Source organism: Sceloporus occidentalis, unplaced genomic scaffold (assembly GCF_023333645.1).
Source record: "Sceloporus occidentalis isolate IW3139 unplaced genomic scaffold, rSceOcc1.0.p SCAF_117, whole genome shotgun sequence".
NCBI classification, from domain to species: Eukaryota; Metazoa; Chordata; class Lepidosauria; order Squamata; family Phrynosomatidae; genus Sceloporus; species Sceloporus occidentalis.
Genome location: NW_028317097.1, coordinates 1070422 through 1214600, shown reverse-complemented (window position 1 = coordinate 1214600; position 144179 = coordinate 1070422). Strand labels below are relative to the sequence as shown.

Below are 144179 nucleotides of genomic sequence, written 5' to 3'. Positions count from 1 at the left end.
TGCTCCAGAAAAGCCTCATACCCCCTATATGCCACTGTGCCCCATGATATGCCTTTTAACCCTCTAAATGCCACTGTGCCCCATGATATGCCTTTTAACCCTCTATATACCACTGCCTCCAGAAATGCCTTATACCCCTATATGCCACTCTGGCATTTAGGGGGTTAAAAGGCATATTATGGGGCAGAGTGGCATATAGGGAGGTATAAGGCATTTCTGGAAGCAGAGTGGCATTAAGGGGGTTAAAAGGCATTTCATAGAGCACTCTGCCTACAGAAATGCCTTATGTCCCCCATTTAACACTCCCCTAAACTTACCGGTGCTTCTGATTCCCCGGTGTGTTGTCCGGGCAACGTGTAGACTTGTAACGTTTCACCCTTCGCTGTCTGGACTTGTTTAACTTTGTGCTGCTAATTTTCATTACCAACCACTAGTGGCCACCCTTGTCACTCTGAACCACTCTGAGTGCTTATCATGTCCAGTTGCTCCTTATTACCTGATCAAGCCAGCCTTTATAAACCTGCCCAGCCCTTCAGTCTGGGCCTTGACATTAATGTTAGAGGGCAAGTCGAGTGCCCTGCATCCGGACTCCCAAGTCGAGTGCCCTGCATCCGGACTCCCACTCTGGGAATTCTCACTGACAGCATCTACACGCTGCCCTGGCTACACACCGGGGAATCAGAAGCACCGGTAAGTTGGGGGGGGGGGGGTCAGGAGGATCCAGCTCTCCTGGAGCGCTGCGGGGGATCTGGATCTTAGTCTCATAGTCAGACCTCTCTGAGGGGTATTTTTCAGAGCATTTCCTCGTCTTATAATCGAGCAAATACGGTATATGTATGGCATATACACTCACTGGCCACCTTATTAGGTACACCTGTTCAACTGCTTAACACAAAAAGTTAATCAGTCAATCATATGGCAGCAACTCAATGCATTTAGGAATGTAGATGTGGTCAAGACAACTTGTGGTTCAAGTTAAGTGACTTTGAACGTAGCATGGTTGTTGGTGCCAGACGGGCTGGTCTGATTATTTTAGAAACTGCTGATCTACTGAGATTTTCACACACCACCATCTCTAGGGTTTACAGAGAATGGTCTGACAAGGAGAAAATATCCAGTGAGCGGCAGTTGTGTGGACGGAATACCTTGTTGATGTCAGAGGAGAATGGGCAGATGACAGGAAGGCAACTGTAACTAAAATAACCACTCGCTACAATCTTGAAGCAGATGGGCTTTGATTGAGAAGGGCATTAATATCACTCTAATACCCAATTTGCATTTTTCTATACCTAAAAAAGAAAATTATCTGCACCATTACACTTGAAAATGTCTACTAACTGGAGAGCTGGAATCAACACGTTTAATAGCAGAAATATGTTCCCTAATGCAACATTTTAAAGGATGACTGGCACGGCCTATATATTGTTTATTACAAAATAAACATGAGACTATATATATGTATACATATATGTATATAAACATTCTGTTATAATGAATTAAATCTTTGGTGGCAAAAATTTATGTATTCATACATTTTCTGGCGCTTACTTAAGTTTCATGATGTTTGGTACTTTAATATATGTGCGATACACAGGTGGATATATGTCCACCTGTTTGGCATATAAATTCAGTGTTTTATGTACAATTCATTGGTTTCATTTACATTGGTTACATGTGTAACAATAACTCACATTGGCTGGTTGTTATTTTAAATATCAGCCTCTTTCTGAGAATCATCTGTCTATGATTAAGACATGGATTCTCGGTCTTGCTCGTATGGTTACTTCTAAGATTTATAAAGCTTTTAGGTTTTAAACGGATGTATTGACGTGTTGGCCTGATTTCCATTCTGAGTGCGCTGCAATATCTGCCCATGTTTTTTTTTTCCTCACTAAATAGATGTCATATTTTAAAGTGAAAAGTAAACTGTTTTTACCATCAAATTTGTATTTACCAAATTACTTTTATAACCCTACTAGACTGTAATTCTGCATTTTTCAGGATCACTGGCATACATGACATGTTTCTGGTTACAGTAGAAGATGTATTGGGGTTTTTTAAAGCAAGTTTTTTGTACCAGGAGTTTCTGAGAATGGACAGAGACAGAGCAATTCAGTTTTTGCAAAATATAGAGGAACGGTGAGTAAATCCAGACAAGTTAGAAATATAGAAAATATAAGATCATAACTGACTGACGACCTGGTACAAATAAGAAAACAAAAGTATATGTTAAGGAATATAAGATTTAAAATAAAAAGATTTCAGTCTTTTGTCCCGCATTAAAGACGGCCATGCCGGTCATGCGGCCGCATCGGCCACTTAGCCGGCCGTTTTATTAACACTTAGGGCGGCCTGGGAGGTAATTGCCCCCGGCCCAGCCCGCCCCGGCCATTTGGGTGATATCTGTTATCATTATTATTTAAAAAGGAGCCAAACAATAAATGGCTTCATATGATCACTAGCCTTAAATAAAATACTTTTTTTGCAGTAATATATTCTAAATCAATGCCAACATTTTACCATTTCTGCCAGGCTATGCAAACTTTTCAGCACAACTGTATACTTCTAAAATAAATAATTTGGTTAAGATTGTAATTCCTTTTATTATTCATTTTAATATATATATATATGTGTGTGATTATTATTTTAGTGTGTGGGCCATTCAAGTTCTCCCACATCAAACTCTTCCAGTCATTTTTTTTTTTATAGACCTTGCTTTGTGCACTGGGGAACAGTCATACTGAAATAGAAAATGGCCTTCCCCAAACTGTTCCCTAAAAGTTGGAAACATAGCATTGTCCAAAGTGTCTTGGTATGTCCCCTTCATTCCAGCATGATTGTGCCCCAGTGCACAAAGCAAAATCCATGAAGACATGGTTGGATTAGTGCCTGACCCCACAAATGCTCTACTAGATGAATGGGCAAAAGTCCAGAAGAGTGGAAGCTGCTATAGCTGCAAAGAGTGAACCAGCTTCATATTAATGTCTATGTATTTAGAATGCAATGTCATAAAAGTCCCTGCTGGTGTAATAGTCAGGATCCCCAATAATTTTGTCCATATAGTGTATGGGTATGTGTGTGTGTATTATTTACATGTGTGTATTTATTATATATACTAGACTTGTGCATTCGTCTTCGGGCGAACATGGAAACGAACACGAAGAGTGCGTTTTCGTGTTCGTTCCGAAGACACGCCGAAGAGAAGACGGCGGCGGTAAAACGTAGGCGAAGACACACACCACGAAGATCTTCGCTATTGTCTTCGTCTTCGTCTACCATTCCCCCCCCCCCTTCTAACTTACCTTGTCTTCGCGGCAGTTCCCGGAAGTGGAAGTGCCGATGGCACTGGTCTCCCTCCCTGTTCAATTAGTTAAATGTCCGTACGAGCGACTTTATTGGTCGCTCGTACAGACATTAACTAATTGAACAGGGAGGGAGACCAGTGGGATCTGCCGGGTAAGTTGCAGAATTGGGGTTTTAAAAAGTCTGCACGAGTGACCAACAGAGTCGCTCGTACAGACTATTAAAATCCCAATGCTGCAACTTACCCGGCACATCCCACTGGTCTCCCTGTTCTATCAGTTAATAAATGATAGAACAGGGAGACCAGCGGGATCTGCGCGACAATTACGGGCACCAGGAGTTTAACAGTCTGTACGAGCAACCCTATTGGTCGCCAGCAGGGGGCTCGTCTGCCATCAACCAATGGCAGACGAGCCCCTGCTGACGACCAATAGAATTGCTCATACGGATATTTAACTCCTGGCGCCAGAGCGGCTTTAACCCCGTATTAACCCCTTAACCGGGGAAAACGAAGAAAACCCGAACACGAAGAATGTCCACGAATATTCGCCCGAAGAGAAGACAGGACAGGCGAATATTCGCAGAATACGAAGTTGTTTTTTTTTGCCGAAGACTAACACGAAGAGCCCCCTGGTGCCCAAGTCTAATATATACTATTATTTATGTTCCATTTCACAGGTTATTCAATATTTTGGGAGAATCTGATAATCAAATCAATATGGAGTTTCACTTGGAATATTTCTGTGTTCTGGCGAGCAAAACATGAATACAATCGAACAAGGCTAAAGGCACATCATTTTGGATGATAATGCTTTTGCAAAAAAGGCATAAAAAGGCTGATTACAGCAAGTGTGTGTATTTACTTTATGCTACTAGCAAGTTTGTAGATCTCATAACTAATAAACAGTGATTCGGCTTACTAACCTGATTTAAGAAAAGTGCCTTTAATAAAGTATCAAGCATACATATTTTATTTATTTTCTTGGGATCTGACACTTAGAGCATATGTATCTCTATGGCTTGTGCACAGTAGTTTGGTTGAAAATGTTTGCCCCTCCTCTTATGGGGGACACCTCTCTTGAGCCGAAATCCTCCCGGGAGCTCTTGAGTAAATCTGCAGAACCTTCAGAGTGGCAAGCGCAGATCTGGGAGAAGTAAATAATTCAGACACACACAAGGTGTTCGTTCTCAGTCACTTCTCAATTTATTCATTTTTGCGAGCGGGTTTAAATACGATTTCAGGTAGACTGCTACAAAACCATTCACAAAGGAAAATGTAACACTCAGCACATAGTGGGTACAACTAATCCACATCAAACATAGACTAAGGTAAAAAGTTCTTCTTTACACAAGAGTAAATATCTTCCTAGCATCCAGACAGGTAAACATATGTTATCTCGTTACTTAAGGATAAGAAAGAAATCATTAACAAGACTTGTCTACATTGGCAAAAGTGTCTACAACATGTATATTTAATACAAAATGGTGTTCATTTAAATTCATATTTACAGTCCCTCCTTTTATCACAACGTGTTAACGTCACTCTCTATCATCGTATTGAAGCATAATGTCCTCAAATGTAACTTTTGGTTAACCCCTTCAATCCCAGGGGTTTTTGGTACCTCAAAGCCAGAGCAATTTTGCCATTTTTGGGGTAATGTCGGTTTAGCGATTATTCTCTGTTCCTGTGAATAGTGTACCCATATAAAATATATATTGTTTTTTCAAGGAGAGATAGAGCTTTCGTTTGATACCATAGTTGGATGATTAGCTGAAAATTTAGAATGAGAAATTTAGTAAAAACTAGCGAAGATTAGAAAATTTCACAAAATTAGGTAAAGTGATGGAAAATCCCCTCCAAGTTTATTAATTCAGGTGTCCCTGATTTCAGAAATACCTAATTTATATAGATTTTCCAGACTTTCCCAGCACCAGGGAGCATACTATTAGGTGTACAATTTTGTATAATTTTTATGCCTATGGCTTAACGGGTTTGGGGGTTGTGAACGGGGGCAGGAGGGTTATACTGGCTAGATGTTATGCTAGGGCAATGGGAAGTAAGGTTTTTTAATTTTTTTTATTTTTTTATATATTATTTTTACACAGAAATGGTTAGAGGTCCTCCTAGGGACCTCCTGAACATGCCAGTGATGTCACAATGACATCACAGCTCACAATTTTTTTTTGTATTTATATTATTATTTTTAATGATTTATTTAATATTTTTAAATCCCTAACCGTTTTTTTTTCTGCTTTTCTCTTTCAGGACGGGAGGGGGAGTGAGAGAGATGGTTTCTCACTCCCCTCCCCGCGATCCCCCTGCACCGATCACACTGTGATCTGTGAGGACCTGCATAGAGATCGCAGCGTCTCTGTGCCTCATCCGAGGGCAGTATATCCCCGCAGGGGATATCCTGTCCTCCGCTGACCTTCCGGGTTACGTCACTGCTGTTGCGTTTGCAACTGCGGCGATCGGGCACTTTCAACCGTAACAGCTTACCGGCTTTCATGCCGGAAGCTGTTACGGGAGATCGGGCAGCAGAAAACCGGCAATGCCGGCTTCTGCTGCCAGTGGGGAGTCAAGGCTGTCTGCCTGGTCTCCCGTGCAGCGGCAGGGATGTGTTCCTGACGCTGCACGAAAGGGCTGGACGTACCGGGACGTCCATAGGTGTTTCTTTGTGGGCGTTTTTTGGACGTTCTGGTTACGTCTATAGGGGAACTAAGGGGTTAATCCACGCTTGACTTGAAATGCGTTACTATTGCTGTTCATATCACTCAGGGTGTAAGGCCAAATACCTGTGTGGCCATAACAATATACACAATTATGATAGCCGTCCACTGATTGTCCAGATTACGTAATTCGAGAGTCTCTTATCCCTTTCTGTCATGGTAGAAGTCCTTTGACTCGAGAAGCATGGATCCATGATGGTGAATCTTCTGTAAGGACAGCAGTTCTTGTTACAGCCAATATGGTGGTTGGTTCTCCGTAGGGTGGCTGGTGTTGGTTTTCGTCAACTGCTTTACGACCACTCTGTCTCCAGGCTTAAAACTGTGTGTCGGTTGACCTGAAGGTAAAGGAAGAGACAGAGAAACATCACCATAGATACCATTCAATTTCTCTATAAAATGTTGTACATAACCTTCCTGCATCTGTCCTACGTCCCCAGACTCCATTGGGCAATACTTACCATTAGCCCAGGGTGTTGGGAACAGCCTCCCCATTAACACTTCATAAGGTGCTAGTTTGGTGGTGCTATTAGGGGTCATTCTTATTTCAGCCAATACGGCTGGTAGATGGTCAGGCCATCTATGAAAGGTCCCATTTGTACCTTTGCGCAGTTTGTCTTTGATGGTTCTATTAGTGCGTTCTACCTGACCAGAGGATTGTGGGTGATACGGGATATGAAATTTCCAGTCTATGGCCAGAAGCTTAGATATCTCTTGAATCAGTTTAGCTAAACTTGGATACAAATTAGTGGACTGTTTGTATGGGGGTGGGAATACCTCATTATTGGGAGTATTAAATACAGTACACATTATTTTTAGGTTGATCAGATTCCTTATGCTTAAATTCTATTGGACAAATTTTGAGCCATACAGAAGCACACTTGGACATATAATCCATGTCCCAAATAGGATCCGGTCCATAACCAGCCCATTCAGGGTCTCCTAAACACAATCCTCTCATTAACATCATATGCTGTAGTTTAAAAGAACCCTCATTAGGAAATCAGAATTCATTGCCCTAGTCCACTGTGCCAGCAAATCAGTGAATGGAACAACATAATAATCCTCTGTACATTTTAAAACATAACTTCGGGGTGTGTCTACTAGAGGATCAAATTTACATTTTACCACCAACAAATTAGATTTAGTTACTATGGCAGTCTTACTTTTGCCCTTGTTTCCATCCCTTTTCATATCTTTACTCAATAACATACCCATAACAAAATACAACAAATAATACACACAAACAAAAAGCGAGAAAAAATGCTGCAGCAAGCAAAAAGGTTAAGGAAGCAAAGAAGCAAACGTTATAAGCTTTTCATCCTGCAAATCAATACCATTAGTTATTGACCTCATTCAGTTCTGCAGATTTATGTTCATACCTATAATATACTTTAACCCTTTAGGGACTCTAACCCTATATATGCCAGGGACTCTAAACCTGTATAATGTCAGGGACTCTGACCCTGCAACGCCAGGGACTCTAACCCACTCAGCATATAGTGGGTACAACTAATCCACATCAAACATAGACTAAGGTAAAAAGTTCTTATTTACACAAGAGTAAATATATTCCTAGCATCCAGACAGGTAAACATATGTTATCTTGTTACTTAAGGATGAGAAAAATCATTAACAAGACTTGTCTACATTGGCAAAAGTGTCTACAACAACATGTATATTTAATACAAAATGGTGTTCATTTAAATTTCATATTTACATTGGTGTTTCTCTACATGGATGCCAGCCACTCCAAATAAAATAATGAACTTTGGTTTGCATCAATTCTGTCTACTCTAAACATAACTTTCAACAGTTCTGGTTTATACAGGCAGTCTACTTTTACGGTCTCACAGTCTTGTAAATGGGCATCTAGTGGAAATCATTTTTACTACTTTTCTGCCTTCTAATTATCAGAGCGGCAACATTAACTGTGTCATTTCTGGGAATCCATGATGTTTACTAGGTGTGAATTTCTTGAGAATTTTTCTCCTAGATTATAGGAAACTGACGCAGCTGCACTGAATGTGAGTCTACCCATACAATTAGCAGCGGCTTTATTTTCTCAGATTAGACATGTGCAAATGGCCAAAAAACGGTTTGTTTTTGGCCAATTCATTTTCAGAAAACAAATTCTCGGGAGCCACAAAATTCTTTGTCTGACACCCACATTTACTCTCAACCACACTGTCACATAAATATACACCGATCAGCCATAACATCATGACCAGATGCCTACATTGTGCAGGTCCCCCTTTTGCCACCAAAACAGCCCTGGTCAATCGAGGCATGGACTCTACTATGCCTCTTAAGTTGTGCTGTGGTATCTGGAACCAAGAAGTTAGCAGAAGATCCTTTATGTCCTGTAAGTTGCAAGGTGGGGTCTCTGTGGATGCATCATGGTGCCGTGTGTTCACCAGGTAAGCAACACACCTGGCCATCCACGTGATGTAAAAGAAAATGTGATTTATCAGACCGGCCAACTTCTTTCATTGCTCTGTTGTCCAGTTCTTATGCTCATGTGCCCATTGTAGACGCTTTCAAATACGCAACCCCATATTGACCATATGGTCCAGCCTTCATCCCACATGTGCATCAATGAGCCTTTGCCGCCCATGACCTTCTGCCATTTCACCGCTTTACCTTGGACCACTTGATAGGTACTGACCACTGCACACCCTACGAGAGTTGCAATTTTGGAGATGCTCTGACCCAGTTGCCTAGCCATCACAATTGGCCCTTGTCAAAATCGCTCAGACCCTTACGCTTACCTATTTTTCCTGCTTCTAACAACATCAACTTTGAGGACAAAATGTTTACTTGCTGCCTAATATATCCTACCCATAGGTGCAGTGTTATTCACTTCACCTGTCAATGGTCATAAATGTTATGGTGTAAATGGTAGGTGAAATACAGTAGTTAATTAATAGCTGGAAATCAGCCAGGAGTTTGTGAATTTTTTGCATTTAGTTTGGTATCACCATTTTCCCCACCTCTTTATGTCCCTTATTCTATTTTCACATGGACCCAGTATTTGCATAATACTTAAATTATCCTTTTCTAATTACAGGGTTGCACCAACCCACAAAATGCCACTGGAAGATGACTTACGGAATCTAATTAATCTTGCAGTTCACTGGTTTGAAATATGGAGGAAGCAGCTCATGTTTTGATTTGAAAAAAGAAAAAGCCTGAATATAAAACTACCTATAGGCATACCTGGGAACTTCTCAGCTCCGGCTACTCGGAGCCTTCCCTTGCGGGACGTGGCCAGGAAAAAAATGGGCTGGGAGTGGGGCGTGTCAAGACCCCGCTCACGCGACCCGGAGGATTCGGGTCTTGAGCCTGAGTTCCCAGGTACGCCCTATAGGAAAAATAAAGTTTTACTAGTAAATACTATTTTAATAAAAACTATGATTGAAAAAAAAAATATTTTTTTGTTTCTATTTCCTTTTATTTGCCACTCTGCCCTAGTTATGCACATATGCCCCCACATATGCCTTGTAACCCCTAATAAACCACTCTGCCCAAGATATGCCTTTCAATCCCCCATTTGCCACTCTACCTCCCAGATATGCCTTATACACCAATATCTGCCACTCTGCCTCTCTGACATGCATTTTAACCCCCTATATGTTACTCTGCCTCTCTGATATGTATTTGAACCTCTATATGTCACTCTGCCTCTAGAAAACCATCAAACCCTGTCCCCATGTCCCTCTTAACCCCCTCCTTGCCACTCTTAACCCCCCTGACTTACCAGTGCATCCCTTTAGTTGTGACCCGTGTTCAGACTCCCTGGGGTCTAGTGGGGCAGCCAGCGGAAGTCTGTGCGATGCAGTACGTTCACCGGCTGCAACCTCTGCTGTTGCCGGCACCTCCGCCGGGGCTTCTATGGTGGAGCACCGGAAGGTCATGTGATGCCAGCGCTCCGTCATAGAAGCCCCCAGAGAACAGGCTGCCAGAAGGGAGGATCCGGGTCCCCTGCAGCGCTGCGGGGATCTGGATCTTAGTATTGTAGTCAGACCTCTATTTGAGGTCTGATTAGAAGACGACCTCGTATATAAGACGAGGAATATTTTTCAGAGCATTTACGAGCAAATACGGTATTTAATTAGTAGGAAAACAAAAAGATGTTTGTGTGTGCGTGCTAAAACTAGTTTGCAATTGGGCATCCTGCCCATTTTCATCAAATTGTACAGAAAAAAAATAAATCTGCATAAATTGTTAAAATGTATGCAGATTTTAGTAGTAAATATAGGGAGTATGGTATACAAGTTTGATTTTATTCTCTATAAATTGATAATAAATATCATATGTAATATGTATGATAAACAAACTTTTTTTTATATTTTGATTTTGAAATAAATACATTTATATCAGGCTGGGTATATATTGATGGGAGTTATACTGTATTGTTATTTATTGTTTTATATAGTGCCATCAGGGTAGACAGGACATAACAGTATATATCATAAGAAGATGACACACAGAAACAGATCAGCAGGGCCCTGCTCAAAAGAGCTCTGTATAATTGTCAGGCTCAGTATATAATGGTGGGAGTTATGCTGTACTACCCTCAGTATATGTGTCAGGGCTCGGGTATGCAGGTCAGGTAGGAACCCAGTTGCAGGGGATACCAGAGGCTCTGTTTGTAACGCAAGAGGCATCATTACCAGATTACCAGAAGGAAGGTACAGAGAGGCAAAATGAAACACACCACAGGCTAAATAGTAATATGAGATGGTTGGAGAAGCTGGTGAGTCTCCGTGTAGCGGACACTAGAGTGATCGCATTTTATTTCTGCCATTCAGGGACACACTTTGAAGAGCATGAGATCAGCACTGCAACACATGGAAACAGCACTGCAGGTATTGATCAACTGAATAAGATATACAAACCCTGTATTTGCAGGTATACATAAATAATGTATAGAAACATAGCATAGCTGATATGGATCAACAGAATAACACACAAATGCAGCTTTGCAGGTATAGAACAATTGAAAATCACATAAAAACTCGCTATTAAATGTATAGATAAAAGCCCCTAAATTACAGGCATGACCAGCACCCAAATTACACACATATGACGTGCAATCTTTATCCCCAAACAGCCCAGCACGAGTCAACTTTGTTCCCAAACAGCCTGCCTGTGCCATCTTGGTCCCCAAGGCTCTAACACCCTGTTTATGCCAATTTTGCCTTTCCACAAATCAAACATACACCTATGATACACACTTTTACAGTGACTCACCAATTCACACAATCATTTATTCTCTCACTCATTCACACAAACCATTTACATATATTCATTAAAGCATTCTCACAAATGCATTGATTCTCTCACTCATTCACATAATTCATCCACACTAATTTTTTTATTCTCTCTCTTTATTTCAATATTCTCTCTCTTTATTTCAATATTCAATATTCTTACCTTCTCACTACGTACCCCTCTCCCTCTCATCTCACTATCTACCCCCTCCTCCCTACCTTCTCACTATCTACCCCCCCTCTCCTCCTCTTCTCACCATATACCCCCTCTTCTCCCCTTCTCACTATCTACCCTCTTTCCCTTTTGTAGTTCACTTACCTTGCAGAAGTCCTGTGGTGGGAGGATAAGGTTTCTGAAATGCCAGCATCGCATTTATCATTTATGGCAGGTAATATCATTTATGGTATTCAAAGATGCCAACAAAGCCTGCAAAAAGGAGATTAAAATGGCTAAACTAGAAAATGAGAAACGTATTGCCAAGGAAAGTAAAACCAAAATTTTGGTAAATGAGGACAGAAAGAAAGCCGACATCTTAAATGCTTTTTTTCCTTCTGTTTATACCAAGGAAGAACCAATGACGGAGCCCCTGCTGGCTAATTTTAGGGAACCGTTGCAGCAAACATGGGATTGGCTAACACAAGAAAAAGTGCTCAAGCAATTAAATACTGTTAAGGTAGACAAGGCCCCTGGACCGGATGGTATATACCCAAGGGTATTGATGGAGATAAGCTTAATTCTGTCCCAACCATTATTACTAATCTTTAGGGATTCTTTCAGCTCGGGCATAGTTCCATTTGATTGGCGCAAGGCAGATGTTGTGCCCATATTTAAAAAGGGATCAAAATCTCAACCAGGCAATTACAGGCCAGTAAGCTTAACATCGGCAGTGGGGAAATTATTTGAAGGGTTGCTAAAGGTATACATTCAAATCATATCTTGATCCATAATCCAATTAGTAGAAGTCAACATGGATTTGTGAAAGACCGGTCTTGTCAAACCAACCTATTAGCATTCTATGAAGAAGTTAGTAAAAATATAGAACAAATTCTGGGGATACAGCTTTAAAAGTACTCTGTAAAAAGAATAAAAACCACAAATGGTGCAATAACGTTTAAAAGGTTTAAAACAGCCCCCACTAGTTGTGCCACACTCACAAGATTGTAGTAGGTACTGCGCCTTTAAGATAACCTGTATCTTAGGAATCCTGGGGGTTTGCTGGAACTTTTAAAACCACCTTAAAGCTTTAAAAAACGGTCATCTACTGGATACAAACGAATGGCAGGCAGGGTATCTTCCAAAACTTCTTATTTACAATAGCCCATTAACAACACTTAATGCTTTAAGTTTCTTAAAGCATTAAGTGTTTTAAAGATACATTAGATGCCTTCAAAAGGGGCCTCGATATCTTCTTAGAAAGGCATGACATACAGGGATATAAATAGAATAACATTAATATTTTAGAGCTTCTTGATCCAAGGAGAAATGCAATTGCCTCTTGGAGTCAAGAAGGAATTTTTTTCCCCTGATGGCAGAATTCGAAGTAGCTCAATTAGGGGTTTTTCGCCTTCTTTTGGATCAAGAATAAGAAGGTTAGGTAGAAGGGTTGAACTTGATGGACTTCGGTCTTTTTTCAACCTTATGAACTATGTAACTATGTAACCGAGCTAGAGGCCTTGCAGAGGAGATTGAGGGGCACCAAATGGTTGCTCAAAACCTATCTATGAGCAACCTGTTGGCTCTCCTCTCTCTCTCTCTCTCCTCAACTCTGCGGTCACCGTAGTGGACACACAGATGGAAGCCCTCTGACAGGGAACATAGCTGGAGACACAGATGAAAGCCCACAGACAGGGCACTGGACACATGGCAAGGACATTGAACACTTGGCAGGGCACCCAGCAGGGAGCCCTAAGGCAGGGCACACAGCAAAGCAGATGCAGTCAGGCAGGCCAGGTCAGAACCAGAAGGACAATGTCAATATCGAATCAGAAACCAGGAGGAGAGTCAGAACAAGCTGGGTTAATTCAAATCAGACCGCTGCTAGCAGGAGAACAGGGCCAGGCAGAAGGCAAATACACCACAATGTAAAGGCCCAGAATCAGCAGGTATTTAAGGGGGAGTGTTGCAGCCAGATGAGCAGATGTAGCTGGATAGGTCGTTAGTCTACACAGTGCTGTGATCTGACAGGTGACCTCTAGAGGCTGCAACGCATATGACTGAGGGTTTGGGATGACGATGCAGGATAATCACCGTCAAACAAAAACAGGCCGGGGTAGATCCACTAAGTGCAGCGAGGTCCAGGAATGAAGCTGAGTCAGGTTCACGCAATGGTTCACAAAATTTTTGTGATTGGGGGTCATAGTAATGGTATTATTCTGTCAAGCTATCATTGTCTACCACATGGCTGCCTCTGTTTTAATGCAGCCCCTTGTACTGGGAACCTGCCTGAAGTGGTTTAGAACAGGGCTCGAACAAATCCCAGGTGCCAGGTCGCCATGGCGACAGAGAATTTTGTCCTGGCGCCTAGGAGTTTGTCAGCCTCTTACATCCACAAAAAAATGCTCCCGCGTCACCACGCGGGGGCGCTGCTGCTGCTGTCTGCCCAGGAGTCTGGGCAGACAGCACAGCCACTCCGAGCCCGAGATCACTCCCACGGAGGGATCCTGTAGGCTGAAACCGCGATTGCAGGAAAACCTGCAATAGCGTTTTCAGCTGCCATAGGCAGCTTCAGGAAAGGGGGTTGTGTGTTGATTGGGTCCCCACACAAGTGTGGGGACCTGACACAACATCCCCCTGCTGCCTGATCGCTCCATGAGAGCGACAGTGCAGCGTTAACCCCTCCAATGCCGCGATCGCGGCATTTAGGGGTTAATTCCCATTTTGTAAGGGGCTCTGCTGCTGGTGGTCTGCCTGGAAGCCCAGGCAGACCAGCAACAGCCAAAATGAGCCCACACAAGCCCTTTGATGATTCCTGTAGGCATGGAAGCCTACAGCAGTCATCAGAGAGACTCCCCCTGCAATGGCTGGTCTATAGACCAGCAATTGCGTCCCAGCTGCCAGAGGCAGCTTCAGGGACAGGGGGAGAGGGTTCTTTGGTCTCCACACGAGTGTGGGGAGCAGCCCCAACACCCCCCTGCTGCCTGATCGCTCCATGAGAGCGACAGTGCAGCGTTAAGCCCTTCAATTCCACAATTGTGTATAACACATTCGTTGCATTGCAGGGGTTAACATTTAAACAGTATTAAAAAATAATTAAAAAAACCAACAAAAAACAGCACTGACCTGAAAGTCCAGGGTGCTTCCAGGTCAAATGCTGTGAGTTTAGTAAGTGGGCTGATGATGATCAGATCACTCCTGACCAACTGTTAGTTTAAAAAAAAATCCTGGCTCCTAACTTTTTTAGCTGGCGCCTAGATTCACAACAAATTTGTCAAGCCCTGGTTTAGAACATGCCATCATACGATAGTGGTCACTGCAATCACTTTTATCAGGACTTAATAGTGTGTCATGAAGAGGTTAATAATGTCGCTCGTGTATCACTAGAGGTACTCACCGCAGGAGTTATTCTGCCCAGAAAACTGCTGAATAGGGAGAAGCCCCAACAGTGGTAATCCAGGACTTAGATGATCCCAACAGTGAGACACCCTTCGTGAACACAGGTAGCAGGTAAGTACTGAGTATGGCAAACAGGTACAGGTGAGGATGTCAGACAAGCCAGGACGGTACACAGGAGCAGGTTAGCAGACAAGGCCGGGTCGGTACACAGGAGCAGGTTAGCAGACAAGGCCGGGTCGGTACACAGGAGCAGGTTAGCAGACAAGGCCGGGTCGGTACACAGGAGCAGGTTAGCAGACAAGGCCGGGTCGGTACACAGGAGCAGGTTAGCAGACAAGGCCGGGTCGGTACACAGGAGCAGGTTAGCAGACAAGGCCGGGTCGGTACACAGGAGCAGGTTAGCAGACAAGCCGGGTCGGTACACAGGAGCAGGTTAGCAGACAAGGCCGGGTCGGTACACAGGAGCAGGTTAGCAGACAAGGCCGGGTCGGTACACAGGAGCAGGTTAGCAGACAAGGCCGGGTCAGTACACAGGAGCAGGTTAGCAGACAAGGCCGGGTCGGTACACAGGAGCAGGTTAGCAGACAAGCCGGGTCGGTACACAGGAGCAGGTTAGCAGACAAGGCCGGGTCGGTACACAGGAGCAGGTTAGCAGACAAGGCCGGGTCGGTACACAGGAGCAGGTTAGCAGACAAGCCGGGTCGGTACACAGGAGCAGGTTAGCAGAGGTACAAAATCACAAAGGCAAAAGGGAGGTCAAGCAGGCAAGGGTCCAAAAACAAAGATCAGCAGCAAAACTCAGAGTCACAGGCAAAGACCACAACAGGGTGCCTGTGAAAGGACAGCAAGGTTTTTAAATCTGGCGCCAAACAGAAGATCCCGCCCTGAGCAGAGTCAAGGCCACGCCTCCAGACGTCCATCACGTCCACGGCGCCAGCCAGAAGGAGTAGCTGCGCCCCTAGTGGACGGACCGGCGGCCGGACAGCAGGTAAGGGAACCCCTCTGGGAACTCCTGCATAGACGGGCAGCCTTAGATCTGCTCGTCGAGGAGTTCCCGTATCCGACCCTCCTTCTCCCGTGTCGGCGGTCGGTCTGTTCGCCGCCGGCACGGAGAGAACGTGTACGTCCTGTGACAGGGAACAGGGCATTGTGGTGGATAACATGTACATTTCCCACAAAATACTGCAGTGCAATGTATTCGATAACCCCAGGGAGAATGTTTTGTTACCAGCAAAGTAATGGTAATGTTGTAGTTATGTTTGGGTCCCTGGGGTGGAGCATTTGGAGAGAAGGGAGGGCCAGTGCTCCACTCCACAGTTTACTTGCAGCAGGTGATGCAGCCAGTCCAGGAGTTCTGGTTCAGAGATTTACTCACCTGTTACCAATGAGCAGCAGGGGGCTGCTACAAAAAGGAGCCCTGTAAGTTAGTCAGGTGAGAAACATACAAGCAGTGAGTGAGACTGCATTTTCTCCTAAACAAATCTGCTGAACGGTTCCTAAACGAAAAAGGTCTGTGCTAAATGTTTTTTTGTTGGTAGCGGGTAAGCCGTCCAACGATAGTTAGTTTTTGTTTGTCAGTAAGTGCTCAGAGAGCAAGGCTTTTCTTTTTGTTTGTTTTATTTATGTTTGTTTACAGACCTTTTAATAAAAAGGACTACAATTCTAAAAATAATTCAGCCTTATGTGGTATTTCAAACCTTAAGACTGTGTGGTTACATGATCCCAGCTCACAGTCCCTCGGGTGCCCGTGCGCCGCGAGCGGTAGTCCGCTCGCCGACCACGGGTCCGGAGAGAGAAGTATCGGGTCCCCGTGATCTGCGAGCAGACCCTCGCCCGCGGCCCGAGGACGTGACAGTGACAAATATGCTTTTATCACTGAAAAAACAAGAATATGATTTAATATGTAACACTCTACCTGTGCACAATCTGTGCAGTCAATATTTGTTTTTCTTCTGGTAGAAGGCAAAGGTCATCAAGGTTGTTCAGCTAGAAAGGCCAACTCGAGGATATACTCAATAGAAGAACATTACCTCTCAGTGGATGATCTAATATGTATTGTTCTTTAATTATACATATGATCAGTTAAAAACTTCTGAGATTTTATATCTAGTTATACAGCTGACCACCTCCTTCCAAATGCCTGCTCAAATTTCATTTTCTAAACATATTTGAGAACTGCTGAAGAAAAAAAGTTAATTAAAGTACCCAAAACCAACAGAAAAACTAGAGTAACATCTATCATTGAAGTTTTTTTATTATTATTATTACATTTGAATGATTAAATCGGTCAATGTATATTACATTCAATATAATCATAAGCAAATTATGCCATCTTCCATACTTCAACGATTGATCTCCTATGTAAAAAAAAATCTGCATCAAACTGATCAGCTACACAAAATATCTCCTGCTAAACTCTTTATCCTCCAACCCCACTTCTGTGCTTTGTCTATGGTAATAGTCAGGGTTCAATATTTTATACTAGGCGGAATGTGTATGCTATTATGAGTATGTATTAGTGAAAGTGTATATGAAGCATAAATGTGTATCTGTTCAAGTTTCTGTAAATGTATGTTAGTGCATGAATGTGTGTGTGTACATATGAGTAATAGGGTGTATGTTAGTTACGGGGGCAAGGGGTCAATGGGGCCACTTGGTTTTACCTCCTCCCACTGGTCAGAATGTACCAGCCCTTCCCTGCTTGTACTTATTAAAAAATTAATTTCAAAAGTTTGTGACATCTATTGCTCCAATTTTGCTTTCCTTTACTAATAAATTATTAACGCGTATTTATATATTGGTGTTTTTTGCTAGTCGTTATTAATACATCACGTATTCTTGCTATACGTGATAGATATCCAACAATTGTGTGTATAATCACAACAAGTGACAAAGAGAGGGAGAGGTAAGCTAAGGTGATTAACTGATAGGAGATGTATACACCAGACTAAGACACAAGCTTAAACAACCAATTTATTATTGACACACACAACTGAGAGGTGGCCTTACGCAATTAATCACAAGGACGGCCGTGCATTTGAGGAAAAGGTGGGGGTCCAAGTAGTATAAAGCATGCACCTCTCTTGCTTTTGTCTGTTACCACTGATGAAGCCGGATCCTGTCTGATGAAAAGTGAGTTAGACTAGCTGATCACAACCTCCCTTATGACTTTTATTCTTATAGGTTGCATCATCATTTAAGAATTCTGTTTTTCTTTCCAGTATGAACATGAATACAGCCCTTTTGCATTGGGAAAAATGTAGTTATAGTAAGGTAGAACCTATACGATATGTTGATTTTTAGTCAGTCCGTTGCACTAAACTGGTTTAAAAAAAAAAAAGGTGAAACGAATAACTGCCATTGATTTTACTCTATCTGTTCTTGAAACTTGATAGATGGCTGATGAATGGTTTAGGCAGAGCACATTTTCAGAAGTCTATCAGAACTATATGATCCCAAGTTCAACAGAGGTGACAAATCACATTTTAACCTATTTGGAAAATAAAGTAAGTGTAATTGGAAACCATTGCTAACGTTTTGGACATGTTAAATGATTATTCACTGCCTCATCAGATTATGTATCTGCATTTGTTAATCAGCATTGTACAGTTTATGGTAAATATTTACTCTTTTTCTCATTAGAAGGCAAAACCCTTTAAGCTGGCTGTTGATGTTGCTTGTGGGACAGGAAGGTCGACTCGGCCACTGGCTCCTCATTTCGAGAAGGTGATTGGAATAGACATTAGTGAGAGTCAAATACACGAAGCAAGAAGACATACTCAAGAGCAGAATGTTACTTATCAGTAGGTTATTTGATACATCTTTTGATTCATATTTATGTATGTGTATACTGTGTATATATATATATATATATATATATATATATATATATAAAAAACATTTAAAATTACTTAACTCCATTAGTTCAAAATATGCTTTATCCGTTTATAATAATCGCTTTGAAGAAGACTTTTCTTACCTTTTCATGTGTTTTTAAATATTATAATAGCTCCTGTTAATATCTAAGTGTATTTGTGTGTGCTGAGTGCAAACATGTCAGCATGGGCTCATAAGTGTTTTTGGTGCAGGTAGATGAGTGTCAGTGCGGCATTAAGAAAGATGCGGTAATGGAACTTTCTTAATAAAGTTGGCTGGATTTTTAAAGTTTTCAGTATTTCTACATTGGAATGATCCTGTGTACATATAAACATGCACAGTTACCCAATGCTGCTGCCTGAGCGCCATTTGTAGTCAGATGAATGAACAGCATGTAGAGATAATTCAGTTTCCAAAAATAGTTGATCCTAACTGCCCCTTTATGCATCGATGGTTGTGGTAGATGTAACTTTGCAATAATCGGTAGAACCAGAAATACCTCCTGGTTATTTCCATGTTGTAGGATACGAAGACACAAACTTTATTTGTAAATAACACTTGGGTGGAGGTAGAATCTAGATACCGAGCTCTTAACCCCTTAATGACAAAGCCCGTACATGTACGGGCTCAAAATGCATTGTTTTCAATGGGTTTTGGGACTGTCCATTGTCCTTAAGGGGTTAAAAATGCTACAGTTAAAACAGATACATCTGCACTTCAGATCCAGTGAAGAAGAAATAGCACATGTTAAGTTGAAAGACTTAAAGACGTTTTTGGAAAGTTAATAACTCAACTGATCCTTAAAGGGTAAAACTAACACACAGCACATGTACAGAGGCATCTAAATACATTTGAACACCTAATAATTTTTAGGTTTAATATGTGCCAAGTAGTGATGGGAAGTTCGGATCATTAAAGTGAATCGGATCATTTAGATTCGTTCACTGAAATGATCCGATTCATGATCCGAACCTTCGGATCACTCAGTGTGACTCACAGGAGTTACTGTTTTCCAGTAACTCCGTGCAGGCACACTAACGATTGGCCCCACCCCTTTCATTATGAATCCAACCCCCTGCCTCCAGTGATGTCAATGAAGGCAGAGAGTCGTTCAAAGATTCGGATCTTACAGGGATCCGAATCTTACAGTGATCCGGATCACTGTAAGATCCGGATCTTTGAACGACTCTCTGCCTTCATTGGGATTCAAATCAGTCAGATAATATCACCATACTGTTATAAATAATACATTAATAATCACTGCCCCAGGATTTACATTCCCCTTTACCTGCAACTGCACCTTAAGCTAACTTTATTAAATTAATCCTCACCATTAAATTAACCCTAAACACCCCATCAACCATGTCTGCCCCTAAAATTAACCCTTAACACCCCATCAACCATGACTGCCCCTAAAATTAACCCTTAACACCCCATTAAGCATAACTGCCCCCAAATTAACCCTAAACACCTCATTAAGCATAACTGCCCCTAAATTAACACTAAAGACCCCATTAAGCATAACTGCCCCTAATTTAACCCTAAACACCCCATTAAGCATAACTGCCCCCAAATTAACCCTAAACACCCCATTAAGCATAACTGCCCCTAAATTAACACTTAAGACCCCATCAACCATACCAATTTATTAGGTAATTTATCTGGAGTACATGCAATTAATTTAGGGGCAGTTATGGTTAATGGAGTATTTAGGGTTAATTTCAGGGGCCGTTATGGTTAATGGGGTCTTTAGGGTTAATTTCAGGGGCTGTTATGGTTAATGGGATCTTTACGGGTAATTTCAGGGGCAGTTATGGTTGATGGGGTATAAGGGTTAATTTTATGCTGATGACTGAGGGTTAATTTAATTAATTTAATAAAGTTAACTGTAGGTGCACTTAAAGGTAAAGGGGGGCAAACTTAGGGGAATCTAAATCCTGGGGGCAGTGTAAACATTATTAATGTATTTATTTATAAAAGTATGGTATCAGTAATATTCTCTGTAAGATTTGAATCTCTGTAAGATTCGGATCCTTGTAAGATTCGGATCATTCGAGTCATTGAACGAGTCTCTGACTCTATGAGTCATCGTTCCTCTGTGAATTAATGAGCTGTAACCCGACCCCAGAGTCTGTGTCTGAGTGCTGTGCAGATGACTCACAGCTCTAGGATCAGGTTCCAGCTGAATGATTCACAGACTGAACCGCTACAAACGATTCGTTCATGATCCGGACGTCACTAGTGCCAAGATTGTAATGAAATACTGAATAGAGAGAAGAATGCATGAATTTAGGGCTGCAACTAACGATTATTTTCATAATCTATTAGTTGGCCGATTATTTTGTCGATTAATCGATTAATCGGATAAAAAAAATGAATGTAAATTTTTCATTTATTTAAAATAATTTAATAAACAAATGATGTTAAATACAAACAGGAGAATAAAAAAAAACTTTGATAAAATACATTTCTTGTCTTTATTTCCCAACCAGCCCCCCCAATTGATGCACATTTGAGCCCAGGCTTGCCACGCTGCCTCCCAGACATGCCACACTGCCTCCCACATATGCCACTCCACGCTGCCTCCCACATATACCACTCCATGCTGCCTCCCACATATACCACTCCACGCTGCCTCCCACATATACCACTCCACGCTGCCTCCCACATATACCACTCCACCCCCACATATGCCACTGTGCCTGATACGCCTTATACCCCCTGATACACCACTCCATCCTCCCCAGACATGCCACACTACCTCCCAGACATGCCACGCTGCCCTCCCCACATATGCCACTCCACTCTACCCCCAGATATGCCACTGTGGCCCCAGATATGCTTTATACACCCTGATACACCACTCCGTCCTCCCCAGACATGCCACACTGCCCTCCCCACATATGCCTTATATAATGTATATGCCTTATACCCCCAGATATGTCACTCCGTCCTCCCCTGATATGCCATATACCCCCCAGATATCTCATAGTCCCCTCATCGAGTCACAGACCCGTTCACAGCACACTGACACCATACTTTTATAAATAAGTACTGGGTTAATCTTCACTGCCCCCAGGATTTAGACTCCCCTTAATCTGCCCCCCCTTTATCTCTAACTGCACCTTAAGTTAACTTTATTAAATTAACCCTCAGTCCTCATCATTAAATTAACCCTAAACACCCCATTAACCATAACTACCCCTAAATTAACTCTAAATACCCCATCAAAACAACTACCCTAAATTAACCCTAAACACCCCATTAACCATAACTGCCCCTAAATTAACCCTAAACACCCCATTAACCACAGCATCCCCTAAATTAACCCTAAAGACCCTGTCAACCACAACAGCCCCTAAATTAACCCTAAACACACCATTAACCACAACTGCCTCAAATTAACCCCAAACACCCCATTAACCACAGTTGCTCCTAAATTAACCCTAAACACCCCATTAACCATAGCTGCCCCGAAACACCCCATTAACCATAGCTGCCCCTAAACACCCCATTAACCATAACTGCCCCTAAATTAACCCTAAACACCCCATTAACCATAACTGCCCCTAAATTAACCCCCACCTCCCCTAACTTTCAGTAGCCCAAATATTAACTTTATACTTACAGTTAGATGAGTGTCACAGCCATGTGGTTCTGGCCTTCTGGGAGAAGGAAGGGGCGGGGCCAGTTGTCACAGTGATTACAGGGAGGGGCTGGTAAGTAGGAGCTGCTACTGTGAGTCAGACTAAACGGATTATATAACGAGGGGTATTTTTCAGAGCGTTTGCTCTGAAAAACCCTCATTTTATAATCGATAATAATCGATTCAACTAATCGATAATGAAATTCGTTGGCAACGAATTTCATTATCGATTATTATCGATTTTATCGATTAGTTGTTGCAGCCCTACATGAATTAGAATACAATCATGGAAATGTCTTATGAAATCATGATTATGTGGCAGGAATCCTATGTCTATATGTCATATTGTGCTTCCTAAAACAACACCACCATCTTTTTCCAGAGCAGCTTGTATTTCTCCTGAGTTTATCTGTGGGTTTTTCTTTGTATCCCTAACAATTCTCCTGGCAGTTGTGGCTGAAATCTTTCTTGGTATACCTGACCTTGGCTTGGTATCAAGAGATCCCCAAATTTTCTTAAGTGATTGAACAGTACTGACTGGAATTTTCAAGGCTTTGGATATCTTTTTTAGATCCTTTTCCATTTTTATAAAGTTCCATTAGCTTGTTACACAGGTTTTTTGACAGTTCTTTTCTGCTCCTCATGGCTCAGTATCTAGCCTGCCCAGTGCATCCTCATGAGATCTAACAAACTAATTTACTATTTATACACAGACATTACCTGCAATTTAAAAAGCCACAGGTGTGGGAAATTAACCTCTAATTGCCATCTAACCTGCGTGTCTCACCTTGTGTGTCTGTAACACGGCCAAACATTCAATGGTATGTAAACTTTTGATCAGGGCCATTTCAAAACCAATGCCAACATTCCACAATTTCTGTCAGGCCATGCAAACTTTTGAGAACTATATATCGTATTTGCTTAATTATAAGACGACTGCCCAAAATTTGAATATTAATTTAGGAAGAAAAGAAAAAGCCTGAATATAAGACTACCCTATAAGAAAAAAGTTTTACTAGTAAATATTAATTCAGATGTAAACTATTTTTTTCATATTTAATAAAAACTATGATTGAGAAAAATGCATTTTTTGTTTTTATCTCCTTTTACTTGCCAACCTGCCCCCAGTTATGCACATCTGCCCCCCAGATATGCCTTATACCCCCTTATATGGCACGCTGTCCCCAGAAATGCCTTTTAACCCTCCTATATGCAACTCTGCCTCCCTGATATTCATTTTAACCCCCTATATGACACTCTGCCATCCTGATATTACATTTAACTCCCTATATGACACTGCCTCCCTGATATTCTTTTTAACCCCTATATGCTCCAGAAAGCCCCCCATATGCCACTCTTACCCTTGACTTACCAGTGCTTCTTTAGACATAGAAGCCCCAGCAGAAGTGGAGGTTGCGGTGGAGAGAAGGATCCAGGTCCCCTGCAGTGCGGAGGGGGGTCTGGATCTTAAAGTCTTGTAGTCAGACCTTTATTTGAGGTCTGATTAAAAGACAACCTTGAATATAAGACAATGGTTATTTTCAGAGCATTTGCTCTGAAAAAACCTCGTCTGAAAAAAAAACAGTTGACCACCCCCTCCTCCTACAAACCCTCCATGCTCATGGCATCCGTGACAAGGCTCTTTCATTGTTTAAATCCTACCTCTCTGACCGTACTTTTAGTGTCTCATTCACTTGCTCCTTTCCCCTGTTCCTCAGAGCTCAGTTCTTGGGCGTCTGCTCTGTCCACATTTCCTGACATCTCAATTACTGTTGACAACTCCACTATCTAACCAACAGACCATGTTCGCTGCCTTGGTGTCACCCTTGTCTCTGCTCTCTACCAGTCAATGCTTGTCACTGCACATAGTTATCTTTGGCTTGTGTGCAGCTGCTCAGCTATGGAAACCAATTTCATGAAGTCCCTGACACACAGAGTTTGTGCTGATATTGCTTCTAGAGGTAGTTTGGAACTCTGTAGTGAAAGATGCCCTAGAATTTGGTATCACCATTTTCCCATTCTTTATTCTAAGGCAACATGGACCTCCTATTTGCATATAAAACATTATTTTTTAATTACAGGGTTGCATCAGCACATAAACTGTCACTGAAAGATAACTCGGTGGATCTAATTAATGGAGATCTTGCAGTTCACTGGTTCAACATAAACAAATTTATGGAGGAAGCAGCTCGTGTTTTGAAGACTAATGGCTGTATTGCCTTGTATGGGTTTCCACCAAAGTGTGAGGTTCACTATATGGACATGTCAAAAACTCTAACAGCCATCATTAACGAGGTGAGATAAAACTATATGCTCTTTACTTTGCAATATTCTTATCACTAGGCTGGGATCCAGTCACTCAAGAGGACACAAATCATCAAAGAGTGAACAGCGCTCTGTGTGAACACAAAAACTGCATCTCATAAAGAGAACAGATGGTGAAGCAAGAATAATGACAATATTGCCGCCAGTCTTAGCTATAAACACTTGGGGCATGTACCGTATTTGCCCGAATATAGGCCGCACTACCCCCCCCACTTTAGGTCTTTATATTCGGGGTTTAGCGCTGTTATGCACAGTTCGTGATGCCCGACGCTCCCGGGACATGAAGTTCCGGACGCTGGGCGGGTGCTTTTTTTTAAAAATGTATCCAGGGGACCTCAATCCTCCTTCCGCCGGGGCTTCTATGGTGGAGCACCGGCATGACATAACCTTCCGGTGCTCCACCATAGAAGCCCGCCGGAAGTGCCGGCAGCGGAGGTTGTCTACGTGTATCGCGCAGACATTCACCGGCTGCGGCGATGCCAGTAGACAACCTCCACTGCCGGCACTTCCACTGGTACTTCCGGCGGAAGTGCAGGCAGCAGAGGTTGTCCACCGGCCAGCCCCGCAAGACAACAGGGAGTCTAGGGGTGCATTGGTAAGTCCAGAAGGGGGAGTGGCACTTCTAGGAAGCAGAGTGGCATATCAGGGGGCAGTGTGGCATTTCTAGGGGGCATAAAGCATATCAGGGGGTTATAACGCATATTAGGGGCAGACTGGCATATCAGGGGGCAGAGGGGCATATATCATATCATATCATAAGTAAGGTGCATTATGAATTAAGGGGGGACCTTAAAATGGCTATTGGTTTTCTATATATAACATATGCTGACAAACTGTATAATACATACCAAACATTTTAAAATACATGTATTACTGTTCATTAGATAAAATATTGTTTTACCATTCCGGTAATTTGTATTTTTTCTTTAAACATAATTTTTTCTTTAAATTAGAACCAAACTTTAAGGGTGCGGCCTATATTCGAGCCAATACGGTATTTATGTTTTAACATAGTTACATAACTGATAACACTCTACCACTGATAATTAAATGGATACTCCAGTGACCCAGGGAGGATGCATATTAATTTTAGGGTTGTTTCTCACCAAAGGAAATTTACCCTACATTTGGTATATTGACTGCCATTAATGGAGATTTTTAAAGATGCAATAGTACATCCAAAGGGGGGGTTAAGAAGTTTACGTGATTTAGAATATTTATGTTTTCCTTATTTAGGTTTGTTTGCAATAGTTTTAGGCTTATTTTTTTAAAAATTAATTCAATTGCTTGTAAATCTTTCCTAATGCAGGGCTTTAATACTATTACCAAATATGGAGGAAAGGAATTTGATCATATATGGTCTGAATATAAAGAAGTATTTGAAGCTGTACCATTTTGTGATAAACAGAGGTAAGCACAACACACGGTGAATTTTGAATCGTTCATAGGTTAGCGATATTATGAACATAGAAATTAGCTTATTTTTTATTTATTATTTATATGATGAGGAAGTTTAGATTAGTCAGCCTTTTGGCACTTCAGCTGCAACAAAGTACATACTCATAGTGGGTCTGTATCGGTAGGTTGGGCATTTTCACCAAAGACTTGGACTCCCCATAATGCAGACTTGTCACTCACTAAAAGCACCTATTTTTCCAGAAATGATTTGCAAGATAAGTGAACATGAAACAGCCATAACAGAAGTTGTTGTGCTCAGGGCAGGGTCGAAGGTCCTGTCCAGTAATGACAGCCCATCTGCTTCCAGGTGGGCAATAAAGCCACATGAGGGTATAGGAGCATTGCTGTCGGAAAACTGTAGCACACCCCTCATCTTGCAGCTCCAGGGAAAGCTTCCCTTTTAATTCATGTAAAGTACTGCCCTGGTGTATATGCACTAACTTTTGGCTATAGACCACACACCAGAATAATGTTCTACATAGGCATATTTACATATCATGTTCTAAGTTTTCTTTGATGGTATACCAGTAACCTTTGAATCTCACTATTGTATACAAAAGAGTTAATTGGAATAGTCTGCATTAGAAGGTGCTGTGCGTCTTTAACATACGGAGAATAAGGATATGACGTATGAGGGCACCACAACTCCTAAATTATTCAATCCAGACAGGGAGCGACTAAATGCGCCAATAATAGAATGTAGCAATGTATTCAGGGACTGGGACATGGGAAGACCCCCGGTCCTGATGGACACCCCCGTGAATTCTACAAGTTATATACAATGACATGTTGCATGGGGATACTGAGATGACCTTTTTTACCCTACCCAGGACTATTCTAATACCTAAACCAAATAAGGACTACATGGTGGTGACTTCATATCTGCCTATTACGTTACTCAATCAACATGTCAAGATATTTACAAAAATGTTGGCAGACAGGCTTTAATACTTCCACATATTCTTCACCACACTCAATGTCACAAATTGGGGGACATTTGGCTGGGGATTTTTTTTCTCAAATGGGCATGCCTTTACAGAACTTTTACAGAGCTACATTGGAATTGTGAATAACTAGTAGACTACATTGTATCCTGCTAAGGCATAGCATTTCATTTGTACCTAATAAATGGAACGGTCTTGGATGTATATCTCTCCCTGCTATCGCTTTAAATGAAGAAAATCATTAAAAAAAGCTGGGTGGAAAAGCTATGTTATTATAACCCTATTTGACTGTGACACATTATGGTATTTTTCAGGATCACTGGAATACGTAACATGTTTCCGTTTACAGTAGAACAGATATTGGGATTTTTTAAGTCCTCTTATATGTACCAGGAGTTTCTGAAAAGGGACAGGAATGGAGCTATGGCATTTTTGATAAATATGCAGAAACAGTAAGTAAATTAAAAAAAGTAAGAAATATAGGAAGCATAATATAACTGATGAAGAACCAGGTGCAAATAAGATTTAAATATAATATTTTATTTAATTATTGTAGGACCACACCAATTTGAGTCAAAATGTTTCTTAATGTACATGCAGTTTTCCCCTTGTTTCCAAGAAGTAGATGTAAAAAAAAAAAGTTTAGTGGCTCTTTAAATGTTCATTTAATAGCACCAGTGCATACTTTTTCCAGACTTATATTGAACACGTTGATTAGTATATATATTTGCTAAACAGCTTGAAATTGTTCAAAGTGCCTCAGTAAACTTTACTTATTTATGTGTGACTGCCTGAGTCTCTGTGTGTGAGAGAGAGACTGCCTGAGTCTCTGTGTGTGAGAGAGAGACTGCCTGAGTCTCTGTGTGTGAGAGAGAGACTGCCTGAGTCTCTGTGTGTGAGAGAGAGACTGCCTGAGTCTCTGTGTGTGAGAGCGAGACTGCCTGAGTCTCTGTGTGTGAGAGAGAGAGACTGCCTGAGTCTCTGTGTGTGAGAGAGAGACTGCCTGAGTCTCTGTGTGTGAGAGAGAGAGACTGCCTGAGTCTGTGTGTGAGAGACTGCCCGAGTCTGTGTGTGTGAGAGACTGCCCGAGTATGTGTGTGTGTGTGAGACTGCCTGAGTCTGTGTGTGTGTGTGTGTGAGACTGCCTGAATCTGTGTGTGAGGTTTTTTATTTTTTAGTAAGAAAGCTCGGAAGTGGTTACTAAAAAAATTGAATCCCACTACTGGGTGTAGATCTTTTCGACTAGTGTCTACAGCCATACGTAATATTGAGGTAATTTACCTCACCTATGTACATGCTGTACAAGACAAGTGGCACTGGGAAGATTTACACCTTCCTAGACCCTCTTTCCTGTCCCTCTTTGCCAGGGCTCTGTGTCGATGAGTGCTTCAAGATCTACCATACCAGGGTAGGTTATTAGATTCCTTTTATTTCTTTTTTTACGTTGAGTTAGGGTGACTCACAAGGGGAAAGGGGGGTATTTTCAATTAGCACAATTCCATACATTTTTGCAAAAATAGAAACATAAAAAACATGCACATGGGGTATTTATGTAATCTGGAGTTGCAGCTAAACAATTTTGGTTGGATCTCTCTGCCATAACACATAACCTGTGCACAAAATTCCGGAGCAACACAGAACTATTGAGCAAAGAATTCTAAGCAGCACAGAAGTTTTGGCACAAAAACTGCAGACATTTTTTGCAACGCCTGATTTATACAGATATTAGCGACCAAAGAGCTGCATGGAAAATTTCCAAATTCTCCTGGCAAAATACTTTAGTTGACTGTTTTCCAAATATACCGTATTTGCTCGATTATAAGACGACCTTGATTATGAGACGACCCCCCAAATCTGAATATTAATTTAGGAAAAAAAGAAAAAGCCTGAATATAAGACGACCCTATAGGAAAAAAGTTTTACCAGTAAATTAATTTATTTTAATAAAAGCTATGATTGAGAAAAATATTTTGGTTTTATTTCCTTCAATTTTCCAACCTGCCCCCCAGTTATGCACATCTGCCCCAGAAATGCCTTATACCCCCTATATGCCACTGTGCCCCATGATATGCCTTTTAACCCTCTAAATGCCACTGTACCCCATGATATGCCCTTTAACCCTATACGCCACTGTGCCCCATGATATGCCTTTTGACCACCTATGTTCCACTCTGCCTCCAGAAATGCCTTATACCCCTATATGCCACTCTGGCATTTAGAGGGTTAAAAGGCATATTATGGGGAAGAGTGGAATATAGGGAGGTTTAAGGCATTCAGGAGGCAGAGTGGCGTATAGAGGGTTAAAAAGGCATTTCTGGAGGCAGTGGCATTAAGGGGGTTAAAAGGCATTTCACAGAGCACTCTGTCTCCAGAAATGCCTTATGCCCCCCATTTAACACTCCCCTGCCCCCCCCAACTTACCGGTGCTTCTGACTTCCCTGTCATGTAGCCGGGGCAGCGTGTAGATCCCACGCACTTACGCTGCAGCCGGAAGGAGGCGTGGCTAGCAGCGGGGGTTTTCTGCGTCCATCGCGCAGACCTTCCCCGGCTGTCAGAGATCAGAGTTCCCCGCACCGGGCCGGCCTGGGGAACTCTGACAGCCGGGGAAGGTCTGCGCTAGCTGCACCTCCTCCCGGCTGCAGCGGAAGTTGTGTCTGCGATGGACACAGACAACCCCTGCTGCTAGCCACGCCTCCTTCCTGCTGCAGCGAATCGCGTAGACATCTACCACGCTGCCCCAGCTACACACCGGGGACTCAGAGGTAGATGTCTACGAGATTCGCTGCAGCAGTAAGTGGGGCGGGGGGGGGGGGGACAGGAGGATCCAGGTCCCCTGCAGCTGCGGAGGATCTGGATCTTAGTCGTCTCATAGTCAGACCTATTTGCTCTGAAAAAAACCTTGTCTTATAATCGAGCAAATACGGTATATACTTTTATGGGAACATGTTCTCCTGGGGGGCTGCTAAGCTGCTTCATTGATAGCATAGGCCTAGGAAAACACCCTGATCTAATATGCTGACATGCTCCATCTTGTGACGTGTAATGTCCATAAAACCATATGCATTTGAGGTATTTTCATAAACTGGAGATGCGGCTGAACAATTTAGGTTGGATATCTCTGCCATAACATATACCATGTGCCAAAAATCCTAAGGAACAATTATTTCTACGGCCAACTTTGGAAGTGATTGGTGGCCAAATGCTCCTGATAAGATACTCTGGGTTGTCTGCTTACAGAAAAATATAATTTTGTGTGTATTCTTTGGATTCTTTGTTCAAAATTAGAGTTACAATCCCATCATACTAAATGTAAAAAGAGTTTTGAATCCATTATGTATGTTTCACATAACTGCTGGGAGAGTATGGAAATTCTATCTAAATGAGATATTTCAGAAATCAGGACACCTGCATTGATACATTTCAGAGATATTTTTCTGTCAATTTGGTGAGGATTCGGAGGGGAAAATGTATAAAAATGTGTTATTTTTTTCCTAGTTTTTACTAAAATAACCCATTCTAAATTTTCAGACAATCATGTAACTTTGATACTTTGATAAAATGTATAGTTTACATGAGTTAACTATTCACAGGGAAGGGGTTCATCAAGATATTACCATATTTGCTCGATTATAAGACAAGGTTTTTTCAGAGCAAATGCTCTGAAAAATATCCCTCGTCTTATATTCAAGGTCGTCTTCTAATAAGACCTCAAATAGAGGTTTGACTACAAGACTAAGATCCAGATCCCCCCGCAGCGCTGCAGGGGACCCGGATCCTCCTCACTGGTAATCTCCGCTCCTGCCGGCACTTCCTCTGGGGGCTTTTATGACAGAGCACCGGCATCACATGACCTTCCGGTTCTCCACATAGAAGCCTCAGCGGAAGTGCTGGCAGCAGCGGAGGTTGCTTGTGCGCATCTTGCAGCCGGTGGCCAGCAGGAGCGGAGGTCTGCATCGCACAGACCTCCAAAGGCTGCCCCACTAGACACCAGGGAGTCTGAAGCAAGGGTCACAAATAAAGGGATGCACTGGTAAGTCGGGGGGTGTAAGAGTGGCATGGGGGCATTAAAAGCCATATCAGGGAGGCAGAGTGGAATATAGGGGGTTAAAAGGCATATCTGGGGGAGTGAGTGGCAAATAGGGGTATAAAATGCATGTCAGGGAGGCAGAGTGGCATATCTGGGAGGCAAGGTGGCAAATAGGGGATTAAAAGGCATATCTGGGGGCAGAGTGGCATACAGGGGGGTATAAGGCATTTATGCTAATGAAGTCTTTTTCTCTATAGACTTTTAATAGTAGAGTATCTTGTTGGGTGATTAGGACTGAACCATTGTGTTTGTCTAGACCAGGGGTGGGCAATTAATTTTCCCATGGGGCCACATGAGAAATTGGAATGGTTTTAGAGGGCCAGACCAACATACGAAGGCTCCATGCACACTTGCCGTAAGGGGTATTCAGCGCCCGTGGGCCGAAACCGGCAGCATGAAACTGACTGGCGTGCTGCTGCGGCGGAGGAGAACGGTGTTCTCCGTTTACGCGCTCCCCTCTCCTTTACGGCGCGGCCCCCGTGTCTGCCAATGGAGAGGGGAGCGGTAAGGAGCACTCCCATCTCCTCTCCGCAGCAGCACGCCGTAGTTTCGCCTGGGTTACGGCCCGGGCGAAACTACAGCAGTGTGCATGAGCCCTTAACTTCATTCTACCAATACCTGTATACTGCATACATATACTATCCCTTCTTAAAAAAATGGTAAATGACGAGCGTGGAACGATTGTCCTGGCACTCCCCAAGGTCCGCAACGAGCATCCTGGCACTCAGAAGTTACAGTGGCATCACTTACTCAGCATCGGGAAGCAGTGAAACTACAAACTCCGAAGCCTTGTCCATTTTGTTAACTTATGTGCTGTTTAATAAAGTTATTCAAGCCTACGTCATTGGTAGAGGTGCTTGAATAAGTAAGGCCTGAATAACTATTAGCACAGCACAGAAGTGAACAAAATGAACAAGGCTTCGGAGTGCATAGTTTCGCTGCTTCCCGTTGCTGACACCGGACTCATTGGTGAGTCACCAGGACACTCTTTGCGGGCCGGTCCGAGCTATTCAGCGGGCCGGATGTGGCCCGCGGGCCGTGCTTTGCCCAGGTCTGGTCTAGACTGAGCTGTGATAACAGAGATAGAACAAATATATATATATATATATATATATATATATATATATATATATATAAAGGCTAATATGAAGCTCTATAAGAATTATGCCAAACAAATTCTAAAACAAACTAGTAATAAGAAATCGTGTGAGATTTCCTTAAAGTTTCACTTTGCTAACTCTGTTTTATTTTAACAGGTTTTTCGATACTTTGGGAGAATCTGATTATGAAACCACTTTGGAGCTTCAGTTTGAATACTTCTGTGTTCTGGCACGCAAAACATTAACTTGTGGCACATAATTATGTATGAAAACACAGGTATAAAAAGAACATGATTAGTGAACATTCTAAATTGTATTTCATACATTTACTGTTGCAATAAACGCATGTGTTTTCAATACAAAACTTGACGACAATTGACGGTCCGGACACATCACACAAACACATTTAGTTAACGACAACCCCTTTAACCCCTTAAAGACAATAGGTTGTCCTTAAACCCATTAAAAACAATGCATTGTGAGCCCATACATGTACAGGCTTTGTCATGGAGGGGTTAAATGGGTGTAGAAAGTGATCTACGTTTGCTTTCTTCACCCAAACGGTGTTGCTGTAATGCCTCAATGTTGAGGCATTCAACAACACTGAGATTGGCATTAGGGGCCATGTTCCCTCCTGTATGGCAGCTGACACTGTTTTAAAAGAGTTTAATGCAAAAGAAATGACTACCACAAAGTTTGACAGAGACTAGCCGAAATAGCACATGGGGCAAAATTACCAGATTTGGAAAAAATTGTTGTGCTCCATAACATGCAGAAAAAAAACAAAACAGCATTGAGTATTTCTAAACTCAGGACCAATAGTAGAATTAATTTAGTTTTCATAGATGAGTAAAAGATTTTTTAAGAATTTACCATATTTTATACTTTTTTATGGTAAACGATATGATACAATCAAAATATTGACATCTGAAGAAAACCCTTGTCCTGAAACAATACATAACTTGTGTGGGTTCAGTAAACGGGAAAAAATAAAATTATAGCTAAACACGAGCACTGCAGAAATGCATTACTCCTTTTCCTGTGCATACAGGAATTTGGTATGGTTATGTAGTGACTTCTGTTATGTTCTCCAAAGCTGAAAAAAGGGAATTCTTCTATCACCTCTACTGATATGAAACATATTGCGTAATGTTTTCCATTCCAGATGCGTCATGACCTGGTAACAGGGCATTATATGGTCAATTTTTTGGCCAGCATTATCAGTGGATTGTCTCACAGCTGCAATAGCCCCAACCTAGTTTTACTTCCGAGTGCTGAACCATTACTGTAAAATGGTTACACTTTAACTTGTGCCACTAACACAATTTCTGTGTAGCCTGGATGAGTCCTGACTTTTAATGTGTTATGAAATCACCACTAATTGTTATACTACTGAGGATAGCTTTAACCCAGAGTCACTGTTAGAAAAAACATCTGCTTCCAAATTCACATTAATTACTGAGTTACTTTACTGTTCCTGAGTTACTTATCTCATAGAACTGTTTTGAAGAAGTGAAGTACTAAACATACATTCTACTTTAATTGGGAAGCTGAGGTCAGAGGTGTGACTATCTATACTGATAACCTGAGGAGATGTAATTTAAGTTAGTTAGCTATCTTGTGAAATAACATTTTTTTTCATAAATATGCATTTTCATATGAAACCATTCAAAATCAATTGGGTTACAAACAATAGCTTGCAAATGTATCTATCATGAATCCATATTCAATGAAGAATCCATATTAATCTACATTGTAAATACTTTAAGGGGACACTCCAGCAATCATATGCACTATTATATCTGAGAGGTAAATTTACACTGTGCCACTTGCGTAACTACAGGGGTCCTGTTAAAAATTGAGTAGAAAGGGCACTTCCAACCTGGACTGCTCTGGTCCAAGTTGTAAGGGCCCTCTCTAAACTATTTGAACCGGCACAGGGACACAGGAGCGTATCGGGTCATGTTACGTCAATTGACCCTGTGGTGAAACCGAGACTGCGCGAGCAGCCGGAGATAAAGATGCTGGAGATGTGAGGGGTAATCAGGGGCGGGCGAGAGGTGGGATGTTTGTATATGTGTTTGTATATATGCACGGATGTGTAATTGTGTGTGTGAGCACGGATGCGTACTTGTGTGTGAGCACAGATGTGTAATTGTGTGTTAGAATTTATGTGTATGTGTGTGTTAGTAAGAGTAAGTGTGTGTAAGTGTGTTTACATATGTGTGCCAGAGAGTATGTGTGTGGGGGGCAATCATGGCACAGACCAGCTGTTGAGTTTGGGGGCCCCAGGGGCTTACATAAGGTCAGCCAGCTCCAGTACTGGTGCATGAATTGCAGGGGGCTAAGAGTGGGTGCTTTAAAATGCATTCTGTATCCTGTAAAAAAATAAGTGGAAAAAAAATTACATCACTTAGTTTTTGGATAAGCTGCAGCCCTGGGGCTGAGTGTGCTGCATCTGCTGCAAGCCAAATAGCTGGGGGCAGGAAAAGAGACAAATGCATATTGGGCAATTATGCATGATCCATGCACACATCCAAAACTCTAAATGGACCACTTAGCCACAGAGGGATAATTAAAATTAACTTTGGGTAAAGTGCAAAATAAGGAGAACTAATGGAATTATCAGGTTAGCTCTCCATAATAAAGGGACCGCTCCATGTCCCGTACAGCTCTATCAATGAAGAATGCATAGCTTCACCACAGCACCCCTTTTGATGTCTGGTTTTGTCACCTCTTGGAGTCTCTTGGATGGGCCAACACTGTGGCCGTCTGGTATACAATCAGAAACAGAACGCATCCGCTGGGAAGTGGGTAAAGAAATGAAGCTGGCTGTCGATGGAAGAAATTTCTAAATAAGCTCACCCTAAATATTAATATCTGCTCTAGAAAGATATCCTTATTAAATAATAGGGATTGAAGTATGGGTTATTAAAAACCATTTTTTATGACTGAAAAAAGACACTACTCAAAAATTCCTATTTCATAACATATAAAGCGTAACTTTTATTAATTCTTAAAAATGCAATAGTTTATACCAATACCAAAAGAGGAAGACAAACCCTGGATCAATTATAAATATTGTCACTACCCCCATCAGTGCTAGACAGATAATATAGAATTGGATTAGGAGCACATCAGTACACTAAAATAAATCATCATACATGGGACGTCTGGAGCCACAACTTAGTGCCACTAATCATTTTTTTTTTCTACAAGACACGCAGATTAAAAAAAGAGTAAATTATAAAAAAAACTTTTTACGTTCCCTCTCACTGATTTCTGGGCCTGGAATGTTTTGTCCTCTGAACTTGCCACCTTTACCGAAACTGCCTGCCTGTGGCATATTTGTCCCAAATTAGCCTGCCTGTGGCATCCTAGCCTCAAACAGCCCCCTGTGCCAAGCTTCCCCCCCCACTTACACATCCATGCTATCACACACATTCATTCATTCGCATTCATCTACTCTTTCACATTCATTCATACTTTCGTTCATACAGCCTCCCCCATCCTCTCACCTGAGCTGCAGATCAGTGCTGCTCGCAAACTTCAGCAGGGGCGGCTGCTTACGTCTGGGTGTGCAAAGAACTTCTTTTTCCACCCAGGGGAAGCAGGGACGCAGTAGGGTCATGTGACATGACGTAAACTGACGTCACTCAGCTGGTTTCCTTCTTCCCCTGGGCGGTAAAAGAGATGAGAAACACACAGGTAAGCAACGGGGTCCCTGCGGAAGAGATTGCAGGGGCCAGTTGCAGTTGCTTCGGGCTTTTGCCCTGCGTTAAAGACCAGGAAATCTCCTGGTTTCCAGGTGGGCCAGTCCAGTCCTGACAGGGCCTATTTTCAGGCAGGGGCCTGGAGCTGCTGCTCCTTCAGACCCTTGCTTCTTCGGCTCACTAAGGGGAAACTCCACGTTGCTGGAGTGGCCTTGCGGGCATGCCCCATTCTCCTCTGACCTCTCCTATTAAAAATAATGTGTGTCCCGCAGAGGGGGCTAGTTTGCTGTAGCCAGAAATTCCCAGATATAGGTACAGGGTCAGTTAGGACATTGGTGGAGTGGTGGACATTTAGGAACTATATTTATAATTTGTCCAGGGTTTAGTAATCAAGGAATAAACTTTGTATTTTTTAAGAACTATCAATAAAGGTTATCTTTTAGGGAGATAGGGATTTTCAAGTATTATCTTGGATTATTAACTCTCAGATAGGCCAAGATTCTATGTAGTAATTTGCCAAACGTGTTTAATTGTAATTCCGGTCCTCACAGAAACTTTGTCTTGTCATGATTTTAGATACACGTGAGTCACCCGCGTTCAATCAGGGAGATCAACCATAATATATTGGTTGCAAAAGCACCGATTAGGAGTCTCATTTATGATTACAGCAGTGCAAAGTTCATAAGATGTTTGGAGTATCTCTTTAAGCACATCGTACATACTCTCTATAACTACACTCCTAAGAAATTGGATACGTAAATTAACGACATTTTAGTTACTAAAAGAGCTCACCGAGCTAATCAGCCACATTGATAACTTTTGGACAATAATTCCTTTTACAAACCCCTTTTTTGAATGCGCGTCACTCTAACTCCGGCTGCCACATCTAACATGGCCTCCGCAATCCTCCTGCGCCGTAAACCTAATCCTTGCGTCGACGTGCAATGCAGTGGGGGATTGTGGGAAAGAAGATGGCGACGTTGTTGGGAGAGTAAGCAAAGGGCCGGCTTCCCGGAAACTAGATCAAGCCGAGCCGGGATTGTGACATCAATAAACACCGGCAACTAATATACAGCAAGGGGATCTGCTGAGGGCAGGTGACAGTGTGTGTTTGTGATGTGGATAAGACATGCAAACATTAGGAAACATACTACTGTCATCTGTACACAGGCTTCACTTAGTTTACTTAGCTGTTCACTAGGAATTATTCTTCCGTATTGTATTAACTGTATGATACGCACAGGTTCGTTTCCCTGCCGGTGAATATATATTAATGTACGTTTGTATATGGTTGCATTGCTGTGTATATAACTCCCAGTTCCCTTTTGTGGTCCCGTCGTGCCAATTTACATGTAGTTGGTGGTGTTCTTGTTTTTGACAGAAACATTTGCTTCACATCAATGAGTAAAGTTGCAGCCGTTTGAATTTGTGGTCGGTTGTCTTTTTGGGAGGTACAGAGCTAAAAACTAGCATGTATCACATAAAAATGGTTAAATACGCTAAAACTGACACATGGCGTGTGATTCTAAACTATTTATTTCTAAACTATTTCAGCGCTACAGAATTTGATGGCGCTCTATAAAAAACTAAACATAATAATCATTTAAAGAAGGATATTAAGGCAGAGACGCTGGACACTTGTGTAACTTAATCTGTTTATCAATTTGTTTAGGTTGTGTATGGCTCTACATAGTTAATAAACAGTTTTAACAATAAATAAGAATTATTCCTTACTCTGTAAATGGTTGGGCTTAAAGTACTTAGCTTCTATATATTATATATATTATATTTCTTTTTAATTTTACTTTAGTTGGTTAAAACCGTGCTTTAGTGCTACAACTTAATTGTAGGAATAGATCATTTACATCTAGAATATGACAGGTATAGCTGTCAAATTGTCAGTTAAAATATATAATTAATCAAAAACACATTTCTTACACTAATTTCCAACGCATGGGTCCTGGATTGCAACCAACGAGTTTGAATGTTATTTACCCAACATCATTATTGAGTATTGGCACATAATTCCGAGTGTATGGAATGCATTAAGTAGTTGATTCAGTGGAATAGTGTTGCTACCGAAAAGGTTTCGAGAGTGTCAACCTCCCTTTATCAAGTCAAAAGTAATACTAACCACAAAACATCTAAGACATGGGCAGTAGTATAGGGGTTAAGGAGACTAAGAGAGGCTGATAAGGTACAGGTCACAGCAGTTTAAGGTGGTCTTAAATTAGTTTAGCCAGTGTGAAAAGAACTTGGTAGGGGGGTGAGGCTGATGATGGCATTGTTAAAACAAACTCATACATATATCTTCAGACAAAATAAATGAGGGGAATGCATGAATTAGAATAAAATCTTGTGGCTTGTGTGTTTCTGAAGTTTCCCTTTAGTTCTTTTATTTTTGAGGTCCACAATCGAGTGGTCTCTCCGGGTGAAGTGGTGGCCGACTGGGTTGCAGTTATCGTTGTAGTTACGTCTGGAGCGTCTATGTAGGTTCATCCTTAAGTTCAGTGTCTGGCTAGTTTCTCCAAAGTAACACCCTGCTTCACATTTATTGCACCGGATCATTTACACAACATCTGTACATGTACATGTGTATGATCCCTTGATGTTGTGATGGGTAGTGTTATTACAGATGAGTTGACATTGTTTGCAGCAAGATATAGTGATCTGTAATGTTTTGTTTACTCAGCAATTTTCTATAATCCAGTTTTTTAGGTCAGATGTTTTCTAAAACTTAGTAGTCTCTTCTCTGTGTGTGTGTATATATTTATATATATAATGTAAATGGGTGAAGCTGTATTAGTCCAGTAGACACAATGTCAAAAAATAGAGTATTGCAGAGTATGCGGTGATACCTTTTTTACTGGACTAACATAGTATTTAAAAGACAAGCTTTCGAGAGGATAACTCTCAAAAGCTTGTCTTTTAAATATTATGTTAGTCCAATAAAAAAGATATCACCTCATACTCTGCAATACTCCTAGTTTTTGACATCGTGTATGTATGTATATGTATATATATATATATATATGTGTGTGTGTGTATATAAAATAAGCTGGTAGTGTTAATGTGTAGGGCAGCAAGTAGCGATGGTAAATTTGAAGACTTACTGTAGTAGCATGTGCTTATAAGTGTTAATAGAACACAACGTGGGAAGAATAGAAGCTAGAGCTCTCAGGTTGACCTATGGAAACAGGCATGTTATCCTACAATAAACATTATATCCTACTTGTTTTGAACCCAGACGCATAGTGCAGAACAGCAGAATCAGCTCTATGTGGTGATTTTTTCCAACCCAACCTCCTTGCCTTGCATTTAGCTGAAAACTTTGCATTCTTGCATATGCATGATAAGGCATGGTGGCTTGCTCAAAAGTTCCAGAGGGTCTATCTAGACCTCCTGAAAGCTTTGTATTCATGGGAACGCTTCCCTGCCAGTGAATGGCTGCTTCTAGCAACCAGACCTAGTGGAAACCTTGGCTGGTTGGACAGCAGATCGTAAATGTTTTTGGTTTTCTTTCTTATAGGTTATGAATGCAAGTTCTTACAAAATACTTTAATAGTCATTCCTTCTTCATGGGGGATTGGTCTGTCCTTTTAGAGTAATTTAGGAAATAACATGTTGCTCTGTATGGCGAGCTGAGTCAATGTTTTTTTCTTTTTCTTTTTTTCTACAGGTAAACTGTAGTAGTCATGTTGACACTAGCGAGCAAGTTGAAGCGGGAGGATGGCGTTAAAGGGAGACGAGCATCCAACACAACCTCAGACTCTACTCGCAGAGTGTCCATCCGAGACAGATTACTTGTGAAAGGTAATACGCATAACAATCCTGCATGTGAATAAATTATTTGTTAGAGAAAAAAGCAAAATGTATCCCTTACCAATGTTTCTTACTGTACAGAAGCTTAAAACACTGATAAAATTAAATGCGCTTTCTTATTAGCATATGTTAGTGTATGATATATACACTGCAAACTTTTTGTCTTTCTTTCGGGGCATAAATAACAAAACTAAAACTCAAAAAGTAGAAATAAATTGGATGTATGTTGGATGTTAGTAAATCCTAGATTGAGAATGTTATTATATATATATAATTTCTTCAACGGGATGGACACTAACTTGGTAATTTTGAATTGTTGGCCTTTTCATTTAGGCTGCATATATAAAAATGCATTCTCTCATTTAGATATATGTTTGTTCATTTTATTATACTATACATTTTCATCATGCTATTGGAATTTTGCTTTGATGCGATGTATTGTTTCACTATTGAATGCGTGTAACTTTCAATCTAAAATGTGGTTTACCTAATTTAATGGTAACAAAACATGCACAAAAGTAATCTATTTGTACTTAGTCGGTCAAGTTATATAAATAATAATAAATAGAATACGATTCCCTTTAGCCTGTGGCTATGACCTGACTTTCTGGCTAAGGTATGCTGTCATTGTTAACGGATCGGTATTTTAATCTGCTCAAATGCAAGCGATGTTATGATTTCTGCACTAGAGTAAGAGAGAGTTGGCTGAAGAGTTGTTTTAACATCTTCTCTAATTATTATGAAGACCCAACACGGGCAGGTTTACAACAAGACTTTAAATAAATCTCACTGGTTTAATTATACGTTAAACAGGGCCAATCAGGCTTTTCATAATGTATAGTAAAGTCCAAGGTGTTTAATCCACAGCTCTCTTGCAGTATCTCCTGTCATCTCTCCCAGTGTAACAGAGCACATTTATATTCCTTGCTGGTGCAGAAAGCTTTTTAGAGAGTCATGGTAATCCTGTATCCGACACATATAACGCTTTATAGATTCCTAGGGGCAGATCCCCAGCGTATCTATATATGTAATTTATTACGACAATAGGCAGCTTTCACTCTTGACCTGTTGTTGGAATACAAACCATTTGCTCTTGGTAACATGAACATAATAGTAGATGTAGCCAAACCACTGAAGTGCCCATATTTTCCCATAATAGCCTATAATATAATATACCACGATTCAGTCATTGTATTAAACTGAATGAGTAGTAGATTTTGGAAGCCACGTACTTTTTGGAGCATTTTTCTTAGTTATAAGTATTTTCCTTTTAGTGTTTTAGAGTTGAATTATTTAAAATACATGGAAACAGAAGCATGTTTCCTCAAGTGTGCTTAACGCATTCGTGAGTATCCACTTAAGATCTCTGCAATAAATAATATTCAAAGCTACTTGGTAGCATGGCACGGCTGATAATATGCTTGCTTTGTCCCCGGTGGAATTCTTCTTTAATATTGTGTTCTTAAATTGTTCCAGTCATCTTTAGGACATGTATTTCTCTCTATAGTTTGAATTTAAAACGGAGGTTAAAAAGCAAGTGCAAGTCTCTTGGATATTAAATGTATGATTTTACCATCTGGGTAAAATATCTATATATATATATAAGTGATGCAGGCTCACATCAGCGCTGACTTATATATAATTTATTTTAAGCGGATTGATTGGGAGATAGAAGAGTTACATTGCAAAGATTTAGGTCAAGAAACTGCTTTTAACTTTCTTTCTGGAGGGCTTCTATGTTTGGGTTGTATTCACTAATCTGGAAGTTTCCAAGATAGATGAACAAATCAGCTCTTCCTGATATCATTCTTTGCATTATAAATTCCCGCCTCAGCAGGAGAAGCTCACCAGGGTTGGGCGTTGATAATGCATACTAACCTTCATAGTTATTTGGCACCTTTCCAAGCCAATATAATTCTTATCTTACATCGGTAGTTCAACATGAAATTAACCTGTCCTGTATGTAAAAGTGATATGCTAGAGTTAGTGGACATCTGCACGACAATTTTAGTGTTAATTGACACATGAGCGTTAGTCTAGCAGCGCAAGTCTGTTCTATATGGAAACCATATTTATCAAAGTTGACGCTGAGATTATTCCGAGTAGTTATTTGGCTGACTTTTTACCTAGATGCGTAAGAGGACATTGCAGATATTTTTAGCACCGTGGCTCCTTGGACTGTACGACATCTGTTTTCTGCATCCCCTATTCATTTCATGTCGTTTACACAAACATTTAATGTTTTAACTTATTGAATTGATCTGTTATCATTAAAAGGTACCATCGTGATACTATAGTTTCATGGATGTGGAATGGTTTAATAACAACATCAACCATGAAGCACAGAATGCCCCCTATTAACAAATAATAGTAAAACCCCCTTTTTTGACCTAAAGAGTACACGGATGTATTTTTCTGGCCGTCTGCTGTGCTACCAGATGATAGTGTTAGCAATAACAGTATTTTTTCTCAAATCCTTTTTTTTTAACCCCTTAAGGACCAGGCTGTGTTTTACCTTTTGTACCATTGGGACCGAGGCTGTTTTAACACTTTTGCGGTGTTCGTGTTTAGATGTAATTTTCTCTTTACTCATTTAGTGAACCCACACAAATTATATGTTGTTTTTTTCAGGACAAGAAGGGCTTTCTTCAGATACCATTTAATCATATTATCTAATTTCCCATAAAAAAAATAATAAAATATGATGAAAAATGTAAAAAAAACCCACATTTTCTGACTTTTACCCCAAAAATCTTTTACTCATCCAAAAAAGCTAATGAAAAAACCTACTAAATATATTCTATATATTTTATATATATTTGTCCTGAGTTTAGAAATACCCAATGTTTTTATGTTTTTTTGCTTTTTTCTGCACGTTATGGAGCATTAAGTACAAGTAGCGGTTTGCTATTTCAAAACCATTTTTTCCAAATCTGGTAATTCTTCCCCCCATGTGCCATTTCGGGTATCTTTGAAGCTGGCCAATGCAATTTACCCAATCAAATCATATATTTTTGAAAACTAGACACCCCAAGGTATTTCAAATGCTAGAATTTTAACTCTTTCCATGCACTAATTCTACCACCAGTCTTTGTCAAACTTTGTGGCAGTAATTTATTTTGTGGTTTTTATCGCTAAAATTGCTCTTCAGGTATGGATTTACACCTCCTGGTATACATCCCTTTCAAACAACACCCCAATATGTGTTCAGCATCTCCTGAGTACAGTCATACCCCCCATGCATGGGTTTGTCGGGTTGTTTGGGAGGAAAAACGCCACATTTAGGAAGTGCACATTTTTTAACTTGGAACTTTTACATCTGGTCATTCTGCCCCCATGTCCTAATAGGACCATCTTTGAAGCCGGCTAATTCAATTTACCCCATCAAACCATATATTTTTGAAAAGTAGACACCCCAAGGTATTTCAAATGCTAGTATTTTAACCCTTTCCATGCATGAGATTCTACCACCAGCCTTTGCCACACTTTGTGTTAGTATTTTTTTGGTTTTTTTTTTTACACAAATTGTACTTTGGGTATACATTTATAGCTCCAGGTATACGTCACTATCAAACACCCTAATATGTGTTCAGGAACATCTCCCGAGTTCAGTCATACCCCACATGTATGGGTTTGTCTGGTGTTTGCCACATTTTGGAAGTGCGCTTCCCCCCCCCCCATTTCGGTCAGTCTGTGCCTATGCCCTATCTTTGAGCCCGGCCACTCCAATTTACCCCATCAAACCATTCATTTTTTTAAATTAGACACCCCTTGGGTATTTGAAATGCTTTTATTTAAATTTTTCCACGTCAGGATTTTTGGGAAGATACAGCGCTAATTTTAGCACTTGCTCATAATAATAAACTTTATTTTTTTATTTTATTTATTTTACTCTTTTTGGACTTTTTTTTTTTTACATTTTGCTGGAACTGGATAGTTCCTCTAAAGCATAATAATTTTTAAATGTTACCATGTTTTTTTAAGCTTTTTCTTTTTTTCCTTTTTTTTTTTTTATATTTTACTAATCACATAGTGATTAGAAAGCTGGGCTCCATTGACTTGTATGGTTGAATGCAGTACCTGTATTCAACCTGCAAGTGGAGCCAGAGTTCTCTAGAGGGTCTGAAGACCGTCTAGCGAATTTTTTCAACTTTATTATTTTTTTTCCCGGGCCGCCTCCATCTTGAGGATGGCGAAGACTGCGTGCAGCTGCGGCTGTGACCACTCTCCGGAGCGGTCACAGCCCGCCCTGGGGTAAGTATTTGGTGTTGCTGGATGCCTCCTGATCGAGGCATTCCAGCCACACCATTGAAGTTTAGGAGGTGATCGTTGATTGCCTCCTAAACGCTTTTAAAACGGGCGTCCGCCGCCATACAATGTATGGCGGATGTTGACGCCCGGGGAGGGGCCAGAGATGGCCCATCATGCCGATCTCGGTGTTGCTGAATGCCTCGACATCGAGCAACACCGTTTAAGCTTAGAAAGTGATCGTTGATCACTTTCTAAGCTTGTTTAAGTCTGATGACGTGTCAGGCACGTCATAGGTCGTTAAGTGACCGTTTTGCATGACGTGCCTGACCCGGCAATGGACGTTAAGGGGTTAAAGCAAACTAGGATGCAAATTTTGTGCATTTGCTATAAACTGAAATACTGTGGGTTTCAGAACGCCTGCTCCCTATGCTATTTTGGCCGTTTTCCTATTATTAGAAAGACCTGCTGGACGGTTTTCATTAAGCAACTACAAAATTGTATTGCAGAACGCAACATTGGGTTTACAGAACATATCTGTGGGTTGGTGGCTCCTGGCCCCTGACGTTAATTTTGTGAGCGTGAGCACAGATGTGTAATTGCGTGAGTGTGCATGAGCGCATATTTGTAATTCCATGCGTTCGCACGGATGTGTAATTGCGTGCATGTGTGTGTGAGCATGGATTTGTAATTAGGTGTGTATTAGTGTGTGTGAGCATGGGTGTGTAATTAGATGTGTATTAGTGTGTGTGAGCAAGGATGTGTAATTAGATGTGTATTAGTGTGTGTGAGCACGGATGTGTAATTATTTGTGCTTTTGTGTGTGTGAACACGGATGTGTAATTAGGTGTGTTTTAGTGTGTGTGAGCACGGATGTGTAATTATTTGTGTTTTTGTGTGTGTGAGCATGGATGTGTAATTAGGTGCGTTTTAGTGTGTGTGAGCACGGATGTGTAATTAGATGCGTTTTAGTGTGTGTGAGCATGGATGTGTAATTATGTGTGTATTAGTGTGTGTGTGTGTGTGAGCACGGATGTGTAATTAGGTGTGTATTAGTGTGTGAGCACAGATATGTAATTCTGTGTGTATTAGTGTGTGTGAGCAAGGATGTGTAATTAGGTGTGTATTATTGTGTGAGCACAGATGTGTAATTAGGTGCGTTTTAGTGTGTGTGAGCATGGATGTGTAATTATGTGTGTATTAGTGTGTGTGTGTGTGTGTGTGTGAGCACGGATGTGTAATTAGGTGTGTATTAGTGTGTGAGCACAGATGTGTAATTCTGTGTGTATTAGTGTGTGTGAGCACGGATGTGTAATTAGGTGTGTATTATTGTGTGTGAGCACAGATGTGTAATTAGGTGCGTTTTAGTGTGTGTGAGCACGGATGTGTAATTAGATGCGTTTTAGTGTGTGTGAGCATGGATGTGTAATTATGTGTGTATGAGTGTGTGTGCAGAGCCGGCCTTAGGTGTTCTGGCGCCCTGTGCGGACTACTCCTCTGGCGCCCCCCCATCCCAAAAAAAGAAAGGAATAAAAACTTGTAACAAAACTTGTAACAAAACCCCAATCACTATATACTACGCCAAACATTGATGTGGTCTAGGCCTACCACTTAATTGTCTGGCTTAGTAGTAGGGATGCACCGAAACGAATTCTGGACTGAAACCGAAAGTGCAGTATTTACCTGGCCAAAACCGAATATGACCCCCCCAACACCATAAAAAATCTAACACTTTTATTTAAAGTAACACACCAAAATAGGAGAAAACAATTAAATTATATATATATATATATATATATATATATATATATATATATATATATATAAAGTCCAAAAATAGTTACCGGCACTCCAGGGACTTTCCAAATAACCACACAAACAACTTCGGTTTTCAAGTCTATATATCATATATATATATATATATATATGATTAACAGCAATCACATTCCTATCATGCCCAGGCATACCCAGATTCCAGGATTTACTCGCAGACTTGGCATGATAGGAGTATGATTGCCCTATCTACCCCTTCTCACTCTCTTCTGCCGTATCTACCCCTTCTCACTCCCTTCTCCCTATATATGCCCTCCTAACTATCTACCCTTTCCCTCTTTGAAGTTCACTTACCTTTCAGGAGTCCTGCGGTGGGGGTGCAAGGCCTTTGCCTCCCAGCTCTGCCACTGAATGGAACAGTATAGAATGATGGGAGTTATGATGTACTTTTAGAGCATAATTAGATCATGAAAAAGACATTGGAAATGGTACAGCATAACACCCATCACTCTCACACACTTACTAATCCACACGCATACCAATCCACACGCATACCAATCCACACGCATACCAATCCACACGTATACCAATCCACACGTATACCAATCCACACGTATACCAATCCACACGTATACCAATCCACACGTATACCAATCCACACTTATACCAATCCACACTTATACCAATCCACACGTATACCAATCCACACGTATACACTAATCCACACGTATACACTAATCCACACGTATACACTAATCCACACATATATACCAATCCATACGTATACACCAATCCACACATATATACCAATCCACACATATATACCAATCCACACACATACCAATCCAGACGTATACCAATCCACACACATACCAATCCACACGTATACCAATCCACACGTATACCAATCCACACGTATACCAATCCACACATATATACCAATCCACACATATATACCAATCCACACATATACACTAATCCACACACATATATACCAATCCACACACATACCAATCCACACATATACCAATCCACTCTCACTGAATGCTTTCCTACCTTTCCTCTTTTCTCCTTACAGCTCCTTTTCCTCCTCTTCGTTCTTCTTCTTCAGTTCTTCTGTCTTCTTCCGGGTCAGAGGGCACGGACAGCGGTGGGCGCGGCTTCAGTGTTGTGCGCCGGGATCTGACAACAAACCCCGGCGCACAGCAGCTGTTGCCGCGCGGATCACAAGGGAGCGGTATCGGAGGTCTTTAACAGACCTCCGGCTCCCTTGAGTGATGTTAAGCTGGGTTCAAAAGAGATCCTTGAACCGGCTTAAAATCACTCAAGGGAGCCGGAGGTCTGTTAAAGACCTCCGATACCGCTCCCTTGCGAGCCTGCTCCTCCAGCGGCAGACATTACTGTCCGTCTCTGGAGGGGTGCTGGGTGCCCCCCTGATGAGCGGGTGCCGCTCGCCCCCCCCCTAGGTACGCTGCTGGCGGCGGCGCCCCCTGGAGTGTGGCGCCCTGTGCGGTCGCACAGGTCGCACACCCCAAAGGCCGGCCCTGTGTTTGTGTGTGTGTGTGAGCACGGATGTGTAATTAGGTGTGTATTAGTGTGTGAGCACAGATGTGTAATTCTGTGTGTATTAGTGTGTGTGAGCAAGGATGTGTAGGTGTGTTTACATTTGCCAGAGTGTATGTTGGAAGGGGGCAAAGCAGGTACAGACAAGTTGTTTGGGGGCAATGATGGCACAGACCAGCTGTTGAAGTTGGGGGGCCCAGGGGCATTCTTTGCACCACGGCCCTGGGGTTTCTCGTTACGCCCCTGAGTGCACCGAACTATAAAATACAAGATTTAGGAAAAATGACATATCTGCTTTAAGGAAGCATTTTCCCTATAAACATTCAACAGCCTAAGAATACATGTACTGTTATATTTCTCTCTGTTGCATGTCTGCTAATTCTTTGTTCGCTTTGTATCAACAGAAGTAGCAGAACTTGAAGCCAATCTACCATGTAAGTAATACAAAGTAATAAAATGTTTGCAGTTTTTGATGCATGTTTTTGATAAGTACTGACTTATTTTTTGTTAAACTAGGCACCTGCAAAGTCAATTTCCCCGATCCCAACAAGTTGCATTACTTCCAGCTGATAGTAAGCCCAGGTAAGGCAAACTTAATTGTTTCTATCAGTGTCTATAGTATGTGTTCCTAACTACATCTTTTTTTCATGAAAACTAGTGAATTTTATAGTTTATCAGAAGCAGCCGCCACATCAGCAGCCATATATGTATGTTGGCTTAGCATCATCTCTAGCGGGGCTTCTCATCAGCGCTTCTCACCCGGTTGTGTATTCAGGTCCATGGGGCATCAGCCCCTCTGCTACAAAACAGGGAGCCTATCGCCCTTTCGGGGGTGTTCAAAGTGCCCCAGTTCAGCAGGCTGGTTAAAAGGAAGATCACTGAAGGAATGCGACGCGGAGGGAGGGTGGTTGGTGAGGCTGCCGAGTTAGACCTATATGTACATATGTATGCCTTTTCCCTTCATGGATACATTTTTGGAGACCACCTGTGCATATTTATGTTAAAGTTTCAGTAACGATATATTGTGTATATTTTTAATTCATTTTCCAGTGACCTGCCAAAAGTTTATTTCCCTTTGCACTTATCCGTTCTTCAGTAGATACTTCATTGTCTAAAAAAAAGGCCTTATACTGTATGTTAAAATGATTCCAAAATGCATATACATGTATATGAAATATCTAATGTAGTAAAGTAGTGTTTTATACAAAAAGAAAAGAAGCCGGTAGTTGTAAGGTTTATCTTTTACAAAACTGTGACAGACCGCAATGCTCATGGGGAATGTGAACCCGTTATAAGGAGCTCGGTCTGTCACCAGGTCCTTGACAGAATGTCTGAGGTGTGTCGAGCGCTGCGTGTCTTTGCCGCCGAAATCTGATATGAGGCACTGTGCGCTGAAGCATGTGATGGGCATCTCAATGACTTTTGTCTCAGATATCCCTTCCTAGTGACAGTCTGCCATGAAACTCGTCCTTTGCTTTATCATTCCTCGTCTTAATACATTAGGCCGGAAGATTTCTGTGTCTTTCCAAGTCCTAACCCCCATCTTTAAAATTAAAATGTAGTCAACCGTGGAATGGATTCATGGATTTTTATTAAAAACAGTACTGTAGGGCATTGATAATCTATTCAATTGTAATTTTCCTGATGTTACTTTTTTTTTTCCTTTTTAAAATCTACGTTCTGTATATTCTGCATCCGTTTTATTAAACTTGTTTCCCCTGTTTTTTAGGGAGGGGATATAATGTTGCATCTGTTATGAGGGCATCATGTATAGACATATTCTGATTACATGTTACCACATATACAGAATTCAGCCAATGTTTTTTTCTGTGTTAAGTAAGTAGTTGCTTTAAATGTTTTTTTTATAGTCAGAAGCCCTTGTCCTTGCTTTAAATGACTTTTAGTGCAGTGGGGTTTTTTTATACAGTTCCCTGACTTTTGCTCCCCTGGGAAATGTTTGTATTTGACTAAATCTGCTTCCAAGGAAATGTACCTTTGGGGCCACTGTATGCTCATGTCGGTAATATTCCACTATATGCCAACAGAATATTTGCTATGATAAAGATATGTGAAACAGTAGTTTTAACGTTAATAGTTCAGATGTGTGATGCTCTGCTAGATGTTTATTAATAAGGCTAAAGTGATTATCACTTTTATCCACCAGGGGGCACTGTAAACATGCAAAATGTGGGTTTAATAAATGGGCTTGACAATGTCCAGGAAACACATCCATTACAATAAACAAATGATTAAGGGAAATTATGCATAATGTGGACAGCATTGTTATGGATCAATTTTCCTTCTATTGCATGTAACATAGGAATAATAAAGGTTAATCAGTGATCCATTTTTATCTTTAAATTAAAGTTAGTAAAAGAAAAATTATACTGTGCTGAAAAGGATAATTCTGTGTATATATTGGACATCCTGGCAAATTAATTAAATTTCCCTCTGTCTCTTCTAAAGTGAAAAATGACATTAAAACGGTATGCCTAGAACAGTTTTGCAGTTGCAAATTGTTGTGCTGTGTAGTTTTTAATGAGCATAATAAAATGACGCCGCATTTTCACCTACATTTAAGTGACATTTCTTAAAGGGGCATGGTTACTTTTTTGTAGCAGCACTTAATTTTAAGTAGACCTCTTAAGATCCCATAAACTTATATTGGCCCAATAAATCGTCTTCAACTAAAGACTCCATTTTCTCATGGGCTGTTACTGGTATATTCCTGGGTTTCTCTATGAGCAACACTGTGCTTTATTGTAAACTCTCTCCTCTTCCATTCTTTTAAAACTCAAACCTGTGTAGGAAGCTGACCTGTTGTCTTCACAGACAGCCACAAGGTGAGACTACAGTAAGGGCACGTGTGCATGCGCTGATAATGCCCTTGCATACGCAGGTACTAGGCACTGCTAAATGACATGTGTCAGGAGACTGCCAAGAGTCATCAAAAAGAGTAACTGAGTGGAACGCTGCTTGGGTTGCAGAGAAACAGTAAAGAGATGCTAATACACCGCACTGTTGGCCTAAAGACAATAACATATTGTTCTTTATACTTTAACATTTCTTGTGGGAAGTGGCAAAACTTACTACAGAGAAGGTTTGAGTTTTCCGATGATGTGCTCCTGAGCAGAGAGCTTTGGAGAAGTGAAGACATTGCAGGTTAATGTCACTGCCAGCTTTATGAAATGTGCAGTAACAGAATCCAACGCCCCGTGTTGGCTCATCCACCCAGCAGCATAGTTGGCACAAAGCTTTTTAAATTTTTTTATTTTAACCATTTATAGGATAGCTGTCAAAAAATGTCTGCAAGAACCCAGGCATGTTGTTCATAGTTCTCTTGGTGATTTTGTTAGCGCAATGTATTTATAATAGGTAAAACTTACCTCTGTTTGACCTTTCTCCTTATATATGTTTGAGGATGTCAGGTCCATACGTGAAAAAGGGTGCTAAAGAAAAAGTTTGCAAGCACTAAACAGTAGTAGAACAAACCTGTCTTCAAGGATGAACTTAATTAGCAGAGCATAAACGTTTCTCAATGTTGAATTTGCATTTTAACACACCTTATGGCAGTTTTTGAGATATCTGATTACTGTAGGCATTCATCTTAATCACATATGTATACACAAATGCCAGGGAAAGATTCTTCCTTTTTTTGTCAAGACATCAGGCATGCGTACAAACAGCACAGAGTTAAAACTAAAAGAAGTCATTTTTGAATCACGGGTGCGTTTTAAGATTGGCCATGGTTTTTCACTTCTGAGGCAAGTATCCAGTGGGAACTGAAGTTTGGCCTCAATAAGTTGATGATCTGGGGCTCCCATTCTAATTGAATCCAGTCAAAGGACTAATTCCTGTTGCAATGTGTCTCACATGTGTGTAAGATGTTATAGACCATCACTGAATTCATTACTAAATCCATTGGCAAGAGAAAACGGCACTATGTGTGTTTGAACATTCTCTTCTAGTGCCTTTACCAATGCATGAGTGTGCAGATACCCAGTGAATCTGCTGGGCTAGTAATTGAGCAGCATTCATTGCTTCATTGGTCCCCAAATAAATCTGTCCATGGCTGAACCTTTAATAAAAGAACCTCTAGTGCAATCGTCTGATCTGCAGAGTCCGATATTTCATTGCATGTCAGTGTCTTGTAACCTCGCACCCGATACTTTTTCAGGGTTATCGCCAGATGCCGGATGTGAATACAAGTGCTAGGGCTTAAAACACATGCTGTGTCCCATTTGCTAATTTTAGCCAAAGTATCTTGTAGTTTAGTTCCAACATGGGGGTGAGGGAAGTTTGTTTTTCCAAGAATCTCTTTTCTGCTTGCCTGCTGTAAATGTTTTCCACCTGCCACAAAATGCCTACCACTTTCTGTATGTATGTATATATATATATATATACATATATATATATATATATATATATATATATATATATATATATAGACAGACATACATACATACATACACTATATGGACAAAAGTATTGGGACGCCTGACCAAAAGACTTTGGTCCCCCCTTTGCAGCTATAACAGTTCCCACGTTCTTCTGGGAAGGCTTTCCATAAAATTTTAAAGTGTTTCTGTGGGAATTTTTGCCAGTTCATCCAGTAGCGCATTTTTGAGGTCAGGCACTGATGTTGGACAAGAAGGTCTGTCTCCAAATCCCTGTTCCAGTTCACACAAAAGGTGTTCGGTGGGGTTTAGGTCAGGGCGTCCGGTCAAGTTCTTCCACACCAAACTCGTCCAACCATGTCTTTATGGAACTTGCTTTGTACACCACTAACTGGTCAAAAGTATTGGGACACAATTATTGAAATCATAGTTTGGGCTAGACCGCTTACATCCAGTGAAGCTTTAGAATACCAAGATTTTTTTGGACAGTGTTATGCTTCCAACTTTGTGGAAACAGTTTGTGGAAGAGCCTTTTCTATTCCAGCAGGACTGGAATAGCAAGGTCCATAAAGACATACACATACGCACGTGTGTGTATATATATATATATATATATATATATATATATATATATATATATATATATATATATATATATATTTATATATAATGTATGTATGTATGTAAACCATGCTTTCATCTCATCAATTTTTTTTTTACTGACAAACAAGCGAATCAGATAATTATTGGCCGTGGTTGCTATGAGAGCCCTGCCATGATTAACCGTTTCTTCTGCAAGCATATGGATGCTACGTTCTGCTGGGCAGCACTTTACCTGCACTGTAATAATTTACCAGTCTAAGGGAATAATCTTACTGTACAGAACTGTCATGATTCAAGTAACTTGAGCTGCCATGATTCCTTAACCAGTCAGGACTCCAGCCTTCAACACTTCAATTTAGCAAATTATTATAAATAGCAATCCAGAGAGCTACTGTAAAATGAATAAGTTAATATTTGTGCTCAAGCTGGGCTAGTAAGGAGAGGTGATTTTAGGCATTTTTGATATAAATGTGTATAACTGATGCATTTATACTGTGTCTTTTCTTCTAACATGGTTAAACTTTTGTTAAAAGCTACTTTATTCCTTTTATTAAGAACTTTAGTAACTTCTTGCCACATGGAGATATCTTGGTTTTGGCCGATGCAAATGTGTAGTGACCTTTATATGACTTCTTTTGTTTTCTCCTATGATTCCCCCTCTCCCTTTTTAGAGTTCCATTACTGTAATGTGACCCTTTATTGTACACAGGATGGATCTTGTATCTAGGGGCTGTTACAAATGTTTGTTGTGAAAGCCATTTCTAGGAACCTGCCTTGCACAGAAATCTGGATGGGTTTGTTGAGGCTAAAAATAGTGATGGCAACCATGTCTACACAGCTTGTATCAGAGATCATAGATTAAAGGCAACACTCCAGCTATCATTTGCACTTTACATGTTGTCAACCTTGCAATTGCATGGGGTGATTTTGTAGAATCCCCCATATAAATTTGCTCCTTTCCCCTCCCTCTTGCTATATGCCCTGTTCGATCAAACACATCTCCTGGCATGTGAGCCAGCATCACCGCTAGATCTGCAAGTGTTCCTGGGGGTCCAACGAAGCCCCTTGTGCATATACTCGGAAAGCGATCCTGTTGATTTCAGTCGGTACGCTTTCCTGATCAGGTACTCAGTGTTGCGAACCGTTTAACCACATAAAGAGGTGTATGTCTGTGTCTATGCACAAACACATGCACACACATTTAACCTTTTAAGTTATGCATATTTTTATCAATATCATATAGTTTATCAGGGGGTGTTCCACAATGAGATTACTTTATTATCCGTAACGTTGCTGTGTAAATATGACCTCACAAGCTTCCCAGGGCTGAACTACCCATTTGGTAATCCCAAGCATTCATAAGGAAAATGGCGTCACCAATTTTATTTTATAATAGAACTCCAACAACTTTAAAACTCTGAAAATGTTATTTAAATGTATTTTTCTCAACGCTCCCTGTTACTTGAAAACTTCATTTAACAGCTTTAAACCTTCATGACGTTCCATGCAAATCATAAAACATGCTAGAAAGCGGGTTGTGACGACATGAAGCTCCATGATTAAAGTAGAGCTTGCATATCAGAGCCGGTGACCGCCTCAGAAACAGAAGCCTCACGTGTACACTTAACACGAGACTCAATTCATGGGGAATAAGTGCTGCCTGCTACCGTGTTATAACATGTTTTTAAAAGAAAGTGATACAAAATACAATAAATGTGCTAATAGTGCTAATAACATGCACGCTGAAAAGCTTGTCTGATCCCTGCTGTCACTCAGGGTATCCGGCATTATGCCACAGCCAGCCCCCCCCACCTGCAAATAAAATCAATAAATCAATCACAAATAAACACCCTATAAGATGTAAGTGTAGGGTGGTTTTTCTTAACATTTTATTTTTCAGAAATGGGCTAAGGACATATTGTGGATTGCAACTCCCATCACCCTCAGTCAGGCCGATGGTATGGGTGGGAGTTGTGGCCCTCAAAAGCAGGTGAACTAGAAACAACAAGCTGAAATGTGTGTTTTTTTTTATGTGCCAGTATAAACGCATTGCCAACAGGAGAAAAAAACCCACAAAGCTTAACAAAACATTTTATAAGTGAGGGGTTTTGAGTGATTGTTTTGTATGATTGGAGTGATGAGGAGATGTGAGCAGTGCAGACAGGCCGGACTTATACAAGAAAATACATCAAAGCAACATGTTGTTTTTTTGTTTATATACCATAGTAGCACAAAATAATATACGGTAAGAATCTAGTGACATCAGGAAAAAATGTGTATGCGGAATGCCTTTAAACTGACACGGTGCATTCTACATTTATATATGTGTTAATTGTCTTTACTTTGTCATATTTAGATAGCTATCTACATACTAGATGGCTAATGTAGTTCATGTTCAAGAAATCTTAAGCAACAATTTTTTGTGTTTTAAGAAATATTTATATGTAGCAACATCCCTATTTTATGAACGTGAAAACAATTTTTTCTCTTAGCAGAAAGTTTGAACTAGGTCATCTGTTACATCACCCCTTCTGATCATTTGTACAATATCACTGTTGCCCCCTAATACATGTGCCTTATCTTTACAGAGTAATGTTAAAATATTAGCATAGTAATATTGAAACAGTTTGCCCATCTACTACCTGTCTAGTTGCTAAGAAGCAGTAATTCCACAAGGATATTGATAGGGTGTCTGATAATCAATAACTCATCAAGTTATCTTTCAGAAACTGCGTATTGTCCTGGGATGAACATTATTGTTCTGGGCCAGAGCTGAGAGGTCACTTTATCATTCTATGGCATGTCTTTCACCTCTGGCTGGCTGCGTCATCTGGTGATTTTGCTTTCTATTCTTAAATAACTGGACTTTAAAGACACAATCTTGTTTGTGGAGACATTAGAAAGTTTTTCACGCATCTCTCGGAACAACCCTAGCAGAGAGTATGCATGGAATGCAATATCTTTTTATCTATCACTCATATTTACTCCAATATAAAACTAGGCTTTCTTTTAAATAAGAAAATCTGTATTTCTTAACCACATAAGTATATCTGGAGTTTTTTTTTCCACTGGCAAGTTTCATTTCTGTGATAACTCGGCATAAGAATTAGTGTGACACTGTGACAAAATGTGGATGGCAAGAGTGTTTGATGGCCATCAGATTTCATTGCTTTGCGTCCTTATAATATAAAACGTTTTCCAGACTGGGTCACGGAGATCAGAAATATCAAATATACTGTAAACAGGGACTGACAGCACTTAATATGATGAGAAACCTTCCAGCCTGTCCCAAAGAATATATATATACAGTATCTCACAAAAGTGACAACACTGAAGAAATGACACTCTGCTACAATGTAAAGTAGTAGTCTCAAATATAACTCAACACACAGCCATTAATGTCTAAACCTTGGCAACTGTATATTATACACACATACCCTTTAGGGTAAAGATATTTCATTGAAAATCAGCTTACCCTTACAGTAATCATTTACCACTTTATATATGATCCATTTCATGTTATGTTAATGGACAACATTTACGTTAAGAAAGGACATATCTAGGAGACCCCTAGCTTTTGAGTGTGTGTTACTACCATTTAAAGTAATTGCCTACAAATATGTACACCGATGAGCCATAACGTTATGACCACTGACAGGTGAAATGAATAACACTGATAATCCCATTATCATGGCACCTGTCAGTAGGTGGGATATATTAGGCACCAAGTCAACATTTTATCCTCAAAGTTGATGTGTTAGAAACAGGAAAAATGTGAAGCGTAAGTATCTGACAAAGGCCAAATTGTCATGGCTAGATGACTAGATCTACAAAATGGCAGCTCTTGTGGGATGTTCCCGGTCTGCAGTGGTCAGTACCTATCAGAAGTGATCCAAGAAAGGAAAATCGGTGAACCGGCGACAGGGTCATTGGCGGGCAAGGCTCGTTAATGCACGTGGGGGTCGAAGGCTGGCTTGTGTGGTCAAATCCAACAGATGAACTACTGTAGCTCAAATTGCTCATAGAAAGGTGTCAGAACACATAGAGCATTCCTGTTTGTTGCGTATGGGGCTGCTAAGCTGCAAACCACTCGGGGTGCTCATTCTGTCCACTGTCAAATACTCCTACAATGGCCATGTGCACATAAGCTTGCAACATTTTATCTATAAACTTGTTTAAAACTCTTGTAGTTTAGTTTTAATGCTGAAAATATTTTAGTGCTGTGTTACAGATTTGTTCCAATATCCTATATACTGTATTTGCTCGTTTGTTTTTATTACCTTTTATTTGCCAACCTGCCCCCCAGTTATGCACAACTGCCCCCAGGCTTGCCGCTCTGCCCCCCAGATATGTCTTATACCCCTATATGCCACTCTGCCCCAGATATGCCACTATGCCTCCCTGAAATGCATTATGCTTCCCTGATATCCCACTCTGCCTCCCTGATATGCTTTTTACCCCTATATGCCATTCTGCCTACAGAAATGCCTTTTAACCCCCTATATGCCACTCTGCCTACAGAAATGCCTTTAACCCCCTATATGCCACTCTGCCTACAGAAATGCCTTTTAACCCCCTATGTGCCACTCTGCGCCCCCCCCCCCCCCGACTTAATGCATCCCCAGACTTGTTCCCTGTACTTCAGACTCCCTGTGCATAGACAACCTCTGCTGCCCGTTCGTTCCGGAGCATTGGAAGGTCATGTCACGCCGGTGCACCGTCATAGAAGCCCTGGCAGCAGCGGAGGTTGTCTGCGTGCATCGCGCAGACGTTCACCAGCTGCCAGATGCACGCAGACAATGGCACTTCCGCTGGGGCTTCTATGATGGAGCACCGGAAGGTCACGCCACGCAGGCGCTCCGTCATGGAAACCCCCAGAAAAAGTGCCGGCAGCAGCGGAGGCTGCCAGAGAGGAGGATCCAGGTCCCCTGCAGTGCTGCGGGGGATCTGGATCTTAGTATTGTAGTCAGACCTCAGATGACATTCAATATAAGACGATAAGTTTTTTTGCTCTGAAAAAAAGCCTTGTTTTCTAATATGGTACATACAAACATAACAGTTCTATATTTAGAATATTGCAAGCTAAACAACACACATAAAACAGAAAAATATATGTACATGTAGTAGTTAGGTAATGTTAAAAGCTTGGGCAGCTTTTTCATACAGATTGACTGTCTCTTTTACTCTTGAAGACATTTAGATTGCTAGATACACAGCATGTTCCACAGAGAATCCAAACTGATTATTTAATTCTCTATGGTACTCATTATTTAACTTTTCTTTTTCTTTCCCTGTCAAGTTTATTTCTTATAGTCATGGCTTGCTGGGAATTTTCTATCTACTTTTGTCCTTTTTCATATTTCCATATTTCTTTCTTCATCTTTATTTTCTGCAACTGCACGTATTCTCGGTCTTAATATCTGGTAAAGAGTTTAAAACAAGCTTATTTTTTCTCATTTTAATATGTCTACAATAGGGAAAAAAAATCAACAATAACAAAAACCACTGTGGTTTCTGTTGAAGTCTACAATTTACCTAGAATATATATACTCCAATGCGGACCTGTTCTCTTTGTAAGGGAGCACGATAGGAGACTTCAACAAGTGCCTAGGGGTCGCAAGATGGACCCCTGCTGCCTCCCGTTTGGCTAATACCAAAGAGATGCCTTTTTTATCTAGACTAGAATTGTTCTGTAAGAGTGAAAATTTCTAAATTAATATGAGTTCATTGTACTACTCCGGTTACCACGGTTATTTCCAACAATCTTGTTTCTTGGTCTAATTAAGGGTTCCTATAGTTTTTAAACATCCAAAGGTTGCTTTTCCATGAGTAATTTGTTCTTGTTTCTTACAAAACCAATATGATAGATGAGTAGGGTAAGAGGTTGAACCTATTATCTCCCATAGTTTTTCGTGTATGTGTTTTAATGTTGGCCTTTGTGTCCTTTGAATGGCCATTGGGTTTTTTTAAGTTAAATATAGCATTTACTTGTCTTAATGGTAAACAGAAAGATTGCTTAATAATCTTTTATAGCCACATATGAACATGTCTCTACGATATGAACTTTGTCATGTTTGGAAGAAGGCTGTAACATATATTTGTATGTGTAGTTTACGTATAAACAATGTTGTTGTCCATTCAAATATTGCCCAGGAATTAAATGCTCATTCTTTTTTTATGTTCCTTTTTTTTTTTCTTTTTCTTTTTTCAGTAAAAAATATTTGCCCTATTTTACATCCTGTATACAGAATTCAATGGCAGAATAGAACTTTTGGTCAATCAAGTTCCCCCTATATCTTCTGCATTAAATACCTTATTACCCATAATTCAATGAATAAATCCTGTGGATAGATGTCCAGGTACCCAGTGCCGCTGATTAAGTTCAAGAGGAAGCCATCAAGATTGTAAAGCAGTGTTTCTAAGTTAGACACCACTTGCTTTGTTGCAAGGGATCCATTGTGTATTTTTTATTAATACCTTAAAGATGTGTGGGTTACTGTCCCTTTTCTATAAGTAATTTATTCTTGTTTCTTACAAAACCAGTATGATAGATGAGCAGAGTAAGAGGTTGAATCTATTATCGCTCAGGTTTTTGTGCATGTGTCTTAAGCTTGGCCTTCATGTACTTTGAAGGGCTATTGTCTTTTTTTTTAATACCTGAATGTTGCATTGAATGGTCTTAATGGTACACCTAAAGCTTTCTTAATAACCCTTTATAGCCACATATGATTACATATTTAGTCTTGTTCAATACAATTATTTTTTCCCCATTCTCTGTTGATCATTTGAAAAAATGGTGCATTTTCTATCGCGTAACTAGCATTATGTGTGCGCCCACAAGTGCAGACAACATCGTAGATACGATTTGATCAGTCAAGTCCCCTATATCTTCTGCTTTAAAACCAGTATACCTTATTCATGTGTATGACATATTTTAATACAAGAGGTGGGAAGTGGTCTATGCTGTTAAATGGTAAATACATTCTTTCATGAGATATGTCAATGAAACAGAGGATACTCACCCCAATTATTTTAATTAAGCTATGTGGGAGATATATGCCATATATGTCCCCAGTAAAACACAGGAGAAGATAGTCATCCTTAGAGGTTACTGGTTTCCTAGTCCAGGCTGGTCTGCTGCAGTGTCTAGTAATCTCCCTGAGGGAAAACGTAATTCATGAAGATAGAGTTGGCCCAAATTATCATTTTCAAGGGCCTTGCTCTAAGTCAGTAAGTAGCCCAGTTCTGGAAGTCAACAACATTGGTCCTTTGCACACAAGTACAATACATAATGCATTAATTCCTTCCCTAAATGCATTGGAACAGCTTTGGCTTAGTTTCCTTCTGTTTTGCTTCTAAATCAACTATCCATGTTAGAATAAATGGGGGCTCTACTCAATCTATCACTTGGGGAGCACTCGAAGCACTGCTGTACTACAGCTGAATGGTAGGGGTAGAGATGGCCTGGAATATCTAGATTTTTATCTGTGCTAATTCATAACACTTTACATTTGCAACCACAAACTTGTCATGTGAGAAGGGCCCTGTTCAAACAAGCTTACAATCTAGAGCAACCTTTTTTTCTCATAAGTAACTTTTCTTACTTGCTATCAACTGTGCTAGTCTGAGAGGCCAAATTTAACATCCTTATATCACAAAGGGTAAAAAAGCGGCAGAGGTAAGTCCACTTGTGCATCTCAGTCTAGTATTACAAATATTTGTTTCATATAATGGAACAATGTTTGAGTGATTAAAGCCTAGCGAGGCTAGAAGAGACTGTAAGCAGTGTTGGAAAAGTGGAAGGAATCAGTGAAAAGTAATTCACACACACGCATCCATATGTAATTCTTCCCAGAAATGATGGTTTTAATGGAATGGAAAATGTTTCATATTTAAATAAGTAGTGTGTTTCTTAAAATGATGAGGTTCTGATCACGAGATTGGAAGGTATTATAAGCCTTCATTATTGTTGCAGTAAGCAATATCCTAAGAATAAAGAAATAAGTAGCACAGATGATGAGGTACATTAATGAGGCTCTCCCCTGTGTGATCTTGTATATGGCTGGTCGTGTAATCGCATTCAGCTTGCTTAACCTGGTTACTGACAGATATTCTTATAAAAGGGTATATTATTTGGCTTGCTTGTTCCATCAGTATATCAATTTTCAAACAAATTGCCTCCAAAATGTAATTTTATTGCACCTACGCACATTCTGCACAAACTATCGAAGGGATCCCTCAAGTCCAGAACCTCTCTGAAAACATTTTGAATACCGGTCTGAGAAAACACCATGCCATTTATATAAATATAGCTGACAATGTCCCAAATGTATAGAATGTTCTACAATTTGAAACAGTTGTATGACATTTCACATCTGTGAAAAAAACAAGGAGTACAAGTGGTAAGTATAAGGGATTATAGGATTTGTCAGTTTATTAGTTATGAGAGTATTTCGTTGGGGCTTTGTATGAAATAAAAGTGATTCTGCCAGAAAGTTTGAACAGTGTCCATGTTGCATAGCAACTAAGGCAATCTTCCTGCTGATTGGTTGCTGTGGTGATAAATACTAATTTAACAACTTTTTACACAAAAACTTTTTGTATTTATCTCCCACTATTTTTAAAATTGGTTTTTTTTGTTTTTTTTTCAGTAACAGTTTAGGTAGATAGTGGGTTAATTCAAGTTAATTTCAAATAGGTTTGAGTGTAAAAAGCTTTGATAAGTGTAAGCAATAAAAAGTGACTTTAAATGTTGTTCTGTGAATAAAATGATCTATATTCTTTAATGAAGACATATTTGGGGTATTATATGAGAAGATAATGGTGTTTGGCCTTGAAGTCAAGCTGGACGCTCCTGTGTCTCAGGCATCTGCTTAAAAAATGAATGCCAGTTGAAGTACTTTAAGTACTTTAATATGCATTAAATAACCCTGAACACAAAATAAAAATGATTTGCCTTTAGTAGAAGCTTTAGCTCCAGAGCTCCTGATGTGGGCCGTGGGAGAGCTTCTTAGATTCGGTATTCCTCATATAATGTATGTTTTCTCTTTCACTTACTTTGACCAGGAACCCAGCAATAATCCAAGTAATCCAACGGTATCCGTAAAAAATAAATAAATAATAATAAAAAAATGGTATTACTAAACATATAAAAAAAAAAAAAAAGTTTTGGCCCAGATTTGGAAGATTAACTCCTTTTACCAATTGTTAGACTCAATCTACCAATTGTTAGACTCTGGAGTACAGACTAGAAATCAGTATAAAAGATTACTTTTAATTAAGAATGCTTGTAAAATTCATAAACTTCTATTCAGTCGTTGAACTAAATTGTAATTAGGCAAAAGCGCCTATAGCTAGTGATAGATGAGTAGATGGGATTTCTACACTCACTAATTAGTAATAAATAGGTTTTAGCCCATAAATAGAAAAAAAATCATTCAGATCACAAGTCATAGTAAAACACAGAGCTGCTTAGCTGACCCTCACTCACTTAAGGAGGAGGGGATGGAGGAAGCTTGTCTGCTGCAGCTCCACGACGAGTGTGAGTATAGCCCAACCAATGAGGATTGTATATAGCGCAACCATAGATGAAATTATCCTCATAACCCCGGATTATTTTATATGACAAGTCAATTTGCAGTCATTGTGTGTACTTTTCCAGTTGGGACATTAACATTCTCTCCTATTTTTGTCTGAGCGGTGTCAGCACTCATTGTGCAGAATAGTTGAGCTGTAGTGGTGACACCACTTTCAGTACATTACTCACTGGCACCATTTTTGAATTGTTGAGGACTGTTATGTTCTTTGTTTACATGTAGAACTTTTGAGTGGCTGTAATTATTGCCGCTCACAACACTTATGTTATCGTATAAATAATTCACCTTGTACGTACCTGCCTTCATAGATTGGGGACTACAGATATTTTTATACATGCCTTTTAATTATTATTATTTTTTTTTGCATCTGTTTACAAAAACACAAACAGTTTTTGACAGTGACAGTTTTTACATAATTGGATTATATGCTGTTCATGTATTTTCAGTACACTGAAACACTTCAAGAATGTATCAATGGGCACATGCAGGACTAGAGGAAATTTGGCCACTTGGTTACCATGACTACGTCAAAAAGTGCTCAAAACAGGCTTTAGATGTCAGAACTGTTATTTGGGTCAAGATATATAATGCACTTTGTGCTAGTCTCAAAGCTATAAAAATATATATATATATATATGTATATTTAAAATAAGCATATGCAAATGAGAGATCCCATGCTACTGTCTTGCAGGAATGAAAGAGGAGAGAGACATTGTGTCCTTTTTTGCGTTTCTGAAAAAAAAAATAAAACAGTAAAACATACAAAACGGCTTCAGAGCAACCCATGGAGCATTTGTACTCCGGCACTGCTATTTAAAAAAAAAAAGATTTTGTCTCTCGCTGCTTTTTTTCTTTATACGCAGTTAATTGAAATTGCTCATGTAGTATATTCATAAATCCCTGAATTGAAACCAGGATGTAATATGTGCTGCGTATTCTTTCTGAATTCTGCATAGAGAAAGGTCACGTCTTAATCAGGCTCCAGTCTAAGAATGTACAATTTAGTCTTTAAACGGGCAGGATTTCATTGTCTTGTGATTACACATCGGTATAACTTTGATCCGTACGTTCTGGTTTGTGTTTTTAGTATCATTTTGGTTATTTAATATCTCATTCTAGTTGGTATGTAGGGTTCTTTGGTATGCCTTTTTTAAATATTATGTCTGCAGCCAGTTTCCAGAAATATGTAAGCATGGCTCTCTCTGCGCTGAAAATTATTTTTAGAAATCTCTGTTCACTTGTGCAGACCTTGGGAAATTTCAAGGAAGAGCTGCTGAAATAATTTAGTGACTGCATGATAGATTTCAGGTAATTAAGACTAAACTTGTTTAATATTTACAGTGAAGTGACAAAGCCACAAGAGAATGAATAAATTGCCAGAAGAATTAATTCTTGCATGTTTCCTCCTTAGCTGTCACTATCTGTGTGTGTATGTCACATGTTGCCGTTTCATGCGTGTCTTTCTTTTTCTAAGTATATCTGATTTTATTGTTGTATATGTGTGCCTCAACCTCTGGGGTTTATTCACTATTACCATATTTTCTCGATTATAAGACAACAAGTTTTACTAGTAAATATTAATTCACATGTAAACTATTTTTTCATATTTAATAAAAAATGCTTTTTCTGGTTTTTTTTTCTTTTTATTTGCCAGCCTGCCCCTCATATCTGCCCCCAGGCTTGCCAATGCATCCCCAGACTTGCCCCTGTGCTCCAGATTCCCTGGTGTCTCTCGGGGCCAGCCGGTGGACGTTTGCGCGATGCGCGTGGACAACCTCTGATGCTGCCCAACACTTCCACCCGGGGCTTCTGTGACGGAGCGCTGGAAGGTGATGTCTTGCTGGCTCTCTGTCATAGAAGCACTGGGTGGCAGAAAGGAGCATCCAGTTACGCTACATAAGAGGAAACGTAGTGCAGCTAATTAAAGCTAATTATAGCCAGACTGGTCATTAGGGAAAACTGTGCAAATGCTCGGTGGACTGTTGCACGACGATCATTCTTACCTTGGGAGACCTGCAGCCCACCACCCCTAACATGGTCCTGTATTCATGCCACTCTTTGCAGCTATAAGCCCCAGTCAGTGACAGGAAAATGCTCCCATCAAAATGAGTTGGAGCACTCCTGCAAGCCAGAGATTCTCACCATTGATTGACTTCTTGAAAGAGACAGTAGACTCTTGCAGTGTGCATGAAGCCAGCACTAGAGCTGACTGGCAGTAAATGCATCATATGCAAGGAGTGGGCAAACACATAAACCATGGCAGGCTATATTTACGGATCTTCAGGGCCCAGGATGAGTTTCATGTTTTTAGTTCCAGTCCTAGTCGTATCATACATTACGACAAAAGATAAGAGATTCCAGTATAGTTTAAATATGTTTGTAATATGGTTGGGTACCTTCCTATGTAATTCTAACTCTTTACAGCCATGTTTTTATAGATCTTCAAAATTAACTGTGTGTGGTTGATCTCTTTGGCAAGTATATGATGCATATGTTAATAATTAAGTCTTCATAAACTTGCTTTTTGAGGGTGGTCCATTAAATATAATTGGAAAAGAAAAAAAACCACCCTTACCCTTTTTCATCCTGTTAAATCTGTCCATTTATTTTAAAAGCATACAAAGCTATGCTATGTTGTCACCTCTCACATCATATTATTTAATGTTTAAAGAGGTAGGTTAATAGAGAATGATTCAACCTCAGCATAGAATACAGTGCTGTATACAGTACTATACAGGTTAGGATTCACAGACATCTTGCTTTATTTAAGAGTGTCTGGATTATTTTTAATCTGGTGTGAGTTCCCTTTTAACATATACATCCATCCTATGGCGTTGCACATTTCTATGGTATACCTGAGGAATTCAGTTGGTCACCATTGTTTATGGGCTATGCCCTTTGTCCATTAATGACATTTAGTACAAGCATGCATTCACAGCTCCTAAAGATACAGTGCTATAATTGACTTGTTTGTTTTATTTGCAGCTCACCTGAAATAAATTACAAAGACCCTAACTAAACACGAATACAGTACAGAAATAAGAGTAAAACATGCTGGCCATATAACCAAAGTATAATGACTTCCAGCCTGCGTTACTATGTATTTTCATTAGTTGTGGTTTTTCTGTTTGTAATGATTTTTACATTGCATAATATACACTATGAGAACACATTGTCTCTGTCATATAGGAGACACGTAGACCTGTGACCTGAGAGATATTTTGCATGAAACCTTTTGTAACTCTCAAAGTATCATGTATCCCCTCTAATTCTGGTTTATCTCGCTCTCAAAGCCTTTTCACAACAAAGGATCAGCTCTATTGACCTTGGCTATAGTTTATTTCCTTAAGACAACCGAAGACCTTTAAGGGTACACCCGTTTTGATTTCCTCCTAAAAAACTACTAATTGGTGCCTATTAGAGCTTATTAATGAACAGAAATGAGCAATTACTGAAAGGAAATATGAGACAGAAGGATGGAGCCTGCATCAATAACATATTAATTTAGCCTTTTATTGACTTAAGCAGTTTTGCCATAATGCAGCCAGGGTTGAATGTATCATTCTGTATTCAGAAGACATTTTTGTCAATGTGACAAACTGCAAGAGAAGAAATATAATACAGTAGGTTGTGTATGCTTCTCCATTGCAATTTCACATTCATCAGACCTCCTGTTCCGTGGATGTCTTATTGTGTACTGTATTACCTGGATTCTAGTTCTTAGTTTCTTAGTAGGCATATTTTGGACTTTGGCTCTGGTTTCTCCCCCTGGTGCTGTTGGCTTTGTTTAATGAAGGATTTCTGGCCTGAACTAGCCTTCCTTTTGGACATTGCTTCTGGATTCTCTGTTGCTACCATCATGTTTACTCTTTAGCTTAGTTGTGGTTTGTCTTCTAATTTGTGTTTCTACATGCTAGATGGTCTTGTTCCAACCGTGTCTATTTCTTGACTTATTCATTTTTGGGAAGCCTTGTTCTCTGCGTGTATCACCATGTAGAGGACTGTGTCGGGATTGGGATCACGTGGGTCACGTCAACAAACGTGGGAGCGAGCGGTATTCTGTGTTTCCCCCCACATTCTATTTCAGTGGCGGTCCTAGCCTCACCTTTATATTCAGCCTCGTTTTCATAGAGGCGGGAGAGAGAAGAAGCGGGACACATGTTGTGGGCAGGATTGGACACACTTTGCGGGAGCAGGCAGGATTGAACACACATGTTGCAGGCGGGGGCGGGATTGGACACACGTTGCGGGTGGGAGTGGAACACACAAATGTTGCGGGAGTGGAACACACACGTTGCGGGAGTGGAACACACACATGTTGCGGGAGTGGAACACACACATGTTGCGGGAGTGGAACACACACATGTTGCGGGAGTGGAACACACACATGTTGCGGGAGTGGAACACACACATGTTGCGGGAGTGGAACACACATGTTGCGGGAGTGGGCGGGATTGGACACACGTTGCGGGAGTGGAACACACATGTTGCGGGAGAGGGCGGGATTGGACACACATGGTGCGGGATTGGGCACATGTTGCGGGAGTGGAACACACATGTTGGGGGAGCGGGCTGGATTGGACACACATGTTGGGGGAGCGGGCGGGATTGGACACACATTGTGGGAGCGGGCGGGGGTGGAACACACATGTTGGGGGAGCGGGCAGCAGTGGAACACACATGTTGGGGGAGCAGGTGGGAGTGGAACACACATGTTGGTGGAGCAGGCGGGAGTGGAACACACATGTTGGGGGAGCGGGCGAGAGTGGAACACACACGTTGCGGGAGCAGGTGGTAATGGTCAGAAATTCATCAGGAGCGAACGGGAGCAAGAAAACTGTCCTGCGCAGGGCTCTATCACCATGCACGCAATCTCCAGCTAACTAATCTTTGCTCACTGAACAGTTTCCTGAGTTATGCTTGGGGTAAAATTTGTTACAAATTACGTTGATGTACGTAACCTCTGAAAGATCTTTTGATATTCCTTTAATATTCAGTCCGTTGCCGCTTGTCCTTTTCTCTCATCACAAAACTGTACATTCATTATTGGAACAATAAATTATTACACCACCGTTATCTATCAAACACATATGATTTAAAGTATGTAATAGCTAAACACAGCAAGAAAATATATATTTAAATGTTTTTTTTCTGTTATCTGTGTCACTTTTGTTGCTATTCTTTGCTTAATTGATGTACTTGATAGTAATAAAGCAGCATTAAACATACTCTTAAACTTTAGTTTACTTTAAGGGGAGCTCCCACCATTTATCTTTTTGTTTAATGTAATGTCAAGACAGATGTATTTGACTCCTATCATGCGTACTCCCGAAACATTGAAGCAATCTGATTTTATTTTATCCAGTAGTACTGTGGATTATTATTATTATTATTATTATTAGTTGGGTTAATTGATGTGCTGCCACCTTGTTCCACACTGGTGCTGAGGAGTGTGCTGGTACCTACCTTTTTATACAAAGTCAATCTTTACCTCCCTTAATGTGAAATTTTCACCAACACATCAGTACTTATCTCCTTAAAAACTAAAGTGCTTTTCCTAGCTCTTGTAGTGAGGTATTTACCATCATCACATTCTTATACAATCACATCTACTCCGAAGATCATCATTCTTAACGCTCCTGGCTTCTCTCCTTGTTTTTAGCAGCTTTCATTGAAAACAACATGGCTTGCAGCGTAGATGTTGACGTGATGGATGGTGTTGAAAGCATTATGACCCAGCTTCCATGTTCTTAACAAGGTCAAGAGATAGCATAGATATTAGTCTGTTATAAACTGCACGGATGGGCTTCTTTATCCATTACATTTTAATGTCTTGTGTTTGAGCCATTGAAGAGAGGCTATATATTTTAAGGCACTTTCATGTCTATCACTGTGTATATAACTTCACACTTAAAGTTCTGTTGAACTCACTTGTCAGTTAATATATAATATAAAGCTGGTATAAGACTTCCCTGGATTTCCCTGCCTGATTACATCTGACCATATTTGAACATTGTCTTTGGTTTATAATATATCAGACCTTGAATATTTTAGTGTACAACAGCAATAAGAATTGCACCCCCAGAAATATGTTTGTTATTGTGAATTTTTGTTTATTCTTCTTTTATTCTTTGCCTTTTTTCCCCTATACAGTGAAAAGAAGTGGACAATTACATTTTACTAAACATAAACCCTCATGTTGTTTGGGTATTGTTTGTTTAAGAAATTAAACAAAGGAATGGTTTAACTCTATATTTGTTACACTCTTCAACCATATTATCGAGTAAAGGTATTCACAGTGAAGACCACCTGAAAATTTAAAGGGACCATGCACCTGTCATATGCATTTAAGTTCACATGATGTATGCAGTGTGCCGTTCAGCTGCTAATTGCAGTTGATTGGTTCAAGCAGCTTCTTGTAAGAGTGGATGTGGAGAAAAATAGGACCTTCGGGCAATAAACTGACTCAAAACTTAGCTACCCTGAATTTAAATAGTTTTCACGCAGGGTCATGCTATGGCGGGTGTGAGGGGTGCACTGCACCCAGGGACCACCAGTGCAGGTCTTAGTACCAAACAGCCTACTGCGGCATTAACCAGAAGGGCATCAACTGCCTGACAGACATGATCATGCATGTGCCTCTAACCAGCACAAAATTAAGGGCGACAAGGTCTGTTCCTTCAGACCTCTGCTTCAGCACTCCCTAACACTGTGTACCGGTGATTGATGGTGAGCCACAGGATATGATGTCATATTTCAGAACTAAAGCTGCGTGTACTACAAGGGGGCACTGAAACTGAGGTCTGAAGAAACAGACCCCTCTCTCTACCACATACAAGAAAAAAGGAGAGGGAGAAAGGTAAGAGATGGGAAAATGGGAGAGATAAAAATAAAAGAGAGAAAATGTGAAGGACCGATAAAGAGAAAGGGAAGAGATCATGAGAAAGAAGAGAGGTGGGGAGACATGATTAGAGACAATGACATAGGGAGAGGAAATGAGAGAGGGATAGATAGACAATAGAAGAGATAAAGAGAAGGAAGAGAGATCAAGAAAAAGGCAAGGGGTATTGAAAAAGGGTTGAGAGAATGTGTTTGTATTTAAGAACAAGTGTGTCTCAGGGCAAGTAAAAGTCTGCCTGCAAGAGCAATTGCCACTATTTATTATTGTTTGTGTAAATAATAAAAAAAATGATCGTATCCTTTGCTAAGTCCAGCAACTGTGAAAATGTCCTTCCTGAACCATGTCCTTGCCTATCCTTGGTTAGAATGTGTGTGTTCATTTTCAAGATTAACACAAGTGTGTTAGAATGTGTGTGTGTATCAGTGTGCAGTTTTTTTACTTGTGTGTTTTTGAGAATTGTAACTGTGTTGGATGTAAGTGTACAAGTGAGTATGTGTGAGGAGATGTCAGTATACTGTAATAGATGGTGTGGAATGTCTATGAACAGTGTGTTAGTGTATTGTTCGAGTGTTATAATGTAAGTGTATGGTGTTACAGTGAGTGTGTGTGTTTGAATATAGTGTATGAGCCACAGAGATTGTGTGTGTGTCCCTTACTGTTTTAACCTGTACCACCCAGGCGCCAGTGACCCTAGACCTTTACCTAGAAAAGCATCTTTTTGGTCCAAAACATTTGATCCATTGGCCGTTTGTGGTGGGTAACCCCTGTCATTGGAGCCTCTGGCCTGGGACATGTGTAAAGCTATGACGAAGGTCAAATCGGTACAAGAAGCCATAGGACATATCTTTCTCAAACTATACCCGATTTTCATTCGTTAATTTTATTTTTGTCCTTGAAGGCTTCATAGCAAATTACCTGTGCCTTTGTATGATCAAAATTAGCTGATAATTGATCTTCACAAACCTCTCCTGCTCTTTGTGTGTAAGAAAAATGATGTACTGTCACAACTTACCTAACAAAGTAGTTACAATGTAGATTTCAAGCATCGGTTTTTATGTATGAGGTATAAATCACTTCTCTGCTGTAGGTGTTTGTGATTCACCTCACAGAACAAGGCATTGTGATAGTAATAAGAAAGATGGCTGAATGCCTGAATCACGGTGCAATTTAGTAACATATGTAATATAAGCGCATTGAGCAATCAGCAATTGAAAAGGCATTCCAATAAAGCTAATATAACGCCATTGCTTTCAAATGTAACCTTCAAACTCACTGAGAACTGCCAAGCTTCAGGGCTGCTTCTCCCAAGGATTTTGTGTGTCTTCTAATTTATTTCTGTTATTAGGTTAGAAGATCGTTTTCTCATGTCCTCCGTCCACAGCGTATAGTACTTCAATACTCTCTCTTTCCCTCAAACTGATCTGGTTGCAGAAGGTCTCTATTCGCATTACTGACAATGCAGTGAGCAACTTCACGTCACATAACTTCACGTGAATTTCACATCAAGCTTATACTAAAAGAAGGGCCAAGATTACCCTGAATAGCATATTGTTAGATTGGTGGAATTTCTTTAGCCGTCTATCAGATACCATTTTGCATTATTCAGGGAATATATTGCTTAACTGAGACATGCATTTTGGAGTTGGTGAGTCAAATGTTTCCGTTCATTTGTAAGATTTCATGAATAAACCATTTAGATGGATACTTACATTTTCTTATAGACATCCTCTTTATGAGGTTTTATTAGATAAACAAGATAAACAACTTGAAATTGCTTTGATTCTTAGTTGTTTTTTTAGCTAGTGTTTACTAAACATATTGTGCAACGTCTCCTGCTAAGTGTATACAGTACAGTACGTAGATCTGGTGAACAGGGCTCTATCTTCTATAGATGCCAATATATTGTACAGTATTTATATCTCCCATGACTTGCCAACTTAAGTACAGGTTTATACAAAAAAAAACAAAGTTTCCCATGTAAGGAAGATAGGATGGAGGAGCTGGGGAGTCATATACCCGACCATTCAAAAGTTTGGGGTCACTTAGAAATGTCCTTGTCTTTGGGGGGAGCACATTTTGTCCAATAAAATATCAAATTGATCAGATATAGACATTGTTAATGCTGTAAATTACTGTTGTAGCTGGAAATTGCTGAGTTTTAATGGAATATCTTCATAGGCATATAAAGGGCCTTTATCGCTCCCATCACTCCTGACTTTTGACCCTTTTTCAATTACGTTACATCTAAAAATGTCCTGGTTTTCCATGAAAACAGCTAAGTGACCCCACATTTGTGAACTGTAGTGTTTGTATCAATATGTAACGGATTCTCTTTGGCTTGCATGTTTGTTATGTATAAGGAAAACTCACATTGAAACACCAATAAATACCAATAAAACCCAATAGACATTAACATTCCAATGTGGCATATAATTGTAAGTAGCATAATAGACATAGCTGCAACTAATGTTCCAGATCAACAAAATCAACCATGGTGCCCATGCCTCTTTGCTGGGAATTTGCATTGAACGCTTGTCTTCCTTCCATGTTATTGTTTTTGTCTTCCACCCAGCTGCATGTTTCTTCCCTCCGCTGTGTCCCAGAGATGCTCAGTTAGCTGTTAATGATGCGCTTTTGGTCTGCATCCTTACACAAGGCCAGCAAGCAAGTGAATGATTGGATGGCTGTATTGAGAACACAGTGTTGCACATTTCCATGTCTTTGTTGGTGTATAAACTTCTCCGCTTGCTTCACACAAAGAAGGGGCTTTGCAGACAAGAGTTGGATCTCATTTCATCCTGAGTTCTTTGCACTGACCCTGTTGCTTATTTATTTATATTGATATGTTTTAAATATAAATGAGCCTCAGCGGAGACATTAGATGAGAGACTCTGGGTGAGAGATGTAGGGCATTGAATGTGCTTCTTCACGGAGCATGCTGCTCATGAGTGCCAGGCTGAGTATGAATTATTGATGGTGTATTTGTGCTACTGTAGAAGGCTGTGTGGTGGTCTCTGCAAACTACACGACATTTTAATTATTTCTGTCTTTGTAAGCCTGATCTACTTGGCAGTGTGTATAGCCTTTCATGATCTTTCACGATCTGTGTATAGCCTGATGATCTACTTGGTAGTGTGTGTAGCCTTTCGCTTTCAACGGGATTTATTAAATTTAACAGACCACAGTATAGTGCGCAATTTATTAATTCAGTATATATTTTTGGTTATTAATGGTTGTCCACTAATACAAGGTCAAATCTAAATGGGTAAGAAAAACGGAAAACAAGAGTACACAAACGTGGTCTACATAACTGTAAGACTCCATATTATTGGGAATGTGGCCTTCTTAGAAATTGCCCAGCTCTGTATGTGTTATGTGTAGTTTATATATCACAACTTCATATTTAGTGACCTGAAAGTTTTTGTAGAGTAAGTTTAAATCGTAATAAAATGTATTGTTTTAAATATGTATTAAAATAATACAGTTTTCAAGATGCTGATCATTTGCTGGACATTTTTTTGCTAGCCTAGCCCAATTCCTGGCTCCATCTGGCATATGCAGAATGGAAGAGAGCAACCCAGGTGAAACTCCTCTCTTATTTTGGTTCTTATGGTCCAAATCTTACTTTTGGATGCTCGGTAGAGCTTTCCATGTTTTTGGGGCAAGTCAGTATCGTCACAAACACACTTTGACTAGCAGAACCTGATGTGTGGCTCAGCCCATATGTCAGACTCAATAACCTCTAGCAAGACCAGTCAGAACTTTATAGCCATTGCTAAACATTTAGTATTACGATCAGTATCAACCAGAAATGAAAAGTTTTGTATGTCATTTCAATATGTTTGTCTAATCTGTCTTAATTTGGAGAAAATGTCCTTTATTGGTTGATGGAGGCTTGCTTATAAATTGACGAAGGGAAATTTAAAATCAACAATAATTATATACACACACCTGTATTTTTCTAGGCCGTTTATGTTTAAATAAAAGCCAATCAGGGTAATCACACGCTTCCTCTCATTTAATTTTGAACAGACTCAAAGTACATAGTAGGTTTGTATTAGGTTCTCGCTCATGAATACGCATGAAGTAGAATGATACTGTGGTGCAGGGTTTTAAACAAGCTGCTATGCTAATGGTGGGTCACCATGTGCACACATCATTGCTGTTGTCAGACTGAAAGCCATCCCTGAGCTAGGTTACTCATTTCTAAAAGGGACAATTACACCTATGTTTTCTAAGAATTAGCAAATCAATGTTTTCTTCTAATCCACCATGGATGTGAGGACCGTTCTTAGTCGTACAATTGGTTTACGGTGTTTCAATGATTTTCAGTATCCCAAACCTAGCAACCTGCCCATTCATGAACCATTTCAAATAGTAGAATGGGAACGATTGCTCAGACTTAAGCTGAGTATTACCACCTACCTAGCTGTAATTTAAATTAGCTTAAAACAAATAAGTTTTAAAAAAAGAGTATCCTAGAAAATGTCTTCTTTCTCAAGGAAGTGGTACTGTGTGTGGCCATGTCCAGTCCCCTCCCACATTCTGCGTATTAACCACCTACCTTACCCTTCTCTCCACCCAGTCCCCTCCCACTTAAGCAGACTGAGGAGGGAACATTTCCAGTAGCCTACTTTGGGCAGGTCCCACGTGTGTGTGTGTGTGTGTGTGTGTGTGTGATACATATTTATATATGTATCACAGAGAATGGGTAGAGAATTCTCCCCCAAAGGGGAATTAGGTACTGGCAAACGCACCTCGCCGGTTTTTACTTACAATAAGGTCGACAAAATAGTACCCTGTAACAAATGTTGCCAGGCTGTATTAAAACTTCATGCACCATGTCATGGGATGTTTGTGGCCACTAAGCCCTCGTTCTGGCTCTCCCTCCAGGGTGACATGGTGCGCTCAATAAGTCAGACAACTACCTAGTTCATTTTTGTAGCTTTCTTGCACCTTTTTCTAAACTTCATAATGTAGATGGTGTTCTTTGTATTGCTCTACCTGTTAATTAAATATTTTTTTTCAGCAGTACACTGTTAGAAGCATGGACATGTTTGCACAAATGTTCATATTGAGTAACGTTTGCATCCTAACTTTCTTCTTACTCTGAATTTCAGATGAAAGTTACTACCAAGGAGGAAGATTCCAGTTTGAAATTGAGGTTCCTGATGCATATAACATGGTGGTGAGTGTATGGCTGGCTTCACATGATTTACATGGGATTAGAGCTGAAATATCCTTAAAATTTAGTCGGTGAAAGTGTCTTCACATTCCCACAGTTAGAGTATAAAAATTCACCAACTATGCAGGAGTTTGGGTGCCAAGTCCCCTAGACCATGGGTGCCCCAGAAAGGTTAAAAAAACAAATCAGAAATAGCAAATGTCTTGTAAATATGTATGCTTATTTTGGAAAGAGACCATGTCAAATAAATAAAGCCTATTTTAACTTATGTGTGTGTGTATATATGTGTATTTATATATATAAAACAGCATCAAGAAAAATGTTTTACGCTTGTATGCTGGAGTAAGCAGAATGTCATTGAGCAAGTAACATCAGTAAAAAAAAAAAAATTTTTAGATTTGCAATCTTTTCTACTTGAAGGATACAGCAATCTAAGTCTTTTTCTTACTGTTTGGTTACTACATGTAGAACTTTAAAAAAAAAAAACTTGGAAAGATAATACAAATCGATAAATACAGCAGACAGCACAATGTCAGAAGTCAGAGAGCCGTCTGAGAATTGGCTTTCTCAGGTACAGTGACCTTTGCCAGCAGTAAGATCTGTAAGCTTTGCTTTAATCTCCTGTGTAGGTCTACTTCCATTTTCACTTATGATCAGTAGCAGCCCTCTTGGTGTCCCTGCTGTATGGATAAGTGGAACTGAGTGGATATCTGCTCCTTGCAAAGCTTGATGGAAGATTAAAGACTTTCTGTATCTTGTGAAATGGTCCATGCAACACTTTTCTAAAGCTCCATATTCTCTGCTTAGATTTCTAGCTACATAACATTTTCTTTTCCATATGAATAAGGTATTGATTTTAAGAGTTTGCAGACCTTTTCTACCATAGAATGTGGCAACAGCTTGACAAGAGATTAGATGACCTGGAAATGGTTTTTAAGTGAAAAGGGTTTCTGAGTCTTGATCTTAACTTATAGTCCATGTACATCAAAGACATATAATGTTTCAACACATTTTACATATACACTGTTTGGAAGTCCCACATTGCTCGTTGGTACAAAAAAAGACTACATCGGTGTAATGTTAGATAAATAGGTCTAATTAACATTTGTTTAACGTAAATAACTTTATATACATTTGGTATAGGAACTTTCTTAAACTTTAGATGTTGTGTTTTTTGTTTTCTTTTGGGAATACATGATATGACCAAAAGTTTGTTGACACCCCTCCTAATAATTGAGTTTGTGTTTCAAATCCATTGCTGACAGGTGTATAAAATGAAGCACATAGATGACATCTCCATAGACACACATTAGCAGTGTAATGGGCATACCTGGGAACTCTCTCCGGGTTTGACCCGGAGATTGCCGGACGAGCGCTGCTCCTCCGGGTCGCGTGAGCGGGGTCTCGACACGCCCCGCTCTCGCCCGATTTTTTCTTTAAACGTCAGTGTGCAGTCCTGACCGCGTCCCGCAAGGGAAGACGGAGCCCAGAAGTTCCCAGGTATGGTAATGGGTAATACGGAAGAGCTCAGTGACTTGTGGCACTGTTATAGGATGCCTCCTTTACCTAGTTTGCTCTGGTATATGTGCTGTTATTGTGAAGAGGGAGCGTCTAGGAATGACAATAGCTTAGCCATGAAGTGACTGACCACGCATACTCGCACTGGACTGCCGAATACTTAAGCGCGATGCGTGTAAAAACTGCCTGTCTTCTGTAGCATCACTAACTTCAGAGCTCTAAACTGCCCTTGGAAGCAACATCGGCACAGGCATCGTGTGTCATAAGCTTCATGATATAGGTTTCCATGGCTACACGGCTACACAGAGGAGGAAGATAACTATGCACAATACCAAGCGTTGTCTGCATTGGTGTAAAGCACACCACCACTGGACTCTGGAGTGATAAATCAAGCTTCACTATTTGGAAGCCTGGGTGGATATGGGTTTAGGCGGATGTCTGTAGAACACTACGTAATAGAATACATCGGGCCAACTGTAAAGTTTAGTGGTCTGGGGCAGTTTTTCTGGAAGGGTAATGTCAATGCTACAGAATACAAAGACATTTAGACAATTGCATGCTTGCAACTTCGTGGCACTGGTTTTGGGAAGGCCCATTCCTCTTTCAGCATGACTGTGCCCCTATGCACAATGCAAGGTTCATAAATACTTGGTTTGATGTGAGGGAAGTGAAGTGGCTTGCACAGAACCCTGACATTAACCACACTAAACCCCTTTAGGATGAATTGGTAAACCGATTGCGAGCTAGGCTTTCTCGTCCTACATTAGTGCCTGACCTCACAAATCCTTTTTTTGGTTGAATGGACACAAATTCTCACAGACACACTCCAGAATCTTGTGGAAAGGCTTCGCAGAACAGTGGAGAGTGTTATAACCATAAAGGGGGGGGGGGGGCAACGCCATATAAAAAGCCTATGGTTTTAATATGGGGTGTCTAACAATTTCATTATAGGTGTTATGACATGAACCAAACTTTTCTTTTATCTCTTTTATGCATACATAGTTAGTACCCCTTTTGTGTATTCACCAAATTGTTTGCTTGCTATTTCTTTGTAATTCTGTACATTTTTTTTTCGTTTGTATATTTTTGGGATACTTACATCCATTCGTCTGGTTACCACACTCACCTTATTCCGTATAATTTTTTTGATCTTCATGTTTATTTTTGGTATGGATGATTTTTGAATCTCGTTATTTTCTATGTAGCATCTCTGTTTATCCACTTATGTATTTTTTTTTCTTAATTTTGCAGTCAGAGACAAGCTGCTATCTGTTATAGAATGGCCCAAGCTGTCAGTATATCCTAAAAATTATAAATTATGCCTTGGATTTACTATAATTGGTTCTCAGATATTAACTAAAGTATCTCATTTTGTGATATCAACTGCAACTTTATAACTGAAATAAATCCTGCTTTTATAAGGCAATTGCAGATGGCTTAAAAGAACCGGATAGGAAAGGCTACATATTTTGGGGTCTGTTATATAAGAAGCAACATGCAGCGCACATCGTATACATCCCATCCCCCTTTATGAGAAGCCTTATGTGTTGAAGCGCAGTTTCCCCTGTATATCATTATATTCCCCCCCCCCTTCGTTTTCCATAGTTAATCGACTGAAGTATTGAGGAACGGTTCAAATTCTTGACTTTAGGCAGAACTTCCTCTTAACAGATGCAGTCCAATAACAGCTGCAGCAGAAGACAAATTACTTCCCTTTTTTACTACTGCTTAATGAATGCTGCCCTCCTGCCCTGTAAATACAAACTGTATCGTTTAAAGATGTAAAATGCCACAGCTTTAACTTGCGATGCATTTACATGGAAGCATATGTCATTCCCAACTTTATTTTCATTTTTGTCCAAGAATATATTTTTATATAGCACCCACTTGGAACTTACTTCTAGAGAAATATACCTATGAACTATGCATTGACCATGCGGAACAACCCAGTTAGCTGTGTACTAGATAAATGCCCACATTTTGAATTAATATTTTTAAATAAAATACTCTCTACCTCTTACACTAAATGCCTTGAACAGCTCCATGAACATCTACCAAGTGATACAAATAAGTAAAATTGTATACCCAACCCACAAGTGTCCTCTGTCTTCCAACATTATTATAACTATTACTAAAGTATATACATGTATGTACGGTTTCGTGAACATCTACCAGTGATTAAAATAGGTAAAATTGTATACCCAATCAACAAGTGTCCTCTTTCTTTCAACATTTTTATTACTATTACTAAAGTATGTACTTTCATATACTCTAGCACAAAAAATAAGCCCTTAATGTCTTTCAGCATCAGATCATCTGAATTGGTGCATAAATTGAGATACCAGTTGATGGCACTAAGGGCCTTAAGCTAATTTAGATTTACCGGTATTTACTCTCAAAGAGCCACCTTAGCGGTGTCCTCATTGCAATGTGAAAATATATTCATGGTCTATAAAGCTCCTGGAGGGGAACATCTTCATCCAATGAGCAGAGCAGACAGCAAGAGCCCACTTAAGATAAGAGGAGCCACTTTTCCATCTTAAAGTATAATTTTCATAATAAGGGATGTAAAGCTCTGGAATGCACTAACTAAAGAGGTAGTCGAGGGAATTTGATCCCTCGACACTTAATGATCCCTCGTTCTCCCATCAATGACAATGAGTCCTATCAAATAGAAAGGGGTCCTCGAAGGTCAAAAGAAAAAAAAACCCACACAAACTATGAAGTATTGTATTATTTTTAATACAGTATTTTTTTACTGTTAATACCTGATCACTAATTAGTGACACTTTAGGTCTCTGATTTTTGATTGATCTCACCAATCAATGTCAGTGGCCTCAATTTGTCATGTACACGTGATCTGATAGCAATTACATTTTTTTATTTTACAAAATGTACTTGATTTTTAATATTTAAACTAATAAAATGTTATGTCATCACTGATTGATGACCCTTTTCACTGATCAGTAGCCAGTGGCCTAATCTGAACATCCCTGTTGCATCTAAAGCTCTAAACTATGCACTAACAGGACGCCAGCGCTACCCTTACAATATCTCCTAACTGCTACATAAAATCCCAATTTTAAAAAATTGCCCCAAACCCAGGGTTTGACCCTAGAAAAATACTTTGGGTTGCCAACTTAAGAATAACATGCTTTTTGGTCAGCAGTTTTGGTATTTCTGTCTGCTTTTGGGACTCAACTCCCAGCATATCGCAGTATTTAGCTCCATAACTACCAACATAAATAAAAATACCAGGCATATGTGGTATTTCCAAATTCCTAAATATATTTTGGTTAGTTTTTTGTTTTGTTTTCATTGGCATTGGCTATCTTTAGTTTTTATAGATGAGACTGAGAAAAATGTGGCCTTTTTTCCTATTTTTTCCAGAATAAGTGATGGTTTATATACTTGTATATATGTGGTTAAACTAAATTAGAGGCTAAACGAGATAGCAAAAGTGCAACAAACACTTAAGGTCTTAAATATACAAATAGAAAGACAACCTTAGGCCTTCTCTGTTAGTAGTGCTTAGAATTACAACCACCTTTCCACAATGCCAAGTAAATCTGTGTTTCTCACGACCAGCTATTGAATTTTTTAACTGAATAACACTGAACACTGATATATTTTCAGTTTGGTTATATTGCAGTGGTTTCCAATAAACAGAACATATCTCATGGCGACTTGTATTCTGTGCAGCCAACATGTCTACCAGCTCAGGAGGATACCAATTTTAAAGTTTATTGTGTTATGTCGAAATCAATTTGTATACTTACTAAAATGATGCTTTTAAATAGCTTGTGGACTTCATGCCATGATTTAAATAGGTTACGACTTACAATGAGGCATTGTTACACTTTGTTTAAATTAGCACTAACTATACCCACTTCAAATCTCATTCTGTCATTACTTTCTGGATTAACATGTTGGCCATGTAGTGCCATGTCAGATTTCAGTGCCTGCTTTATATCTTTTATGATATTCTACTGGTCTCGGTGCCAGGGAATGATTAGCATCCCAGATACAGTTAATCAGCTGTTTATGGAAGGAATTAGTATTCAAGACCACTAAGTGAATTAGATATGTATAAAAAGGGGCATCAATTTGCAGGATAAAAAATATAATTTTGCCCCTTTATAAATCAATGGTAAGACCACACCTTAAATATGCTGTGCAATTTTGGGCACCTATTCTAAAGGATATTATAAAAAGGGCGACTCGGAGGGGATATGATAGCTTTATATAAATATATTAGGGCCCATTGTGTGGAAATCTATTCATAAACAGGACTATGCATAGGACACAGGCTCACGCATTTAGACTGGAAGAAAGGAGATTTAGTCTAAGGCAAAGTAAAAGGGTTTTTTACAGTAAGGACAATAAGGATGTGGAATTCTCTGCCTGCGGAGGTAGTTTTATCAGAGTCTGTACACACATTTAAACAACAATTGGATAAATGCTTGCAAAAACATAATATTCAGGGATATAATTTTGCCATTCTGGGGTCAAGAAGGACTTTTTTTCCCTAGTTTGTGCAAAATTGGAAAGAGCCACAACTGGGTTTTTTTGCCTTCTTTTGGGTCAACAGCAAGAAATAAACAGATATGGAAAAGGTTGAACTTGATTGACGCATGTCTTTTTTCAGCTTATCCGACTATGTAAATATGCTTCTTCTAAAAGTGGGAATATTTTATTTAGATAAGCAACATATATGGTCATATGTGTGTACGATTTCTAAATAGGTGTATGTGGGGTTTTTTGGGGGGGGGGGTTAGCATAGATTGTTTATAATTTTAATCAACTCCTAGTTGTTATGTGCAATTAGACTCTTTTCCTTGCTTCAGTTCTAGAAGGGCGATTGTGACCTGTGGTTTTAATTGCCAGTTTTGGGCTACAGCTCTATGTAACATACAGGGGTATAGGGCAAACTGCTGAGTGTAGCTGAGACTAAAACCAAACGACCAGCAGGGGCCAAGTGTCATTATTGTTTTTGACATTACTTTAAAATTGTTTCAATATCAGCTTTTAATGAGTATAGAGGGCGCATTCCACACAGGGTAAAGGAGGGTTACGTCAGCTGCTCCATTATTAAGTTAATTGCAAAACAATCCATCACCCTACTTTTCTACAGAGTATAACTTTTAATACAATGGTATTATTTTAGGTAAGAACGGCTTCTGCTGCCCATTACCACAGATGCTGAATCCCCTGGCTGTATTAACTGTTACAGTAGAATGCCATGTCAAAAGTAAGTCTTCAGCTCTAAGGACGACAGTGCTTTTAAACCCTTGTGATTAAACATGTACCTTGAAGGATTGAATAGAAAACATTATTTTCAGGAAGTGCTTTAGTTTTTTCCGTGAAGTGTTTATCTCATTGAATCAAAGCACGGCGGTTTCCCAGGAGCTGCATATTATCAGCTCAGGCTAAGGGGGAAACGGTGTGTGCCACTCATAATAACAGATAATTAGCAAATCAAATCGGCAAAGCAAGAAATTTCATTAATTAAGTTGCACATTTGCTCACAACTCGTCAAGGAAAATACAAGGTTATCTGCCATTGGAGAAAGTGCTCAATTCTTTGTGCTGAGAGTAGCACCCGCCAGCTTTATCCTTAATCCTCCAACTGGGCAGTATAAGTATTTAACAGCTACACCACATGAAATGTCAGGCTAAAACAGCAGCATTGAACTCTTAAGTGAAAAGAGTAACCATTGTTAACATGACACGAATAGCTGACATCATCTCAATGGCCATGTTCTGATCCTACATTATCCTAAAACAGATGTCCAATTTACATTGTTTCTTTGGTGGACCATTTCTTCGTGGAATAGTTTTTGGCTCACTAGAGGTCTTTGACCTGTTCTTAGATATGCATGTGATATGTGCTTGTTTGTGGACATTATAATATTTGTATGTAATCCATTGAAAAGTGTGGCATTTTTTTCAACCTAATTCTAAACGTAGAATTGATCCATGTGTTTTTAATCTCGGCAGATAATATAGGATAGGATCTTATGTGATGGGATTGGGAGTACATCAGTACACTAAAAAAAAAAATCATCATACACGGGATGCCTGAAGCCACAATTTATTGCCACTAATCCTTTTCAATAAAATATGCAGACTGAAATAGATTAAATAACACAAAACCTTTACTTTTCCTCTCACTGATTTCTGGGCCTAGTGACTACAAACTCAGGAGGACGTTTTATCTCTAGATAAGTAAAAATTAAATAGTTCTATGTCTTGCTACAGTAAGTAAAGTGCCAGGAAACAGATAACCAAACACACATCAGGACAGGCTCTGCCACCCAGACACACACACACACCAGGACAGGTTCCTCCACACTGACACCCAAACACACGCCAGGACTGGCTCTGCCACACCGACACCCAGACACACACACCAGCACAGGCTCTGCCACACTGGCACCCAAACACACACACCAGGACAGGCTCTGACTAATCATATAGATGCTCATTCATTCTCTCAATCACGCATACTCGTTCACTCAAATCCTTCTTATTTGTAGTTTTTCCCAGGGAGATACCTTTTTAAAGTAAATATTGCATTGATATATTTCCCATAAGGCATAACTTTTTATTTGCATTGAATTCTAAGCTTGTTTGAGCAGGGCCCTTTTCATCTGTTGTTTTGGTAAGTCAACTTATTATGTTATATATTACTTATTTGCATAAGGTAGGGCTTTTTGGTTTTGGAAAATGTTAAATTTTAATTAGACCCCAGTCCTGCCTTTTAGGCATTTTTTTTTTTAACGAAACGTATTCTTGCCAATGCCTGTCATTTGAAATCCCAATGTTTTCTGCCTAGTTTAAAACACACAAAAAAAAAAAACACGTCAGATCCTCTTGTTTTCAAAGTTTGGGTTTTTTGTTTTGTTTCTCTGCCATTTTCATTTACAGATTTCCTTAAGTTTCTGGGTTTTTTGCAGTAGTAAGAATGAAGCTACACAACCTTTACACACTTAACTAAAAATATCCATTTTAGATTATATAATTTTACTCTTTTCATACATTCCATGAAAATGTATTTAAAGGAAAATGATCATCGTGTGTATTAAGATTATTGTTGCGCTAATTAATTTATACTGAAGTCATATTTACTTCATTTTAAATTCTAGCTTGGGGATGACCAACTGGTGCAACCTAGTATAGAACCCTATGGAGTATAAATGAAGCAATTCTGCAGCTATACAATGCTTCTTAAACCATGACTGTTGTCCAGAGAGAGTTATTTTGAGAGTGTCCAGATAATTTTCACTTCAGTTAACATGAAGAATCCTCAGCAGCATTGTTGAGATCTTTGGGTTGCTGATTTTATTTGAAATCTGAAAAGATTCTTTAAAATCAAAGGGTTTTATTAATGTGTGTAATTCACGTACTGACCTTGGCTCTTATGCTATTTTGAAGGCAGCGCCTGGTGAATATTCCCTGGTTACCTGTGAAGATAAGCATACTCTCCGCTGCTCACAGGAAACAAATGAGCCGTCTGTTCCTCTTTGTAGTTCTGTGATATGTCTAAGTCCTGTCCTTTTCATTTCCTTTGTGTAGATTTTTTTCAAGACACTGTCAATGTATTTCCTGCTTTCCTATCAAGTACAAGGGCATCTAATTTAGCTGCACAGTGAGAGAGTTTTCTGACATCGGTTAATGACTTAAACCCTCTCCTTTAGTCTCCATCACGGGAAAAGACAGCTTCTCAGTCTCTGGCTGCCTGATGATGAAATGGTACCACATTTTTATAAGGCTGCATTAAGACCATTTTGTTTGGTTTTTTTTCTTTATTAAAGTGCACAAGATAATTTACTTCCTAGATTAAGTAATTGTGTTTCTAAGAGAAACACACAACTAGATATAGAGCTTGTTTGTTTTTTGGTATTACCACTAAAGAGAAAACAAATGGTTTGCATATGAACTTGTTCTCACCTATAAAGGACAGTGTGTACCTGAAACCCAAGGCAATTTCCCGCTTCATGAAAAAAAAACTCCAGAGTTGACTTTTTATCTGTGTATCCAATGGTTTCCTATGCAGAGCTTTGAAATAACACTTGGTTGAACTAGTCTCATACTTCTTTGTATACATTCTATCCCACCGGAGAGCTCTTTTGGCTCCCCATATGTGGAGCTCTTTGCTCACATTCCTGGAGGGATACCAACCATACCCCGCTGACAAGATCCATAAAGGCCGAAACATACGGCTAGAATTGTTGGTTCCGTTGTATTGAGGAAATTTGCATTACCTTTTAATTCTAGACTACTCTTGTGGGATTAGACTGATACATTGACATAAATGAGCTAAAATCTAAGACATTCCTGAGTAGGGACATACAGTATGTCACAAAAGTGAGTACACCCCTCACATTTTTGTAAATGTTTTATTATCTTTTCATGTTACAACACTGAATAAGTGACAATGTGTCGGGGTGCTAGCTGGAAAGGTAGGGAGCGTAGAGCAGGGTAGCACCAGATGGAAAGAATAAGCCAAATACAAAGTCCGAGTGATAAATCCGGGTCAGGGCAGGCAGCGAAGGAGCACTAACGAGAAACAAGCCGAAGTCGAATACCAGGAGGTCAAACACAAAAAGGCAGGATAAATGGGGAATCGCACAGAGCAGAACACAAGGCACTAGAAGCTCAATAACTAAGCCCAGACTGAAGGGTGAGCTGGGATTTATATGCAACAGGCCAGGTTCCTCCCACTGACTCACAGGTGTTACACCTACACCCGAGAGCATAAGTATTCCCCACCATGGGGGTTAATTCAGGGGTTAACTCAGTCTGCCCTGCACTACCGTGCGGCGGCCAGCAGAGGGCGCCTGAGATTGGGATTGTGCGGGAGCGCGCCTTGCTGTAATTGCCGTGCGCGGCCGCAACAGCGTGGGGGCGCGCCTCGCAGCAACTGCCGCTGGCAGCCGTGATGGCCGGATCATCTGCCGCGTGGTTGCCGGCACGGGAGGCACCGGAGGACGAGGACGTAGTCCGCCCCGCAACGGAGCACGGCGTCCAGCCAAAGACCCCGGTAAGGGGCATGATGAGGGGCTGGGGGCCTGACACAATGTCTACAATGTAAAGTAGTGAGTGTACAGCCTGTATAACAGTGTAAATTTGCTGTTCCCTTTAAAATAACTCAACGCACTATTAATTAATTAGCCATTAATGTCTAAACCCTGGCAACAAAAGTGAGTACACCCCTGCGTGGAAATGTCCAAATTAGGTTTAGGCATGGAGTTCACCAGAGCTTCACAGGTTGCAACTGGAGTACTCTTCCACTCCTCAATGACGAAATCAAGGAGCAAATGCTCAATAGGGTTTAGGTCTGGAGACATGCTTGGCTAGTCCATCACCTTTACCCTCAACTTCTTTAGCAAGGCAGTGGTCGTCTTGGAGGTGTGCTTGTGGTCGTTATCATGTTGGAATACTGCCCTGCGGCCCAGTATCCGAGGGAAGGGGATCATGCTCTGCTTCAGTATGTCACAGAACATGTTGACATTAATGGTTCCCTCAATTAACTGTAGCTCCCCAGTGCCGACAGCACTCACGCAGGCCCAGACCATGACACTCCCACCACCATGCTTGACTGTAGGCAAGACACACCTGTCTTTGTACTCCTCACCTGGTTGCCGCCACACATGCTTGATACCATCTAAATCAAATAAGTTTATCTTGGTCTCATCCGACCACAGGACATGGTTCCAGTAATCCATGTCCTTAGTCTGCTTGTCTTCAGCAAACTGTTTGCGAGCTTTCTTGTGCATCATCTTTAGAAGAGGCTTCCTTCTGGGACGACAGCCATGCAGGCCAATTTGATGCAGTGTGCTGCGTATGATATGAGCACTGACAGGCTGACCCACCACCCCTTCAACCTCTGTAGCAATGCTGGCAGCACTCATACGTCTATTTCCCAAAGACAACCTCTGGATATGACGCTGAGCACGTGCACTCAACTTCTTTGGTCGTCCATAGCGAGGCCTGTTCTGAGTGGAACCTGTCCTCTGAAACCGTTGTATGGTCTTGCCCACCGTGCTGCAGCTCGGTTTCAGGGTCTTGGTAATCTCCTCATAGCCAAGGCCATCTTTATGTAGAGCAACAATTCTTTTTTTCAGATCCTCAGAGAGTTCTTTGCCATGAGGTGCCATGTTGAACTTCCAGTGACGAGTGTGAGAGCGAAAACACCAAATTTAACATACCGGAGACCTTGTAATACTAACGAGTCACATGACACCGGGGGGGGGATGGCTAATCGGGCCCAGTTTAGACATTTCCATTTAGGGGTGTACTCACTTTTGTTTAGACACTTACCCCTTCAATCCCAGGGGTACATCAAGTCTCGGAGCAATTTTGCCATTTTTCAGCGATTATTCTTTTTTCCTGTGAATAGTATACCCATGCAAACTATATATTGTTTTTTCAAGGAGAGATAGAGCTTTCTTTTGATATCATTGTTAGATGATTAGAAAATTAGTAAAAAAAAAAACACCTGATTTTTTTAAATAAGTGATGGAAAATCCATTCCAAGTTTATCAATTCAGGTGTCCAGATGTCAGAAATACCTAATTTATATAGATTTTCCATACTTTTCCAGAACTTATAGGGAACATACTATAAGGTGTACGTTATTCGTATACTTGCATAGAGGTCACAGCATCTGTGCCTCATCGGAGGACGTCAGCAGTGACGCAACCTGGAAGGGAATGCCCGATAGCGCAATTTAAAAATTTAACCGTTTTCCGGCTTTCGTGCCGGAAGCTGTTACATCAGATCGGACAGCAGAAAGCCGGCGATGCTGGCTTCTGCTGTCAGGGGGGAGTCCAGGCTGCCTCTGCCACTGCAAGAAGGGCAGGACGTACCGGTACGTCCATAGGGGATTCTTGGGATGCGTTTTTTGGACGTATCGGTACGTCCATAGGGGACTGAAGGGGTTAATGGCTGCGTTGAGTTATTTTTAATCAAACAGCAAATTTATACAGGCTGTACACTCACTACTTTACATTGTAGCAGAGTGTCATTTTTTCAGTGTTGTCATATAAAAAGATATAATAAATATACAAAAATGCGACATACTGTATCATAGGGCGGCCAGGTTGGTGAATATGCTTCTGATTTGCTCTTTTGTTACTAAGGTAGTCAGTTCCAGAACATTTTGTGCTCATTGTAAAGGACCAGTAATTATTCTTGTTTGCATTCATAGTACGCCTGTCATTCGTATGCTGGCATGTGTTTCTTAGAGAGACACGGGGACCCCCCTTTCTTTCATATGCTTTTTTCTTTTTTACCTACAAAAGAAGAATGAAAAATATGTACGTATGTATTGTATTGGGTGGAAGCTGCAGCTGCATCTCTTGGCCCCTCCTTGCTCCAAGATTTTCTTACCACTGATTGACTGATTTCAGTGGTAGTCGGTGAGCTTCAAGCAGCCAAACACATCTCTTGCATAGCAAAAAAAGGGAAGAGTCTCCTGCAAGGGAAAAGCAATAGTCCTTTTTTTCTGACTTATTTGTTTTTTTAGTATACATTATGTGAAGAACCATGTCTGATCTTCACTGTTATTATTATTATATTTATGTGTACCCTGTTTGAATGTGGCTGCGGCTCCAGCCTTCAAAGAGACGATCCTATAATCTGGCTGGGGCTCTTAATCAGCCAGCACAGCCCTGTCTGCCCAGACGGCACCCGCACTACAAGGGGGATAACACAGGTGGGGGAAACCCGTTGTATCCCTTAATCCCCTCACCTGATACATCCCCTGTATACCGATGGGATTTGTGAGGGGATGTGGCTGATGGGATTGGGGGTTGGGTTCGGTGCACAGTGAATGGAGATTGTATATAAATTCTGTGTGTTTGTAATAAAGAGAGTTCTGTTTTTAACCTCAAAGCATGAAGTCCTGTCTCATGATTGAGGGAAGTGCTGGTCTGTGACTGCTTTCTTCGGACAGCCACAGCGTGTCCGCTTACTGGGAGAGGGAAGGAGCTGACGGGCGGATGTGTCCAGTCTGGGGCACAGGACGATCCGTCACACATTACACCTAACCTAGTAACCTTATATAACAAGGGAAGTGATAAAATGCTATAGCTATGGTAAAAAAAAAAAAGTTTTATCGCACTTTACATTGATACTGAAAAGGTTAAGTGTATATTTAAGATATCTTTTTAGTTTCTGTAGCAATATTTTATCTTCCCCAAGTATAATACGTTTATTTTATCCACTATGCTATGGAAGGTTGGCCTTTGGGTGAAATAATGTTCAGATATATTTTTTTGTTGCATGCCCGTGCCAGGCACTTTAACTAGGTAATTTAACCAAACCCTTTTCTATAAAAATAACAGTAGTCTTGATAACTGAGGATGTCACAGATTACTGTAATTTGTAAGATGTGAGCTCAAGTAATTATTCTCACATAAACCTAATGATTGGGATACCCATTTTTAGATGAACAGAAAGCTTTTTCACGCAAATCATCAGCAATCACCCTTTTACCGTTTTTTGGGTTATTATTAATTTTGAATCCATCCCTGATTGCACATCAACGTACATTAGGAAGTGTTCAAACAGGTTGTGCATGGAACTCCCATTCAAAACATATTCTACTTCCATAGAAATTTCAAGGCTAGTTATTCTGAAAGTATGTTCAAGTGCGATGAAAATGTGTATAGAGGGGTGGTGTTTTTCTCCTGACCACTAGCCCGTGATTAATTTAATCTAGAGTAAGGTGTTATATTTTATCTTGATATCTTCCCGACAGAGTATTGGAAAGCGGGTAAAATAGAGAGCATTTCTCTGAATCCTAGTTTCTTTTCACTTATTGACTGACACAAGTTTCTTAGAGAGACATTCTAGTGCCAGGCACTTTCTGTTTAATCTGATTTTCCATTAAGATGCTGACCTTGTAAGTGTAATACTAGGTAATTTAACCAAACCATTTTCAATGACATTAACAATATTCTTGATAACTGAGGATGTCACAGATCACTGTAATTTAAAAAGATTTGAGCCTAGCCACAACGGACTCAAAAAAGCAATACAGCATTTATGGACAGAAGTAATTATTCTCACACAAACCTAATGATTGCGTTATAACAGCCATTGTTCGATGAACAGAAAGGTTTTACAGGCAAATCATCAGCAATCCCCTATTTCATCTCTTTTTGCTTATTATTAATTTTGAATCCATCCCTGATTGCACATCAATGTACATAAGAAACCGTTGAAACGGGTCATGCGTTAAGCTCCCGTTCAAATTTCAAACCACATTCTGCTTCTATAGATATTTCAAGCCTGGTTATTCAGCGAGTATATTCAGGTGCAATGAATATGTGTACGTACGCGTGGCATTTATTTTTCTCTAGACCACTGGCCTGTGACTAATTAAATCTAGAGTAAAGTGTTATATTTTATCTTGATATCGTCTGGACGCATTATTCGAAAAATAAGTTAAAATGGATTTCTCTGAATCCCAGTTTCTTTTTACTTATTGACAAGTTTCTTAAAGAGAAACCACTCAATAATAAATGCCTTTTCTTTCATATGCTTATTTTTTTATTATTATTTTTTTTTTACCAAAAAAGAAAAAATATGTAATTTCAGTAGAAGCTGCATCTCCTGGCCCCCTCTGTGCTCTGTGGTTTTTGCACCACGATTGGCTGATTTCAATGGTGTTCATTGAGCTTCAAGCAGTCAAACACATCTCTTGCGATGGCAAATAGGTCGGAAAGGTAGCAATGCACGTTGGAGGATTCTCAGCTATCTTACGATACATATGCAGAGGCGTGTCATTTGGGGGGCTACTGGGCCTTAAGGAGGAAAAAGCATGCTTGTGTGTGAGTATTGTTCTGTATGCATGTGCGAGCATTGTTGTATATGTGTGTGACCATAGATGCATGTGTCAGTATGAATGTGTATGTATAAATGCCTGTGAGCATTAATGTGTAAGTGCATGTGGGTGAATGTGTGAATATGTGTGTAATTCTGTGCAAATAAGAGTGTGTGTAAAAATATGTGCCACTGCATATCTAAGTTACTGGTGGAGAGACAAGGGAAAGATGCCAAATATAATGAATAAGACATAGTGAGAAAGGAGAGAGAGATAATTAAATGGAGGGGGATATGGGTACAAACAGGAGAGATACAGAAAAAGAGAGATTGAGAAAAAGAAGAGGAAATAGAGTGATGAGGGGAGATGGGGAGAAACGGGGTGATAGTAAGAAGTGGGGAAGATGAGGAGAAATAAAGAGAAATGGAAGTGGTGAGATAATGTAAAAGAAAATCTAGAATGAGAAAGCGGGATCACAGAAAAGGGGGAGAGATTAAAGAGAGAAAAGAGGGGATATATACAGAAAGAGGAGAGATGATAAAAAAGGGGAGAAGGGGATAGAGTAAGAGATTGAGAGATAGGTGGGAAGATAAATATAACAGAGAGAGAGAAACAAGGGAAGAGAGAAAGGAGAGGATCAAAGAGAAATGGAAATGGGAGGATCAACAGGTGACCTGAGACTCTGAGAGGAGACCACTGTGGCTGCAACCTGGTTAAATCCTGTGGGTGCAAACGTATTGTTGGGGCAAGTCATTATGTACATATTAGAGTTAAAATGGGATGTCTAAAGCAGATAGACTTGGTTGCAGAGGTTGCTGGAAATAAACTTCGCAAATATGTGTGTCTGTATGTATGTATGTATGTATGTATGTGTATATATATATATATAACTCCCTGACTTTGTGCAAGTGTATCTAGTAATATTAATGATGTTTTAATGGCGAAGGTTGCTCACACTAAAGGACTGCATTGGGAGGCGGGTTCCGGCCAAAAAACTTGCGGGCGCGGGCGGCCTTTCGGGTGCTGTGGGCGGGAGCGGGTGGTCAGGCACTGTACCTGCGGGTCCTGGCAATCCCGCACAGTCCCGCAAGGATGCCTTCTCGCTGCTCCATTACAGTGGTCCTATCTTGCTCCGCCCATGAACAAGGCGGAGTCACGTGATGTGACGTCACTTCATGTGACTCCGCCTTGTTCCTGGGCGGAGCAAGAGAAGAGACGCTGTGAGGGAACAACTCGAGGGCAGCCTTGCGGGACTGCGTGGGAAATCAGGTAAGGAGGCGGGCGTGATTGGCCACAAATGTGGTGGGACCGGGCGGGATTGGCCACAAATGTAGAGGGAGCGGAACACCCACATTGCGGGAGCGGGCGGGAGCGAGATTCAAAAAGCAGTCCCACGCAGAGCTCTAGCTCACACCAATAATTGATTATTCTGGTTTTTCTTCTGTTCGCTCATTTTGTTAGATGATAATAATAAACTATTAACGTGTCTATTTTTGAAAGCATTAACACTTTACTAAGTTTTGTCTGCCTAAACCATTTGCGCGGTATAAAAATTCAGTCCAGTTCCCAGTGCTTTATACACATCTAATTGGCATTATAGAATATATTTGTGTTCTCATCTGGAGGGCATCATAAATGCAAGTGACTTAGTGGGAAATATTTTTCCATTGATTTCTTATCAGTTCACCATTTTTTTTTCTTTTTTTGTGCAGCCTCCAAAAGTGAAATGCTTAACGAGGATCTGGCATCCCAACATCACTGAGACTGGCGAGATCTGTTTAAGGTATTTAGTGGGTTTGTATTATATCTGCATTATAACCATAAGTCCTAAAACGTTGTCTTGTGTTCTACTTACTCAAGGTAGTTAGCAGTAAGTTGGGAATATGTTCAGAACTATAGTCACTGCTATACTACAGTGAAAGGGACATGAAACCCTTCTTTCTTCGTATCATTTCTTATTATGCTGTCAGTAAAGGACTGTAATGGTCTGATGATTCCACCATTCAAATCAAGTAATTTGCTGTTGAACAGTATTAGGTGTTTTTGTACCAAAGCTAACTCACCAGCATGCTTCTAATTTGCTGGCAAGCAGCACCCCATCTGGGAATGCTTGCTTTTAGCAAGTTAACCTACATTAATTCACAGCACATAAAAGTAGGAACAAAAAGGGAGAAATCAGCAGAATTGTATTTGTTCAGGTAGAGCTATTCAAACAAAAATAAATAAAAAAATGGACCACGCATTTTTCCATGCTTATCACATGGGCATGAAGGTAGTGGATGTGAACTTAGCACTAACCTTTTAAACATTTTTCAGGCACCTTATCTGGCTGGTGCTGTTTTGCTTGTATGAGCAAAACACTAACATCTCTTATTACAGTCACGCTGTTCTCAGTTGGAAATACTATGTTTGAGGTCATAGCGTCGTCAGTAATGAGGATAGTTATATTTACTTGCTTCAAATATGACCTGCTGCAATTTGTCATTTTATTCATCGAAAAGTCAAAGTGACCCACAAAATACTGTTAAAAAATGTCTTCTGGAACTGTTTATTCCGACTGCAAAGGGAATTGCCTTTACACCAGTATCTATGTTATATTTCAAACTCCAGAGTGGATTTGCTGTCCACTAATGTGGATAGTGTTACATTAATTATCTTTCTATAGACAAAAATCATTTCCATCTCAAATGTGCATTTTTGTGAATGCCACATTTGGTGTGATAGATATTCCTTTGTCGTACTTTATAGGTTTATTCTACCCGCACAGCTAATTCAGTTGATCCAAAACAATTTCCATTTATATCTCTTACATCCACTTTCCCGAAAATTAGTCCAGACCTCTTTTTAATTGATATTCCTTGGCATGCTTGGGTTTTTCTATATTGTTTTGTATTCTGTGACCTGTATCCTCCTTATACAAACATGTTATGGAAAATTAAGTAGTTAGCAGTACATTGTGTTGCAGACATATTTTGGTAGTAACTTTTGGCCATACATGTGTTCTGTACATGCTGTGCTGATAACCCTCTTGCATTGCACAGGTTACATCTGTCACATTAATGTTTCCAGGGGCAAAGGAGACAAAATGAGGTTGTAATGTAAATACCAGGCACTGTTCCCCTCATTAGTCAATATGCCAATGATTCTTGGCACATATTGATGCTTCTGCTTGATTTACAAAACCTTGCCACCTCTGTAGTGTACTATTCAATTGCATTCAGATTACACAATGATAAAACAATGAATACATTTGCAAGCATATAGAAGTTCAAAAGTGTTTTGTGTGGTGTAACGTTTACCAAAAATCTTGTATTTTTAGTGGGTTTAATTACTTTTGGATGGTTCAGTAATGTTTCCATATGTATTTTATTTTCCTAAAAATGGCATGCCGAAAGTATGTAACATTTTTTGAACTTTAACTCTACGCTACTGACTTCTAAAGCTAAATAGCCGACACATAAATAAGGTGAATTGTAATTGGATAGTTGGTCTTTCTAGCGCGTCAAGAGCAGCATGGTTGCTAATCCTGGACACTGACTAGAAAACGAACCAATGGAAAGAAACTTTATAACGGTGGATTTTATTTATTTGTCCCAACCCGAATTTAGTCATGGACAATTGTATGTCATTTTTTTCTGGAACTACAGCTGAAAAGGCAGTCAAGGTAATGTTCTTCCTACCCTGAGGGTTAAGTAAAACAGTTTATACCCCAATTGTGGTTTCCAGAGGAATTTTTGATGTGTAAGAATATCCCATCCACTGTGTCATATCACAGGCTTATTTATCTAATATTTATATATGTACTTCTTTAAATACAATTCCTCCATATAAGCTCAACTTAAGCTGGAATGTTACCGTCTCTTTGATTTGTTTGAAAAGTCTCTGATACACACCTAAATGAATGCAGGATTGATGATGGTAAGCTCTACCTTCTATTGGTTTTATATTATAAATGTTCTTTGTGCATGTGTGATGACAATGATAAACTCGGTGATATTGCTGAGACAAAGTATACTGTGACATGGTGTGAAAAATACATTCTCTGCTTTTTCACATGTAATGCGTTTTATAACCGAACACAATTTCAAGGCTCAGAAAAGTTAGACATTGCTAAATGCCGTATTCAGTCTTTTTTTCTTGCTGATTTAGAGGCACAATGCATTCTGTTGTATGAGAAAAGGTTTTAACCTATTGATTTAATGTAATGGCTCCCTTATAACATTTAAGTAATTAGTTCAATCATGCCTTTTGATGTAGAGAAATAACAGAGCGCCTCAGTAACTAATCCGGCTTTACACAAAGATTACACGTGTTTGTAATTGGATTCTTATATTGTACACCACATTGCCTTTTCTTTTGCACCTTTATACGCTAAAGACAGTCTAGATAGATATCATTGTACTCAATGTATGTATGTGGTCAGTACTCTGCATGGATGCTTTATATAATCCATACTTGATGTTGGAGTGTTTCTTAACCTGGGGTAACACCATTCCTCCTCTTTGTTCCTACATGGTGTGACTATACCGTTGTATGTATGTATATTGAACATTTTGCACTTACTGCTTTACAGTTTATAGTATAATAAAAGGAGGGTACAATAAGTGCAGTCATGTAAAAGTACAGTTGTCTACATTTTGGTCAGGGTACAATAGTTATGAATACACTTAGAAATTAGGTTTGTAGAATTTATATTAATCTTTGTAAGCTGTGCCAACCTATGCATAAATATGAAATATAGATTTGTGCTGATCTGCATATCTGTTTAACAAAGGTATATGCTACGGGCATTATCTATGCATGAAGAGCCATGCAAATACTCTGGCTTTTTTGTGTCTGTAATATATTTGTGTCTGTCTTAGACATTGCTATCTCTATTAGACCGTGTTCACACACACTCCTTGCCTAAGGGTAACCAGGTGTGTGTGTGTGTGTGCGCGCGTGTGTGTGCGTGTGCGCGTGCGTGTTTGTGTTTGTGTTGAAACCAATGTTTTAATGCTGCTTGAAGGCTGAGTACATCCGATTTCCGTTTTCTTAAGTCTTATCCATGGGTAGCAGCTGGAGATGTAGTTCTGTAGCATTGCTGTGAATATGCCTAATATATATATATCTCTCTTTCAGTTTACTGCGGGAGCATTCAATAGATGGCACAGGCTGGGCCCCCACAAGAACATTAAAGGTATGGCACTATAGCGTACAATGTGACAAAAATGATTTAATACTAGAAAAATATGTACTTACGTTTTGTGCTATCATTTCTGTCTAAGGCAAAATACTTAAATTGCATTGACTTTAAAGAAAAGAAAATCAAAACATTTATGTCTTTTATCCACATAAAAAACATATTTACCTTTGCTTTTGGATGGCCTCTTGACACTTCAACTCTAATCTGAGAGGATGAAAACAGACAGAAGTGCTATTTTCTAACAATAGGATTCATGCACATATTAGCCTAAAAGTGCAATTGAGTCCTATATGCTTTAAAAATTCAATGAATATTATTTAGAGTACTGTTCCCTGAAATGGAGCTCAACGCGTGATAGCGGAACAGTTCTTGGAAAATGGCACTACTGGCTTGAGCAGAAAGGTGCAATATTTCTAGTCATATTTAGAATTTAGCTTATTCTAAATGTTCCTTTAAGACTTAAAGTCTTAAAATTGGTTGACTCAAAGATCTACCCATAGAGCAATTGTTCTCCTTGACGGCCCTTGTTTCACTTTTAGTTTTAGTATTTGGTAGCAACACAATACTTCACACAGCAATGCAATGAAGGGATCAAAAACTATTCTGACCATGCCAATTGAGACACACAATATAAAGGGAGATCTTTCTTATATGTTCTAAAAGGAACATACATTGCTCCTATAGAATTTTTTTTTAGTTATACAGTGCATAATAACTCTTGAGGTATTACTGGGTAAGCTTTAGCATTTACATCATTTTTCTTAAAAAAAAAAAAAAAAGATTCTGTTTTACGTTCTGATATAAATATGATTTTTGTGTTGTTTTGTGTGTGGGAGCATCTAGGATGGTGCTGCAAATATTTGAAAATATTTACATACAAAATCTTTAGTGCTAGAGCCTCATGCACAGTCTCCTAAAATAATACAAGCCAAGTCCAAGAAGTATATCACAAATTTAGTTTTTTTTGTAGTAAGGTAAGTAGTGGTGTGTTTGTACAAATGCACACATACATGGGATATGTTTGTGAAGGTGTGCAGAAATATACAAGGTAAGGACTGCTTCCCACACACATGTTTTAATATAATCTTCCAACCACCAAATCCTTTGCATTCCGTTCTGTCGGCATGACAACTGACACACCAGCCTGAACATTCACCATGATGTGAGGAGAGATATTACACCAGTGGCATCTCTTTGATTATGATTCATGGTCCTCAGTTTTGTCCCTACAGCGCTGCCAAAATGTACCTGTGCTTTACAGTCACTAAGTGGGAAGATGTACATAAAAGGATGCTATTCCTAAAGGGAATCGTGGATCTTTAGTCTCATATTGACCTCTAGAATTGTTAATCTGTTTCAAATGTTGACAATTTTATATATTCTAACCTTAATGTTATGTATGTCTTTATTAAATTTACATTATTCTTGTAGGTCCACATTTTAGCATTTTAATGTGTTAAAAAAAAAAGTATAAATGTGTGCACCTAGTCATTTTGTTGAGGTTGACACAGCAACATCTTTATACCATCTCCCCTTAGGAGAAGCCAGAGGTCACCCTTCTGTAGCGCCATGATTAATTCTTCTCTGTTTCAGGGTGTTTGCTTGCAGAAACGGGTTAAATTAGGCTTTTTAATTGTGTTTATAGAGCTAAATTAATGGTATAAAGAATAGTTATGCCTCAGAAAAAGTAATGCTTATGACCCTTAAAAGGACACCCATGATGATTTCTCTGTACTTAACGCCAGTGAAACAAAGTTATTTTACAACCACATGGTCTTAAAAGCTTGTGTACCATATGTGTGATGTATCTCTCCTAGATCCCTTTGTAAGTGTTCATTGCTGTTTTAATCTTCCTCTCTCTGGGAAAACACATTCTGATATTTTCTGTTTGAAAGCATTTATGGTATTCAAGAGCGAGAGATCTTAGTTGACTTTCCGGAAAACCTTCAAGGAGTTCCTTTGACGTTTAAGGTTGTGGAGGATGTCTCCATTGTGATATGTACTTATTTTGCCCCTATTATTTCTCCTCATTTTACAGTTCCTTTTGTATGAATAAGAGGTCAAGAAGTAAGGATCCCTTTTCATATACTAGACCGAGGGAGGGAAGTTTTCTTATATGTATCGCGGATGATCATGGACCCTGACTAACACTGAATACTTGCTGCATTCACAGTCTTAAAACACAGTTTTTGGGACAGTATAGATTAAAAATATAGCGATGAGTAGAGGTCAACACCAGTCAAAAAATACTATATTCATTATAGCGTCTCACATTACAGGTTATAACTTTGCTCAAGAGCCAAAAAACTACAATTGGTCACATGTAGTGCTAATATGACAATATAAAAGTTAAGTCTGCCTCTTATGGGGCTTTGGCCACTTTAAGCACTCATCAATGCTCCCACCCTCCTGGTTTCTGTGCCAATTAAATCTAATTAAAAGGTTAAAAATATATGATTTTCATTTAGCTATAGCCATATGCTTCTGAAGCCAACATTTCTTTTGAGAATGAACTTAGTACTGAAAATCGAGGAAACTAGAAATGCAAGTGACATAATAGAAAGGAAAAATAGAAGGAAATATTTATTTCATCGTCATTTCTTTAAAACCAAACCTTATTTAAAATGAAAGTTCGTAGTCATCTGAAACATTGTGATTATAGCTGTGGTTTAAGGTCACATGCATGGGCTGATGATGTGCCTAGCCTAGTGATTTAAAAGACGTATTCTTATCCACTAACCTTCTGACCCTAGGAGGCAATTGCTTGTACTAAATACAAAATACTAAATACATTCATACTTACAGAAGAAATATGGCAGTTTTGGGCTGCCTTCCATGTCATGTTAACAGTCGCATGCAGTAAAATTAGGTCTAGCCAGCAGTACAGTATCTGTGGAAACGCTCAGCCGCAAAGAGCCTCAAGGTGTTTTGTAACCATCTGTAGCAACAAAACATCTCTGCAATATGCCTATACAAGGAAGAGGAAATGAAACTGTGTTCCCATTTCTTTACCTCTGATGCAGAATACATGTGGAATTTTAGACCCAAACAGATTTCGTTGGGAACTATAAAGCAATCTATCTGCCCTAAACCCTAAATGGTTCAAGAATAAATATGCAGGGGTAACAAGGTATTGAAGGGGAATGGTTACCCTCCCACTGATTTCCTACCTGTTATTTAGGGTCCCTGGAGTGTGCAGCGATTTTTATTTGACACACTACATGATCATTAACAATCCTGTTTAGAAAATGGTTGTCTTGCAAACAGCATGATTATCCTCCACTATCCTCGCAAGTTATACAGATTGAAAGAGCTACCCTTATACTCTTACTTAAGGACATTACATGTACATTTTGTATATGCCTTAATTCACCTGAATGAATGCTTTAAATAGGATGCCTGTCTGAGTTCATGTTCTTTGGAGAATGCCTCAGGTTCTCTTCTAGAGAAGTGCTGCCGAAATTCATCTCTGTACAGAAGTCTGGAAGAAGCAACAGAAAGTGATCATGGTGAAAGTTAGAATGAATTAATATGACAGGACCACAAAATTCATCACCGCGGTTTAGATAATGAAATCATCTATCTCTTCCAGAGGCTTTAACTATCATGAAACAATGGATCTAGTCATTAGTGGAGTGTTTATCTTCATAGATATGAATGTTTTATGGAAACTTATTTTATAAGGGTCATATAATTTGAGAAAGCTTGTAAAATATTGGAACAGGGAATTAAAGGTTTAGATTGCCATCACACTGTGTTTGGAAAACAGTAGAAGACAGTAGTTCAGGAGGATCTTGTTATTTTGTACCAAATTAACATCTGTGCATGATAGTGACAGTCACCAGTGCATCACAAGCATCAACAAAGATACTTAACCCCTTAATGACAAAGCCCGTGACAAATGCATTGTTTTCAATGGCTTTGGGACCGCCCATTGTCCTTAAGGTTAATAAACAGATTTTTAGCATTTCCCTCCGTTGTGGCTGACCTCTACTCATCTGTACCCTAGAGATTGTGTGAGGACATCATGTCCTGTATTTAATCAGTGTACAACCCTGTCAGATGAACAAGTCTTCCCTGTGGTGCATGAACCTCCTTCTCCATGTCTTAGGAGTTCCCAGGACACCAGTGGAGCACCCGAAATCTTGTTTGTAGGACATCTTCTGTTAACGAATGACTTGCGTAGCAATAACCAGGCAAACACAAGGTATCTGATGTCATTTTACAGGTTTATCTTTGTGTAAAGCTGGTAATTTAGCTTATATAACCAGCCAAAACTGGTCACTGATGTGCTGTGTACATGCACACTGAAATGTCACGAGACACAGAGATTGGGTTTCAAACAAGTTTCGTGTTTTGTTATTAGAAATTCACCTATAATTTTTAAGCAATGATATCAAGGTAAATCAAGGACTCTCTCAGTTGTTCTCTTCAGTTTAAGTCCTTAAACACTGACAGAGAGCAGCTGCACAAGGAAACTAAATTAATGGTATAAAGAATAGTTATGCCTCAGAAAAAGTAATGCTTATGACCCTTAAAAGGACACCCATGATGATTTCTCTGTACTTAACGCCAGTGAAACAAAGTTATTTTACAACCACATGGTCTTAAAAGCTTGTGTACCATATGTGTGATGTATCTCTCCTAGATCCCTTTGTAAGTGTTCATTGCTGTTTTAATCTTCCTCTCTCTGGGAAAACACATTCTGATATTTTCTGTTTGAAAGCATTTATGGTATTCAAGAGCGAGAGATCTTAGTTGACTTTCCGGAAAACCTTCAAGGAGTTCCTTTGACGTTTAAGGTTGTGGAGGATGTCTCCATTGTGATATGTACTTATTTTGCCCCTATTATTTCTCCTCATTTTACAGTTCCTTTTGTATGAATAAGAGGTCAAGAAGTAAGGATCCCTTTTCATATACTAGACCGAGGGAGGGAAGTTTTCTTATATGTATCGCGGATGATCATGGACCCTGACTAACACTGAATACTTGCTGCATTCACAGTCTTAAAACACAGTTTTTGGGACAGTATAGATTAAAAATATAGCGATGAGTAGAGGTCAACACCAGTCAAAAAATACTATATTCATTATAGCGTCTCACATTACAGGTTATAACTTTGCTCAAGAGCCAAAAAACTACAATTGGTCACATGTAGTGCTAATATGACAATATAAAAGTTAAGTCTGCCTCTTATGGGGCTTTGGCCACTTTAAGCACTCATCAATGCTCCCACCCTCCTGGTTTCTGTGCCAATTAAATCTAATTAAAAGGTTAAAAATATATGATTTTCATTTAGCTATAGCCATATGCTTCTGAAGCCAACATTTCTTTTGAGAATGAACTTAGTACTGAAAATCGAGGAAACTAGAAATGCAAGTGACATAATAGAAAGGAAAAATAGAAGGAAATATTTATTTCATCGTCATTTCTTTAAAACCAAACCTTATTTAAAATGAAAGTTCGTAGTCATCTGAAACATTGTGATTATAGCTGTGGTTTAAGGTCACATGCATGGGCTGATGATGTGCCTAGCCTAGTGATTTAAAAGACGTATTCTTATCCACTAACCTTCTGACCCTAGGAGGCAATTGCTTGTACTAAATACAAAATACTAAATACATTCATACTTACAGAAGAAATATGGCAGTTTTGGGCTGCCTTCCATGTCATGTTAACAGTCGCATGCAGTAAAATTAGGTCTAGCCAGCAGTACAGTATCTGTGGAAACGCTCAGCCGCAAAGAGCCTCAAGGTGTTTTGTAACCATCTGTAGCAACAAAACATCTCTGCAATATGCCTATACAAGGAAGAGGAAATGAAACTGTGTTCCCATTTCTTTACCTCTGATGCAGAATACATGTGGAATTTTAGACCCAAACAGATTTCGTTGGGAACTATAAAGCAATCTATCTGCCCTAAACCCTAAATGGTTCAAGAATAAATATGCAGGGGTAACAAGGTATTGAAGGGGAATGGTTACCCTCCCACTGATTTCCTACCTGTTATTTAGGGTCCCTGGAGTGTGCAGCGATTTTTATTTGACACACTACATGATCATTAACAATCCTGTTTAGAAAATGGTTGTCTTGCAAACAGCATGATTATCCTCCACTATCCTCGCAAGTTATACAGATTGAAAGAGCTACCCTTATACTCTTACTTAAGGACATTACATGTACATTTTGTATATGCCTTAATTCACCTGAATGAATGCTTTAAATAGGATGCCTGTCTGAGTTCATGTTCTTTGGAGAATGCCTCAGGTTCTCTTCTAGAGAAGTGCTGCCGAAATTCATCTCTGTACAGAAGTCTGGAAGAAGCAACAGAAAGTGATCATGGTGAAAGTTAGAATGAATTAATATGACAGGACCACAAAATTCATCACCGCGGTTTAGATAATGAAATCATCTATCTCTTCCAGAGGCTTTAACTATCATGAAACAATGGATCTAGTCATTAGTGGAGTGTTTATCTTCATAGATATGAATGTTTTATGGAAACTTATTTTATAAGGGTCATATAATTTGAGAAAGCTTGTAAAATATTGGAACAGGGAATTAAAGGTTTAGATTGCCATCACACTGTGTTTGGAAAACAGTAGAAGACAGTAGTTCAGGAGGATCTTGTTATTTTGTACCAAATTAACATCTGTGCATGATAGTGACAGTCACCAGTGCATCACAAGCATCAACAAAGATACTTAACCCCTTAATGACAAAGCCCGTGACAAATGCATTGTTTTCAATGGCTTTGGGACCGCCCATTGTCCTTAAGGTTAATAAACAGATTTTTAGCATTTCCCTCCGTTGTGGCTGACCTCTACTCATCTGTACCCTAGAGATTGTGTGAGGACATCATGTCCTGTATTTAATCAGTGTACAACCCTGTCAGATGAACAAGTCTTCCCTGTGGTGCATGAACCTCCTTCTCCATGTCTTAGGAGTTCCCAGGACACCAGTGGAGCACCCGAAATCTTGTTTGTAGGACATCTTCTGTTAACGAATGACTTGCGTAGCAATAACCAGGCAAACACAAGGTATCTGATGTCATTTTACAGGTTTATCTTTGTGTAAAGCTGGTAATTTAGCTTATATAACCAGCCAAAACTGGTCACTGATGTGCTGTGTACATGCACACTGAAATGTCACGAGACACAGAGATTGGGTTTCAAACAAGTTTCGTGTTTTGTTATTAGAAATTCACCTATAATTTTTAAGCAATGATATCAAGGTAAATCAAGGACTCTCTCAGTTGTTCTCTTCAGTTTAAGTCCTTAAACACTGACAGAGAGCAGCTGCACAAGGAAACTAAATTAATGGTATAAAGAATAGTTATGCCTCAGAAAAAGTAATGCTTATGACCCTTAAAAGGACACCCATGATGATTTCTCTGTACTTAACGCCAGTGAAACAAAGTTATTTTACAACCACATGGTCTTAAAAGCTTGTGTACCATATGTGTGATGTATCTCTCCTAGATCCCTTTGTAAGTGTTCATTGCTGTTTTAATCTTCCTCTCTCTGGGAAAACACATTCTGATATTTTCTGTTTGAAAGCATTTATGGTATTCAAGAGCGAGAGATCTTAGTTGACTTTCCGGAAAACCTTCAAGGAGTTCCTTTGACGTTTAAGGTTGTGGAGGATGTCTCCATTGTGATATGTACTTATTTTGCCCCTATTATTTCTCCTCATTTTACAGTTCCTTTTGTATGAATAAGAGGTCAAGAAGTAAGGATCCCTTTTCATATACTAGACCGAGGGAGGGAAGTTTTCTTATATGTATCGCGGATGATCATGGACCCTGACTAACACTGAATACTTGCTGCATTCACAGTCTTAAAACACAGTTTTTGGGACAGTATAGATTAAAAATATAGCGATGAGTAGAGGTCAACACCAGTCAAAAAATACTATATTCATTATAGCGTCTCACATTACAGGTTATAACTTTGCTCAAGAGCCAAAAAACTACAATTGGTCACATGTAGTGCTAATATGACAATATAAAAGTTAAGTCTGCCTCTTATGGGGCTTTGGCCACTTTAAGCACTCATCAATGCTCCCACCCTCCTGGTTTCTGTGCCAATTAAATCTAATTAAAAGGTTAAAAATATATGATTTTCATTTAGCTATAGCCATATGCTTCTGAAGCCAACATTTCTTTTGAGAATGAACTTAGTACTGAAAATCGAGGAAACTAGAAATGCAAGTGACATAATAGAAAGGAAAAATAGAAGGAAATATTTATTTCATCGTCATTTCTTTAAAACCAAACCTTATTTAAAATGAAAGTTCGTAGTCATCTGAAACATTGTGATTATAGCTGTGGTTTAAGGTCACATGCATGGGCTGATGATGTGCCTAGCCTAGTGATTTAAAAGACGTATTCTTATCCACTAACCTTCTGACCCTAGGAGGCAATTGCTTGTACTAAATACAAAATACTAAATACATTCATACTTACAGAAGAAATATGGCAGTTTTGGGCTGCCTTCCATGTCATGTTAACAGTCGCATGCAGTAAAATTAGGTCTAGCCAGCAGTACAGTATCTGTGGAAACGCTCAGCCGCAAAGAGCCTCAAGGTGTTTTGTAACCATCTGTAGCAACAAAACATCTCTGCAATATGCCTATACAAGGAAGAGGAAATGAAACTGTGTTCCCATTTCTTTACCTCTGATGCAGAATACATGTGGAATTTTAGACCCAAACAGATTTCGTTGGGAACTATAAAGCAATCTATCTGCCCTAAACCCTAAATGGTTCAAGAATAAATATGCAGGGGTATTGAAGGGGACTGGTTACCCTCCCACTGATTTCCTACCTGTTATTTGGGGTCCCTGGAGTGTGCAGCGATTTTTATTTGACACACTACATGATCATTAACAATCCTGTTTAGAAAACGGTTGTCTTGCAAACAGCATGATTATCCTCCACTATCCTCGCAAGTTATACAGATTGAAAGAGCTACCCTTATACTCTTACTTAAGGACATTACATGTACATTTTGTATATGCCTTAATTCACCTGAATGAATGCTTTAAATAGGATGCCTGTCTGAGTTCATGTTCTTTGGAGAATGCCTCAGGTTCTCTTCTAGAGAAGTGCTGCCGAAATTCATCTCTGTACAGAAGTCTGGAAGAAGCAACAGAAAGTGATCATGGTGAAAGTTAGAATGAATTAATATGACAGGACCACAAAATTCATCACCGCGGTTTAGATAATGAAATCATCTATCTCTTCCAGAGGCTTTAACTATCATGAAACAATGGATCTAGTCATTAGTGGAGTGTTTATCTTCATAGATATGAATGTTTTATGGAAACTTATTTTATAAGGGTCATATAATTTGAGAAAACTTGTAAAATATTGGAACAGGGAATTAAAGGTTTAGATTGCCATCACACTGTGTTTGGAAAACAGTAGAAGACAGTAGTTCAGGAGGATCTTGTTATTTTGTACCAAATTAACATCTGTGCATGATAGTGACAGTCATCAGTGCATCACAAGCATCAACAAAGATACTTAACCCCTTAATGACAAAGCCCGTGACAAATGCATTGTTTTCAATGGTTTTGGGACCGCCCATTGTCCTTAAGGGGTTAATAAACAGATTTTTAGCATTTCCCTCCGTTGTGGCTGACCTCTACTCATCTGTACCCTAGAGATTGTGTGAGGACATCATGTCCTGTATTTAATCAGTGTACAACCCTGTCAGATGAACAAGTCTTCCCTGTGGTGCATGAACCTCCTTCTCCATGTCTTAGGAGTTCCCAGGACACCAGTGGAGCACCCGAAATCTTGTTTGTAGGACATCTTCTGTTAACGAATGACTTGCGTAGCAATTACCAGGCAAACACAAGGTATCTGATATCATTTTACAGGTTTATCTTTGTGTAAAGCTGGTAATTTAGCTTATATAACCAGCCAAAACTGGTCACTGATGTGCTGTGTACATGCACACTGAAATGTCACAAGACACAGAGATTGGGTTTCAAACAAGTTTCGTGTTTTGTTATTCGAAATTCACCTATAATTTTTAAGCAATGATATCAAGGTAAATCAAGGACTCTCTCAGTTGTTCTCTTCAGTTTAAGTCCTTAAACACTGACAGAGAGCAGCTGCACAAGGAAACTTTACCCGCGGAGCTAGGATAGTTTGGAAAATATTTAATGGACCTGTAAGGCCCTGTGTAAGGGTGTTAAAAGAACATGGCTAGCATCATGTTACGTTTAGAACGTGTTTGAAAGGAGAATAAATGGTTCTCTTCTTTAACCTTCTCTGCTTCCCAACAAGCTGTTGCATCATGTTGAAGAGCTTTGCTTTCTTGATTCATGACTTGCTATACTGAATTGTAACTAAAGACTGAGACAAAAGATTGGCCCTGGCACTTTAAGAGTAGCGGCCAACAAATCACTGGCCTCTGGCAGTGTGCCACACTTTTTCAGCATACTGTGAAGTTTGCAATTTGTGGGAGATGTATCAGAAACTGCTGTTGGTGTGCCAGACTCCCAGCCCGGTCCTTGTGGGATCTTTTCTAATCACAATTATTGTTGATATTATCTGTGATTGTAACTGTAGCTGATTTGTTATAAATCCTAATGGGCATGTGGACGCCTACTGTTAGGTACTTTTATACACATCTGTAATATTTGATTTCTCTTCTTTTTTTCTGTGCCTGCTTCATATCCAGTGCCTCCCCTTAAAAGCTTTCAGTGATATATTATGGTCTCTCCTTGCAGTGCGTCAAAATGTATCTGCGTATAAGCTCTGACAAGGTCTTTGTTATGCTGGGTCATATCCGGTCAATGTCATATGAAACAGACCTCATTGCTGGCCTTGGCATATTTTCCCATCCCCTATTTTTTTCTTCTTCTAATCCACATATGGTGGTTCATAACACATCTGTCACTGCGAGCAAAGCAAACTGATAACACTTTAAATAGCTGGCAACCCAAGTGCAACTTGTAATTTGAAGTCCAGTAAATATTGCATAAGTCCTTCCATGCGCATAATCTCGAGAATGTCCTGGACACTACGTACGGAGTCTTTCAATTACAGCTTCAAAATAAGACCCAATAAGCATTTTCTTTTCCTTCTCTGGCTGTGTATATGCTTAATGCTCTCTTTTGATCTCAAAAGTGCTTAGTGATGTAGTTTGCAAAAATGTTAATTGATACATTCTAGTGGACCTGAAGTTCTAGCCTCAGCATGCTTTCCAAAGACTCCAAAGTTCAACCCTGGACCTTGCTGCTATGGGTAAAAACATTGGGGGCATCCAGATGTGGGCACAGCATCATACAGCTGCACACCCTACTATGCAACACTGTTATATCCATTTAAACTTCCTTTAAATCCCTTTTGCTGTCTTATACTTGGATTGGTATTTGTGCCAGCTAAGAAAGGGATGATATTGTTTTTGCCTTGATTAAGGTCTTAGAGTTTGTTTTTGTTTTTTTAAACTATCACTTTAAAGTTAAGTAAGGAAATGTATTCTGCGCAAGATATAGAAATAGTTTGGAATACATGGTGTATTTTATGTGTTGGGGGGCTTAAAACATTATAGATAGAAAAAGTTGATTTGAATTCCTGCCAATATATAGCAATATTATTTGTGTAAACATCACACATTCTATGGCTTAGCATTTCTTGATGACATTCCGCATTGTCCTGACCTAATATTCTTTAGTCTATGAAAAATATGGATCATTTTCTGACATCCCATACTCCATTGATTAAAGCATTATGTCCTCCTAGCTTAAGGTATTGCTTAAGACTGCACAAAAGCAGATTATGAAAACCTGTAAGAATAAAAACTGCTAACTTAGCCACAAATCCATCCACTTGATTAATGGGAGGGTAAGAAACATAACTCTTTGTAGAACACATAACTGCCTATTATGATAGGCTCTATATAGCATTCAGTATAGGAAATATTAGAGATGAGTTCACTTTAATTTTTGTTCTTTGCACTGGCTTCTATTTACATTAAGAAAACAGGAGGATATCTTTGTTTGATCTTATTGTCCCGTGTATAGACATTTCTGTCAGATAATACCAGCTTGCAAGGCTTTGCTTGTGTATTCAAACTGCGTGTTAGATGACGGCTTTGATAATGAGGTGACAGCACAATGGCATATACAAAAATCCCAATTACCTGCTGCTACATTTCTTCCTAATGTCACGGAAATGGAGCTGTTCAATTCGCTTTAATAACGATGCGCTACTTAGACCATCTGTCACAAAAATGGTTAACCTTTTAGATATGCCGGTTTCTAAAAGCAAAGTTTTATCTCTACTGGTTAGCGATTCAGTTAGATAATTATTTTATGTATTATGCCAGACAGAATAATGAAAGGCAGAAACATTTCTTCTCAACGTATCTACCTTAGCAAACCAGGTCAAGGAGTCTAATTACCGTATTTGCTCGATTATAAGACGACCCTGATTATAAGACGACCCCCCAAAATCTGAATATTAACTTAGGAAAAAAAGAAAAAGCCCGAATATAAGACGACCCCAAAGGAAAAAAGTTTTACCAGTAAATGTTAATTCATGTAAACTATTTTTTTTAATAAAAGCTATGATTGAGAAAAAGATTTTTTTTGTTTTTATTTCTTGTATTTTCCAACCTGTCCCCCAGTTACGCACATCTGCCCCCAGGCTTGCCACTCCAATATGGCACTGTGGCCCATGATATGCCTTTTAACCCTCTATATGCCACTGTGCCCCATGGTATGCCTTTTGACCCCCTATGTGCCACTCTGCCTCCAGAAATGCCTTATACCCCTATATCCCATTCTGGCATTTAGGGGGTTAAAATGCATATTATGGGGCAGAGTGGCATATAGGGAGGTATAAGGCATTTCAGGAGGCAGAGTGGCATTAAGGGAGTTAAAAGGCATTGTATAGAGCACTCTGCCTCCAGAAATGCCTTATACCACTATATGCCACTCTGCCATTTAGGGGGTTAAAAGGCATATTATGGGGCAGAGTGGCATATAGGGAGGTATAAGGCATTTCAGGAGGCAGAGTGCTCTATTAAATGCCCCCTTAACGCCACTCCAGAAATGCCCTATGCCCCCATTTAACACACACACCCTATACCCCCATTTAACTAACTAACTAACACACACACACACACACACTCTCCCCCCCCTTCCCCCGCTCTCCCCCCTCTCTTACCGGTGCTTCCAGCCGGGGCAGCGGGTTGACGTCGCCTTCTGCTGCAGCCAGAAGGAGGTGTGGCTAGCAGCGGGGGTTTGTATGCGTCCGTCGCGTATACTTTCCCCGGCTGTCAGAGATCAGAGTTCCCCGCACCGGTGCGGGGAACTCTGATCTCTGACAGTCGGGGAAGGTCTATGCGACGGACGCAGACAACCCCCGCTGCTAGCCACACCTCCTTCCGGCTGCAGCGGACGTTGTCTACGCGGATCGCGTAGACGTCAACCCGCTGCCCCGGCAACACAGCAGGAAGCACCGGTAAGTGTGTGTATGATGGGGGGGGGGAGTCGGGTGAGACAGGAGGATCCAGGTCCCCTGCAGCGGTGCGGGGGATCTGGATCTTAGTCTCCTAATCAGACCTCTATTTGAGGTCTGATTAGAAGACGACCCCGATTAGAAGACGAGGGGTATTTTTCAGAGCATTTGCTCTGAAAAAAACCTCGTCTTATAATCGAGCAAATACGGTATGTCACAGCATAAATGATAGATGATAGATCCATATACAATCTGCGGAATTTTGCCTACAGTAGCAGTACTCCCGCAGACCAATATCGGTAGAAATAATAATTAAGGGTATGGTGTGAAAAGTGGTGTCCAGCTCCCCTTTGGAACTTTTTCTGAGAGCATCCAGTTTCACCATTTCTGTAAAATGAATGGACAGTTCTGTCACTGTCACAGATTTTAGCTTAATGTGAGTAAAGTTTTTTTTTAGCTCTTGGATGCTGAAATAAGTGGCTGTATGTGCAGAGCCAACATCATCTAATCCGATTTTCTGAAGTTCTCCCAGGTCTCCTCCTCATATACTCATAAAGGCTGCCTGAACCAACCAACAACAATCAAGGTCTTAACAATGAGGTAGACATTAGTTAGTAGTAGTGAGGAATAGTCTTACAGTTCACAAGCATTGGAATTCAAGATACTGTTCCCTATATTGTACACATAATGTTTTTTCATCCATTGCAGGTAGATTTACTTGGAAACAAAGTTCAAAATGTAGGATTTTGGACAATTCTGTGTTAAGGACAAGCAGCCGATAAGAAGTGTATATTCCATGTTACCGTGCAAGTGATTGATCATCGGCTTCTGATATGGAGAGATATGTAAACTCTATCTTGTTACTAGTTGTTGAATGCATTTGAAATTCATGACTTTCCACTTGCAATAGTGAAGTACTGTTGAAATGATCCATTTCCTTATTTAAGTGTATGTTGTGGTAGCAAGGAATGTGTTGTGTGGATCGGTCATATACTAAAAAAGTGTGCAGTAATGAAACATTAAAAAATTAGATATTAAAATGCTTTCTTTTCTGAGAAAAATACTTCTTGCCCTGCCTCTGAATGTGGTAAAGTGAGAAGTATCCAAACCATGAAAGCTGCAGAGTGGATTCCTTTGAACTGTGCATTTTCCAGATGCTGGGGAAAAACAGGGCTGCCGTTCACATATAGAAACTAGTTTTTTCCCCCCAGTTGTCTTGGTTTTAATGGACAGCTGAATGTTTAAGCAAATTGATTCTGTGAAGTGTTTGGATAGAGCCGTTGTCTCTTGTTTCTTGTAGTGGGTGTAATCCCTGCCATATATCTGATCAGTAACGGCTTAGGTGCTGTTCCTCATAGTCTACTAAAGGTAACTTAAAAGTAAATGCAGTATTGCATACATTATTCATAGTCAAACAGTAAAGACATTTGGTACCTGCTCTAAAAAGGTTTATTTTACTTATTCAATGAAAAGAAGTTTGTTTTAAATTATAGTAAGAATAGCATACTAGTAAATAGGAAGGGGCAATTTTATAGCACAATAAGTAAAGCTTACAGAGCAAAGTTGTATTAAGTGACAGGATGGCTTGCAGAAAGTAGATGTTATTTACAATGTTTTGTAGAGCGATTATTAGGGTGGAATGCAAGTAGATATTTTTTATAGAGCATGAAAGGTCGAAATGCATTACAGAGATATTGAAAACATTAACAATAAGATTATGGAGGAAGGCCCCAGATGGCACTCCATAGCGTAATAGTAAAAAAAAAAAAAAAGAAATATATATATATTTATAAATATGTAATAACATAATAGTTTTACTGACTTTTTATATAAATATATTTACTGGGTTTGTTATTGCACTGGTTGCGTAGTGTTCCAGGCGGAGGTGTAACGGAGTGCTGTGAGCCTTTGCCAAACTTTTACACAAAATAAATACTACATTTCACAACTGGGCATACTTTTGTTAAATGAAAGGGATGTTTAGTTTTATATAAAGGCACATACCAGGTGTTATATGCACATTAATGTACACAATAGCTAAGTGGTCCCATTAAATTTTAAAGACCCCCCCAAATGAGACCATAGAGGGGGTTACAGGTTGAAGAATAAATAAAGTACTTTAGTGTGCATTCAGTACTAAAAATGATGTTCTTCAACCTTTTTATTTGTTAAATGGAGCGCGCTTAATTCACAACAGTTTGGTATGGCTTTACCCTTTTAATACACGATGGATGTAAGAGTTTTGCTACTAACCCATCTGGCGCTGTATCTGTTTAAAAGTAAGCGAGATATTGCTGATAGCTGTAGAACAGTTACAGAAAAAAAGCCAGACCTATAAGGACGAGAAGAGATGGGATGTGTTGTCAGGTTCTCCAGGTTCTGATGAGGCATTGCAGAGATTTGCGTAAACAGATGATCATATAAACCGAATTTACCTGTGAGTAATCCTGGCCAACGAAACAAGCTTTTCATAGGCATAAAATGAACAAACAGCGGGCAAACAAAAGACACTGAAATCTCTCCTGCCTTGTTCATGCAACAAAGGAAACATTTTAGTGGCATGAATAGAATATCCCAAGGCTTTATGCGCTTTTGGCAGCCAAATGCTTGTTATTTAATGAGACAGCTTACAGAAAAACGATGATGTATAGTGATATTGAGTTTGCCTTTAGCCCACTGATGACGATGCAGCAAAATAGGTGTATGTGTGTATGTATGGACATATTTACAATAGTATGCAATCACTTCCTTTAAGCTGTCACCATGTGTATTGAGGACCATTGGCATCTCTTGCATTAACTGCTTTGTGTACCATTGTGCTTTAATAATTTTCTAATTACGATGATATGTGTACCTGCTTTAAATCTTTACATTCATATGTTTGAAGTATATCATCAGTTCATTGTTCATTAGCCTAGACTAAAGTATATCCTAGCTTTTGCCAGACCAAATAAGCCTCTGTGTCCACTCCTTTCACAAAATACTGGATATTTTCCCCCGTTTCTTCAATAAGGTTAACTCGTATTATACCTTTTAAGATAGTTACCGTTTCTTGTGTTTATTGCTTTATCTTGGAATTATGGTTCTGCTCTTGGTCACTGAACCACTTTGCATCTTCATCCTATCCTCTTACTCTTTCTGTCATTGCTTTTATCCTGTTAATCTTGTTCCTGCAAATGTCCACTAATGCAGCAACGTAAGTTACAATTTCTCATTGAAATCATATTTATATATATTATGACCACTTGGCTACTACCGCTTAGGTCTCCACTAGACCTCTGAAGGTGTGCTGTGGTATCTGGCACCAAGACATTAGCAGCAGATTCTTTTAAGTCCTGTAGGTTGTGAGGTGGGGCCTCCATGGATGCGTCCTGGTGCCATGTTTTCTCGAGGTAAGCGACGCACCTGGCCATCCACGTGATGTTAAAGAAAACATGATTCATCAGACCAGGCATACTTTTTCCATTGCTCCGTGATCCAGTTTATATGCTCACATCTCCGTTGTAGGCACTTTCAGCAGTGGACAGGGGTCAGCATGGGTATCCTGACTGGTCTGCCCATATGCAGCAAACTGCGATTCCCTGTGTGTTCTGACACCTTTCTATCAGAACCAGCATTATTTTTTTCAGCATTTTGAGCTACGAAAAGCTGTGATTTTGGACGACGACCCAGTCATCTAACCATCACAATTTGGTCCTTGTCAAAGTCGCTCAGATCCTTATGCATGCCCATTTTTCTTCTAACACATCAACTTTGAGGACAAAACGTTCACTTGCTGACTGATATGTCCCACCCACTGACAGGTGCTGTGATAAGATTATCAGTGTTTTTCACTTCACTTGTCAGTGGTGAGAATGTTATGACTGATTGGTGTATTTGTATATATGTGTGTATGTATATAATCTTTTAAGCTTCAACTGTCTATGGGATCCACACAGAAAGCATCAACTTCATTTGAGTCCGCAATGGAGTAAGCATGACAAAAATGCAAGCATCATATTGAGTTGTAATTTAATTAATTTAAGTGTTTGACTCAATATGACTGATATACTTAAATAGCTCACCTCATGGACTCTACTACCAATGTTTATGGCCATTTTAACTAGCTTACTCGTCAACCAACTTGGCAGCAACCCAATGAGATGCTGACGATGTCCAAATTGATCACCTGTTCAACTAAGCTCAACAGTTAATAAAGTTGCAGACTGAGTTGGTGTAAGTTAAGTTACTTCTGCTGATGCCTTGGAATAATGATAAAAAATAAACCAACCAATCACTATGCCAGACTGGGATTATCTGTTTCCTACCAAAAGGCTTGTTTCTCTTTATATTCGCATTTCATACTGCCACTAGCTTGACTTTATAATTTTTGCACATCTTACATGCACTTACTTGTTCCTTGTTTTTTATTTCTTATGTTTAATGGAGAACTTGAATAGTAACCGGAAGAAAACATTATGATCTGGTACTGGATATAGTGCTACATCTTTGCTAGATAATTGTGCTAGTTCTTGGAAAAGCTGTGGCTGATATATCTATCCACATTAAAGATGAAGCTGTTTAAGTAAAGGGCCATCCTAGATATTTCCCACGCAGCTCCAAGCAGGCTTGACTGTTCTGCTATTGAGTTCAGTCTCTGTCTCACAAGCCTCCCTCCGAGGTGGCCGCTGCCCGAGCACTTGACTTTGAGCCCACTACATACAATTGGTTCACTGAAATTTCCTGTCAGAGCTAAAAAGCGGCTCCTGCAGGGCTTTGTGTGATCAAATGAATAGAGCTGTTCTATGCTGTAAAGCTAAGTGCAGAGGTAAATTGAAATTAAAATAAGTCACTTGTTCTGAGGCAAACATTGGCAGTCTCTTCCAGCCTGTTTAAAGGCGATAGTTGATGCCTTCAGCCATAGTGCCTAGTGATTGCCCAAAGGGCTACAGAGCCACAAGCCAACCATCCTTTAGAGAAGTGTCCATTCTTAAGTGACAGCACTGCCAAATTATTAACTGCTTGTCAGGGTAGATACATTTCTTTTACACTGTAACATAAAACTGATCTTGTCATATTACTCCTAGATAAGATAGTCCAGAGAAGCTACACCTTTTATTGCACCAACACCATTCATAATGCAAGTAGTAGTCGCATTTCAAGTCAGCTTTCAAGACCTTAGCAATATGATCATTATATTGGAAAAAGGGACTTATCGGGTCTTGAAAGCTCACAAAGTCCACTAAAAAGTGTCACCAAAGTCTGTGGACTGCATAGCGTAACATCCATTTGTCAAAATTCTATGTGAAGGTAACTTGATAACGGTAGCTTTTTAGCTTTGCGTACCATTACCATCTTTTTTATAAGATTAAAATAAACAAATCACTGTTGCTGGGGGCAACCATTTTTCATTCCCTGCAGACTACAGATGACGTTGGTTGGCAAATAGGGATCCAAGTAGCTATAATAAACCTCCGGGTTATAAATCACTTACAAGAAATCCTCATCAAGGATTAATAGGTGGTATATTTATAACCTGCATTTAGGCAACATTAGCAGTAGCTTACTATACTTGTTTGCAGGAACATCAGCCAAACAGTTCTTATATTCTAACCAAAAATGGTTAGAATGGTACCATTTTTGGAAATTAACCTGAAATTCCGGCTTTTTGAGGCAGTCCATATTAGAGGGAGGGTGATTTGCTGTCCTAAATGTATAACCCCTAAATCATCCATAAGTCACTTTTGTTTTACCTTCTGTGTACATTTTAGTTGTCTTGTTTTTTCTAACTTTTATAAGAGAATAAGACGTTATATGAAATGAATGAAACTATAATTAAGTCCTATTTAATGCCATGAGAAATTCAGTATAGACGTGTGCCTGTGAGATACTAGAAAAGAACATAGGGAAGAAAAGGAGTGGAAAAGATAAACTGCTGAATTCACCAAAGAGGTCCGTTCCCAATGCCCCTAGAAGAGTTGATAAGGATATAAACAGATGATAGGGCTGTGAAAAGTTTCGGGCAAAGAGGCTGGAATTAAATTTCTATAAATTACCATTTTAATATAGTAAGCAGATACAACAATACATAAAATGTAATATTGACATTCAGTATGATTAAAAAAGGATTTTTAATCATACTGAATGTCAATATTACATTTTATGTATTGTTTTATCTTATATTAAAACTGTAATTTATAAAAATGTAATTCCAATCTTTTTCTATTTAAGGCCATCCCTGTAAAAGCTTAGACTAACAAACCCCACAACAGCTAATCCGCAGCATTATCATTGTTTCTATGTTAAAAGGGTCACTTTAATTGTTCTTGTTTTTTTGTGTAAATACTTTCTCTGTTCCTCATTCGGTAGCTGTGGACATGTCCATGATATTAGGAATACTCATTATCTGTGCAAGAAGAGCTCATTTCTGTTCTTTCACATGTATTGCATACTATTTGTAACACCAGGTTGTTCTAGAATATTTTTATCCAGTTGTACCTCAGACGCTCACATTTTTATAATGCCGTGATCATGTGTGGTGCACCATATTTTCTGTTGTTACACCATTAATTAATTGTATCTCATTGATTTGACGGTGCTGGGGAGCTGAAGTTGATTGTTCTAGGCTCTATACCAGAAATTGGAGGTATTACAAGAACATTATGGTTCCATGTGTTCCCCCGCTCACCATTATTCAGTTTTTTGTTTTTGTTTTTTTGCTGCAAGAATATTCAAAGCTGTACATGATGGTCGTGACAGGTTTACAGCATCCTTTTTTGCTTGTTCTGTATCAGAACAAAGCAAGTCTTTATCTGTCGCAGACACCTGTGTGTTGAGTAAGGCCTCTTCGGTTTGAGAAGCATTGGTGCATCTGGAATGATTGTGTTAGCCTCTGACTCTCCAAGCATAACACTTTTAATGCATCCTCATCATTCTAGTAAAGCCATTCTATGTATAACATGAACACAAAGAGCTGCAGTTACTTCAACCAAGGCATATTGTTGAATTCAAAGTCTTGGCATGACATTGTACTTTCAACACTTTTCTACAGCCCCACTCTACAGCTGAATATAGGGAGAATGTGCCTTTGTTTGCAATGAGCTCTACAAAATACCCATCTACTCTGTGCAGTGCTGAAGGATGTTTTGCATTAGAGGGACGCTCCAGCCATCAAATGTACTTTAATGCTAGCTATGTGGTTCCTGTGCATTTGCCCCTTTACCCACCCCCAGCTCAATGCCGTGCAGGAGATGTGTGCCTCCGAAAACAACTCTGATATAATGTGATATAATTACCTCCAATTCTGCCTCTGGGAATGCAGTGGGAAGACTCTTTACTAGGTATAGGCCCTTCCGTTTTTATGTGACATAGTACAGAGGAAAATTCAAACAGTGATTCGTCTTTGCTTAATTCCTTCACCTTAGCACATTGGAAACTGTGCTAAGGTGAAGGAATTAAGCAGAGATGAATCACTGTTTGAATTTTCCTCTGAAAATTCCAAAACAAAAAAATACTAAATGGAACTTTGAGTCTAAGATCATACTGTTAACAGCGCTGTTGCATTTGGATAAAGTATGATTTGTAGTAAATTCGGTAATTTTACAAATAGACAACATATTAATTTTATGATATATTTGAAAAAGTATGAGGCTTACATTCAGGTGACTAACCCATATATATAAACAAGATATATAACAAAAACGGCTTAAGAAAGACCATAAAGTGCAAGTTAGTACAGAATGAGAAGAAAATGGCAACCAAGCAAAGTCAAATGCCGAACCCCTTCTCTCCAATCAAATCATGTGGTTCTAGATACATGGTGAAACCTCTTCCTGTTTCCTCTTGTTTTTATATTTGTTATTTCTTCATTATTGCATTCTGTTTATTTTCCTGTTTACTAGTCTGATTTGTCAATACTTTCCATTAACTGGCATCACTGATAAGTCATCCATCATATGCATTATTCATCTTGAATAAGCAACTGTAATACTTAACATTCTGCTTTCTACGCTATGGTATGTTTAAAAGAGTGCTCATTCCTTTCAGGTCATGTTCGTACAGTTTGTTTTTATGTAAAAGCACATTTACCGGTGAAGTAGAGCTTGGTACAGAGAGAACTCACTCTAGACCTTGCTTCCATTTACTTCATTCTATCTGATTTGCTAATCAAAGCTGCTAGCTCCTAGAGTCCCCCCTATAGATTTAAAGCTGAAAGCAGCTCTTTTAGCTTTGTGTGCTCTTCAAAGACCTACAATTGTATTAATGTCTTTAATACACAGTGTGCCGTACCAGACAATTGTCTAAAAAGGATATAAGAGTAGGAAAGTATACTGTGTTCACATTTGAATGGTAGATTCTATTATCTATAGAGTCTAGCTAAAAAAGTTAAGTAGAGTCCCATTCAATGGATTTGAGATCTCTGTCCCACCGTCAATTATTTTCTTCCCTTACAAGGGAAGAAAGGTTGTCTGAGCCATATAGATCACTGGGCAATTGTTTAGGGGATCAGTGGGCTGTACATGGATTGTACGTGGCACCATACACACCAAGCACTCCACACACACACACACACTTTCATTGAAATATCTAGACAGCCATAGCTAGTTTGAGGATACAGGACCTCATTAGACTTTGATTCTTTAGAGAGAATTCCCACCTCCCCAGACCAGACTAGTATGTCATAATGCGTATGTTTGCAGTAAAGAGAAACAGAATATATCTTATGTCATAGTGTTTTGAACCTTCATATTGGTTTGTAGGTTAGTACAGAACACACTGTAAATAGTTTACAAACAACCACTCTATATTCTTTACAGCCATTGATTTGCAAGCATTCCACTGCTTAACGTAATCATATTTTTATATGAGTAATATACACTGCACCCAGTAAAATGAAAAACCCGCAGCACCACATCCTCTAGTGTCGCACTACTACAAAAAAAGGAGCAATATAACAGTTGGGAGGTGCTCTGTAACCACACAAAATAAAATACAGAAACATCTCATAATTCCAAGTTGATACATGGAGTAGGGACATTCAGCATATGTAAAAGAACGGAGCAAATAGAAACATAATAGTGTTATATGTATATAAAAATGAGGTTAAAATAACCCACTTGCAAACAACCCACTGCTCTTTATAATGTGTGTTCACCTGATAGATCAGATAGATCAATTATCCAGGTTATATACAGCAAAGCAGAAAATGCAGCAATATAGGTAAGTGATATAAGATTTATTTCAACAAATATAAAAGTATCTACATCAACATAAGTAACAATGATCACCACATAGTCCAGTCCTCACTATAACCACCTCCATTGAAGAGCTACCGAAATAAAGGCTGTCCAGTGGATATCCAAAATGAATACAAAAGTAAAAGTCACCAGTCTCCTGTTCTCTTTCTCACAACGCGTTTCGCTCTAATTTTACATTTGGGACTTCCTCATGGTTTGTCACAGTCACAAGTGAGTGGTCACAGTCACAAGTGAGTGGCCACTTGGCAGTGTGTCATATTACGCTATATTGTGTTTCTATTTTTCTCTTTTCTTTTACATATGCTGAATGCTTACTCCCTGTATCATCTTGGAATTATGAGAGAAATGTATATTTTGGTGATAAAATCATAATGCATAATGTTTCAAAGTGAAATAGGTAGGAAGTTGCTGCTTCACTTTAGCCTGCTAGATGAAACCCACTGAGATTAAGTGTAGCAGGATAAGGCAGGTGTTATGTGTCTGTTGGTAAGTGTCAGGGTATTTGTTACAGCTGAGTTTGGATGAATCACTGACCAAACAATTTATTTTCGACAACATTTACAGATTGTCACTAACTGAAATTCTCAAGACAGTCCTGTAATTGTTGAGTGGAATAGCGACTTCAAAGCATTGTTAAATAATGTTTCTGGGGCTGTGCTGTTCTTTTTATTGTTTTATTCTCATTAAAAAGATAACTAAGCAGGTATATATATGCCCCTATATGCCACTCTGCCCCCAGATATGCCTTATACCCCCTATATGCCACTCTGCCTCCCTAATATGCCTTATAGCCCCTAAATGCTACTCTGCCCCCCCCAGGTATGGCTTATTCCCCCTATTTGCCAATCACCCCCCTATATTAGCCCCCCACCCCGGCATTCTGATGCTAATGTAGGCTTGTCCCCCTTGCTCCAGAATCCCTGGTGTCAAGCCGGGGCAGCTGGTGGACGTCTGCATGCAACCTCCGCTGCTATCTGACATGTCCGCCGGGGCTTCTATGACTGGTCATGCCACACCGGTGCTCCTTCATAGAAGCCCCGGCAGCAGTGTTTAGTAGCAGCGGACTCTGAAAAAACCTTGTCTTATAATAAAGCAAATACGGTATGTCTTTTATTTCCGCGCCTAGAATCACTAATTGCTTTCAGTGTTAAGAAAAGGTACCAAGCAGATATTTCTGTTAACATGCCAAGTCAGAAAGCACAGTGGTTGTTGGTTTTTGGGTCTTGTTTCAGGTAGGATTTTCTTTTTCATAATAAAGTTAGTTATGCAATGCATTCAGTTTGCTACAACCTACCATCCTATAGAAAAATAAAGAGCTTTGTAATATCTGTTGTTTCTTTTTCTAGTTAAAGGGGCCTGTCACTCAACCTGTAACAGCGCTGTTTAAGTCTATAATGTGTACCTTGTCTTTAGAGGGTAGCCATCTTAATCTCACTGTTGTCATAACTGTTGTATGTAGGGGTTAGTCTACTGTCACTGTTGCCTAGGAGCCACTCCCCCAGTTGTGTTTTGTATCTGTATATATACGCATAAAATATATACATGCACATACAATATAATTATGTTTACTCCTCTTGCTTTTTTCATAAAAAATTATACACGTCAGTTGTACTTATTTTATTTTCACTCACTTCCATATTTTATTTTTGTTTCGGTGTGTTTTTTCATGTTTTTTTATGGTTTTACATATAATGGCATAATAACAATCATCTGTTACTTAGCAGGTCTAAAAATTAGGTAAATACAACCTCAGATGAACAACAATGTAGTGTGTCATGATTTATTCAACAAAAGTAAAGCCAAAATGGAGAAACCATGTGTGGAAAAACTAAGTACATCTTATGTTTCAACAATAAGAAGTCATTCTTTTCTGTATGAGCTGATCAGTCTCAAACATCATTTTGGAGAAATGTAGGCCCGCTCTTTACAAAGTTGCTTCAATTCATTGAGGTTTGCGGGCATTTGTTTATGCACAGATGTCTTAGGCTCCTGCCACAACATTTCAATTGGTTGAGGTCTGGACCTTGACTGAGCCATTGCTACATTGTGATTCTTTTCTTTTTCAGGCGTTCCGTTGTAGATTTGTTGATGTGCTTGGGATCATTCTCCTGTTACATGACCCAATTTCAGCCGAGTTTTAGCTGTTGGACAGATGGCCTCACATTTGACTCTAGAATACTTTGGTATACATAGGAGTTCATGGTCCACTCAATGACTGCAAGGTTCCTAGGTCCTGTGGCTGCAAAACAAGACCCAGTCATCACCCCTCCGCCATGGTGCTTAACAGTTGGTATAAGGTGTTTGTGCTGATATGCTATGTTTAGTTTTTGCCAGATATGGCGCTGTGCGTTATGGCCAAACAGCATCCTGGTCTCGTCTTTCCAAAGGACATTGTTCCAAAAGTCTTGTGGTTCATTCAGTTGCAATTTTGCAAACTTAAGCCATGTTGCCATGTTCTTTTGAGATAGAATAGCCTTTCTCCCTTCCGAACAAACCATACTTGTTCAGTTTTTTTATTATTATTATTATTGTACTGTCATGAACACTTAACATGCTAACTGAGGCCTGTAGAATCTGAGATGCAACTCTTTTTTTTACAATTTCTCTGAGCATTGCATGGACTGACCTTGTGGTGAATTTGCGGGACGTCCACTCCTGTGAAAAAATTGCAGTAGTTGGTAATCTGGAATGCTCTAAAGCATCAAAGTAAAGAGAAACTCTTTGTTGCCGTTTCGTGTTATTATTCCAATTCACTGATATACTGTATATGATACTTGAAAAAGAAGCTCCAAAAGGTAATGTCAATTTGGGCATATTTCGCAGTTGACAGTCTCCTCTTACATTGGTATATGTGTGCAATTATATTACCCTCTTACCCACATGGCTCCAGCATAGGTGGTGTAACACATTTTCCTCCTGTTCAGAATAAACGTGGAGTCGCATAAGCATTGAGACTACTGAATTTCCTTCTACTGAGGTCTTATGTTATGCTACATCCTGTTGTACGTCGTTTTTAAACAGGAATGGCTAGGTTCTTAAACTTAATGGCGCGATAAGCTAATAAGTTCCCTGTGAGTAGAAAGTAAATAAACTGTGTCCTCATATTTTAGAAAAGCTAAAGATTTCAGCCACTGATTTAGATGACACTGTCTCAATTCAATAAGTTCGTATGCAGGACATTTTATCAAATATACTAACGGCCACATCTTAAAATTAAATCTACTTAATTGTGTTGAAAGAAAGGCTTGCTGCAGAATAGATCATTGATCTACCGTTGTAAACAGCAAAATGCAATTAGTGCGGTGACATGTAGAAAAACATCCTCCGCTGCATCACACCTCAGCTTTTGGCCGATATATCCCCAAATTCTCTGTGCTGTATCTGGGTGCTGCTGTGTATATGTGTATGTATCTTGGGTGTGAGTAAATATTTATTTTCATTCAATGTAGCATACAGAAAATGAAAACCCCCTACTTGCTTGCTACTGTTCATTAAAATATATATATATATATAACTTCAATATCTGTAAATTTGAATCAAGCAAGTTATATATTCTTATTTTAATGATTTTGTTTGATTTGTGAAATATATATATATAGATATATATAGAGAGAGAGAGAGATATAACACATAGATCTAAAGGAATTTTGAGGAGCCGGTGTTAATTTCTCTGAGGCATGTCCTATGTGATTTTCATTGACTAATTGAGCTGGGTTCATTTCCATTTTCAATCATTATTGATGAATCGTGTGATGTCAAGATTTTTATCACATCCTTGCAAAGTGTCCCTACTACCAGCATTCAGTAAAGCATTTTTATATTTAATTCCATGTCCATTTCACTTCCATTTTCAAACATGCATTTTCAGTATTTTAAGAGCATAATCTGTTCTCAGGTGCCAGTGATTAATAGATATGCAAACGGCAGTTTCTCACTAAAAAAGTAATCATTTGGGTTAATCATATCAATACCTTTCAAACCCTCTGTGGCTTTTCTCTGTCTTTTAATTATTTGGAAGATGAACAATTAATGACCTGTGGAAACCTCCATCTAGTGCATCTGTTGGCAGCGTCCTGACACGTCTCTCAATCATTTCTGCTTGTGATCCATAGAGCGTGATTTGAAGCCATTGATAGATTGTCAGTTATTTTGTCATTTCTTCTATAACCCAATGAATCAGACCAGAGCAATTCATTTATAGTCTCTAGTGCTTTTGTCTTTCACGCCAACATAACCTGGTCTTATTGGGTCACTCAAGCACAATTCAAGGCATGCTTACACCTTTGTATCACTATATTAATACATCTTGTCCACCAGACAGGATCACCATGCAACATGACATGACATCTTAACAGATATTCGTGTATTACAAATAAAATGACACTGTATATGTGATTTGCAGGGAAATTCACCTCCAGATTTGTTAATGCAAGTTCTTGTTCAATAGTTTTTGTCCTACCTCTGGAAGTGTCCCATTTCTCTTTGACACAGTCCAGTTTCCTACCCAGATTACTACTGTAAAACCTGATATTAATCTGTACTTTCCTGTAATCCCCTGAATTTAATTTGTATTCAATAATTGCTGATATTTTCCTAAACACAGGTTTTAGTACATGCTGTACACTGTCTCAGACCCATTTTTCTAACCTGGGGCTGTGCTCCTGATAAGCAAACCACATTAGCACAAAATAACGCATACATCATGGGCTTTTTACTGTCATGTGTCTTTTTAATGGTCCATTCTTTTTCTTTTATTTGCAGGATGTTGTGTGGGGATTAAACTCCTTGTTTACAGTAAGTGCAGAAATAAAACTGTTATAAATGCTTGGCAGTGCAGATCAGCGTATCGATAAGGGAGAACTGTCAACAAAAGAAACAGAACAGCAGTGTTAACTGAAAATGTTCTAATGGTTCAACTGATAATACGGCTGATCATTGAGGATGGTTTTGCTGTGACATTTCCAAAAGCCAAGATGATAAAAAGGGGAAATTGCCATTCTAAACCTGTCACCCTCAAACAGACAGCACAAACTGTGACTCACTATCAGTTTTTGCATCCAGGTGTGTGTTTTAGAAGAGGTTGCTTTACGATAATGATTGAAGTGATATGACTGGTAATGGTAGTGTTTTTAGCGCCAGTAAAATTCATTCACATACTGTGACCTTTCATATGAATAATACCAGAGGTTTTATATGGCCAAAAGTATGGTATTTAACTGAACAATAAACTTTAATTTTGAGATACCTTTCTTGATTAATTAATTCTCCTAATCCCAGCTGTGTAAGAATACTACATGAACTTATTTTCATGCATTGTGTCAGAATTTCCGTTTGCATTTTGTTTTCTCACTCTTACCCCAATTCTCTCATGCTCTCTCTGTTTCCCTATCTTTTCCGCTGACTGCTTCCGTGTCCCCATCTTCTTTCCTAGAACTCTGCTTCTTCTCTTGCCTCTTGTTCTTTTGTTTTCTTTTTTCTGTCCTCTTTCTTCGACTACTTCTCCCTGTGTCTCCTTTCTTCACCCAATTCTCTGTGAACCAGGCCTTCCAAAGCACTTTCGCAAACAGGCACACCCTCTCCCCCCGATTGGAGTAATGTAGAAAATTGGCGTAACGGAGGAGGGGCTGTCCTTGTGTCTCAGCCCTTTGTTGGCGGACTCTTGGGTAGAATAATGCAGACCGAATCAGTCTTAATTATTCTGGCCTTTCAAAGTACTTTCCAAAGGGGCAGAGCCGTTGGCCAGAGGCTCCGCCCCTTGCGATGGCGCTCCTGGATGCCTGGTTTACAGAGAAGCAGATGGAAAAAGAAGGCACAGGGAGAAGTGGACGAAGAAAGAACACAGTAGAACACGAAGAGACAAGAGAAGAAGCAGAGTTGCAAGAAAAGGAGAAGGGGACATGGAAGCGGTCAGAGGTGAAGAGAAATTGTGTGAGAGAATGTGAATGAGAACCTGCATGAGGCAACAACAAATTTTGTTTCCTAATGGAAAAAGCCCTCAGAAAATTAATGGACCAAAAACAAACCCAAATAAATGTCCAAATCGTTTTTAGTCTATTTGCACAAGTCTGGCGATAAATGTTTTTAGAGATGAGAAAATGATCAAAATGCTTTTCTGGGTTGCTTAGAATTAGTTATGATGTTCACCTACTATTTCTCTTTAAAGTGATATTAAACCTGAAGAGATTTCTTGGTCAACTGAAACGTGCCGGTTAGTGATAAAATAAGAGTTACATTCCATGGTACAAAAAAGTTAGGCTCCTGAAAGTAAATGCTTATATTACAGCTCTTCTTACATAATGGTATCTCGAGGACTGTAATGCTGGTAATAGGTAAAGTGTATTTGTGGTCTACGTTAAAGCTTTTTGTTAAACTGAAAGCTTTGATTTGTCAGCCTCATGGTGTAATTTCTGTCTTCTCTTTCCATAGGATTTGTTAAATTTTGATGACCCTTTGAACATTGAGGCAGCAGAGCATCATTTGAGGGATAAGGTGAGATTACTGGCATCTTCTCTTTGCTCTACTTTTTGTGCTTTTATTAAAATTAAGCTAAAATCTCTGTAAAGTGGCATGGAATGTCAGAAACAGTTTGCAAATACGCAGACATTGGGGTTATGCATTTTCTCCAAGTGCGTGACTGTGAGGGGGTGGTTATTAATTTTTTCTTAAGAAATTAAGCACTATTGGATCGGAAAAAGATTGGTCACCAAAGAAAAAAGAGATCTGCAAAGTTGTCTTTTTACCAAATACAAGCCTCATCCGAGCTATTCATCTAATAGTACATATTCACCTTTCTGACCTTGTCTTTACGTGTGCTTATATTCCAAAGTATCTCAAATAATTGTGGTCGTATTATTTAAACACTGTTGCTAGTAGCTACACATACTTCCTGTTTTTGTACTGTATGATTGTAAAAATATCTATTTGTTTTTACCGTAATGGTTCGTCAGAACCCAGATCTTCTGAGTATCGGTGTGGCTGGGTGTTATTGCATCCATTTTGGTATAACTCTGCTCCTGTGTGATTTTTAGGTAGCCGAGGATATTTTAGATTAGAGGCATGTATATGGTTATAATGTGGAGGATATTCTGCTAACTGAGGGAGACTGCGTGTACAGATTTTGCATTCCAGGAAGATTGAGCAGCATAAAATGAGGCTTTGTGGTAGCAAGGTCCAGCTTGACCAGACAGGGACGGATCTACTGTTGTTGCTCCACCAACACTTTAGTGTTCCTTAAAGGACATATAGGCACTATTTTTAGGATCGCCACCATTCCCCAAGAGGTTTGCTGTGGTGAATAAAAGAGAGTTGTTTCACTAGTTCTGCTCTATATGTACCCACTAATTAAATTGTTTTTCTAGAAGGCTTCTAATAAAAATTATAGTTTAGTCCTTGAGTCTTAGGCTTAGTGTTCTGCTTGGTGAGCAGAGGGTGTCAATAAACAATAATATTAGGATAACAGTCGGCTAATAAAAGATAAAATTACCCTTTAATAATCTGTCTACTTTTTTTTTTTTTTTTTTAACTGTGAACTCGCAGGCATTTATAATGGTTGGTGTATTGGAAGCTAACTTTTTGTGGTCTGCCAGACGGAAATTGATCTTTTGTGCAGACTATTCTAGAATAAGACGTTATTAATAATAGTTGGAATTACATAATGTGTATTGGGTAGGTGCTTTCTGGTTGGGACTCTCATGATCACAGCTGCCTCTTCCTCTCAGCAGATGGGATGTTACATTATTGTTAAATAAACATAGACGTTCTTGGATGGACGTCTACTTTTTATTCACTTGATGATTAATTGGTAGTTGGCCATACGCAACCATGGATAAAAGCCTACTCTATTTTAAGATATTAGAATACAGTGAGGAGACGTTCAGCTCTTTGTATAGTCACAATGCTGGACTCTCTGTGTTATAAATGATACTCTGAGTATAACCACTCTACTGTTTGTGTAACTGCCAATAAAAGCACTTTGTTCATTCCCTCATTAAGCCCATGCTATATGTGCAAAGACTCTTTCAGCTAACCTACTTCAACCTAGTGCCTAGTAAGATAAAGTATGACATTTTATCTAAAATGTAAGATAGCAATTATTCTCTTTTATTAGGTGTTGAGCACCACCTGCGGCTAACCTATTCAACGTGGACAGTTGCAATCATATGAAATTTCTGTGTGTAAAATCAGAAAGAGCAATTTGATTGGAGACACAACTGTATTTTTATATCTAATATCTATTCTTCTTTTGTTATAACTTTACAATAAAATATTGCACAAACAGGGATTTAGATGTATTCTATATATCTTCTATACCAGCTCATCAGGATGGAGAAGAGTGTGAACAGGATCCCAGCCAGCTAAAAACACCTCTTACGTCTTACTTTCCAGCTCGTGTTCAAGATCAGCAAGCCAGGCCAATGTCTGGGTTCATCCCAGCTCAGCTTGTTTCTTGTCACGGCTATCTTCCCACCTCTACTACGGAGGCAGTTTTGTCAGCAAACATATGAGATAAACAACCTCTACGCTGATCTTATTTATCACAGCTAAGGCTAATGAATGTCAACTTTCATAATGAGAGTCACTGACCTCATTTAGTGCCTGGAGCTTTCACTTAACACTAGTACTACCTGACTTGGCCAGTTGGTAATAAAATCACTGAAATGCCAGTCCGCTGGAAGAGGTTTCAAGAAGTATGTAGAATAGAAAAAAATCATAGTTCATTTGCAGTAATGATTTAATTAGAGGACAAAGGTTCTTCTCATTAATGGACCACTCGTTCTCTCTGGCCTATTATTAATTACTCTCTTTAGTTAGTAGTCATTGTTAGTAAACCATGTTCCTAACCTGGAACATAGTGAGTATAACAAAATGAATTTATAATATCTTACACCGCTTTTGTCAAAGAAAAAAGGCAAATACATTATTTTTCGGAATCAGTAGAACAGCTTGAAATTGAGACTCCATAAAATAGGGTGTTGCCATATTACCAATGGTATTTTTTTCCCCAAAAGCTAACTTTACCAGAGCACATCACTACCTGTTTTATAGAGATTTTTTTACAAGTTTAATGTTCTGCCCCAGATATCAGAAATCCAAGTGCAGTTAGAGTGTTCAAACAACTATTCAGTAAATCACCAGCTTTCCTTTACCCCTTCAGCAACAGTAGGAAATGCAGTGCCCACACAAGTGCTCTCCCGCCACAGATGAACTACAGAAGTGGGATTTCCCTGTAGGATCCCTGCGTTCTGTTTCTTTTGTATAACCGCGACTCGTGCTGGCCCATGGGAAGCAGCTGAATGAACAGAACAGAATTGGGGTTACGAGGGGAATGTGAGGTGGAGTGCTGGGTGACTGCCAAATGTGCTCACAGCTCACTATTTAACTCCCCCTTTACAACTCTCTGTATTCCGGTAGAGATCCATTCATGGCTTAGTCCCAGTCTCTCACAGCATGCAGTTATGGTAAAGTCTCTCTGCATCCTTTTGTGGCCCCTTAGCAGGTCTGCTGTAATAGCAGGCATTTGGATTTCTTCTAATTAAAACTTAGTAAAGTTTTTTTTATGGTCTCCTGAATTAAGTAGGTTTTGGAGTCTGGCCTAAAATGGGCTGTGGTTTAAATCATTATTTGCTAAAATAGCACCCACATTTTTCACAGTTTACACGATATTTAATAAATTGGCAGGCATGTAGTCAAATAAGATAAAGATGGAGCTACTAACAAGCTATCTAAATAGCAGGGGATATGTTGGACTTTTGATTTATCGTTCCTTTGAATGCATTTATTTGGAGCAGATGGGTCGGGTGTATGTGTGGGTCAGTGAGACCGCACATGTAAGCATCCAAATGAAAGCTGTGTAGTGCTAATGGAGGGGAATCATTTCCGCTGCTAGACACACTGCAGTTACCATGGCACTATAGCATGTATATGCTAGAGCCCAAAGGTTTTTAGCCATAAAACATGAAATGCTTAGAATTGACTGCTCACCCATATCAATACATTATTTATTGTGCTCCTATGCAACATTGAGCATGTTAAGAAAAAGTGAACACTGTCAAATGTATGTACCGTATTGGCTCGATTTTAAAAGTTTGGTGCTATTTTTAAAGAAAAAATACACAGTGGAATGGTAAAACAGTATTTTATCTAATGAAAAGGAATACATGTATTTTAACATTGTTGGCATAGTCAGCATAGGTTATATACAAACAGAAATTTGGAAAAGCAATAGCTATTTTAAGGTCCCCCTTAATTCATAATGCACCTTACTTATAGATATTCCACTCTGCCCCCCCCCAGATATGCCACTCTGCTCCCTAGATATGCCACTCCCCCCCCTAGATATGCCACTCCCCCCCCAGACTTGCCAATGCACCCCCATACTCCCTGGTGTCTAGCAGGGCTGGCCGGTGGACTTGTGCGCAATGCGCGCAGACAACCTTCCACCAGAAGTGCCTGCAGTGGAGGTTGTCTACGCGCATCGCCCAGACGTCCACGGCTGCCCTAGAGGATGATCCAGGTCCCCTGCAGCGTTACGGGGAATCTGCATCGTAACCCTGCTGCTTGCCCCCAGCAGGGTTAAATCAACTCATGGGACATGCCATTCTGGTCGCCTGGCGACCAGAGCGGCATGTCCCTTGAGTTGAGCGATACGAATTGCGCTAAACCCCAATTATAGGCCGCACTTTAAAGACCTAAAGTGTGGGGGGATGCGGCCTATATTCGGCAAATACGGTATTTAGGCTGAAGGACAATGTCTCTGACCATGTGTTCATCCCAGCTTTAGCTGATAATTATTTCTCAGACACATTGAGCTTAATCAAGGGTGCTAGAATATACATATAAAATGTGTCATCTACAGATCTGTATTAGAAATTAAGAAACAAAGTGGCAATATTCCAGAGGGTGCCTGAGTTTCCAGTGTCCTTGTTACCATGCTAAATCACCTTCTGAAGCACTGAAAAGCCCTTTCTGCTGGTTATTCATTGATGGCATAATTTTCCTTAGATCAAGGAATGTAAATGAGGCTTGCATTCTCAAAAAGCAGGGTCCATTCTATACTTGATGAAGATCATAGCTCTTATATGCTAAGCTTAAAACATTTAACAAAAAGCTGTATTTAGCTATATGTAAGCAGCTCTTTGGTTTGTTTTGCATTTCTTGGCCGCTCAATGTATACTGTACACGCATTTTATAGGAATAACAGTTAAGTTGTTTTTGTCGTTGATGGCACCATTTCTAACACATTTAAAAACATGTCCTGCAACTATGCTATTTCTCGTTGTACTGCTTGCCATCGATATGCACCAGCCAACATGAGTCATGCGTTCTGTTTCCTTGGCTGCTTTGTCTGCCAAATTAACTGTGTTTTCTATGTATCGCAGGATGAATATCGAAATAAAGTTGAGGATTACATAAGGCGCTATGCCAGATGATGCCATGTAGACTACTTCATCACTTGGAGCTCCCTCCAGGAGAACTGGCCAACCTTGGTGATGTTCCTATGGACAAGTGGGGGAAGAAACTGGACTTAACACAACAGATTTTGTGCCCTCCTCCTCTCAAAGACTCAGACAATTATTTTACCTCCAGCCCCCTGCACTCCCCTCAGAGCTTGATGTTCCTCCTAATCAGGACTTTCAAAATGCTTCTCCCCTCTTCTGGTTTGGCTTTTGATGTGTGTGCTTTTTGAGTGGGGAGACTAACACGAGTTGTTTGTTTTTTCTTTTTGTGTTAAAAACAGCTTTTAAAAGTACAGGGGCATAATGTGAATTGAAATGAAAAGAAACATATATTATATGCTGATGTCTAAAGCCACATTAATTCTAGGATATACAAGATTTGATTTCCATGGGAGTTGTACAACATGTAGCAGGTCACAGAGGCACAAGGATTTTGGCACCTATTATCAGATTTTCTCCAGGTGTCCAGAAAATATAGATCTGCCGTTTGCAGTGTTGTTTAACATTGAGTATTAACCATTTTGTTGTCAGTTCTGCAAATCATTCTTCAGTAAAGAGTTTTAAATAAAAACAAGGTATTTTCAAGTGCCTCGGATATATCTTGTACAGTTTCCAACCAGAATCACTAGGCCCATTCAGATTTCTTGTTTCATCTGTCAAATTTATAACACCTGCATTTCAGTGACAGCTTTAAAGCCTGGGGACAGTAACTGGGTCTTGAGGGAGAAGAAACTTAACACCAATGTGGACAGACTTGTCATGATTGAGTGTCTAATGTGTAATTTTTTTTAGGAGGGTTGAATACATTTCGGAGAATATTATGCAAATTTGTAGCCTATGAAAGAAGGGCGCATCAGACAGGTTAACAATGTTCCAAAAAATGTACCGTTCATCGCAATTATGCATCTTTGTATTCTTCTCTTGTGAAATGGAAACTGAAAATGCACCCTGAAAATGTATGAAATGAGTAATATAAATATGCACTTTCTTTGCTCTAGCATGATGTGACCAGTGTCCTGATTTGATAGGAATAACGGAAAAGGGTGTACTTTGATCTGCTGAAGACACATACAATAATAACCTTTGTCTAGTGAATGAAACAGGTGTGACAGCATTATGCATAGTAATGTTAAAAATGCCTTTCATTTATTCCATCATACATAGAAAGTTCTATGTTCCTTTAAGATATTATGGCCTGCCTCTCTTTCTGCAATGCATATAGGTTATACACTGTGTGGCATTTTGCACACTTTCAATCTCACCCAAACATCACATGTACAAAGGTTACTTGCTAATACAATTTCTACCATCTATGGAACTAAATCGCTCAGGGCAAGAGGAACATTTTTTCATTCATTGTTTCATTGGTCTGTTTCTCGTCTGTTGTACAGAAAAATGTCTATAACTTTGCCAATATACCATGAATGCTGAAGTAGGTCAGAAGCACAGTATTTATGAAAAGACAGTGATGGCCTTTAACCTTTACTCGGCACAAGCCTGTTCCTAATAAGAATGGTCATTAACCGGACGTGGACCTCTAAATAAACGTTAGCCGTATGATTGCCTGTTAAGTGATCTAAATGTTTAATATATCATTAATTAATGTGTTTTGTGTACACAAAATAAGAAAAGCAGTGTATCATCTTACGAAAACAGCCATAAGATTTATTATAACCATAATATTTAATAGCATGTAAGCAATTCTGATTCTTTCCCTAACTGTATAAACTTAAACTTCAGTTTACACAATGAGCCTATTATAAGCAATTAAAATATAATATGATTCAAATTATAATATAAGAATTATAATATAATATACAATCAGAGCAAATATAATGAGCATGATATATGTAACATAAACCCTCATAATGTATATATAACTGTGAACAGTGGTCTCAACTTTCTATTTTCAGGAATTAGTCCTACCCATTATTTTTTTCTCTTTGGGGATCATTATTACGGGCCAGAACAATGATTTGTTGATGCAGAGGGATGGATATTGTTGGACCAACAAGTTGGGCAGCAGGGCACACAAATAATAGAGCAAATATACATGCACACTCACACTTATACACACTAACATTAAAACATCCTCACTATTATCACAGCTCACACTTACACATACTTACACTGACACACACACTTACACATACACTCTGAAGACAACCTCATATTAAAATATCCTCACTAACGTCATCACACTTAACACCCTTACCCTTCCACACGTTCAGACTTCACTCATCATACAGTCAACTGCACAGAGCTTCCGTCTGTGTTTAGGCTGCTCCATCTCAGAGCACCTGTTTCAAGATTTTTGGACCACCTGGTCAGCCCACCCCTGCTGCATATCCTGTTGGTCCTTCCCTCTTATTTATAGGGGGCAGTTAAGCCCCTCTAAAGCAATGTATGTTTTGCTTTACCTATCCTCATCCTTCCAATGCATTTTCTACATGCGGCTTTGCTCAACAATAAAACCAGCAACACCTTTTCCATGAAAATGGGGGAGCCTTGCAGGTCCGCAGAGTATCTTCTGTTAAAAGCTTTCTATATTGTACAGTGAGGCTAGGGGATAAAAGCTTATTTTATGTAAAATAATGATGAGGACAATTCCAGTTGCATAGCTAAGCCCCATCATAGGTTTGGTAACCTACGCACAAACCATGTCAGGCTCGCTTGCTGCATAAGGCAAATCTCACTGAAATATAAAACACGAGAAGTTTGGGTCGGTCCAGCCTGCGCTTCTCCACTCCAGCCAAGCCGTAACTAGAGAGGGGCTCTGCTGTAGCCGTGTTTGCTTGCTCAGCCATGTAACATAAAAAAATTTTACTGTCCCTTTGCACATGTACATCCATTGCTGTTACACCTGCTTATATGACTTCCAAATTAAATACATGAATTAAGAGCTTATGAACCGTGGGTTTGTCTTGTGAATATGAAGCATTTTAACATCAGGCTCACCCCTTTGAATCAGCGGTTGCGCTGATATTCTCCAGAATTCAAAGGTTTTCTGTATAAGTGTAGGATACAGTTTTGACAATACCAGCGCTTACACATTTATGTTATTTGATGTGTTCTTATAGCAGGCATCTGATGTTCTCTGTGATGAGAGGATGTAGATTGGCCTTCCTGCTTATTGGATGAAAGTGGGGTTGTCTGCTTATCACAAGACCAGTCCTGAGCTGTAATAATCTTTGTAAATCTGGCTTGAGTAAGATGTTTCTTAAAGGGGCAATCCCTGCCTATTGTTTTCAATTAAACAAGGAGACTTTAAGTTACGAAACATGCTTATTTCTCTTCCCAACAGTACTACATGTCATCGTCTCTCCAAATGAGTTTCCCAACCATCGGAAATATAGAAAGTGAGATGGGTAAAGGTGACAGAGATGGGGGTTTTGAGGAGAAAGGTATGCAAGTAGATTATCCAAAGATGAACTCTTCTCCAGAAACAGGTCATATATTTTAAAGTTCAATTTTACAAGATTCTATCTACCAAATTAAGTTTTTTTCCCTAGAAATATTTAAATATTAACACAATCAAACCACAAAGTGCATTGCCACACACACAACGTTTGTGTTGACATTGTGTTTTTTAGCATTTTAATTCACACTACAAAGTAACAGCACGTACCTATCAATTTCAAATTGTTGTGGGCTGGTCAGGGTGATCAAAGGATCTTACCAACAGCTCATGATCCCTGCATTATAAGACAGTAGCTGAAAAGAGGGATTGTACTATTAAATTAACGGTTTGAAATTAATATTTTACTCTAGGCACAGTCTCTGAATAAAAATACTGTAATTAATTCCCATATTGGAACTAATCATGGCCAGAAAATGGCACAGCTTGTGTTTAAATGGCATTGGTATGAGGTATACTGTCATTGGGGTTGGAGACGGTGGGATTGTTGGCATTGTGCTTGACTGTATCTCAAACCATAGGGCTGCACATCAGTGTATTTTGCCTGAAGAAAAAGAAATATTTTGACGGCGTGTCATTTCAATGATGGGACACTAAATTCTGCTCTATTATGCCTACTTTGGCTTCATTATTAGGTGTGAAGAACATAGGTTGCATGCATTCAGACTACTTCAAAGAGCATTCTGTATCTTCCTTTGAGCATAAATGCCAAGTGTTGCTTTTATTAGTTAACATTGTGCTATCATGTCCCATTAATGTTAAGGGAGTTGCTAATACATTATCATTTATGACCTAAACACATAGATCATCAGTAGTGTGGAAATAAAGAAAGATGTCTGTGGTTCTCATATTCAGCTTGTGTTTGACCAAGGTCATGCATCTAAATATAGAAAGATGCAAGCTGCTATATTGCCCAGGGGGAGTTTATTTCCCACTCTTGGAGATGTTTACTGTAAATTAATGAAGGCGCTTCAACCGTGTGACTAGACGTTTCTGAATCATACACCACTTTCCAATATCCTTTAGAGAGGAAACACCACTATCTGCTCTCTCCTGATGAAAGCAGCTGCTGATACAAGAATAGATCAGAGTCAGTGGGCAGAGGTTCTGTGGCCACTGACTTATTAAGGAGCATTGTGCTGAGCTCTCGAGGCAGTTACATGGTGCTGCTGACGAAGGTTTGCCTCACAGGGACAATGTGTGGAATACTTTCCGCTTCCCCTCAATGCTTCCTTATTTGAGCATCTGCTAAAACGCTGCACATGGCTTCTTTCCATTCTGTTGTTTCTGTGGTTGGCTAGAGCCTTACTGCAGAGAAGATGATGGGCTTAATTACCATCTTAACAAGAGTGCCGTGTTATTTAAGCAGGTCTTCACAGATGGGCTCATTATACACCTCAGTTTACTTTTAAGTCTCTCAGTATACTGGTGGGTTAATCAGAACAACCAGGTCATTGATCAAGTTACAAGCAGGCAGGAGAAACACTGAAGGGCATTTAGTGATTATACTGGTCAGCTCTATACTAATCACATTTAACCCATCATTAAAGATCTTACAATTATGTTTTTGCAATGGATTTTTCTATTTACTTCTAAAATCAGAATCCGCAAAATCCACTAAATGTAAAATATACTAAATGTAATTGACACTATTTTCATTTTATTTTTAACCTAATTTTTTCCATTATTTGTCAGCATGTCTGTTTAAGGGTATGATTGACATCTTGATTAGTCAATGTTGCCTTCTGAACAGAGATTGTGCTTCAGTCCATAGCTTCACCTAGAAAGACTTTCACCTATAGAGCAGAAGAAAAGCTTATTATTTCTGCCCGTCATAAATAACTAGTTAGGTTAAATGCATGTTCCTTTTCTTGTTGCTATAGTTTTGATAATAAACCCTTTACGTCAGTCCCATTTCCTGCACAGAACCAAAAAACAATACTTGTTAAAGTATCAATAAGCGATAATACATTATACATTTTTGTCAAAAAAAGCTGTGACCTCCAGGCAAAGAAAGATGCCTAGCAAGCAAAAGCACCAATCTGCACAGCAGTGGTCCTTGGAATATTGTGGGAGAAGGGCCATTATCTTACCTGGTAACTTCCCACCTAGAGTTCTCTATCTCCTGCTCCTAATGGGAGGTTTGACGGAGCTGTGCCTGTGATGAGGGCAGGGGTTAGGCAGAACCTGGGGGGGAAAGTGGGTGCAACCGCTGGTCTTCCTGGTGAATAAAGAGCTCAACCCAGAGCCTTGGGAAAACAGCTCTTCCCCGGAGTCTCCAGGTAAAACCTGACAAGTTCCAAGGTATGTAATTGTCAATTTATGTGAAGGATGCCAGCCTACATCTGAATAAGCGTGCTACTATATTCTGAGAATACGTTTACTGTGATACTACGACTACATCTCGTCCACTGTCTGATAACATGAATTGTTTTATAGATTATGTTTCAATTAATCGCCTTCCGTCATTAGCTCCCCATTAGTTAAATTGCTTGGTTGATTATAGTCTCACTTGAGGTAGGAGCAAAAAGAAAAAAGCAAACCTTAATTTCTCCAAATATATGTAATAAGTAGTTTTAAGTCTGTTTGCAGTATACTGTGTAAAGATAAAGAATTGCACTGACTTTTATTTTATAATACCATAAGAATAAACCTTCAGGGAAACCACAAAGACTGCCCAAAACCTCTACATTTTCCTTTACCGATCAAACTTATGACAGCGGAACGAATACTCTTGGTCCTGATGCCAAGATGCCATCATGTGTAACTTAACAAGCCCCCAAGGGACACAAAGACGAGAGGCCAGCATTTCTCCCCGGTCTGCTATTTTAATATGCGGTTTTAATACCAAACTGTCAGTTTTTATGCGTGTGTTGTTTTTTTTCTGAGTACACATAGAGTTTAATTAGGCATGCTCTATTCATAATTATCAAAGCAAAGCAGAGGTTTGTGAAGTCAAAGCTTGGGGCCAGCATTTCCATTACGTAGAGTTTGCTGGGGTACAGTGTTTTAATATAACAATTTTTTTTTTAATCTCGATAATAGAAAGGGTTTCAATGATATGTCATTTAAAGTAATATTGAAGTGATAATAACACTAATATACTTTATGGATGCTGAGATCTGTTGTAAATGCTAATAAAAAAAAAAGCATTTTACTGTTTTTTATTGTTTTTCTTATTTGCAGGTAAAAAAGTATATTATTGCAGCAAGAGGTGACATAGAAACTGCAACCAGTCAGCTGTTCAAATCATACTCCAAAAGGATAGTAATAACTTTTCTACAGATACTAGTAGTGAGCACATAACAATGGGTAAGAAGAAACAGAGGGATACAAATGGAAAGTATATGCCAAAGTGCCCCTGGCTTTGTCTGTATTTTTCCTGGGATCAACTTGATCATACCAATGGAGAAGACACTTCACACTTAGGAGTGGTATTAATAGAGATCTGGCCTTTTTTGTTTAAAAGTCATGCTTACATGAAGTGATTAACAAATCTACACCGTACACTGCATTTGCTTGGGGCTAAACCATGAACTTTAGGAAGGCAAAGTTTGATCAACTAAGAGAAGCCCTTAACACTGTAAATTGGGAGAATGTCCTCAAAAACAAGAGTACAGACACTCAATGGGAGATTTTTAAGGATATCTTAAATTCTCACTGTGAAAGGTACATACCGTATGGGAATAAAAGAGTCAGGAACAAGAGAAAACCAATGTGGATAAATAAAAATGTAAAGGGGTAATAAATGGCAAAAAAAGGCATTTAAGCTACTAAAACAGGAAGGCAGTGAGGAAGCACTAAAAAGCTATTGGGAAAAAAATAAAATATGTAAAAATCAGATAAAAGCAGCAAAAGTGGAGACAGAAAGACTCATTGCCAAAGAGAGTAAGACAAACCCCAAAATGTTCTTTAACTATATAAATATTAAAAAGGTTAAAAATGAAAGCGTTGGCCCCTTAAAAAGTAATGAGGGAGAAGTTATAGACGGGGATCAGGAAAAAGCTAATCTATTAAATATATTCTTCTCTGCTGTATTCACAGAGGAAAATGAAATGCCAGGTAATATACAGCAGGATGAGATAACTGCCCCAGTACATGTCGCCTGTCTAACCCAGGAAGAAGTGCAGTGCCGCCTAAAAAAAATCAAAATAGACAAATCACCAGGTCCAGATGGCATTCACCCCCGCGTTCTAAGGGAGTTAAGTAATGTAATAGACAGACCCCTATTTCTAATATTCAAGGACTCTATAGTGACCGGGTCTGTTCCCCAGGACTGGCGCATAGCAAATGTTGTGCCAATATTCAAAAAGGGGACAAAAAGTGACCCGGGGAATTATAGGCCTGTTAGTTTAACTTCTGTTGTGTGTAAACTGTTTGAGGGTTTCCTAAGAGATGCTATTTTGGAGTATCTCAATGAAAATAAGTGTATGACTCCATGTCAGCATGGGTTTACAAGGGATCGGTCCTGTCAAACTAACCTGATCAGCTTTTATGAGGAGGTGAGCTCAAGACTGGATCGGGGTGAATCGCTGGATGTCGTATATCTTGATTTTTCCAAAGCATTTGATACGGTGCCACATAAAAGGCTGGTACATAAAATGAGAATGCTTGGGCTGGGGGAGAATGTGTGTATGTGGGTAAGTAACTGGCTCAGTGATAGGAAACAGAGGGTGGTTATTAATGGTACATACTCTGAGTGGGTTACTGTTGCTAGTGGGGTACCACAGGGGTCAGTTTTGGGTCCTATTCTTTTTAATATATTTATTAATGACCTTGTAGAGGGATTGTATAGTAAAGTATCAATCTTTGCAGACGATACTAAGCTCTGTAACGTGGTTAACACAATAGAGGACAGTGCACGATTACAAATGGATCTGCATAGGTTGGAGGCTTGGGCTGGGATGTGGCAGATGAGGTTCAACACAGATAAATGTAAGGTTATGCACATGGGGAAGAAAAATCCAGGCTGGGAATATGTATTAAAAGGGAAAACACTGGGGACGACTGACATGGAAAAGGACTTAGGAGTTTTAGTTAACAGTAAATTTACCTGCAGCGACCAGTGTCAGGCAGCTGCTGCTAAGGAAAATAAAATCATGGGGTGCATCAAAAGGGGCATAGATGCCCACGACAAGGAAATAATTCTACCACTGTACAAGTCACTAGTCAGACCACACATGGAATACTGTGTACAGTACTGGGCACCAGTGTACAAGAAAGATATAGTGGAGCTGGAGAGGGTTCAAAGACGGGCAACCAGAGTAATAAGGGGAATGGGAGGACTACAGTACCCAGAAAGATTATCAGAATTAGGGTTATTTAGTTTGGAAAAAAGACGACTTAGGGGGGATTTAATAACTATGTATAAATATATAAGGGGACAGTACAGAGATCACTCCCAGGACCTATTTATACCCAGGACTGTATCTATAAGAAGGGGACATCCTCTACGGTTGGAGGAAAGAAGGTTTCTACACCAGCACAGACGGGGGTTCTTTACAGTAAGAGCGGTGAGATTATGGAACTCTCTGCCAGAGGAAGTGGTTATGGTAAACTCAATAAAAGAGTTCAAAAGGAGCCTGGACGTGTTTCTTGAAAGCAATAATATTACAAGTTATGGATATTAGATTAATAGGGACAGAACGTTGATCCAGGGATTTATTCTGATTGCCATATTTGGAGTCGGGAAGGAATTTTCCCCCTGGTATGGGGCAATTGGCATCTGCTTCATAAGGGTTTTTTTGCCTTCCTCTGGATCAACACAGTAGGGACACAATATGTATATAGGTTGAACTTGATGGACTTTGGTCTTTTTTCAACCTTATGAACTATGTTACTCTGTTACTATAATTAGGATAAATTTCCAGAAAGAGTTGGGGAGCTAGATTACCTGTTTTCTCTGGATTAATTCTTTAACCACTAGTGTGTGCTCACAACACTTCCCTAGTCATGTTATTCCTACTCCCTGCCCTTTTCCAAACCCTTTAAGGATTAACTGGGGCTGGTTCAGCTCATATACAAAAGTAGCCTTGCTCGTAATCACAAACACATTTTTTGTTTCTCAACCTCTTCGTGCCTCCTATGAGCAGGAGAGCTGTCTCTGAGCTGCCAACTATGAAAAGCCACCAATGCCAACTACACCCGACCTACTCCATTGTAACCGGTACTATTCCCACCCTGTACACAACTAGACTTGTCCCCTGAACAAAGCCACTTCCTGAAACGAGGGAGCTCTAAAGGTAGCTTGCTCTTGGAAGTTCCCAGGTATGGTTCCCAGTGCCAGAAGCATTGTGAAAAGTCATCTGCTTTGAGACCAAATGTTTAGTTGCTAGGTAAACTGTATTCTCATGAAGCAGAAATAGACGTATATACAAAATAGTCACTCGCACTTGTTTTATGTAATATAAAAGCATATGCCAGTGATGTGTTTATTAAAAGAAATTGATAGATTGTAAAATTGCAAGGAAAATCTGTATCGATAGATCCTAAGGCATGCTAATGTTTTTGTCCATTTTTTATATTGTCGTTTTTAATGTTGTTTGTTTTTTGGTTTCACTTTTGTTCCAGCACTACAGAGTCTGCTTGCACTGCTTGTACAAGTAAAATGTAAGTTAGAACCATTTAGGGAAAAGGATACACCATTACTGCATGTGTACAGTTTATTCTTCCATTATTTTTACATTATTATCTACAGCAAATGTTAATAGAGGCAGTTTTAAGAACATTTTATATCAATTTTGTTGGTTAGGTTGGTGCAACCAGCCCTTTTACTAAATTTTACTGCGATCGGGCTGTGGAGCATAAGGAAATTGGCAAGTCCAAGACATTTGACGGATTCTGGTCTGAGAAATCAGTATATCATGAAAGTTTTGGGTGCTGCAGCTTTTTAAGATTAAGGTACACTGGTAAGATAAACCAAAATAATATCCAATACTATCTAAACCAAGACCCTGTTCTAATATTAGTGGACATCTCTAAAAACTACACCTGTGTCCCATATGATGAAATCCAGTGTTTGTTGGAAGAATAGTCAAATTAAGTCTTTGGCTTCCTTTTGGCACTCAAGGTTTCAAAAATGTGCCACAGGTTTCCACAATGAAGCACTCAAGACACTCAAAAGAGAGACTGATGGGCATTTAAATCTGTTTGCATGCAAGGACTGGGTTTGCTTTTGAATGTGTAGGCGCTGGAGGTGGGCACTAGGCAGGCATAGTGGAAAAAGTGGAATAGTTTAAAATGGATAGCATTTATTTCAGAAGCATCATATTCAGAGGCCTGTGTTGTTTAATGAGTGCTGCTCAGGTCATTTGCGACCATAGAAATAGACAGTGCTCCTGTTCTGTTATTGTGCACTTGTCTCTGAGAATGTACAGATAATATTAATTACTATCTAGCTGGGTTTTAACAAAGTTAAATCCACTCTGTTTATTATGAGTTATAGATCTGCACCTGTTTTCGCACCTGAGCAACCTCCTATGACTTGGCAGATACGTTTTTTTTCAAACTGCTGAATTTTTGTATGTATCCGTAGCACCAGCCATGGTACAGAAAATATATTATTTGTGGATAAAACTAGATCGGTACTGTAAAAGTAAACGATATGTTGAATTAAATGAAACAGTAAAACCGCAAAGACACAAACACAGTTGTATAGCACAGTATACAGTATATATAAAAAGAAGATCAAGCCAACTTTAAAGCTACTCGTCCATCTACAGATTTTGTACCCTTCGCGACAACAGCTTTTTTGACATTTTGACTTTGTGTTTAGCTGTAAATTTTCTTCTTTCTCATTTATTCTACTTGCATAATATATATATTTTTTCAGGATAAGAAGAACGAGAACGAGACATTATTTTGATCATATCATATATAATGCATTACAAAAAAAAGAATACTACAATATGGTGAAGAATTGGATAAAAAACAAACAAACATTTTCTGTCTTGATTGGAACAATCGTTTACTTATTTACAAATGATGTGTCTTTCATCGGCTCCATCTGCATGTTTCCTTGGTCAACCACTTTTCTCAACATTGCCTATTACTTTGTGCTTCTTAAAAAGAGCTTTGATAACAATATCTGGAAACTCTTGTCTGCATTGAAATGTGGTAAAAAAAAGACCATCAAGTTCAACTTATATCTATTCTCCTAGCTTCTGATCCAAAAGAAGGAACACAAAACAATCAATAACATCCACTGTATTTGATAGACAACATCTCTTGGTAGTGAATTCCATATCTTTATTAACCTTTCTGTAAAGAATCTCTATGAAATCTTTGCTCTTCCAGTCTCAGATGATAATGTTCTTTCTAAATTTGTGTTAATGACCTGGACACTGGAGAACACTTTATATTGGCCATGCACATATTTATACAATGTTATAATATCCCCTCTAAGATGCCATTTTTCTGTCGTGTTTCTGCCTGGGAGAGACTTTGCAGTATAACTCCCTGTGTCTTGTTGCCGTGCCCAGGCGTGGTGCATGACTTTTACAATAAACTTCATCAACCTCACCTTGTTAGTAAATTTGGGTGTTCCTCACCCAGTTGTATTCCTCCTACACAGCTGTTAATGATTGTGTTTCAACCTACATATTAAATTAGTCATTATCACCTGTTAATTGTATAATTGTTTAATCATACACCTTGTTTATGGCGTTAACTGGAGTGGGTGTGTATAGTGTTAGAGGGTCAGAGATGAGTCTAGGGCTAGTGACCCATAGGAAAGGAGAGAAGAGGGTGTATGAATCTATGAGTGTATACGCGTTACAGTGAGTGTGTATGAGTTAGTGTATGGTGTTAGGGTGAGTGTGTGTGTTAGTATGTGCATGTTAGTTACAACGGATGCCGACCTACCCTGAAGGGTATATTTGGTCTTCCTGATATTGGTGTCATCCTTAAAAATCCTCATATTTTTTATGTTAAAAATTGTTTGCAATTTAACACATTGTCCTGCTGAAAGATAGCAATTCACATTCTCTTTCTGTGAATCCCTAGCATGAAATAATGCTTTTGCCTTTTATTTCTTTCCTTATTAGCCTTGTAACTAACCACCAAACAGAAAATAAAAGCAATGCAAAAACAATGAAGACGTTCTTTGTAGAACTGGAATGAATAACTCATAAGGGCTTCATAAATTTTAACTAGCTCTCAAAATGCCTCTCTACCTACGGAAGCATGACATTTTTGTGCAACTATTTTAAAACAAAGACTGCTTCAAGCTTCCATTAACTGAGCTCCTGTCCTTTGTTTATTGATTGTTCTTAGCAAAGGTATAAGCATGTCTACCTCATACACCAGGTTTAAATACTGTTATCATTTATTGTGAGTCCTTAAATCAACATCTCCCATCTGCGCTCAGGTGTTTCAACTATCCAGGGTTTTAATGGGATTAAGCCTGCACTGGACACCACGGGGCAAATTCACAGTAGGGTGCTGCATTTGTTTTTAAATTACATGGTGTCTACAGATAAATCATACTTGGGTGACTGTTTATATGCCTGGACTAATTGTAATTATTAGTGTCATTCTAACTATAAGGACAGTAGTATCACTACTACTGGAGCATATACTATACTACAGTGCAGTGTTTTCATATGACATATGTTTCTTTGGATAAAAAGAACCAGCACCTGAATGTGAAGCCATAAATGTAAACATCAGATCAAGACTTGCATATCAAACTAGTCAAAAACTGACAATGCCTAAAGACTATAATTGCTTCGAGATTATAACTCCCTTTTGTTGTTTTATAGAAAAGCTTATCTGCTGTTGTCAGATGACTTTATTTAGCACATACCTTAACGTTCTCTTTCCTTAGATACCTGCAAAAAAAATTAACATGGGACAAAAACAAATTTATAGTTTTATTAGAATTCCAAAGGAAAATATATTTTAATAAAGATTATTCAGAACACAACCAAAAGTGCTGATGTTTAGCTCTATATGAGCCATATGAACCTTTTTAGTTACCAAAGAATAAGTGTATGTTGCACAGAAACATTTGGATATGTGGAATCGATTGAATGTGAAATTCAAAAATTTGAAGAAATGTCTTCTGACTAGAGAGTTTAGTTGCCTTCCTTGGTGATCAATCTTTTTAAAAAATTTATTCAAATATACAAATAAATATAAATCTCTGTTTAGTAGGAGATCACATTTATTATACACCAGGGCAAATGTTTTAGGACATTCTGTAAAAAGATGTACACATTGCATATTACAAAATAGTGGGGAACTTTCACAAATACGTTCCCTGAACTATGCAGCAGCAAAACAGACAAAAAACAATAGAGGAAGCTGTGCTTGAATAAAGAAAGTTTCTGTTCCATCGCTAGAAGTAGTGTACCATTCAGCAGGTCACACTCTCATCCCAGAGGATGAAGATTACCGTATTTGCTTGATTATAAGACGAGGTTTTTTCCAGAGCAAATGCTCCGAAAAATACCCCTCGTCTTATAATCGAGGTCGTCTTCTAATCAGACCTCAAAACTCAGATGTCCGCTGGGGCCAGGCTGCTTACCGGTGCTTTGGTCGCGAGCAGCGTCTCTTCTACTAGCAGCAGGAGAACAGGAAGCTAGCAGAGTGTCACATAACTCTGCCTCCCCCCTCCTTCCTCTGGGGGCGGGGCCAGAGAAGTTGCTCGCACAGCCGGGCCCCTGCAGAAGTCTTCGAGTGAGAGATCGGCAGTTCAGGTAAGTGGGTGGGGGAGGGTTTTTGAGCAAGTATGTGTGATTAATGGAATGAATGAGTATTTAAATGTTTGTGAATGAGTGTGTGATAGCATGGATGTGTAAGGGGGGTGGTGGTGGTAGCATGGCATAGGGAGGCTGTACTCCTATCATTTCCAGGTTCCAGCATGTACTGGCTACCTTGGCTTGATAGGAGTGTGATTGCTGTTAGCAGTTATATATATATATATATATACCTCCAGAAATGCCTTTTAACCCCCTATATGCCACTCTGCCCCATGATATGCCTTTTAACCCCCTATATGTCACTCTGGCGTATAGGGGGTTAAAAGGCATATCATGGGGCAGAGTGGCATATAGGAGGTATAAGGCATTTCTGGGGGCAGAGTGGCAACCCTGGGGGCAGATGTGCATAACTGGGGGGCAGGTTGGCAAATAAAAGGAAATAAAATATATTTTTCTCAATCATAGCTTTTAATAAATATGAAAAAATTGTTTACATGAGTTAATATTTACTAGTAAAACTTTTTTTACTATAGGGTAGTCTTATATTCAGGCTTTTTGTTTTTTTCCTAAATTAATATTTAGATTTTGGGGGGTCGTCTTATAATCAGGGTCGTCTTATAATCGAGCAAATATGGTATATGATTACAGTAAGAGAGGTGGGACATTTTCTGGAATCATGGTAAAAAATGATAGACGAATAATATGGTCATGAGCTTATTCAGCTTAACATCTTCAGATTTTTTTTTAAATAAAGCTGCATTTCAACACAAATCAACTACTGACATTCTGAGCTATCACGATCAGTATTTATTATGGTAACTATGGAGGCAGGATGTTCTGCAAGTTAATTCTCTTCCCACCAGTAAATATCTCTGCCTTATGTTATTGCCACATCTTATGATACTGATAATCATTATGCCCTTCTGTGTCATGAGCCTGGTTGCACATTCAGTCTTCATGACCTATAGTGTCCTTTAACTTTCTTGGTGAGGTTTTGGCACACAGACAATTAAGGCCAGCAGTTTAAAGGATAGTTCTAGAACATTGTAATCTAAATGCCACTTTTAATAATCGAACTCCTGCACAATTACTTGTTCCACCCCAGCCAAGAGAGGGCTTGGAGGCACAGGATGTTTTATACTTTTGGTAGGCTATATTATCTTCTCTGTTTGTTGTTCCAATGGAAAAGCACAATCTCTGGGTCCATTTTGCAAATGATTTCTTGCCAGTGGAGTTTGGATGTCACCAGTAA

The 144179-nt window shown here is 39.5% G+C and overlaps 1 protein-coding gene across 2 annotated transcripts; it reads left to right on the top strand.

The window, feature by feature from the left end:
• The first annotated feature begins 39685 nt into the window (after positions 1 to 39685).
• Positions 39686 to 128779, top strand: LOC149282396 (NEDD8-conjugating enzyme UBE2F). Of its 2 annotated transcripts, XM_089498256.1 has the most exons (9): positions 39686 to 39821; positions 47819 to 47848; positions 47931 to 47996; positions 74032 to 74099; positions 91163 to 91233; positions 94572 to 94629; positions 122112 to 122144; positions 123777 to 123839; positions 128729 to 128779. In XM_089498256.1, the coding sequence occupies exons 1-9, from the start codon at positions 39704 to 39706 to the stop codon at positions 128777 to 128779; spliced, it is 558 nt and encodes a 185-aa protein (XP_089354382.1). In that variant the 5' UTR covers positions 39686 to 39703. The 2 variants fall into 2 exon arrangements, with proteins under 2 accessions (XP_089354382.1, XP_089354381.1); XM_089498255.1 differs by lacking the exons at positions 47819 to 47848; positions 47931 to 47996 and having other exon boundaries at positions 39704 to 39821.
• The last annotated feature ends 15400 nt before the right edge of the window (positions 128780 to 144179 follow it).

What these genes read in the sequence shown, in the direction of transcription:
- LOC149282396 (XM_089498256.1), top strand. Translation starts at nt 39,704, where the DNA reads ATGTTGACACTAGCGAGCAAGTTGAAGCGGGAGGATGGCGTTAAAGGG. An exon ending in AGACAGATTACTTGTGAAAG is followed by an intron (nt 39,822 to 47,818) that starts GTAATACGCATA and finishes TTGTATCAACAG; the next exon opens with AAGTAGCAGAACTTGAAGCC. An exon ending in CTGATGCATATAACATGGTG is followed by an intron (nt 74,100 to 91,162) that starts GTGAGTGTATGG and finishes TTTTTTGTGCAG; the next exon opens with CCTCCAAAAGTGAAATGCTT.